This window comes from Neopelma chrysocephalum, unplaced genomic scaffold (assembly GCF_003984885.1).
Source record: "Neopelma chrysocephalum unplaced genomic scaffold, ASM398488v2 Primary Assembly neopelma1_45, whole genome shotgun sequence".
Classification (NCBI taxonomy): domain Eukaryota; kingdom Metazoa; phylum Chordata; class Aves; order Passeriformes; family Pipridae; genus Neopelma; species Neopelma chrysocephalum.
The window spans coordinates 2296580-2440758 of record NW_020897704.1 but is presented as its reverse complement, the minus strand read 5'-3'; the positions used below and the strand labels follow the sequence as shown (position 1 = coordinate 2440758).

The 144179-nt window shown below is 40.0% G+C and overlaps 3 protein-coding genes across 5 annotated transcripts; all 3 read right to left on the bottom strand.

Annotated features, from left to right (window-relative positions):
• Positions 1-27241: 27241 nt before the first annotated feature.
• Positions 27242-54799, bottom strand: LOC113965581 (ADP-ribosylation factor-like protein 8B). The gene is made up of 7 exons (XM_027679187.1): positions 54461-54799; positions 50089-50169; positions 36843-36916; positions 36366-36459; positions 34146-34213; positions 30255-30325; positions 27242-27641 (listed from the first exon to the last, which is right to left on the bottom strand). The coding sequence occupies exons 1-7, from the start codon at positions 54647-54649 to the stop codon at positions 27592-27594; spliced, it is 627 nt and encodes a 208-aa protein (XP_027534988.1). The 5' UTR covers positions 54650-54799; the 3' UTR covers positions 27242-27591.
• A 6319-nt stretch (positions 54800-61118) lies between these two features.
• LOC113965580 (hyaluronidase PH-20-like) lies at positions 61119-100288 on the bottom strand. Of its 3 annotated transcripts, none has more exons than XM_027679186.1 (4): positions 66812-67812; positions 65262-65351; positions 63011-63454; positions 61119-61327 (listed from the first exon to the last, which is right to left on the bottom strand). In XM_027679186.1, the coding sequence occupies exons 1-4, from the start codon at positions 67778-67780 to the stop codon at positions 61295-61297; spliced, it is 1536 nt and encodes a 511-aa protein (XP_027534987.1). In that variant the 5' UTR covers positions 67781-67812; the 3' UTR covers positions 61119-61294. The 3 variants fall into 3 exon arrangements, with proteins under 3 accessions (XP_027534987.1, XP_027534985.1, XP_027534986.1); XM_027679184.1 differs by lacking the exon at positions 61119-61327 and adding an exon at positions 100242-100288 and having other exon boundaries at positions 62373-63454; positions 66812-68002; XM_027679185.1 differs by lacking the exon at positions 61119-61327 and adding an exon at positions 100163-100228 and having other exon boundaries at positions 62373-63454; positions 66812-68002.
• A 27300-nt stretch (positions 100289-127588) lies between these two features.
• Positions 127589-136387, bottom strand: LOC113965554 (hyaluronidase-1-like). Its single transcript, XM_027679107.1, has 3 exons — positions 135470-136387; positions 129165-129254; positions 127589-128017 (listed from the first exon to the last, which is right to left on the bottom strand). Exons 1-3 carry the CDS (start codon positions 136385-136387, stop codon positions 127589-127591), a joined length of 1437 nt encoding a protein of 478 aa, XP_027534908.1.
• Between the last annotated feature and the right edge of the window lie 7792 nt (positions 136388-144179).

The following is a 144179-nucleotide window of genomic DNA, read 5'->3' as shown; positions in this document are numbered from 1 at the left end:
TTCAGTTGAGGTGTTATTTACTGCTGCCTATAATGAAAGAAATGTTAAATAATACCTACATCACTTCTTATGTATCTTGCTAAAATTATCTTTTTTTTTTCTGAGAGGTCTGTGATTCTTTTCCTGTCTTGATTTTGTGCCACTGATTATCCCTAGGCATATCTAATATTTTCCACTTTTCCTTGTTGAACAGCCTCCTACTTTTTAAGAACACTTTTTGAATTTGTTGAGGCAATTTGGAGTTCTAGACCTCTCCTCCAAAGTGCTGTAAGGACTTAAAGAATGCAATTGACTGTCTCAAAACACTGTCAAAGCCACAGAAGGAACTTGCCATAAGATAAGCCATCAAAGCAGGAACTTGAGATAAGCACAGAAGAGAGAGGAATTTGCAATAGGAAGGCACTAATTTCAGGCCTAATGGAGGTGAGGTTTGGCTAGCACACCAGACAAAATTTCCAACAGTGGCACACTGCGGTAAAGAAAGCAACTACTTATACACATACCATCCCAAATTATGGGAACATATCTATGCTCCATGAATACCCGGAATTTGGACTGTATGAAGGTGATGCCCCAGAAGAACGACTCCAGGACCCCCCGGGGGGGGGGGGGGTCCAGGGTCCTGGAAGACCAGGGTGAAGAAGGACCAACCGGGCAATGGGATCCACAAGGTGGTGACTATCTTATGCTTCCTCTCTCTCTCTCTTCCCCCCTCCCCCATCGCCTTATTTCTTTCTATCTCTCTACCTCACATTTACTGTTAAATAAAATCCATACTATTGACTTCAGCATATGGTCTTGTTTGCACCTTGATTCGGGCAGAGGCATCTCTTAAAAATCAGATCATAACAAATGCTTGTGGCCCTTTCCAGGCTCTGTTTATCTGAAGATTTAATAGCAAACTCTCAATTCCTACATCCAGGACTTCAATGAAAATATTGGATGGACTCACAACAGAGCTTCACAGAACTCTACTCTGTGTGAAACTTTCCAGTCTGACAGTTAAATATTGATAGCTGCTCTCTGATGATATACATTATTTTATTTTAGACAAATTATCAGAGTCTGATTAGTACATGAAGAATTATTGAGCAGATTCTGTGAGGAAGATACCTGCCCAAAATTTTAAAGATATGTGAAGAAAGTTTTAACAAGGAACAGGAGTTGTTATTTATAGTCATGGCTAGGCTTCGCGAACGAAGATTTGGGAAGGGCTCTACCCACGTTTCTTGCAAGCGCGTTGGTGGCTAAAAAGGCCAATACGAGAAAGGCAAGTCCGGTTGCAAAAGACACAGCAGAAAGACTCCTTAGATGGTAAATTCTGCATGGCTCGGTTCTTTCTGCGTTGTCTTTTCTCCTCAAGACTGATCCTGCGCGCTTTCTCAAAAGCATCAGCAGCGATATAAATGGTCTGTCTCCAGGCCTCCCGATTAGAGGCCAGAGTAGACCAGTTATGGTGATCAATATGCCCGAGGCTGAGTTGTTGCTTCAGGGAGTCCTTGTATCTTTTCTTCGGAGCTCCTCTCTTGCGGCAGCCGGTGGCAAGTTCACCATAGAGCAGGATCTTAGGGAGGCGGTGGTCCTTCATCCTGGAGACGTGCCCTGCCCATCGCAGTTGTGTTCTCAGTAACATGGCCTCAATACTTGTGATTGCTGCCTGTTCAAGAACAGATGTATTGGTCACATAGTCTGACCAGTGGATGTTCAGGATTGTACGGAGGCAGCGTTATTTATAATGTTTTGTAATTCTCATTTTACCTCTCTGAGGTGTATTATTTGCATTGCAGTTAATAAATAGCACTTTGAAATATAACATCTGAAATGCCATTAAGCCACCTTATTTTTTATGCATATACACGAGGTATATATGATAACCAGACTTTTTTCATTATTAACCTTTTCTTTGGTGGGTGCAAATCTGCTGAGAACAATGGTCAGTGGCTCTCCTGTTACTTTTCCTCTCTATCAGACCTGTACCCTGCACCTCTCACAAGTTATTTAGAAGACCGTAGTAAATTTTTGCAGTAGGAATTTCAGTTTTTGGAAGGTGTAATCTCTACATAGCCTCAATTCTTACCTGGCTCTCTAACTCATAAGGAAATCTCTCTGCCTTGTTACAGTTTGACTAACTGGACGACACAAAAGGAATGGACACAAAAAAATGAAAGGACACAAAAATGATGGATATAAAAAAGCCTACCTGAAAGTCCCTCAGTGTCAGTAGAGAACATTCAGCCAAGAAGGTAGCATTTTCTGTGAGTCCCAAAGTTGAGTGTTGCTAAGTACCCCTTGTCCTCCCCGATATAACAGCCCACTCGGTGTGTGAACTTGAATCTTCAAAGCTTTTATCAAGATGCTCCGAAAAGGCCCACAGGGAAATGCAACTCAGACAACTGATTTTTTTATTATAATAATTATTATTATTATTATTTAATTTTTTGGGGGGAGGGAATGTATTATTCTTCTGTGAGGTTTATATTCCCCCTAGGAGGGGGGGAACAAAACTGATCAGAACTGATCAGAAAGGGTTGAACAAAACTGATCAGAACTGGCTGAACAAAACTGATCAGAATTCAGGCTAATCTACTACGAGTCCTACACAACTCTTCCTTCTTTTCCTTCATATGGTTTTCTTTCCTACAGCATCTGACAACCAGATATCCTTTTTTAACCCTCCGGCACTACTCCTCCAATATATATGAGTACTGTTGTTCCTACTAACAGATGGGAACTGAGATAACTATCTGGAAACGAAATTAGGTGTTGCAATGCTGAAAGCTGCAAGGCTTTTGCAAAATACCTGGATCTTGGACAGGAATTTGCTGCCCAGTAGTGCCTGAGCAGTGTGTGGGGAAGTCAAAGATCTCCAAATAGGGTTGATAAGACCCATTAAATTGAATAGTGTATCTTAGGAGCTGCCTAAGGTAACCATTAGGAAATGCTAAAGAGAAAGGTTCAGATAAACTCCAACTCCAACTTTCTTTATCAAGACTCAGGATAAGGGCACAAAGTCCCTCCAAACTAAAGTACGCATGTCAGAAAAACATTTTGCATCTAGAACTCTCAAGAGACAATTTTCTTCTGCAGATAAGAACAGGGAGGTGGATTTGATGTCCTCCTCAACCAAGGGACCTCAGTGGTTTAGGATGAATGCCCGCCCGCAAGAGCAGGACTGTAGTGGCTTGGGAAACTTAGCAACCTAAATCTGCACTTCTGAGGGCTCACTTAAAAGTTTTGTGGCTCACACTCTTAAACTTATACTGAGTATTAAAGAACCTTGTGTAAGTGTCAGTGGCTCTAATATGACTTGGTGTTTCTGAGTGTCTGTGGCTGGCCCAATGCCACACAGAATGACCTCGAATGGATTGAAGTGAGTGTTCTAAGATCAGCAAGAGTCCACCATCCTAACTGACATCAGTTAACACCAGATAGCCCTTTCTGGGAAGACTGTAAGAACAATGACACACACAGCATCTCCCAAGTCAGCAGTGTAACAGGCAGGGTCCTGGGGTGTACGGCACGAAGCTGGACTCCAGAGATGGAGAAAACTGGAGGAATTTCACAGGCCTCATTTCTTACAATTGCTCTCTGTTAATGGGGTTGATTTGCTTCCAGACGCTTTCCAGTAAAAGACTTATTGTCTGAATAACAAAATGTACATACATGAAACATAAAGTTAAGTAATATCAGCACAGTTCATGCAGCATCAATTAACGTGAACACAGCATCTGCAATGCATGGCTGCAGATAGGCACACCTCTGGAAGCTGTTGTTGGTGATTTATCTCCAGGTAATTCCCCTACTTAATCGTCAATATAAAGCACAATAAGACAGATATGAAAGTACTTCTCATGTCCAAAGAGATTCCTGGTGTCTAGAGGAAGGTTAAAGCTCCTGTTAGCTAATTGCCTCAATTTAATACTGTTAGTAAATGCATTTATAGTTTTAAAACCGTTTTTATGATGTCTAAGTAATTGCATCAATTTGGCAACCATCTACTTAATTTTAAACAGCTTTAAGAGAATGCCTGCAGTTGAAAACAATTCTTGTCAATGCTACATAAATTGGCTCATTTTAACTGCTTTTTTTGTGTAAGGGGGCAATTTGAACAATTACTTTGCAGTGAAAACAGCTTTTGTCACTGCTAAATTGAGCCACTTGAACTGTTATTTACACATGCTATAAAATTTTATTTACTGGCAAAGGACTTTTCTTGCAATTGAATTTTCATGGTGATTCTTACATTTTGTTTATACTGAAATGGTTAATTTATTGCCTTTCATTATGCATAGTTGGAAACAAATCAATGAAAAGCAGATTTTTTTTTTAATAAAATTAATCTCCACCCAGCATTACTCAGGTAAAAATCATTACCATTATTCACTTCCAGTATTCACTTTTCTTGAAAAGTGGGAGTGTCACTGATTGAGTTTTCATCATCTTCCATCCCAAAGCCCAACTTCCCTCTGTATTTTGTAGCTGTTACCATTACACAGCCCTTATATGCTAGAGTAACTGTAGATGAAGCAAATAATCCCAGACAAGATGCAAAATATCCACTGCTCATTAGCAACTAGCTAGTCCATGAGAAAAGACAGACGCAGTGGTACTGACATCAGTTATGTCACTCATATCTCACATTTTCGGAAGTGAATTCAAGTGGTTGTCAAAAGTGCCAGCTTGCCAGCTTTGGAAAGTAGAGTCTTATTTGACCAGATGTGACACAGGCTGTTTTTCCTGCTCTGTCCTTTCAGCCTGCTTTATGCACTGGTGGAGAGCTTACCTAAGATGAATGGTTTGTCCTCTGACTGCTTGCAAGGTCCTCTGGAAGAATGACTCAGCTCGTGTCAGTCACAGTGGAGTTTTACACATGGGCTTGCCCATATTAGGAATGGACGTCTGTCTAATGAGTAGTTATTTTGTTTGACCTCAAGGCTGGAGGTGAATTGGTAATTCACAAAGTGGAAGGTCTTAATGAAGAGAGGGACTGCCATGGCTGTTTGACATTTTAAAATACCAACCAGCCTCCACCACACTAATTCAAAATGATCATACGTGGTTCAGTGAAGGGGATTTCCTGGGCTTTCAGCATCCTTACACTCACTACAATGTGGACTTCTTTGCTTTTTTTGGAGGATGGTGGGAGGAAAGCTTGATTGTGCCTTGGGCTAGTGGGTGAATTTAGTGACTTCTCTAGTTCCCCTTCAATCTGATTTTCTCTGTTGATTCTTCAGATTATTCTACCTCCATGTACTCCATCCTCTGTATCATAACCTCTCTCTTGCAACTTTTCCTCAGTTCTAAAGGTGATTTATCCCATTTGCCCTGAGTCTGCTGTAAGCCCACCAAGTACACACATACTGTACCTCCTCTCCTTCTGGTTGGCAGTTCCTTGGTTTGTTTCTTAGAGAACCACAGGCTGTTTCATTGGTTTTCTGATCACACACATTCTTTTCACTCATAGGTGCAGCTTGTGGAGGGTATTGTCAAGGTCCTTTGTCCTCATCTTCTTGAGGCTGCTGTCTCAGGGTTTCGCTGCAAATTAACTACAGATCTCTGTTTGTTTTCTTCAGTGCTGTGGTATGAATGATTCTCTTGTGCTAATGGCAGAACTGTCACAGGCAGAAGAATCTGCTGTGTTTACTCAACAGCAGCAGTAGCAAATTGCTGTTATTCCAGACAGTTTTACATTTCTTTAATGCCATTATTTCTTTTGCTTCCAGAATCTCAAATGGTTTTCATTTTGCTTTCAAGAACTTTTTTGACTCTCTTTCGACTTTGTGTGTGTTTTCATAACTGTGGCATCAGAAAAGCCAGATGCCATCTCTTCCTTGCAGTTTAAAGGACTTCATCTTTTTCCCATGCCTGCCTATGTATGCTCACTAGTAGGTGTTCAAAGACAGGTGGTTATATATATATAACAAAATAATTACTTTCTCTGCACATTTGGTCAGATGAGTCAGACTGATAGAAGGGGGGTGGTTTTTTCTGTTAAATCTCTGTTTACTACCAGATCAGATCTCAGTCTTTAACATTAAAAATGTTCTCTTTACAGCCACCCACTGAAGCTACCCTGCACCAACAGTGAAGCTACTTGGCATGGTAAACCAGTGCATCAATTCTGAGTCCTTAAAATGTTTTGTAGTTCTAGACTTCTTCTTAATTTGCGGAAATTCTGATGCACATTTGGGAATCCTTCCTATACATCACAAATCTGCTGTCCATCTCTAGATATTGTGCAGATATCCCTTTCCATCCTCCTGGCCTTCCACATCATTAATATCATGAGGATATCTCAGACTGGCATGAGAAAGATTTATGGATCCAAGCATCACAGGCCATTCCCAGTGCAGTATACGTAAAGATTCTCTAAAAATAGGATGTGCTTCTGTAATCAAAGACTGAACTATGATATCCCTGAACAACTTGGGTTGTAGGGGTATTCTTGACATGAGTCCCTTTGGAGTGCTTAGTTCCGTAGCTTAACACTATCAGAGTATTTCTTTGTCCTGTATGATTAGGTCTAATGTGGATGAGACTCTTGAGGGGTTTTTATTATGAGATGCTTCAGATTTAAATATCTTTAAATCTTTTGTGAAGTGGTGGTTTATTTTTTTGCAGCAGGTGCACCATTTTCAATCTTGGCAATTAAGCATGGAGCCCTTGTCAGAGTCATGAGGCTGCATTTCAAAAACTGCAGACAGTTTAGAGATGGGAAATAAAAGACTTTTGATTATTGAATGTTTTTTCTGTAAGCATTTTCATTTGTACCATCTATATTTGAAAGCCACTTTAGTAAAACAGGTAATCTAAGAATATCCGGGAAAATCCAGATAGAGACTGAAAAGCCCGAAGTACAGGGCAAAGAAGTTACAGGAATAGAAGTCCTCTCTATGTCCTTGTCATAGTCTCTTTAGATGGTAAATGTTTTTACATCTGCATGAATGGATTTTAATTAAATGTATTCATAAATAGAATACTGAAATGGCACATCTTGTTGCAAATACAATCTGTCAGCAAACAGCATCTGGAAGAGATGGTGCTCTGTCAGCTAAAGCAGATAAAGGAAGCCTGAGTCCACTCCCCTGTGAGCTGAGTATTACCTCTGTTCTCTGAAGACGATTCATGTGGTCGCTTATTTCTCAGAGTTATTATGAAGGATCAGACCTCTGCTCTTAGATCCACACTGACTGTTTCCAGTAACAAATTTCTGACACCCCATGTTAAAAACTATTCCAAGAGACTGTCCATCTATCAGCATCAATCAGCTAAGGTAGGAAGCCTATCCAACGTTCATCATCCGCTAGAAATATCTTCATGGCAAATAAAAGAAGATGTAGATATATGCTAACAAAAAAACCATTGTGGACATCTGTTGTGGACCTACTTGAATTTTAACATCATGGGCACCTGCTAAAGCATAGGATAATTTTGAATTATAAGTTTGAACAAATGAAGTGGTGGCACATGAGAAGGATAGGCTGTGTGCCAGTACCACAAACTGCCATACTATGCACACATAGCCACCTGCCACCTATGATGGGGTTGTTTTAAGCTGTGCCAAAAGCAACCTGTTTTCAATATTATTTTTTTTTACATTCTTTCATGCAATAATTCTTTTTGATTGACTGCTTTAAATCACCTCCAAAATGTAAAGCCAGTCACTGCAGGTCATTAATTCTGAGGCATAAATACTTCAATGAGATTTTCCGTAAGTTTACATATCTGAGAAAAAGTGAGTTTACATATTTGAGACAAAGTCAGTTTACATATCAGCAGGCTGTAGGTGCTCACCTTGGTGCCTGGGTGTGATCTGCACTGCGCATTATCACAGCACAACTTGCAGACTGAGGTCTCTGAGTCCTACTGTCCCATAATAATAGCACTCACAACTTCTTCATGGGTATGGGAGAAGGGAAGAAAAGCATAAACCTGGACCTATCTGGAATCTGGCAGGTTTTTGTCTCAGATGCTAAGAAACCACTAATGACACAAGGATTTCAAAGTTTACTCTGGTAATAAAAACAACTGCAGCTTTTGGTAGGTGTATTTAACTAGCACAAGGTGACACAAGCAGTGGGTATACATTTTCCAGGAGACATCTATTTGCTAGGCGCACCAAATCTTTCCTGTTATACTAAATCTGAAAGGAAGTTGTCTAGACTCAGTATTGCACTCCTGCATTCATTAAGACAAAGCAAGGCCCTTCTTGAAGTCTGATTACTTTTCAGCAGTTCCTTTCTTCCTAAGACAGTGAATTTACTTATCATCAATGCTTTCTCCTCTTCTGAAAAACAGCCACTCTATCCCAAACCCTTTCAGACTTTACTCAACTGCCCATCATCTTGGACTGCCTTTCCTAACAAAACAAAGCAACAACAAAAATTAATTTTTGTAAATTCAAATACACCATAATCCAGACATTGAAAAGCTTGTCATATGTTTTTGAAAGTATACACAGACTAGTAAAAGCCAAAGCCAAATACACAGAGAAGGGATGGAACACCCCATTCTGTCATCAGTGCCAGGAGAGAGAGAAAACACAATTCCAGAGACTGTGATGTATTTTAATGAAGAGCATTTCTTAACAATTATAATGCTTGACCCTTAGTCCTTTATTAGTCTTTTATTATCCACCTGGAGTGCTAATTACCTGTAACAATACCGTGATTCTTGAATACTTGCAGCTGATATGTCTCTGTTTCAGAACACATTCTTAAACAAAAAGAAGCAGAAAAAAGCAAAACCGGGAACACTGAGCATTATTACATGAGAGGGGTTTTGTGTGGTTATGTTGTGTTCATCCTTGAAGTGTGGCACAGTGCAACCTAGTGCTAGAGTAAAATGCAAGAGTACGTGCTGTAACTTTTATATACATCACTGATTAAGTCCCGCGTTGCAGAGCAACTGACCACATGAAACTGCTGAATTCAGCTACAAATTCAGTATTTATGAAAACTGAGTTGCAGAATGTGTGTTCTTATTCCTAGATATCTAGGCATATCCTTGGGAAACTGGTATCCTTTTATATCCTTTGTTCATCTGGTGAGCTGCCAATTAGGCTTCTGATTCCTATTAACAATTGCTAAATGGCACATGTGATGCTTCTTATGGAAAAGATTGTAGCAAATACAGCCTGAACAGAGTGGTTCCTTTCCACAACTTTTACATTCCACCAGTAGCCATAGATTTTCAATCATATATTGATACTGTATTTCATTAAAGGCACTGAAAAGATGTAGTTTGAGCATTAAGATTAACAGAAAGATACAGCCCAGATGAGCTGGGGAGTGTGAAGAGATACAGTCTCTCAAATGTAGGCATCAGCATAATCAGAGGCTTATCAGTTTCTTAATGTATATAAAACTACACAGCTTCCATGCAGAGTGTTGTCATTTCCATTTCACAGATGGAGAACACAGGCACAGCGAACCTTAGTTGGATTCCACCCCACCCTGAGCTTATGTCCAAACTAAGCTCATCTTAAAATCAGACAACCGTCCTTTTAAATGTAATGCAAGCTGTGCAGGAAACTTGTCCAACTGCTTTAAATGCACAACAGATACGACAGGACAGCTCTGAACACCTCCAGAGAGTTATTTAGAGAGCCTAAATTAGGACTTTGCATGTCTCAACTTCTCAGTGTACACAGAGGCTCAAAGGGCCACTTGTCCCTGCACGGCTGAGCAGACCAGCCAGCTAGAGACGATCAATAGCCAACACTTAGCACAGGCTCTCAGCCCTGCTCTTATCATATGAAACACAGCAGTGCCGCTGTCTGTCTTCCTGCATGGCAGCTTGCTTTCCAGGGACCCCCACTAAGCAGCAGCAAGTCCTGAATCTGGGCTGTCCATAGCCTGGAAGGGTTTTGGCCCAAGTTCCCTGGTCCAGGGAGGGTACCCACGCATCAGAATATGAGGAATTCACGGTGGGAACACTCCTCCACTTCCCTGCTCAGTCCAGACCACTATAAAGCTGGGAACATTAAATCTGGACTGGGAGAATGGTAGCTTGGGAAAATCTGATTTTAACCTAGAGGATCATCATACTTTTATTAGAAGATGGCAAAATCATGCAATGTCTTTGAGTTATTTCTGCTTTTGTCATACAGTTGTCAGAGGCATAAATACTGTTATAGAATCATAAAATATTCTGAGTTGGAAGGGACCCATGGGTGGGTATGACTGACCGGCAAGAATACTTTCACATCCTCTTATTTTTGCCTGATCATTTGGTAACATGATCTTCCTCAACATACAACATGACTTCATTGGGTGTATGTTTGCAGTAGCTGAGAGTGTGTCTAAATAAGTTCTTTGTCTCTGCTGGGGTACAGCAAGACCAGTGAGGGCACACAAAAACCACTGACACTACAGAAACCTTGCCTTTGCAAGCAACGGTGGATGAGGTAAAGGCCTGCTCTTGCAAGACTTTAAATTTTACTGTATCAGCAGCTATTGTCAAACTAGTGGATGGAGACACTGCTTTTTCTATCCAAATATTATGGTTCTAGTGGTGAAGCAATTAACCCAATAAAGGAAACCAACACTTTGTTCCTTTTTTTCAGATGACTGTAGCATTGTTTTCTTCCCTTTATTCAGCTCTTTCAGAGGCTATATTAGTTTTGTTTTCTTTTTTACACACTGTATTGCCACAGAGAAACTCAAGTTTTTAGCAGAGAATCCTCTCTGTTTAACTTGTAGATGTAATGCCTCTCTGGAAATATTTCCCGCATGCAACAGAGCATTTGACTTGGCTTTTTAGAAGCTCCACTGAAGAGGGAATTGAAAAGAAAGCCTCTTCAATTAAGCAAACAGTTACTTTCTTATGATTGCTGCCATTAAACAGAGAAAAAAAAAATCCAGCTGTGATTATCAGAGAGGAGCACAGATGGATAACCAGCCCTTGCTTGAAAAGTAAAGATAAAAGGTAAAAATTCCTGGACAAATCTTGAACATCAGTTGAAAAGGAATCTTTGCTTTTCACAACAAAACCAGTATATTTTAATTTTGGGGTTTATATATATATATATATATGTTTAGAAGTCTACAGAATGGCAAAAACTTACTAGAGAGCCTGACTGACCTATTGATATAAAAATAGATTGATAACTTAATAACTACTTTATTATTGTAATAAGATTAGAAAACCTCATTTATCTTTGTAGTTCTTTAATCATATTAGTTTACATAATTAATGGCAAACCTGTGAACTTTGGTGCATATATTTTTGAAAATAGATTTGTCCCCTCTTGCAACATTACCCTAGTGTTACTGACATCTCAAAGACAGCAGAAAAGTTAATTCCTCACTCATGTGACTCGAAAGTATCATACTAGCCCTGTCAGTACTTTTCTGCCACTGAAGTTGCACATCTCAGCCAAAATTAACAGTGGTATATACTGTATTTTCCAAATTGGAGCTCATGTTATTGGAAACCTAGGAAGACTCAAGTTCTATGTGCTAACCTTAATTATTCTATAAAATATCTTGCTATAATATTAGATTATATGAATTAATTGTAAAGAGCAGCTTAGGTTTCGCTTCAACACAGACTGATGTACAGATTTATGAAAAAGGGGGCACAGTGATACTTCAATACAATTCACAATTCCAGCAGTATTTCTGGTAATGATAGACTAACTGATTTTATCTCATACTTTGATCACTGGATACACCCACCAGAAGAATATTTTTTTCCTAGTTAATTAGCTGTAGAAAACAGGAAACATATTTTTTATATATATGAAAGACAAACCAAAGATGTTTCCCAGATGGAAGCTTCTCAAATTCCCTGATGTCTCTTAGTTATTGGCAACTTGTCCATTTTCCATTTTAGAACAATTTCATGTCTTCCCACCCACAGTAAAGCATTGATCTCATTTTGACACAGATTATTAAAGATGACATGGATGAAATTCTGGCTTTATTGAAGTCAGCAGACATTTTGCCAATGATTTAAGCAGAGTAAGGATATTACCTGGCTGTCTATAATGCCTGGAGCTTTACAGTAAAACTAAAGCAGAGATAAATCTGCTGCCCCGCTCAACAGTCTGGGGCTTTGAAGCATACAGTAGCTTTTGAGATAATTCCACCCACGACAGGAGAGAGATGTACAGGTTTTTGAGGGCCCTCAGACAACACACCAGTATTTTCTGGAACTTAGCCTTATGAGGCTTTGTTGAACTTAAAAAATATACTGAATAATTAAAGAGTTACTTAAAACATAATAATTTTAGTTCGATAAGAAAAGTTTGGAAGGTTCTAAGATTTCAGGCTGTAGATTACAAAGAATATTGGCAAGGGTTATTTGATCACAGTATAATGCCATGATTATGATATGGTTGCCATTATTATTCCTAATAATACATTTTTTTTACTTCTATCCTGATAAAAACATAACTATATGCAAAAGCTCTTGGTCTGTAGGGGAAATCACCAAGTAGAGGCAGTTGGAAAATGGTTGACTAAAACAACACAAGAAATTACTCCTGAGACAGCTGAGTGCCCTCTCTTCTTCAGTCTCTTAATAAAACAATGATCCCCAGGAGAAAACTTGCTGAAAGAGACACTGAGACCAGGCTCCCACAGCCAGGTAACTTTCAAGACTAAATACAAGTTAGTATTTCCCTCTATCTTGTTAACACCTGTGAGCCTGGCTCAGGGTGCCTATTATGCTTGACATCATATATGCAGATAACAGAGTGCTACTGTCATCTTTCAGTATAAGGATGAAAGCCTGCTTGGAGGGTCCACCAGGACACATTAATCAGTACCAGAACGGCTGTTCATCCCAGCTAGCATCTTCCATGTAATTCCATGGCCACTGTCTGTGGTGTGTCTCAGAAGCTGCTGCTGCACACGAACAGATAAATCACCCCACTCGCTCCATCTGTGCAGTTGTTGCTGTGCCATATGTTCAAAGGCACTGACTGGATTTTACTGTGTGTGTCATATAACCATCCTGTGCACATATAGGGTACCTGTCTGGGATGATGGAGACCTCTCCAGAAGTATTATGCCCATGTCCTCCAAAATCTTTAATGTAGTCCTGACAGCTCTTCAGAGAATTTACAGCTCTCTGGGTTAGGAAGCTGAAATTTTAAAAAAGCAATGGAATTTAACAGAAAAATGAGTCTTTGTCCAGTTTCCTACCCAATTTTATCATGATACAATAGGCAGAGGGAAGGTTGTAGCTTGAATACATCAGTGATTGTAGTCTGCAAAACAGCTATAAAGAAGATACCCAACAATTTTTATTTGTTTTTATCCAACATGTACTAAAGGTATGTTAAATTAACAGCTTTGTCTGAAGTGGCATGAGCAGAGACAGTATTGATCCATCCCAAACCTGTGAGCTCTTTCATCCTATTATACCTGAAGTGCCAGCAGGATCTGCCTGGTACTTGCTCTGTGAAGTCTGGCTCACAGTCAATGACATCCTACACCAAACTTGTGTGTCACTGTCACACCACAAACAAATTCAGCTCTACTGAAAGCTATTCCCCTTTTTCAGGTACTGCATGATCCTAGTTCATGTTGCAAGGGACAACTTGCATTTCCTAAAGGTATTAGCTAAAAGCCACCATTCTAAGATTACATATAAAAAAAATCTAATATTTTCAAGGAACTGTGAAGAAGTAAGAAAGTCCCTGCTTTCACTGCTTTTATCCAATTCAGTTAAGATAAGAACAGACTTTCCATAGAGTAATTACAGTGCAACTATTTTTCTGTTTCTCCCAAACTATGGAGTGATGGTTGCTGTTCTTTTCAGTGAAAAGGCAGCATTTCAGCAAACTTACTGGTCTGACCAATAACAGACATAGCATTTACTCTAACAAACTGCAAAGCAGAGCCCAGGAAAGTCTACAGAAAAAAAAAAAAAGAAGAAAAAGAAATAGCACCAAGTCTTACCAGTGATTTATGTTGGTTTAAATAGATTCATCTTGTTGCAATACCTGAATTCAGCTCAGGGTCTTTCACAAGACCAAAGACAATGGCAAATATCACTATTAGTCTCAGGAGAGAATGATGAAGGTACAACTGCTGGTGACAAACAGAACATGTGAATTATTCTGGATAACCAATTTATCTTTCTGCCACTTAACCTTCCTAGATTGCAAATACAGAGCTGTAGTATCCATCCAATGCTTACTCCATTATCAAAAGCAGGATGAGGTTTGCTTTGCGTAACTACTGTATTTTGATGCCAGCATGTCTAAATCTCAAAGCATCTTAGTTTATTTTTCCCCTCCTGAAAGGAGAACAGGACACACATTGCACTGCTTACTGGTTTTGGTATAGCACATTGCAGAAGATATTTTCATCAGATTAAGTTTTGCATTATATTTGTTAAATATTCAGCTTCTAATAGAGAGTAGAAAAGAAAAACAAGCAATAAAACTAGAAGTCCATTGACTTACAAAGCAAATTTCATTTCTCTGTGACTGCAAAAGAATATATGCTGAGTTTTCTTTGATTCATTGTCTCTATGTGTAACCTCAGCTAGAGCAAACAAGAGATAAAAAATATTTTGGTACATACATATCCCCCTATTACCCAAAGCTATCCATTTCAGCAATATCTAGGCCAGCAGTTTAATAAACACAGCAGGACATGAATGTCTCCAGGCAGCAAAGAAAAGAGGTTTCTCCAAGAGACAGAAAGGAGTTCTTGGCTATATGAACTCCATGTTATATGTATGTTAAAAGGATCACCACTTGTTGCAGAAGAGACTGAATCAAGTGGATAATACTCAAGGGACTGTCAGATACAATCCTAAAGGTATAAATAACAGCTTAAGCTGAGTTGCTGAAACTTCCAAAACCAAATGACGGATCAGTTGCATGGTTCAACTGCAATTTATGCACTTTTTTCATTCTTTTGCAGTCTGAAGCTTCTGAAGTCTTTTGCCTTGAGGTAGATCTGACAAGGACTGGTAGTATAGGGGTTTTTCTCACACACTCAGTATTTAACAGAAGTCTTTGCAAAAACAATGGATACAAGTCCGTGGAAGAGTCTGGAGTTCTCTACTGTAGACTATGGCAATATTTGCTTAAAATATTTTCCACATTCACAAATCTTTTGTGAACATGAAAAAATCTCTTCAAGTATATTTAATAGCAGATTTCACAAGCCTCCTCAAACATCTAGTACTGTGACTACTGTAACACCTTCAAAATTCTTGCACTTTACATGCATGACTCATACCCTGCCATGGGTCAGTGAGATTCCCTGCACTCTGCTGGTCACAGGAAGACCCATCGATCTCTTGGACTCCCACACCAGTGGTTTGCAAACCAACATGTGCAGGTAATATAAAAACATATCTATCACTTAAACACTTCCCAACTTGGAGAAATGCTCTGGAGAGTCAAGGAGTTGCTAGTTTTCCCAACCTCCTATTACAAAAGATGACAATGTATGCAGGAAAGGGATGTCTTTACATTTGAATGTGACCTTAAAAATAGTTTTATCTCACAAGGTGAAATCTTTAAAAATCACTTCATCTTATAAGGTGATCTTGTGTCACTTAGGGTGAAAGCAAATAAAGTTCTTATTTGCTAAAGACAAAGCAGAAAACACATTTGCAAAATGCAAAGTCACAGATGTGCAGAAGTAAAAGTAAATGAGGACTTATTTGTAATAGTTCTCCCATAGTTGAGTAAGGAATTTAGCAAGTTATCTAATGCTAATATTTTTTACCACAACAACCCTTCACATTGTGCTGTGAAAAGCTCGAACTTCAAACCTAAGTTAATTAATACATTATGTCATATATTTTAATAAAAAGTGTATCAGCTATCATAATACATAGGCATGTGTACATGCACGTGTGTGTACCTACACATGTAGTTTTTACATATGTTCTGCTCCTTTAGATTGAGAGCAGATACAAGAGTTAACCAACCACTTTGCAACAACCTTTGGGGTGAGCTGTCCCTGTCTTTGAGGGACAAGGGGCCAATGGTAAGGTTTTGCTCAGTTCTCATCCCTTTACCTCCCTTTTGCTTCCTTCTTTTAGCAAATAGACCCTGCTCAATATCAATATCTTCAGAGAAACCCACGATGCATCTCATTTCATCAAGCAGGCTGCCTCCTGCAAATTGCCCCTCATCCTCAGGAAGTAGCTGATAGTACCATTCCCAGAAGGAAGGAGAAAGCCCTACGATTAATTACTCTCCAGTAAAGTGCAGAAAACACATTTTCCATTACACATTTATCATCTCACAACATTCCAAAAAGGCTAACATCTTACACTCTAAATGGAAACGCAGGGACTCTGTTCTAAGAAATCAGAATCTCATTTCAGATGCACCAGAGCAGAGACAATAGGGAGGGACCGTAAGAAGGGAACTGGATGTAGAGAGAGGTAACTGCATTATTTCTCAGCTGAGTTTAGCTGCAATACGGTTGGACAGAAATGAGAGCTTGACTCATGTTTTGCTCAAGTGGATCTCCTTATTCTTTGTAAATGTCACAGCAGAATTGAGTCTTGTGAGTAATCTAAAGCCAGTGTCCTATTGTCATTAAAAGCAGTAGGAATCTTCCTGCTGATCTCCATGGACTTGGGCTGCAGCATCAGCATCCCAGCTCTGCCTCACTGTTTCTATCAGGTTGAAGCCTGGCAGCCAGAGTCCAGCCAAGGAAGCAGTAAAACAGCTCACACCTGCCTCAGCAACTCACAGATTGTTATATTAACTTAAATTGCCACCTTCATCTGTTGAATGCAACACCAAAGCTCTGACCTACTGTGGTGTGGCTGCAGTGTAGGGCTGTTGCCCATCCGAGCACCTGTGCTGCAAGGAGATCAACTCTGGCAGAGAAGTGGCATGAAGAGATGGGCAAAAAAGCTTCCTCAGCTGCAACAGCTCCACTGCCATCAGAAAAACCTCAGTGGGGATCAAGAATGAGACGCCAGGAAGAGGCAGCCCCAAGTGCCCCAGCACTAGTGGAGGAGCCCTGCATACAGGAGTGGCATGAAAGGAAGGGCAGGCAGAGGAAAGTGAAGCAGACAAATGAGCATCATTAGGGAGCAGCACAAAAAAAGGAAGCCAGATGAAAGGGATGAGGGAAACAGTCACATAAATCTTCACCCCCTTTGTGTATCATATTAATTTGCATGGTTGTTATTTTTGTGAGGAGATATTTTTTTCCTGAGGAGTAATCTGTCAGTTTTCATTAGGCCCTGGACCAGCAAACCTCAACCACCTATGATGACCTCCAGTTCTCCTCCCTGAAAGGTGCCATTCTCACACTCCAGGTTTTACACAGCATGTTTCATTGTTTGCAACATTTGATAGTGCAGACTGGCTGCACCTCATGCAAAATAAGGGTCTTGAGCCTCAGTGTATCTGTGACTCCACTGACTTCAGTGGCATTTCACTGATTTATAGCAGCTTGGCATCAGGCATTGAATTTTATTGCATTAAAAACCAATGACAAAGATTTTACTGTGCCCATTAAAATTCTCTGTTTAAGACTTAGAGTATAACAATTAAATGTCATTAAAACTATCCACTAAAATTATTAATACATTTTGTTCTGTACAGTGTGAAAATATCTCTTGCTGTTCCCTCATCTTTCATCTCTTGGTTTAAAGACATTGATTTATTAGTTTACAGCTCCAGTAAATTGAGAAATCCTGATGCTCAGACTTCTTGCATGTGACTTCTGAGTCTCATTTCTCAAATGTGCTGCACAGTTAATTTGACAGTTATGCTAGATTTAATTAGGAGTCAGTTTTCCAACAGTTCAACTACTGCAGCATTATTTTGTTAGTGTTTCCCTCTTTTATGTTTAGCTCAACATAGACTGAACTACAACTTTGAACTTTATTTTGGTATATGTAAGGCAGTGTGACAGCTTGATGTTATTCTCAGTGAAAAACAATAAATACACACTAGTCAGAAAATTATTAGATAAACAAAGTATTTTTGAATGATAGTCACTCCCTTCAATGAAGCTGCCTTGTTCCCCAAGTCCTTTGTCTTTTTTGCCAAGACTTATAAACCCACTTGTAAAATTTTTCCAGATCATCATATAAACACAAAGGCAAAAAGGGCTTCAGTGACCTTACTATAATGTGATTTCAAACAAACACTCTAAAGAAGTTTTTAAGCAATGAAATAGCAAATGTATATAGGATTAATTGCTAATCTCTTCAGCAATATATTTAAAATGTAAGTCATAAATGCATTCCATTATCTTTCTCCACTCTTATATTTTCAAAACACAATGTTTTCAGAAAGAATGGTTGTTTCTAGCACTATAGGTATAAGTAGTCTTTATTAAATATTGCTTTCCTTAGGCATTAAAGAAAGTGGGGCATTCTACCCCCACTTACGGGCCATTCAGGTCTGATTTTTGTGTAATTGATGGAAATGAAGCATGTAATAGTGTTTTCTCAAATGCATGAAAAATGGCTTTAGTGCTTCCCAGTTACAGAAGAAATGAAAATAAAGAAAATTTAAGAAGAAGGTTAAGAACACATTAGATGATTTCATTCTTCCAGTGATCAAAATGCCCTTCGTATCCTTGTCTGCCTCCAAGCCTGAATGGGTCCTGCACCTGGGAAAGAATGACCCCATGTACCAGTACAGGCTGGGGGCTGACCTGTTGGAAAGCAGCTCTGCAGAGAAGGACCTGTGGGTCCTGGTGAAAAACAACCTGTCCATGATCCGGTAGTGTGCCCTTGTGGCCAAAAAGGCCAATGGTATCCTGGGGTACCTTAGGAAAACCATTGCCAGTAGGTTGAAGGAAGTGATCCTGCCCCTCTACTCAGCCCTAGTGAGGCCTCTCCTGGAGTGCTATGTCCAGTTCTGGGCTCCTCAGTACCAGAGAGACACAGAGCTCCTGGAGCTGGTCCTGCAGAGGGCTACAGAGATGAGTAGGGGACTGTAGCATTTCTCTTACAAGGAAAGTAGAGGGAGCTGGGCCTGTTCGACCTCAAGAAGAGACAACTGAGAGAGGACCGCATCAATGTATATAAGTATCTGAAGGAAGAGTGTCAAAAGGATGGAGCCAGGCTCTTCTCAGTAGTTGCAAACAATAGGAAAGAGGCAACAGGCAGAAACTGATGCACAGGAAGTTCCACCTAAATATGAGGAAGAACTTCTTTACTGTGTGGGTGACCAAGCACTGGAACAGATTGCCCAGACTGCTATGTGCTCTAGGGTGACTCTGCTTGAGCAGGATGGTTGGACCAGGTGACCCACTGTGGTCCCTTCCAACCTTACCCCTTCTGTGTGATATGCTAAGTTTAACTTTTGGCAGTTAAAACACCTTTAGTTCCTAGACCACGCAACAAACAGACCAAGGAGACTTGCAGCTATATGAATGATATCTAGAATAGGCCATGTGCATTTGCTGATGGTTGTGGGCAAAACACAAAGCATTTCTAAATGTTAGGCACTTATTAAAGTATCACTATACTAATTAAAAAGTACCCCCAAACACAGAGATTTTATGTTCTATCCATTATTTCGTCATTTAGTGCATTTAGAAAAGAGACAGCTGCTAAACCCAAAGGTTGAAACTCACGATTCATAGGGTTTCAGAACTTCAATACAGGCTGGGTCATAAGCATTGAGAAAATCTCAGAGTGCAGGGAAGACTGTGCAGAGTCAGAGCTATGAGCTAGGATCTGAGGTTACAAAAAGCTTAAAAAGCTCGCTGCCTGGATTATCTGACTTCCTCACAAGCAAAACTAACAAAATAAAGCTCTCAGGTCCTGGAAATAGAAGATAGCCCTCCTGAGCATTTTATAGTAAAACCATATTTTCTTCCATTTCATTTCATGGCAGACTTGCTTTACGGTGACAGTAATTCACCTTTCTCAAAGATGATGGAGTTTTGAAAGGCAAATGAAACATACTTTTTGACCAAGCCACTTCTCCACTCCTAAGGAGGTCCTACAGCAAACCAGTGGTTTTCTGTGTGACACAAGGGAATAAACTGGCTGATAAACAGGTGCATGATAAATCTGGTTTCCTTCACTCACTATGGAAGCTGAAGTTGTAAAAAGATAAAAGATGTCTTAATCTGGCAGCTTTCAGATTGACACTAAGACTCAGGATGCTCAAGGCATCTTTCATCTGCTGCATACCAAGCACCAAGGAAATGGTCAGAGTGACGGTTCAAGAGCTGTTCTCTGGGGTGCTGAGGAACAAGACTTTGTCCCAAGATGGCATATACTTAAGGCTGTCAGATGTGGAGTGGTATTACAGGTTCTTCATTCATCTTATCTGGAAGCTGAATTATGTGGCACAGTGTATAAAAAATATTGAAATTAACATGGACCATCTTGATAGATTCTTTCTAGAGCACTTACAGACCTCTATACAGCATGAGTACAACAGAAATGTTTACATATAATCCACATTAATTTCTACAGAAGAGAGGATATGTTGGGCTCTTTCTTCCTTGTGACTGATGACCTCTCCTTACAAAAATCTGATTAATTTTGACCTTATTCAAGTAGGCAGGTAGCCAACTACCCATCTGCATGTACAACTACACTACTAAAAGTACATGGATGTACATTTTTATATCCAATCAAAGTCCCCACACGGGTATTTGGGGTTGTGAATGGATCAAGACCTAGCGTGATTGAAAATAAAGGTAAAGTCTAACCTTTCAAAACACAATTTACTCCTCTCTAGAGACTGAAAAGGAACTACTGTTTTGCTAAAGGTCTCATTTTAGCCATTTTTTGAAGAATATACTTACATATTGTGCAACAGATGTCAAGAAATTGCCTTTGTCTATGATTTATAAACATTCAGCCACTTTATGCATTTATAGACATATATATTTCTATGCTGTCTTCTGAACTATAGAGGCATCAGATTAATTTCTTAGCCAGAAAATTGCATTTCTGGGTACAGAAGCAGCTGTTTACTCCGTGAGATCTGCTCATCCCTACAATTTCTGTGTCCATACGTGACTAGAAAGGTGAAGAAAAGCTGACACATAGTATCTCACCACTAGAATTCACCACACCTGCCAAAAAAAAACCACCAAAAAATACAGCTATTTGGTTGTTTTAAAACACTCCATTCAAGTCTTAATGCCATAAACCTGGGGAAGAAGACAGATGAAGGAAGGTACAAGACACTGCATAAATGGTCTTGACTGCCTTGAGATCTACTCCAGTCTCTTTTTCAGATTAGAGGACAACCTCTCCATAGCATACATGGGGGAGAACCTTTCATAGGTAATGCTATCATCATTAGAGAGGACAGGCTGTCCAAAGCATGGAAGCTCTTTTATTCTTGAATCTCTGTAACAAGGTTCTTGGTCCAATATGGCTGTACTGTGCAGCCTCCAAATCAAGTGACATGCTGCAAACTTGGATTCCTTGTCCTTTAATTGGTAAATAACTTTAATACCAGCAGTGCATGTGCCTGGTTTTACATTGAAGGATGGATTAGGGAAATATATTGACTTGTTTTCCACTTGAGTGAAAACACTTTCCATGAAATCTATAGATAGCAATGAGAAAAGAGTCAGGCAATGCTGCTTAACAAACCCACTCACTTCAAGTGCACTTATCTGTAAACACCTTACTCCTGACAAAGTATATTGTCTACATAGATGCATCATAGTGCTTCAGTCTTTGAAAGCACTAGAAGGCAGATGAGCTACCCTCCTTGGGGACAATTTTACAAAATTATGTGCACTAGGTGCAATCTGGTCCACTCAGTCAAAAAACAAAAGCATTTTCTAAATGCCTGTGAGTCCCAGGGATAAATTGCCTCTAGTAGCAAGGATTAGATACTAAGAGACGACAGAGAAATCACCTCCCTATTTCTTCATGTCAGTGGAGTTTTAACTCCATCCTAGGGTGTGCTGGACACATGAAAAGCAGACTCATCCAGAGCAGCAGCTCTCAAACTAAATTATTACAAGGTCCCACATCTTGTCCACACTATCATGGCCTTGGAGATGCATTGGCAAAATCTACGCAGAGGTAGCTAACCCTTCTGAATGTCTTTTCAGTGTAAATCCAAATGCTCCTGCTGACACAGTCCCCTCCAGAGGGGCCAAGGCCACCAGTGCATCCCAGTAGCAGCTGGGCAGAGTCTGTACCATGGGATGTCACAGGACTGCCTGTTCACTCTCTCAAAAGCTGTTCTTCTTCAAAATTTCTCAGACACAAGAAGTGATCCCAGCTCTGTCCTTCATCAGATTGAGTGCACTCCCTGGTGCCTACAAGGAGGATTACCAAACCATGTCACTAAGAGCCTGGCACCCAGCTCATCCTGGGGAAACTGTACTGCAGGGTAACAGCCTTCTTCATCCTGCTCCCTCCCTTCCAAGTGGAGATCAGAGACCCAGAGATGGCTGCTGTGAGCTGTACATTTCCTGACCTTTTTCCTTTTCAAGCCACCAGGCCTGCAAGGCTCAGCAAGCTTTGAGCCTTGAAGGTGCTGCTGGCCCCAACCCCCTTTGCTGCCACGTGGCTTTGGTGGCATCAGCTTTCTTCCCTTCCCAGCCAATCAGTGGAGACCTGCTCAGCAGCTGCACCTTGAAAGGCAAGAGAGGCAGCATTGCCAGAGCCAGGAAAACACAACCACACAGGTAGAAGAAAGGTTAAGAAAAGTGAGGGGATTGGACACTGTATGCAGCACACATGCACTGCCATTGCCTGCTGCTTGGCTTTGCCCTGGCTCTTTGCAGAGCTGGAGACTAGTGAAGGAAATCTTCACCATTCTTGTGATACACCACAAGCTCACTTTTTCTCACATGCCCACACCACTTGGACTGCATTTCCTCTTCAGCATTTCTTGTTAGCCCAATTCCAAACTCCCTTTTATTCTTGGGATCCTGTATGTGATGCCACAATGAAGACAGTGTCCTCAAGAAGTGGGATATGATGTTTTCTTTCAAGGTGACTCTTCAGATTATGCCCATTTTGCCAGGAAGCAGTTAAGTGCAGAGAGAATGGAAACAATAGAAGACAGTGTTCATTTTGTGCAGAAGCATACAAAAGTGAGACCAAGACTTTCCCAGACCTACCTTGGAATTGTCTAAGTCTGAATTTGGCTCTCACACAACCCAAGCTCTGTGAAATGCTGCAAACAGCTCCTGAAAAGGATTAAAGCCAGGATGGACAATTGTCAGGTCATTTGCCTGAGTTGCAGGAGAAAATGGCTGTCTTGGCAGGGGGCCAATCGAGAAAGGCAGAGCTCACCATTTTTGAGGGTAATACCATTGCCAGTAGGTCACAAGTAATCTGGAAAGGCTTCTGCTGAAAGCTGAAAACAGAGCAGCATCCAGCCTGCAGTCTGTCATGGAGCCCTTGGGTCTGTGCTGAGAGAATGGACTGTGACTCCTCACAGATGTCCAATTTCTTCTGCAGTGGAGGAAGAAAGTAGTTCCACCCTGTCCCATGCCCCAAGACTTTATATGACCATATCTTCTGAGAACCTGGAATACTGTTTTCTTTTAGTTTACTAGTGATAGTTGGTCTATGCCTGTAGCCTGACTGCATGATGATATGAATCATTTGATTTGGACCATAATGCAACACCATCTCTTGCCAGGAATAAAATTTGATCATATCATATTTGATGCCACATGATGTTGTTCTCATTCATTGCCCCACAGATCTCAAAACCATCCTTCCCCATAAGTAAGGAGGATGAAAGGACATCTCTCCTCATACTAACTTGCTTTCGGTATCTTGTCTTGCATCACTCTGTGCCAATGACCTCTGGCTCTAGACCAGGTTTGCAGGCACTCCCCACAAAAGAGAGTCTCTGAGTCTTAGGTCCCAAGCACAAAAACATAATGGAGAGATACTAAGGCTCCTGCCAGGTTCCTTCCTTTGAAGGAAAAAGTACTAATGTGTCCTGCTCTTTGATGGCATTTCAGTAAGACAGATCCATGGAAACAAGTGCTGCACAAGCATAACTGTATAGATACCTATTGACTGCAAGGTATGAACTGGACTGGAAACCACAGTGCAGAAAACGAATAGTCAGAATCCATCCCACCACCCAAACCCCCATTTCCTTACATGGCTTTCAAGCCATGGGGTTATGGCCTGAGCTAGGTGGAGTTTGCTGATCAGTGTGCATGCTACAGACCAGGCTGGGGCACAGCAAGAGGCAGAAGAGCCTTGGGAGAGATATCAGCCAGTCTCTTCGGTTTCACAAGCTTTAAAATTTTGGGGTCACTATACACAATTCTTGTATATGTTCCATTGGCCTGCTCAAAAGTCTTGTGACTCTTGTATGTACATTCTGCCCTAAAGCACAGAACAGAGGCATTCAATTTAATATGCTGCTCAGGTGACTGAATTACCAGCATTTTACAAAATAGCTTATTCAGGAACAAATTATGTATATGTCACTGCTCTCTGCAATAAATGTGGGAAGTTTTATAGTACATTTGATAAAAAACTTGTCTTTGGGGGTTTTTTAAGATCATTTAACTAAAATTTTATGTTTGTTATTGCTTTCTACAATACACAATGCAAACAGAAAAGAAATATGGGGGAAATTACATTACTAGCAGGAAAAAAATTAATAAATAAAATGTGCTGGAAGTAAAACAGATGGTTGGCACCTGGTGGTCCTTTACAGCTCTGGGAGACAGTTAAGCTCTTCCTACACTTAGAGAAGGAAAAAAGGGAAGTAAAACATGTCTGTATTACTGTTGCATTTGTGCTGTTCTAGGGCTCTCAACACTGTAGGGTCTGGGGTTACTAGATGTGCCTAAACTGAAGGTTAGTCCTAGCCCCTCAGCCGTCCACATCCCCCAACGCTGCTCTTTTCCCCACAGCCTGGAGGATGCTGTGCATGTAGACCAGATTATCAACACCATGTAGACCTAGGAATCAGGAGCTCTGAGCACAGCAGGGCACTTACCACCTCCCAAGCAAAGCCAGAGCACAACAGCAGCTTCTACTGCTCTGTCACAGTCAGCTTCTCAGGAGTGCTGAGAAGCAGAAAGCAGTGTGGTCACTCCATGTCTCTCCATGCCCCCCCTGCTTCTGAAACTCCCAAATGTGGATCTGTGCAAGGCTCTGCATTATGTGTTACTGTCTAAGCAATGGGACATCCCCTGCACAGAGGCTCCTGGGCACAGATGTTTGTGACCTCTCCAAACAACTGTGCTGCAATGCTGTCTGTAGTGGTCTACACCTCTGTAACCCTTTCTGGCCATATAGAGTCTCAGAAATAAGATGTCAGATTTGTCAGTCACCTACAATTCATCTTTCTCAGAAAGCTATTGAGTATGACAGTAAACACTCACCTTCAGCTAAACTCATTCTGAAAAATTACTTGAAGGCAAATTGTTGAAAAACAGACAGGCTGTTTCAACGGGAACAGTGAGATCAGTGCCTGTGCTGATTTGCCTTAGGTTTGGATACAAAGTCACATAATAGGAGAAAAAAGAAAAAAAAATCAGCATATGCTGTATAATGGGATAATTTTAATAACAAAAATTGCTAATTTTCATCTCATTTTCACAGAGATCATTCAGTCAACTTGGCACTAACCTCCTCCCTCCACAGGTTTCCCTCAGCTTGCACTAGTTGGTGCAAGTTGGTGGTGTGTATACCACATATAGGAAGTTAACTTCTCTGGTCATCTCCCAAGGAAATGCTACACTGAGCAAAGCAAGGGAAGGATAGGAGCCAACACCACTTTTCTCACCAGTGCTGGCCTGGAAAACTGCCTGGTTCCAATCAATCTGCAAAGAGGTTGTGTCCACACCCACAAACCTCCTGCAGCAAAGGGGCAAGAGAGGTCCAGATTAAGGAGTGATGCAAAGAGACTTTATGTGGAGCTCATGCCAGAAGCAAGACCTTCCATGCCATGATGGTAATTTGGAATTATGAGGCACTACCATGAAAAAGCACAACCACCGGTACACAAATGGCTCTTCTCATGTGTTATGTGCATAATGAGTGCAATTATAGTATATTTTGCAATGGCTCTACTCCTTCTCAAGTCCATGAACAACAACAATATTCAAAATTCATCACCTTTGACATCTAGTGCTGTTTTTTCAGCATACAAAATGTCACTAGATGGATTACATGTCAGATTTTGGAAGGTCATTTGCAACATCCCATTTCAGGAGCATCCACCATTTACTTATTTACTGAGTACTCAGCACTTAGTCAAATTGTTTTCACGTTACCATATAACAATGAGCCCCACCAGCCACAATTCTGCAAGTTAAGACTGCAAACATTATGAATAAGTGCTATAAGCTGACTTATCTTGTTTGTAGTAGCATTCCTGTGACATTTAAGAAAGATTTTATCAAGTCTGTGCCGTATGTTTTTAGCAGCTTATCAGAGCCACCAGCCTAAAAGCATCCTCAAACAGACATGACAAAAAATGTTGCTATTTTTATAGTTCATGTACTTAAGTGCAAGAACTGCATAAATGACTTATAACCCCTTCAATACTACAGCAATCCATCAATTTACCACATCTTAGAACACCATGCCAGAAATTCTCCCTCCTAGATCTGCAAGTGTCCTTGAAACACTTGGCCACTGAGCATCTATCTACTGTTTCTTGACATGAACTTTCCATATTTAATAGAATTTCCAAACTCACAGAAAAGTTCCCATCAGAGCGCCTTTAAAGTGAAGCACTTGGAAGCAGGTATGTGTAAGATGTTAGCAAAGCATCAAAATTTAAAAAGTTAATTGCTTCTTTAATCTGTTTCAAAAGGACTAATCCTACTTCAGAGCCCAGCTATTTTAGGTTGTATATTTGAAAATTCTACAGGTTCAGGAATGGAAAGAGTACTCCAGAAACACCACAAAAACTATTTCATTTACAGTAAAAGTGTTTAAGAAATCCATTAATTTGGGGTTAATAATGTCAGAGAGGATGCACATGATCTCACCTTCCCTTTATTTCATTCTCGGTTTAAGAAAGAAAAATATCCACTGCAATTCTAGACTCTTTCCTCTCTAAATAAAGAAGGACAGGATTGTCTAGAATTTGATTTATTTTTCAATTCCAAACCGATATTCATATAAATAATTAACATTAGTGACTAGGAAAACTAAATAACTACAGATACATGACTTTGGAAATAACTTCTCTCCAGAGTATTTGAAAGTGTTCTGAGTATCAGCATTTTGTTCAAATAAGAAGCTCTTAATTATAGTTTTAATTGACTATTGATACTTAACTACATGTCTTGTCAGGGAAAACATTCTGTATGAATAATTATATGCTACATTAAAAAAACTTCAGTCATTTCTGTTTCCAATGTGCAGTTTATTCAATTTCAGATTAGAAAAAAATTACTAAGTTTTTGACAATTTGCATGCATAAACTCAAACATTTCAGCTCAAAAAAGTACTGATTTCTTCCAGGCTTGTATTAAGGCGTTCGGGAATTTCACCTAGGCAGACAAATATCTTGATTTAAAAACAAAAAACAAATCAAAATAGAGAGACAAGCTACAATTCAGATTTACTTCTGTTAACAAATACGACCACAGTGAGTCCTGGTAGTACGCAGTTGTATTCTTTCTCTTTTCAGTTGTGTACAGCTGAGAGGAGTCAAAGTGACTGGGGAAGAGTTATCTTCAGCCAAAGTTTTCTTCAACAGTGTCTTGATTTAGAGTGCTGAATAAGCCATTGTAATGTTATGTCTGCCAGGACAGATGAAACAAAATGAAAAACTCAACAGCCTGTTTGCAGAGTGTAGAAGCACTACAGAACACCAGCAGGTTAATAGGAATACAAAAACCCCAACCAAACAAAACGTAGAAACCACAGGCTCTCATTTACACATAATTAAAGCTCAGCACTTAAACCTCTAGATGGGTTTTTTCTTGTTTTTTTAAACGTTTTTAAATTATGTGCTTTTTGTATTCTTGAAATATGACAACTGACATCAAGTTTTCTAAGCCACAGATGAGGAACTGTTGAAAAAGCAAAGATTTAAGATGACCATAAAATGAACTGTAAAATCCAGACTAGAATGAAATGCAATGTGAGAACAAAGGCAGAAATACACAAACAGAAGGAATGAGAAGGGCAAACATGTGACAATATATTAAACACAATATATTAAAAAGCTATTTAGGTAGGTTGTTGGACTCCAAGGTCTCTGAAAGACGTGCAACACTGGACTAAAATTTGATAGCTGAAATTGGCACCCCTCCTGATGCAATCTAATGCATTGGGCTGAAATCTGCAGCAGTTCACAAACTGATTCATGAGTAGATTAGATGTTTTTGCCTCAAGGCAGTAACATCTGTCAGGAAGGCAGGAAGGATGTCAGGGGGCAGCAACAGCTCTAGCCCTCAAATTGAAATTTGTTGCCATATATGTACTTAGTTGAAGACAGCACTCTACGAATATCCTTGCAGACCAGCTTAGACACTGCATCTAAAGCAAAGCTAATAACTATATAATAATCTTCCACAGTCTGTCAGGACACAGAAACTGGCAGCCTTACACCTACACCTCCTGATGAGACCAGTTAGCTAGGCTGCAGTGTGCACTGAAAAACAAGTATCATCTCATTCAACTGCACTGACATTAATCAAAAATGTATAGGAAGAAGACAGCTCCCAGTCTTCTCCTTAACAGACTAGTAGTTTCATCACTTTAATAAGCTAAATACATTTTCATTATAGTCTTTCATTATAAATGATACTTTCCAGCCCTTTGATCTCCCTAGGTTCTTGTTCAACCTCTTTTCAGTTTCTCAAGGGCTTCCTCAAAATACGTCACAGACTGCTCCAGCAATGCCTGCACAGTTCCAAACACAAATGATATACACAGTCTGCTCCCATTTATTACTTCTTTGGGCAAATATTCAGGAACCAGGCTAATGTTTCTAGGCATAATGTTACACTGGAAGGTGCTTGACCGATTCTCAGTTAGGATTTGAGTCTTTTTCATCACTACTCCCAGAACTTCCACAAGTAAATGATCTACACAGTTCTGCATTCGTGGTCGTTCTTTTCATTATTTCCTTGTTTGCAAATTTTAGCACCCTTTTTTTTGCATGCTATTCTCCTCCAGGACATCCATATAATGAACCAGGATCAAAACCTATTTTTCCAGGACTTGTTCAGAAATTAAGCTGGTTTTGCCATTTTCCAGTCACAATACCACTTCTGAGAGAACCTTCACTGCAGTCTTGCCAATTTGATGAGGATCAAGCACAGCATTTCAAAAACCTCAACCACCTTCACTGCCTTTCACCTATTGAGATTATCCTACATTGTCTTCCGCAGTCCTTATATCCTGAAGTCTAATCTTCCCCAATGTAAAAGTATGTATTTCCCCTTGCTCTGAGATAACAGCTGCATCCCAAGCTGCAGCAGACCTGGGGCTGGTCTCCTTCAAACTAACACATCCCAATCACATAGACCACTTCCAGGAGAAGCCCTCACTCCCCAACACATCTCTGCACAGAGCTGAAATCTTCCACAGCTCACTGAACCAAGGTGTAATGGCATAGTCTCCTCACCATCTCCACTACCTGGTCCTCTCTGCATAGGATAGAAATTTCCCCTGCTGCTGAGAGAAACTGGCTTTCCTCCCATTCCTACTCTCACAGTCTCTCATTCAGCTGAGCCCTACAGAGCTGCCCAGCTCTTCTAGCAAGTCTGGCTTCCCCAAGTACCAGCTATAAATGTGAACCCAGGCTGCATCCCTCCCATTCAGCACCACTTGTTTTAGCAGCATGCAGAGAAGGAGGGTGGCACAGAGGCAGCATGCCCCCAGGCAACTACTGCTACTGCTGCTGCTGGCTCCGTCTGTGCTTCATTCCCTTCTCCTGCTCTGTGGAGGGAAGGGAACAGGAAAGTGGAAGATAGGAGAGATGGAAAATGCAAAAACCAAAGGCAGATGGAGGACAAATTCATGGGGCTTTTATAGGTCCTGACTACAGGATACATCCTTTTCATCTCCAGTGGGACAAAAGCACTGTGCCCTCAGTTCAACGAACACCACCACACAGCCACATGCATGTAAAACCTGCTTACCAAGTAAAATCTTGTATGGAGTAAAACACGCAATTTTCCAAGGTCCCTGTCAAATTAACTTCTCACGGAATTAGATAATTCTATAAATTACTTTTAAATTACATATAATTCTAGGTTGAAACAAATACAGTTGCGTACAGTATTTGCAGAATATCTTTCAATGTAAAATAATATTGAAGGTAGATGCTCAGATCTCATTAACATTTTTAAGATTTAATCCAAAGTACAAAGCCTATATTGATGATGTTGGAAAAATCTTACCAATGTTATCCTTCTCTTTACAGGAAATAGAATAGCAACAGATTTCTCTGTCTTGAATAGCTGAAAGGTTTCTACAGAAACAAAAATAATAAGTACTGTTATAATGCCACAAAAACTGACAACAAATTTCCATTAAATGTAAGTTTTCTGCTTTTTACTCAGTGGGTTCAGTTCTGTTCTCAGATGTTAAATTCTTAAAATATGCCACACAGAAAACCACACATTTCTTAAAACTATAAAGACTAAAAGGTTATAAAGTCATTTCACAAAAATTCAAATCTCTCATTAAGTCAGTGTAATAGTGTGCAATAAAAACACAGAAATTCATGAGCTAAAAATAACATTTTGTAGTGGCAATCAAGTATTATCCATGTCATCATTCACCTTTTACTCTTTTCACTTAGAATTCAGAGTTCTTATCTCCAGTAACTCATAATCAAGTAACAGTACTCAAACGATCACACCATTTATCTTCAGGATGTTTACTATATCATACTTAATATATCAGATCTGATTCCTATTGAAAGGATGCCTCTACATTCAAGAAGAAACTGATTTCTTAATTAACTTCTTTCTGGGAATTTCCCCTCTCAGAGTTTCTGAGCACTTTGTTATTTTTTCATTTATTTATCCTCACACAAGAGACACAGACATGCACAAAAAAGACTATGCCCTTGAAGCAGATAGGGAGTGGAGGCACTGAGAAGGAAAGAGTCTTGAGACCACAAGAGACTCTAATCAAGAAGACAACTAAATAGTGACTTCCCTGAACTTCAGTAAAGTAGAATTGGCCTCTTCAGGGATCTGCCTGGAAAAGTCCCATGGAGTAAGGCCCTGTAGCAAAGAAGTGTTTGAGAAAGCTGATTAATATTCAAAGATCATCTCCAAGCTTAAGAGTAATCCATCCTTACAAGTCCAGGAAAAAAGCCAGAAAGCACTAAGTGAATGAATTATAAGCCCATGGCAAGACCCAGTAATAAAAAGGAAGTATACAGAAGGTGGAACCAGAGACAGGTAACCTGGGAGGAACACAGAAACATTGTCCAAGCATGCAGAGACACAGTTAGGACAGCCAAAGCCTAACTGAAGTTGGACCTCATGAGGGATGCCAAAGGAAATTAGAAGGGCTTCTCTAAGTACATAAGTGACAAATGGAAGACAGAAGAAAATGTGGGCCCACTGCTCAATAAGACAAGTACTTATTTACACAAGACATTAAAATGCTGCCCTTGTTAGCAAGATTAGCCTTCAGATCCCAGGCTGCAGAGACTAAGGGTAAATCAGGAGCAAGGAAGTTGTACCCTTGATGGAAGAGGCTCAGGTCCAGGAATAAATAAGCAAACTGGATTTAGAGAAGTCCATCAGCCCTGGTGGGATGGACAAGTGATAAAGAAGCTGGCTAATGTAATTGTGGGCCACTCTTGATAACCTTTGAACAATCATGTCAACTGGGAGAGGTGCCCAAGAGTGGAGGAAAGCAAATGTCACTCTTCAGCAAATGCAGGAAGCAGGACACAGGGAAGTACATGACAGTCAGCCTCACCTTAATTCCTGGGAAGGTGATGATGCAAATAATTCTGGAAACTATTCCCAGGCATGTGACAGACCAGAAGGTCATCAGGAGTAGTCAGCATGGATTCACAAAAGGGAAAGCATGCTTGACCAACACAATAACCTTCTACGATGAAATCTACAGCCTGGTAGGTGACAGGGGAGCAATGGATATTGTGCACCTTGACTTCAGTACAGCTTTTGACAATGTCTTCCATAGTATCCTCATAGACAAGCTGAGGAAGTATGGGCTGGATGAGCAGACGGTGCACCGAAGACTGGCTGAACAGTCAGGTGATCAGTGGCACGAAGGTCAGCTGGAGCCCAGTGATTAGCAGTGTACACCAGGAATCAATATTGTGTCCAATCCTGTTCTACATCTTCATTTGTCACAAATGATGGGGCAGAATGCAAGTTTGCTGATGAGAGAAAACTGGGAGAAGTGGCTGATACACCAGAGGGTCACGCTGCCATCCAGAGGGATTTCCACAGGCTGGAGAAATGGGCTGACAGGGACCTCATGCAGCTCAACAAGGGGAAGTGTAAAATTCTGCCCTCGGGGAGGAACAACCCCAGGCACCAGGACATGTCAGAGGCTGACTGTCTGGGAAAGCAGCTTTGCAGAAAAGGACACCAAGTCGAAAATGATCTAGCAGCGTGGCAAAAAAGGTTAATGGTATTCCGGGGTGCATTAAGAGTGCTGCCAGCAGGCTGAAGGAGATGATCCTTCCCCTCTTACTCAGCACTGATAAGGCTATACCCATGTCCACTTGTGGGACCCCCAGTAAAAGAGGGATGTGAAGCTACTGGAGAGAGTTCAATAAAGGATCACTAAAATCATTAAGGAACTGGAGCAACTCACATATTAGGAAAGGCTGAGAGAGCTGGGACTGTTTAGCCTAAAGAAGAAATGTAGCAATGGATGTTTGGAAAGAATCCTGCCAAAGGTGGACTGATGAAGCAGAAGTTTTTAATGTTGTCTAAACTCATGTTAAGAGGGCTCTTTACAGAGCCACTGCGTTTTTCCCTATACCTCCACTGTAAATCCCTTATCTCTCGGGCCAGAGTGTCCTGGGAAGATGTCCCAAGGTGTTTCCATTGGTCCCTTGTTAACCCCTCCCTTATTGGCTGTAAACCCTTTACCTTGATTGTGACCCCTCACCTGTGATTGGTCCCCAAGGGCTATATAAGCCCCCTCCCACAATTAAACCCTCTCTTTCGTCCTCTCTCCCCTGGTGGTCTGGTGAGTGCTCCGTCTTGGGGTCCCAGGGCCACGTGGCGGGGGGAGGGTGGAAGGGCATACTCCTTCCAGGTTATGGACTAAAACGAGGCCTGAAGGATCTCCCCTTCCCAAATATCCACCGTTAAAGAAAAGCTTAGGGAGCCACATCTTATCAATGTGTACAAAAATCTGAAGGGAGGCTATAAACAAGATGGAGCCCAGTGATGGGACAAGAGGCAATGGCCACAAACTGAAACACAGGAGGCTCTCTCTGAACACACAGAAACACTTTTTATCTTTAAGAGTGACCAAGCACTGGCAAAGGTTGCCCAGAGAGGCTGCAGTCTCCATCCTCAAGAGATATTAAAAAATGCTTGGACATGGTCCAGGGCAATCAGCTCTAAGACGCAAACGGCTCTGCTTGAGCAGGTGGGTAGACAAGATGATCACAAGAGTCCTTCCAACCTCAGCTATTCTGTGAGTCCTACTTTAGCTGTCTAGACTTCAGACCATCCTTACTATACCAAAACTTCACTTCACTCCTACTAATTAAAATTATGTGACTTGTGACATAGAATCTTAATTCTACAAAACTACTGCTGTACTGGCCATTTTTACAAAATTGTGTATTTCCCTTACTATTACCCTTAAAATCCATCAGTTTGTTAGTTTCAGTAATCCTGAAACTAATAATAAGTGAATAAGTGTATGTTTTGGATATATGCCAAAAATATCTGAATTGCTCAAATTTACAGACAGTAGTTTGAAATGGTTCTGTTCTAATGCCATTCGAGCATTAAACTGCCACTACAATGTACTCTGAAAAGTCTAAGTGACCCTATTACCATCCATAGCAGTTGTAGCTACCATGATGGGAAAACAGGATTATCAGAAACAACTTTACACAACTGAAACAACAATCAGGAAAGGTTCAAATCTACTGCAGTTAGTTATCAGTGTAGATCACTACGTCAAGTGCCAGCAGAGCCCGAATTGGAATATCTGAGAATGTAAAATGGAATCTTTTATAGCCAGTTATTGCCACAGACTTCCAATGATTTTCTCTTACATATCAAATTTCACAGTGCCTCAGCTTTTTACACAAGCCACTTACTTACAATTTCTCAATTAGCTGCTTCTCATCCAGTGCACCTGGGAGGTCTCTTTTATTTCCAAGAACTAACACCTGAAAGAAATAATTCATATGGATATTAAATCCACAAGCAATAAAATTTTATTTTTGTCTTTAACCATTTGTTGGTTATTCTACCAATATGAAGAACTATTCTGGTTCTTGCAGCTAAGTATTTAGAACGCAATAGAGGACATATTCAAAATGACCAATGACAGCGGCAGCATCATGGAAATCCCACTCTTAGTCAGGGCCAGATGCTAGATGCACAGCCTCTGAAAACTGGATCCAATTATTTCTGGGTGTATTACTGTCAGAAGTCTCCTTTGGAAGTGAATCCCTCCATTCTGGATTGCATTATAGGATAGCATCAGATTGCATGCAACTAAATGTGGAAGAGAGCATGCACCAGGTGCACTTAAGCCACCAATGGACATTCAATTCACAGGACCAGACTAATGTGAATCAAAAGCAGGTCCTCAGCAGCAGAGGCGAGATCCTAAAGTCCCACACACGATTCTCTTTACAGTTTTGGTTCCCTGCTTTTTAACACTGAAATACTAAACAGCCTGGCATCTGAATCACGTATCACGCAAGCACCAGCCAAACGACCAATCCTTCTCCCTCCACTTTGAGCATCCATGGTAGAAATCTGAAAGGAAGCCATTAGGAAAGAAGTCGGAGAAACGCAGATAATTTACTGAATAGATGCTGGAACTTCAGAGTTCCTATGTAATACTTAAGGCTTCAAGTATAAATGAAGATTAGATAAATCGGTTTAGCACATTCTAAGATAAAGTAAGCAACTGAAGGTTTTTCTAATTATTATTGCATTAATGTTTTCCAGATGTGCTACAATTTTCTAGGTCAAGATTGTCCCATTATTTCCCATGAACCTAGAATATATTAAACTCATTACCTGCAGTCTCATATTAATAAAGTTACTTCAAAATCTATAATGCCAAAGCCTGAGCACAATAAATTGAAGGAAGTTCAATACTAGTTACTACCTATGAAATGAAAGTAAGTAAAAAATACATCACTGCACCTCGGAAATTACCATGCTGGTCAGGCTGGGCATGTGGAATGTGGTATTATAACATATAAAAGGCAAGGAACTTAATTAAATACTTCTGAAGATACGAGAGACCTATCATTTCTGGAAGGAAAAGTGAGAAGTAAAACAGCATGTGAAGAGAGCACAAAGGACAGGCAATGTCACTCACTACGAACAGCATGACTACAGATTTCTGTAGGATTTGTTCAATAGGTAATTACTATATAAAATCACAACAATAATAGCAAACCTTATAAAAAAAGATAGTCACTTGAAAAATTCTCCTTTGAAAATGGATGTGTGAGATCTTGATTCTCAGAATGTTATGTTGGCAGTCTGTCTACTCATCCTCAGATGACTTCAATTACTTCCAGTGGCCAAATGTCCAAATAATTGCTTACAAAACAGGGGCCAAGAAAGAGCCACCAACTTGTGAGCAACTTCTTCCTCATTTGTATGTACTACCATTTTCTTTCTTACAATAACAGGTATGAGCTCTTGCTTGGTGGTGCCAACATAAAGACCAATATTAACCAGATGGATTTCTAAACTGGCAGATTTACATTTAATTAAACATTAGTCTCCACCTCTATAATTCTTCATTAGAATTTCAGCTGAATACGCTATTCTTTGACGCTTCCTACTGAAGAAAAGATGCGTATTTGCATTTTTTTTCCACATAATTTGGTTTGAAAAACTTAGTCAAGAAAAAGTCAGGACACACAAAAAGCCAAGCTCCTACACAATCTCTGAAAACAGAGGACACTACTTGATGTTAGTGTCTGCCAACCTGGAGAAAGACAAATCTCACATGCCTTAAGAAACATGCCTCAGGAACATATCTGGGTCACTGTTTCAAACCCAGCCAACAAGGGGACTGACTCAAAGTAATTACTGTCTGATAATACGACACACGAAAACAGATTTTTTCCAAATCTGTTATGACCTTTCGACAAGAAAACATACAAACACACTGCAGCACTCATAAGATGCTGAGTCCTCTAAAAAATATCACAATAATTTTTCTAATAGTGCTCAATGCATCAAGGCTGCATCATATTTAACTTAATATTTTCAAGAGTCCAGAGGAACTAATTAATGAGAATTTACTGTCTACGTTCCAGTAAGAATAATAATCAAAATACTTACTGGAATTCCATGCAATTGTGGCTTATCTATCAAACTGTGTAGCTCATTCTTTGAAGCTTCTACTTTTTCTAAGTCTGCTGCATCCACCATGTAACTGCAACGAGAATGTAGTTATTCATAGTATTGCCCACTACTTGCAGAAAGTTGTATTAAAACATCTGAAATGTGACAAATGTGTTCATATTGACAACAGCATTAGAAAAGTCCTGAGTTGAATAAACCCTGCATTTATTGATACAGGAAAAACAGAATTAAATGCAGCCTGTGGGGAAAAAATGGTCTGGAATATGCAATTACTTATATGTCTGGGTTGCTGGATGTGTAAAACACACTACTTTTATTGTATTGGGTCTTCTTATGTAAGGGAGGTGGACAGAAAGAAAACCTTATCTATATTATTTTTATATATAATGTATAATACTATAATAATATATATTGCAGAGTACATTTTCTGTAGGCATACAAAAGAAAACTTACACAACTGCATTGACTCCTCTGCAATAACGCTCCCACATGCTTCGAAACCTTGGCTGTCCTCCAATGTCCCATACCTGGCAAAGGTAAGAACACCACAGCCCCAAAACATTTTCAACTACAAAGTAGTAACACAACAGATTAAATGAACTCTTACATGCAGCATGCAGGTTGTATTGCCAATGCCAAAATTTTTTAAGTGACTTTCCTCAAGAAACTGGTCTTCTCGTCCCCTTCCAGTCAATGGAAAGGGACAGGCACATTCACAGAGCAAGTCAGTCCTGTGACATCAAAAGCTCCAAATATCCATTTGAAGAATGTTATCCTTTCCCACTCACTTTTTAATGCGGCTACAGAGACCTGTGTTAAGAATATATCAGACCTTCAGCAGGCTAAAAACAGATATTAAATAAAGAGTTGGTTGGAGAGCAGATTGAGTCCACATAAGGGATGATATACTGTAGGGAGCACCAATACCTCCACAGCTCTGCCATTTGTTCATCAAATATGCTCTAAAAGACACATGGATTAACTGGTCAGAATCAGAAAGGAAACAGTAGTATAGGGTAGGCCTCAAGTGATTAAGCAGTGTGCCCTTAAGGAAAAAAAGCTCAAATTCTGCTTGGGATTTCATAAAGCTCCAATCCTGCAAATACTTATGTATGCTATTAGTGTCCAGCAATCCCACAAAATTCCTTATTGTTAAAAGTCTAACACATTACTTTTCTGTACAGGAGTTACTTATTCTGTTTCGCTTGCAAAAAATTCAGTATTTTTGGTGGATGACAATAATCTTGTTTCAAAACTGTTTTCCAGATCAAAATACTAGGGAAGATATCTAAATCATGCAGGCAAGGGCTGCGTGACAATGCAGCTGTTGCTGCTACATCCAAAGACAGTCGTGTTACAAGTGACACACCTATTAAAATAGTGATGAACACTGAAAAATAAGTCATGGATTTGTTCCCCTGTCAAGGACAACCAGAAGTAATTATTTCTTATTTCAATCAGATTTAGCTATCAAAACAATAGGTACCATATATCAGATCTAGGAGGCATATACATTACAGAAGAAACTGAATTTGGAAATAATATACAGAGAAGCAAAATTTTAGGACTTGTCTTCACGTTTACACTATAAATCCAAATGTAATAAACCTGCTGTGGCAACAAAGACTTGCACAAAGAGTTAGACTTAACAGACCCTTGGGATAAGGCCTTTTGCAATTAATGTTCGCTATTTTTTTAATTTCATGGCTCATAAATGGTATTTATGTATCAATTTCTGTATAATTTTCAATATCTTATGCTCATACTTTAGAAAGAAATATTTCCCAATTCACCATTAAAATCATTCCCTGATTAATATCTTACTGTTCCTTCTGACATAAAATTAGTATTTCACCTACATATAGATTGCCTTTGATCCCCTGCATAAGATCAAGAATTTTACATATGAGAGAGTTGAGGGAACTTCTGACCATGAAGTGGGTATCAATTACTATCTGCACTGACATTTGAAGCACAGTTTCAAAAGTCTTAATAAAATTAACCCTTATATTATAAAAGCTTGAACGTGATGAGTACACAGTTCAGCATTACGGTTAGATGACAAACCTTATACCAACACTAATTATTCCAATAACTCATCAGGACCTTGAAACTATCTGTAGCCATCTGGTGCACATCTGTGTGTCTGGAAAAAGAAACTAAATTATTTTCTTGGTAGATCAGAGAAAAAATAAAGGGAAAGAGGATAGGGCAGGCCAGTAGTCAGATCAGATTTTTGCAACACTGGTAGCCATGAAAATCTACAAGATTATGTAGCCTGGACTATCCAGAAAATAAATAATACAAGATAAAAAAATAGTTTTGTCCTTGTTTGATGATATACTGTATCTTACTGTATTAAACTGCATTGCGGAACAAGATTACTCTCATTAGGAGAAAAAGTCACCTTCAAGCAATGGAAAGATAAGTAATTTCCGGTCAGTTTCTCTAATCAGGCTTATAGCTATTCATTAAAGTACAACATGAAGGACACAAGATAGACTAAGTGTTTTAAATAGTGCTTGGGAACTCAGTTTATGTCAATATATTAATTTATAATTATCTGAAATAGGGTAAGAAAATAAATGCATGAAATGAAAAACAAAATCTTCACCTTTCTGCCTATGAAACCAAAACAGTTCTAAGTAGTAACTTTCAAATACTCTTTATTATACTGAATAGCCAATGAGAGAGTTAACTACTTTATTAGAAACACAAATTGCTGCTCCAAAGCATTTTCACAGTACATGACTGAACAGACAGCACTGTGAGAATACAAGGAAAGAGGAGAGGTTGTAGCATTAAAGAAGTTTTCTTGCATGAGCCTTGTGTGTTTTCCATATCAACTATTTTTGTAGCCCAATATTTAATACACAGGTAAAAAGTATATTCTGGGTGTGAACAGGAAGAGGCAGGAGACTACAGCTTAACAGCTGAACATACAGCTAATTTTAAAAATAAATTTGTTTTGTCTGGGTGTTTTTAAAAAGAGACTGAACTCCAAATTTCTCCCATGGTTTTCACTGGTCTCTCAGGAATAAAAGTTTCATAATATTTGAGAGGTAATTTTATTCTTAGAACACCAGCTGATTTTAAGAATCATTAAAGGTCTATAGAATGACCAAACCAAATCAAGAAAACGTATCTTTGATAGCCGGTACCATTTCCTCACAGGATCAAAATCTCAAGGAGTTGTTCAGGTTCAATCTCAAAGGCACATATCTCATTGGTACTGCATTTTATAAATCACTATTTTATTTGTTCCTGTCTACTCCTATAGCATAGTAATTCTTATTGTGCTTGCAGGTCTACACTCTCGTTAAAAAGTGCAATGTTTTAATCTGTAAACTAGATCATCATCGCGGAATCATTGTTGACCACAGTATTTATTAACTAGCTATGTTTAAGGAGCAGATCCTTTTCTTTTGCACATGACAGTTTTATCATGACAGTTGAGCAAAAATGCAGCTGAGGAACAGTTTTGAAGATTTTTGAAAGTTCTCAGATACAGGAAGGCTCATTAACACTCTAGCTGTGTTTCTTTTAACTAGCTTATATTGTAGGAAGGCTTGATGGTTCATGAGAAAGTTGCAGGAAAAGTATTTTCTAGATGTCAGTTTACATGGCTTTTTTCAGACATGCTGGGTAGGATATTTCTTGTGGACATGGACGTGGGCAGTGACACATTTGTATTTTGATGTCAATGCGTGGGTTCAGTACCTACAATCTCACAGTACTCAGCAAAGTCTAGACAGCCATTCAGCTGATCAGATGTAACATCTTCAGGATGACAGAATTATGCTCTAGGCTTGACAGTACTCACTACAGCTCCTCTGACTATCATTAAAGGAGCTTAAACCTCATTGCAGACATTTAACTGTTCACATTCAGACATCTTAACTTGCAAGATGAGTCCAACACTACAAATACTTGAACTCAGAAATGTATCTTTCTCCTTGGAAGTATTCAGAAAGTATCAGCCACAAAACCAAACCTGAACAAACAGGTAAGGAAATTGTAAACACAGAAGAGTATTTAGGAAGAATAAGGTGGCACCAGTAACATCCCACACCACCATGTTGTACACACACAAGGCTACAGGTGCTAAGATGTGACCAATGAGCTAAAGCACACGCAGCAGTCATTGCACTGATAGCCAACTCAATGTGTAATAACAGGGACTTAAAACACCTAAAATGTAGGCATCTAATCCAAGTGATCAAAATTTCTCTGTGTCTACTGAAGAGCTCAGAGGGCACCAAGAGCAGGAAATTATCTGTCTCACCCACCCTGCCTACCAGGTGAACCATTCCTGCAAAGCACAGGCTGCTCTCCACTGAGTTCAGACAACTGGCTCACGCTGGCTTACTTATCACCTGGCTAAGCTCAGTGGAGACAAATCCTAAATAGTCACCTACTCTAGATGGAATCTTCAACTAACAATGTTCATCTTCCTCATCTAATAAACAGAAAAATAAAAAACCTAAAAATTTTTTTAATAAATTGCCCGGTGTATACAAAACTACAGAACCTTACTTGTAGTACCAGCCACGTAATTTATTAGGGAAGTTAGAATACCTTACTACTTTAGAATACTTACTACCTATTATCCTATATTTTGGAAATGCCTTTACATTTACAGCTCTTAAAGCTGACAAAAGTATGCTACATGGTTACATTTTCTGCAGGAAATGCTTCCCAGAACACTATGGTCTTTGAAATCAGTCTTGGCCCTTTAAAGAACCCTATTGTCACTCCTCACTGGCAATAAAGTCCAACTTTTAAACATACCAATAGGTATTTTATTTTAGTCACATCAGACGAAAAAAAGATCTATATGCACACTTCAATGTTTATCATTATTTAATTTAATCATCATACTTTCACTGAAGAACTGGAAATAGACTTGCAACACAAAATGGCTGAGTATCTTCAACTCCTGACAACAAGCACAGAGGCATTTTAACAGGAGACAGTATTTCTCAACGATCAGCCATTTTATCACAGACACAAGGTAAAACATTGGAAGGATCAACACGTGGATTTTAAACAGGACACAAAAGCAAAGTCTGTTCTTAAAAAGTGTTTTCTGAACCTCGTGGTGCTTACCTCCACTCTGGGTTCTCAGGTAGGAGAGTACCAGGGAACTCAGCTTTAAAGATAAGACTGCAAACCTCTTGATCAAGACATAACACACACAAGGAGCCAAATCATCCCACCCTCAATATTGTGTCCTCCACAAAGCAGAAAGCCTTGATTCTGCATGACCACATGTCACCCTCTGTACCCTCTTTTCACATGATCTTGAATCAGTCTCTAGACATCATAGTCCAAAAGGTTCTGGTGAAAGCAGGCATACAGAAGTTCTAAGTTGTAGGCAGAACTTGCACTTAGAAGACTGAGAGCAAGGAGACCAGAGGCAAGGACATAGATAGTTCAAAACAGCTAATCAATAACTACTGCGGTGATTATTATTTTTGCTTGTCCTTGAAGAACATATATAATCATGAAAGCAAAAATTAGTATTTGCTCAACATCAGAGAAAATCCAAGAGGATGTGCTGGAAGAAGGTAATCTAATATTGGTAGATAGGACAAGGAAAGGACATTCTCCCATGACAGATTTAACCCCACAGCTCTCTGGCACTCTCCTCGTGTATTCTCCTTATCCTCCACCTCTCAAATCTGAGCAATCCTGACAGATTCACAGTATTTAGCAATGAGGCAAAGATGCTGAAGACAGAACTAAGCAGGGACAGCATTTATGGTTCCCAGGTGTCACAATGGGATGCTGGAACACACCATGTGTTTATATAAGCTGCAGATAACTGCAATCTGAGAGTGGATAAACAGAAGGGATCAGAATCCTAAAGTATCTGGACCAGATAGAGGAATGGTCTGAAATAAGGCAGCTGAAATTTCACACAAAGCACCAATGGAACCAAATGCACCCGCACAAAACGGAAAATTACCAGGTAGAGGTGCAGGACAAAAAGTTTAAGTAGTTCACAAACTAAATATAGATTGCAACAGTGCTGGAGATGTTAAATCAGCATGGACTATCAGATGCATCCTATGTGCGATTTTGGAAGTATGTACTGCCCTGTCCTCAGTGTCAGGGACGCTTCTACACTGGTTTTGAGAATCAATCTATAGAACAAACACAGACAAATTTCAGATTCTCCTGATGAGATAAGAGAGGGTGAGATTTTGACAATATGGCGTATAAAGAGGGGAGGAGAGAGGAGCACAACCATAATGTTTCCCAGGAAATGGCTGCTAGGTATATAAGAGAAGAAAAAAGCAGCTCGGTTTGTGATGACAGCAACTCATGTCAGATACTAGGACAAGAGCTTTCTAACACGAATGAAAGAACATTGTGCAAAACAAGGGATGTTACAGAACCTTCTTCATGGAAGAACAAATTTTAAGAGGCAATTACCTAAGATGTTTGGTAAATATCTGATTCACCCTTGAGATCAACTCTCAGTCCTCATTTTTAGGAGTCCTAACAGTTATTCTGAATGACTGGTGAAACATTCAACATTGCCTGTTCTGACTGATGACACTGCCTTCTGACCACAAGCATCTGGACCACCCTAGAGGTTCCTATACAATGTGTCATCCCGTCTTACACTCTGCAGCACACAACTCCCAGCACAGATACAATCTCCAAGGCTTTTCTCAAACTATCCTTGAGTAATTCCAAGTATGCTCCACATTTATTCTTTTGAGCCGCTCTCTAACCCTCATTTAACTCCTCCTCACAGAACCACTGAGGCATAAACCATAAGATTGCAAAATCCAACTTTTCCTGGTCAAAGCAAGGTCACCTAGAGCAGACTCCTCCAAGGATGGAGTCTCCAGAACCTGCCTGGTTTCAATGTTCAATCCTCTTCACACTGAGAATGCTTTTTCTTGTGGTTTAAATGGAACTTCTCATATTTCAGTCTGTGCCCACTAGACACCATGGAGAAAAGTTTGGCTACATCTTCTGGCTACACTGATGAGATTTTCCTGAGCCTTCTCTTCTCTAGGCTAAACAGTCTCAGATATCTCAGCATCTCCTCATATGAGAGATGCTCCAGTTCCTTAATCATCTTCATGGTTCTTCACTGGACTCTCTCCAGTAGCTCCACATCTCTTTTGTACTGGGAAGCCCAAAACTGGATAGTACGTCAGGTATGGCCTTACCAGTGCTGAATAAAAGGGAGAAACCACCTCGCTTGACCTGCTGTCAGAGTTCTTCCTAATGCACCCCAGGATGTTGTTGGTCTCATCTCTCTGCTGCAAAGATACACTGCTTGCCAATGACAAACTTGGTGTCCATGAGCACCCCCAAGTCCCTTTCTGCAAAGCTGCTTCCCAGCCAGTCAGACTGTAGTGGTGCCTGGGGTTGATCCTTTTCAGCCACAGGACCTTGTACTTTCCATTTTTTTACCTTCATAAGGGCCCCATCAGTCCATTTCTCTAGCCTGTTGAGGTCCCTCTGGATGGTAGCACAACGGTCTGCTGTACCAGGTACTCCTCCCAGTTTTGTATTACCAGCAAACTTGTTAAGGGTGCACCCTGTCCCATCATCCAGGTCACTAATGAACTAAACAATCCCTGGGATTTATCACTAGTAACTGGACTTCCTGCTGTGAATCACAGTTCTTTTTGAAGCCACCAATACAGTTCTTCTTACACACAACTATGATAATCACTGGGACATTCCACAAAAACTCCTCTTTGTAGAAATAGCCACTTTGACTTGAAATCAGCCCAGATATGGCATGGCCTTTTCAGAGTGACCCAAGCCATATGGAGCCAGTACGTGCTGTAGCACTGCTGAGCTATACAGGGAGTACACACTGAGGCTTGTATTACTGCATGACATGCAAGATGATGGCATGACAGGTAAGATAGCCTGAATAGTGGGATGAAGCATTACAAAGCAGGAAGATTCTGTTTGTATGAGGATGTGTGGAGACCTGAAAACGCTACTGTCCAGAGGAGGAGTGCTGCAATGAAGGAAGCTAGAGGAGGAACGCACAGAGCCAGTATCCTTCCCCTCCCCTCGGCCACACCAGAGCAAACAGCAAGTAGCAAGAAGCCCGGCATCGCCCTCCTGCAGCCGGCCCTGCACTGGATGCAGTGGAGGGACGCTGGCATCTAGTGGTGACAGCCGGGGTGATCATCCAGCCCCGGCAGCTCGGTCCCCTAAGCATCTGCTCTCCACTTCCTCCTCGGTACCGCAAAAGCCGGGCTGTGCAGAATCTGCCCGGCAGTGCAATTCTAAGAAAAACAAGTGCAAGAACAAGGAAAATGAAGCTGTGGCATTATCTGTGCATATGCATACCTTGTGATGCTCTATTTCCTTTTTAAACCTAGTCTAAGACCATCACTAAAGTTGGTTAGTTGGAGCTTCACAATCACTTAAAACATGATGCACATCTTCTGAGGCCCTGGAAGCCTGGTTTGTTAAAATAAGTAATTGCTGTCTACCTTGTTGAACAGTAAATCTCACCAAAGTAAAAGGACTCCTAATACTGAGAAAATCCAAAAATACAGAAAATCCATCAAAATCAAATTACTCAGCAAACAAAACTTGTTTGGAATTAAAATCTCAAAGTAATTCAGTTAGATTTTTTTGTTGGGAAAAAAAAAAGATAGCCATCAGTTTTGTAATGGACTTCATCAAAATAGTTCTAATAGATTCCTAAGTCATAGTACATCAGATATTTTGATGCTAGAAATCATCCTGTATTCTAATACCTCTACCACAACCTCAAAACCCATAAAGCTTCCTGCTTAGATTTCAAATACCGTGTGGTAAAATCTTTCCTTTTTGCCTCTTTGTTTCGGAAATAACAGGTGATAGGTTACTAAATATATTGACAAGCCAAAAATTTGACAATTCATGGTTAAAGCCAACAGCTTTACATTTCTGATCATGCTCAACTTCAACTAAGAGCACATGACACTGACATCTTCCTATGAAATGTTTCAGCTTTCATACATCAGTGTTTTTCTTTTAGCGTGCTTCAGATAAATTCTCATACACAGAGGCATGCCAGTGACCATACTTTTATACACTAAGACTACAGACTAAAAATGAGAATAAATCTACTGGCTTCTGGAAATGACTGCCAAAATCAGACTACATTCTGGAATTGTAAGGAATCTGCAGATGGAACTGTAGTATAAAAACCAGGCAGTGACACTGCACTAGCACAGTACTTCCCAAAACACGAAAAAATACTAAAGGATTAGTATCACCTACTTGCTGGTGTTGCAACTTACTTTGCCTAAGGTGATCAATCTTTCACTTCTGGAATGCCAGTTTTTCATTTGATGACTTTTTGACCCAGATGGTTCCTCAGCCTCACTTTTATAGTAAATTTAATTGATTATGTTTTGCAGTGTCCCCTGAAACCTTTGAAAAAGGTCAGACACAATGTCGAATCTCTGCTTAGCATCGAGATCATTCCCTTCATGTTTAAAGAACTTCATAGGTTTAGTAAAATAACACTTATCCAGGAATTTTAATATCTGACATTTGGATATTGTAATATTTCTATGAGAAAGGTAACCTGTTTTGTTGAGATGAAAAGGTTAAAGAAAATTTCACTTTGAATCCTTGTTACTGGGCTCCAAATAGCTCATAAGAGGATTCTTGCAAGGAGCACCCTCTCACCATTCCTCAGACATCAACTTACCAGCAAATGATATCATTCTTCTCACAGTAAAATAATTTTGGAAATTTTATCTAGCAATTAGGCTGCAATATTTTAACCCAGATACAGGAATAGTAACATACAAGTACTTCATCTTGACAGGCTTTTAAGGAAATATGCATCTATATATGAGCCATATTCCCCTCCACCTATTATTTTCACTGTATAGTGTTGTAGAAAAGAGATCAAGAGAACTTGTTAAGACATTTTCGTGTGCAGACTGGCTTCCAAACCAAGTATCGTTCTTGAAACCAACAAACACATTAATAATGTTAGCATTATCTCCTTATTTTTAAAATTGTATTATAACAACTATATATAAAATTACTTTTGAGATCAAAGTATAAAACAAGGCACAGTTCCACAGAAACTCATACCCCCCCTCCCTGCACAAACTTAATCTTCTAATATCCTTTGTGCAGACAACTCCAGTACAAACCATTAGTCATTTCGTTCTTGAGCTAGTCGTGGCTCAAAAAATAATTTATTTTGAAGACTCTGCCTACTTATAAAGGACTTTTGTCTAGTTTAGTAATGACCAACAACTTCTTAATTTTCTTACATATCTGACAATTCTGCAGCAGCATCGGTACAGCACTCAAACTATCCTTATGATTTCTGTATATAAATCATGGCCTCACTGTTTGTAGGCAAAAGACACAAAACAAAAGAACTGAAAGGAAATTCCTATTCCTGTGGATTATTTATGAACTATGGTTGAATTCACTAATTTTTTTAGTGACTGTGGCATCCATGGATGACTTTGATCAGTGGTAAACCAAGGCAGCTGAGATAAAAAGGGTATGAAACTGACATTTAGGAATATTCAAAACAGAATTCTCTCCTGGATGAATTAAGAAGCATTGCTAAAGCTCAGGCGGAAGGCAGTGCTTTGGTACAAACGTACCCTTCTGAAAGAAAGGGGAAGGCTCAGGCAGATGGACAATAACACCTGCATGCCTGAAAAAACAGTAAGAAAAAAATACCTCTGAGTAAGTGAAAACTTAAGACAGTTTGACTATTTAAACTCAAACAAACAGCTTTTGCTTGTGAGTCTGCATTTGCTGCTTTGTATCACAATGCTAATCACAATTTCGTTACTGGTCCTGGTCTCCTGCACATCTGCCACTGAGCATGGGATGGCCACAGGATACATTTGCACTTGTAAGGCGGTATTTCTGATGTTTCCATTGTAAATACATTATATGATTTGCTGTCATAGCTAGTGTACATGATAATTTGTGTATAATAAACAGAATATTGGGGGAGAAAATCTATACAATTAAACTGTTCTTCTGGTATCAGAGACCACGACACTCCTCCATAAATTCTCCTTTATAAGTAATATGAATCATGAACTCATCATGAGGACTAGAAAACTTAACACCATCCAAAGTTTATAAATCCTGACCACATAGCATTAAACTTTTTTTTAAAATATTGTCCCTGATCTATCTGAATTCATGAGCAGTCTGTGTGTGGGTACCAAACACGTAACTCTGGCGGTCCTCTGGCAACAGGTGTGGTAGCTGTACTCAAGTTTGCAGCTACCAGTGTGGAAGGATGAAGGAAAACTTTGTTTCTCTCACCAAATAGAGACTGCTTTCTCCCGGATCAGATTTTGCGCTCTAAATATGGTGTTTTACAGCTAAGTCAATCTGTCCAGGTTGCCCCCAAAATGCACCATTTTGCCTGTGTCTGTATCCTATTTTCCCACGCTGTGGTGGCAGCAGCAATCACGTAGCTGTTTAAGGAGGACATTTCTTAGGCAATTTGACTGAGGAGAAGCCAGCATGGATGTGTGTTTGGTTTGGTTGGTTGGCAGTTTTATAGAGGCTGCTTTCACCTAGACCAGTTATCTGATCTGACTACTGCTTTGCCATGTGATCACTGATGCTGCCAAAAAAGGGGTGCAAGGGTGCAGGGCCAGGCCTAAAGCAGAAGGTAAAACCACACATTATGATTTACTTAAGATGCTTGTAAAAGATGACCTTTAATCTCTGCCACCTTACTAGGCTGGTCTGATTCTCTCTTAGGTTTCCCAGAAGATAAGTCTAGTTTGTCTCTAGCATGAAAAATATCATACTGAGGTTCAGAAGTCCTACCATGGGCATGTGTATTAAAAGCCTATTTTGTGACTTTTTTTTTTTTAAGAGGTGTTGGTTTTATTTTCCTTTCAAGAAAGGCTTTGTTTGGAAAGCAGAATTTGGTCCCTAAATGAAAAAAAGTTCAAGTTCTGATTTTGATTAAAAAGGCACTCTTTGTGGAGAAGACAAACAGAAATGCACCACAATACTGTTAGGCTGAAGTATGTTCTTTCTATAGCAGAGGTCAGCTCTTCCCTCAACAACAAATGGATGGTTGTTGAGACACATTCAACAAGAAGGACCCAGAGTTGGAATTTCTTTTTTGTCCTCCTTCTCTGACAAACTTACTCCTGAATCAAGCAATGACAATTGTTGCTTCCTCTTTAAGGGACAGGTGCAGGTAGTTTGGCATTCATGTCCATATGGAAGCAGATGAGACACAAGGAAACCAGGCAGTGGAAGAGGGAAACATGTTTGATGACAAGAACCTAATGGGCATGAGGAGTGTTGGATGGAAACTCCACAGCAAGGAAAGAAGAGGAAACAGCTCACTGCTGATCATTACAACTTCCTATTGTACAGCATGAATACTGCTCTACTGCAGACCAAATCATGGGTAATGTTAAGAGTTCTTATTTCAGCCAAACATGACATGAATTTCAAGAGGGTCTATGGGTGTAGAGGGTGTATGGGTGTCTGAGGGTGTATGGGAAGGAGGGCTAGGGTGATGAGAGGGAAGTAGTTGGGTGACATCAGACTTTCCATTTCAATAGATTTTGGAAGACTACCTTATTAGGCACTATAACATACAGGCAGCTGTAGAGAGGAACCTGTTGATTATTCTGCAAGTTTGTAACACAGAAGGAGATACACAAGTGAAATGTACAGCTGAAAAGCCTACAATCATGTGAAATCTTGAAAAAGTATAGCAAGATACTAAGACCAGAAACACAGGTAGTCACAGTACTTATACTACTATGGTCATTTTTGGTTTAGGGTTTTTTAGTTCAGCTTTAACATCCCCCAACCAACAGAAGTCAGTTATCACCTTTTGCCACCCTTTATCTGCTCTCTGCTTAGAGAGAATGGGCAGGCAGTGAACTACTGCTCATATTCACATTACAGGTAATTTCAGAAAATCCTCACAGGTTTAGGAGTCACACCAAACAAGAGGAAGAGTATCTATAGAACTGAGGGAGAAAAGAAAAAACATGTTGGAAAAGAAAGGAAAAGTCAAGGTAAAGACAAAATCCTATATTCCTTTGGCCTAATTTTAGCTGGAAGTTGTGAATTTGATTGAGACTAATGAATCAGGTTCCCTTCATAATGAAACAACACAGTGCCTAATGCTACTGGAGTGACTTATCTCTACTTTGAAGCCTACGGCACATATCTCAACCAAAGTGGCATCATCTCTATTTGTCTACAGCCCTACGAGATGGTTCCCTGACAACTGACTTACATCAGATGTTCTATTTTAGCATAGCTAACTTGTAAGCTAAACCTCACTCTCCGCTTAGATACGCACGTTAGGAGTCAAGCTGCTTCAGATTTCACTTATAGTTGTGAGAGGGGGGAGAGAGAGGGAGAGAGAGAGAGCGGAGATTCCCCCTTAGAAGTCAACTCAGCTACCTCAGTATCTCAAAATTGTATGACCTTTCTAGCCCAAAAGAGTGCAACAAAGCTTCTGCCCGGCATGGAATATAATGAAATAAAACAGATTAATGTAACAAAAAAATACATGACCATTTGCTTTAAAAGAAGTTACTCTGGAGCTACAAAAACAGAGAAATGATCCCATAATCTTAAACAAAATGTCCTATGATTTCATATTTCCAGTTGAAATTACTCCATTATTTATTCACTCTGTATTAATTTGAACATGCACACCTACCTTTATGGTAACATTTCCTTTTGTTATTTTTCTCATATTGAAGCCTACCGTAGGAATCATATCTTCTGTGAACTGCCCCGACTAGAATATAAAACCAAAATTATATTTATTATAAAACAGTTGAAACAAACAAGAAAAGTTCTCATTTGCAATCTAAAAATTTTTATTTTACAACACTGTAAAATATCAATTTTCAGCAAGACCACTGGCCAGCACTTCAATTACTGCATTGTCATGCCAAGGAAGACTGCTCATTTCAGCCCCTTTAAATGATCTTTTATTCTCTTCAGCAACAAAGATCAGCCCAGAAACCACGAGACTTCAGATAATTCTTCATCTGATCTTTCAGCAAACCAGAAAAAGCATGGCCAAAATATAGAATCATAGGATTCCTTGAGTTGAAAGAAACTGTCAAAGGTCAATTAGTCCAACCCACAATACGATAAAACATTATAAGAATTACTATACCAAGATATTTTCCTGCAGTTTCTCACTACTGTTACCAATGGTTTAACTTCAAATATAAAAAATAGCAAAGGACTACTTATACAGAGTACTATGTAATCCTTTCTTTCTGAGTAGGTGAGAGCAGAGGAGTCCCCCCATAAAAGCTGAGAACGACATTAAGACAGAAGAATACAACATACTAACTCAGCACATCATAAACCCCCAACCATAAAATCAAAGTGCTGCCTCCTTCCCCAGTACAAATATCTTCACAACAGAGACACTTGCCATCATGCCAACAGGAATCTTACAGACTTCCACCCACTACAGAAGACAGCTTTTGAGGAGAAAGACAAACTCAAATCTAAGTAGATAACTCATTATTCATTCTTCCTCTTGAAAATGTATCATTAACAGGTTATTGTGTCTCCTAAGCATAGTACAATAAGATATGCAGTTAGTTACTTAAGTTACATCTACATAGAGGCCCAGGCACTCTCTGCAACCTAGGCAGCTGTCCTGGTTTCCCAATCATCCAGCAAGGAAAGCAGGACCTTCTTGACTTGCCACTGCCCTTCTGTATCTATCTGCCCATATTCACCTCTTCATTCCACGTGCCCTAGGGTTTTTTTCTGGAAGAAAATATGGGTATATGGGCAAGGAGGGATGCAGCCTATGTAGTACATTTATTTGTGGAGGACTGACATATAAACACGTGTGAACCCATACACCCTACCTAATGTAGAATCATTACTCAAGGACAGGAAAATCAGACAGCTGACTCAGAAGGCTATTGTTTAAACAAACTCACAGAAAGTCAGGATTCCGCTTTTGTCAGCAAATTATACATCATATGTAATACGCTAAAGTCGAAGGTAAAAATAAATAAATAAAAAACCCAAACCATCATAACTGCTCTGGTGTTGAGGACAGAATGTAAAGAATTAGCATCCCATTCATTGGACTTTAGACTTTTCCTGTAAAAATTTCCCATTCTGGTTGAATGGAACCAGCTACAAAGAAAGTATTATATTTCAGTTCTTTATATTCCCACACAATGCTCACATTAGTCTAACAGCTGTCATGACAGTGTTTTGAGTGCTGTAAGCACCATAAAGTAAAAAAATCTGTTCCATTTTGCTTGCTAAGGAGGTTTTACATGACAAATTACCTATTTTTGTGAATATATAAAATGTGCAAAAAAGTTTATTGTCATATCTCAGTAAAAAACAGATTACATACTGATGCAGATGAAAAACAAGTGATGCTAAGAAGTTTGTGATGTCCTCTAAAAGTTGCTGAATATTGAACTGATAATGAGTACAGTCATTACTCCCTACTGATGCCTTAAACCCCTAATGTCTTTTTACTTTTCTAATTTTGTAAACCTTATAAGTTTTATAGGTAATAGAAGTAGATTTTAGAAATAAACCCCTTTCTCCCTCCTCCCGGTAGTATCCCTTAGTTTATACATTCCTTAATCCTTTCACCCCATTTCATACCCCCACATCTAGTAGAAAATGTTTAGTCTTTTAGTCAAGGCAAACCTGTCTTGTTTGGAGAACGCTTGTATCTTGGCCTAAACCGCAGGACAGAGTCAAAGAACTGGGTCACCCTGCTCTCTGTACGCTGAAGATGATGAAGATGATGAAGAGGGGGTCCCAAAAAGCACCCCAGACCCAATTCCGAGAGGTGGGCCAGGGGGTGGACCAGGCCAAAAGTTAGAGGATGGACACACTTGGGATTGGCCAGATATTGCTATAAATGTAACATCTTGGGCACAGCCCGGGGCGCGCGTCGTAACATCTCTTTGCCTTGGCATAATTAAACCCTTTCTTATCTCACCCCAGCTTACGGCTCCTGAATTTTTTTCGTAGCACCAGCTCAGCACTACCATATCAACAACCATGGGCCAGATTCTACTCCATCACATCAGTGCACGTCCACAGTAAAAGGCAATGACGTTATCCAAGGTTTTCACTTGTAACAGAGGACTAAATATGGCTCAAACTCTTGAGGGAAGAGACTGTCTCAAAGGGTGTTTATTCAGTGTTAGCATGATAGGATCTTTGAATGCTACTGCGAAGTGGAAAAAAGTAGTCATTTCCTATAAATTTTTTTCTTGATCCACTGCAGCTTGCATTTTAAGTAGCCACTATTTCACAACAGTTATTTTCATCTTGTCATATTCTAGTCACATATACACAAACACACATAGAGTTCCCAATCTATTTATCATTCCTGTATCAACAGTACTCAAGAGTAAGCTATCATCCACTGCCTTATCCTGAATAATTTTTTCCAAATTCTCCAACCACTTTTCCTTGGCGATTATCATGGCATGTCATCTCCAGACTGAAAGATTCAAAAGCTGCAAAACCTGCAATCTGTGGCCCTCCCCAAGTCAGAAAACATGAATGCCTTGTAGAATATTCTTAAGCAAATATATCTGCTGGAAAATCAGACCCGCAGCAACAGGAGCGCTCTGGTGTTCAAGGTATTACCATGAGAGAGACAAACACCTATGACACCATTCCACAGATGGTATAATACAAGGGAGTGGACGAACCTGCATAAAGTCTGACAGCATACACTTCTGAAGTCTCTGAACTGCTCTATTCTTCTTTGCTCTGTTGAAGAAAACAATCCAAGAAGCAATGTAATCTCTCATGCCTTTTTCCCTTTCCTCAGCAAGGCCCAACCTTGGGAGATGAACACTTCCAGTGGGCATGAGAAGTACTGAGGCCTGTGGTACTAGGACCACCCGAGTGCCTAACAAACCAACTAATATACCAGCTACGGGTATATTCTGTTCACTGATTGCTGATGTCACCCCAAACATATTTTCATTCAGTGCATTCCTTTTTCTCCTGCTCTCTCCGCTTCTTCCCTCATGCTAATGCATAATCTCCTATTTTTCCCTTAATCTATAATCATATACAAAAGCAAGTAACAAATACCACATACTCGTGTTTTCATTGTCTCAATCTCTTTGACTTTAGGCCATACACCTCCTGGTCTGCTTTTGATTCATGATCTAGTAGCTTTTCAAGATAAGGACTGAAGAACATCTGGAAACTTTTATCTCATGGCAGGTGCAGATGCGATCCACCTCACAAGAGAGATCACCTTGCAGAAAAGGGTATGCACTAAGCTTCATGATTAGCAGTAAGCACATGTAACATATACATATTTGCTTTCATCTTCCGATGGAAATCTTTGGGATGGACCCAAATGCAGGCTGGAGGGCACAGCAAACAAAGATGAAGAACATATTTCAGCATGGTGACAAAACGGAAAATATCATGGTAGGTGTTGGCATTAGAGGCTGCAAGGCCATCACCACAGGGAATGCTGGAATCAGGCTTGAATGCTGGGAAAGAGCTATGGAGGAATTGTGGGAGTCATTAATATTGATGTAACTGATAGGAGGAGAAAATTCAGTGACAGGCAAGTTGTGGCCTTGGGGGATGCAAAATGTTTTATTTAGGGATACACTGGCCACGAAAAGCCAACTCTGGATCACAGCAAGAGCCCATGGCCGTGAGTCTGCTCCAAGATAGGCATGCTTTGCAGTCATACATAGGAGATACCTTCTTTCTCTCTCTGAAACACTTCCACACCCACCTGAGCCTGCTGTGAAATTCTCGAGGTTGCAAACGACGCAAGAGCTGCCCCATGCCGCCGCCCGCCCCCCTCCCACCGCATCCCACCGCATCGCCGCTGTAGCCCATGACAGGCGGCGGCACAACCCGCACTTGTTGCCGGGGAATGGGCGCGGAGCGGCGGCTCCGGGCGGGAGGCCCCTCCAGCTCTGCCGGGCGGCCGCGCCGGCATCACTCCCGCGCCGGCCGCCCCTCTGGCGGACCCCGCACCGCCCTGCCCTGCCCTGCCCCTGCCCTGCCCCGGGCCGGGGGCCGCGTACCGCCAGCACGGTGAGCAGCGTGGTCTTGCCCGAGTACTGCAGCCCCACCAGGGTGAGCTCCATCTCCTCCTTCCAGAACAGCGAGCGCAGCCACTCCAGCAGCCGCGCCACCAGCGACAGCATGCCGCCCAGCGCCCCCGACCTGCGGCAGGCGCCCAGACCCAGCGGCACCGCCTCGCTGCTGGGCATGGGAGAGCCAGGCGAGGCGAGGCGAGGCGACGGGGCTCGGGACGGGCCCGGCGGAGGCAGCGGCGGCAGCGGAGGCAGCGGGGCTCCGCCGAGAGCGGAGCGCCAGGCAGGGCCCTCACGTGATGGCGCCGCCGCCCTTCTTCGCTGCCACTCGCCGCAGACAGGGGAGGGGTCTGGGCCGCTCCGGCCCGGCCGGGGCGGGCGGGGAGCGGCGGCAGCGCCCTGCGAGGGGCCGGCGCTGGCCGGGGGCGGTGATGGAGCTGCGGGGGCGCGGTTCCCTCACGGAATGGCGGGGGGGAGTCTGAGCGGCCCTGAGGGCCAGAGGCGGCGCACGGAGACACCGCGAGCCCCAGGGAGCAGCGGGGCGGCCCCGGGCACTGGGGGTGAGCAGCCGATCCGTGAGGAGTGCGGCAGGATGGGACAGACCTGCGCCGTGGGTGGACTGTACAGCATCCCACATCCAGCAAGGGTGGCCGAGGGCCGCGCTTGCAGCACTGGCTTACGAGAGTTGTCGGGCTTGGGCTGCTTGACAGGATCGATTTTCTAGGTCCGTCACCTCCAGCGATGGCAGTTCTCACACCCCTGGGTTAGGACCTCCACTCTTCCCATGAAACTCTTTTTGAATTGTTCGTCGTGTAGTGAGAGGCTTTCAGGTCCAGGGCTTACCATGGTTTTATTTCTTTTCTCCTGTGACAATTTTTGGAGAGTCATGCTTAATATGATTCCTTGCCTCAAGAGATGCTTGTGACAGTGGTTTTATATTGTGGCCAATAACAGGACATTCCACTTTACCAGAAATCTTCTGTCCGCACTGGATAAGCAACATTTAGCATACAGTATTGCCACACAGGGTTAGGGAAAGGCTTGTTTTATCCATAAACGCAGAGCTAACACTTCACCTGGATCCATTTGCCAGTCTCTGCAGTTGTAGCTGAAATTATATGTGATGCTCTGTAAAGGTTACAGTGCTGGTGGTATTGGTTGATGAAGGACATTCATGCAAGTATAAACAAGGCACACATTGAGTGTGGATACCTCTACTATTGAAACATAGCAAATTCATCAAAACATTTTGAAATTGGTTTTTGTGGTCATTTTAGAGACGTAAGTCAGCAATTTAGAGAATGAGGTTTGTGACAAAACCTCACTGGTTACATCAGTCGGGCCACAAAGTCTGGAAGCTCTTGAGACTGCTCTCAAGAGCAGTTGATTCTGGGCTAGCTGTAGAGGTGAAAAACTTCATGCTTTTTCATGCCTCGGTATTAGATATAGTCAAAATTAGTCATAGTGTAATTCAAATTTTTTTTTTTACAGTTACTCATTTATTTGCTCCTGTAAATTTAATTGTGCATTTCCAAAAGGAAATTGGAGCTGGCCCTGCTACCCAACGGGATTATTTTTCATTCCTTCTCTTAAATATGTCAGCTTTCCTCCTGATTTTGTGTTCAGTGGCAAGTCTCAAACAAAAGAAGGCTTTTTTTTCTTGTTCATTTTTCTGCTATGTATCTTTTTATTTTTAAAAATTTGCTTTGGCCAAAGCAAGTACCAAATTTTGGGTGAATAGGTGAAATGTTTCTGGCTGCCTTGAAGCTGATAAATGTAAGAATTTCCACCATCTCCATATATCACTCATCTGATGATGTGTGGAATAAAGACCATCCATTTGTGAGAGTGGTTTCTGGGAATGAAGTGGTTCTGATTACTGCATGGGTGAAAACTCACATAAAATTGAGCAGTCTCTAGAATTTTTGCAAGAAATATTCGATTTTTCAATAGTACTTAAGGCTCATAGTGATGGAAGTTTAATAAACAGTATATTGCAGATACAGTAACATAGTCTCAAAAAGTACATTTTGGGCATATCCTCATAAAAGGCTGGCAGAGGATGTACAGAAAAATTCTAAAATATTAATTTAATTGTACAATGACTGAAGTCTTTTACAATATCCAGAGGTCAAAAAAATACATGAAAAATCTTGGAGGGTTTGTCCCAGTTCAAAGGTCTGTTACATTGTTCTAAAATCTGTTACATCTTTTGCAAAACTATATGATTATGAAAGGCAATCCTTTATTTTACAGACAGTTTGGTAGTAGAATATCATGTGTAAAAATATTGCTGCCTTGCTAAAATTACCAGCTCAAAGAACATTTGTTCTTGTCGCCTAAAAGCCTGAGCTGGGACCACAATTCGTTATCCTGTGTGACTGTAGAAAAGTCACTTAATCTTTCTGGAAAACATTTTACTACTGATAACGAATTTCACTTTTCTGTCTTGTCTATTGAGATTTGCACAATGCAGGACCAGTTTAGCAGTGTTACGGGACCAGGCAGCACCTAACTTATTGAGTCTTCCAGTGCTCTGTCTCTGAAGGGGTACCAAAGCAGCTTACTCCATTGCAAAGACTTATTTGTGCTATATAACAATGTATCTTATGTTTCTGGTGAAATTGTGGTGATGCTGTAAACACATGGTCAGCAGAACTTGACCTGAATTCACACTGCATATCCAGATGTTTCACATGTGGGGAGGAACGAAATATTTGAGACTCAAATCTGTAATTCAGAGCACTACCAGAGATCAGATCGCATTCTGTGTAGTTTAAGCATGCATTTTAATGACAGTTGAAGATCATAGAATCATTACAGTTGGAAAATACTTCCACGATCATCAAGTCCAACCTTTGACCTTTTCAACTAAATGCCATGTCCAGTCATTTCTTGAACACTTCCAGGGATGGTAACTCCACAACCTCCCTGGGCAGATCTTAAGGAAAAGAAGACTTCAGCTGAATGAAATTTCCAGAGAGGAGAGCATGAGAAGAGGTAATATCTCACTCATATTTTCACATTTGTCCTGATATACCAAATGTTTGTGAAAAAAACCTGTAGAATAAGTTGTGCATCTTTTCTTTTATTGAGGCACTATGTTAGGGTGTGACTAGTCCTCTTTTCTGTTTGTAGGCCAGAGTCAAGCAGCTGTGTTGCTGAAGGGAACAGAAAGATTGTGTTGAACTTTTCAGTGAGAGCCTTGTGATGTACCCACCAGCGTCTGCGTGCATCATCCATGTCCTCTGCTGGCTGGAGCCTCAGAGGCTCTTTAGTATGTACCTTAAATTCTAGTCACACTCCAGTGAGGGAAGAGGTGAAAAAGGATTCCTGTAAGGATTGTTACACTGGCAGAGCGGGGCAGATTAAGGTTTTTAACTCAAAAATGCTGTGGTTTGAATGCCTAAACTTGGTCTATCCAGTTCATGCTGAAACAATGCATAGGATTTACAGACAGCCTAAGTCTGTTATTAGTCCAGCGCCCTTAATTACTGGCTGCCCCAGCAGTAAGGTACTTTGTGCTTTGTTGTACCATTACCCATATTATCGTTATGGGACTGCAGGATGCCCTTAGCCTCCCTTTAAATGGGTGGTTGTTAGGTCCCTGCCTCAGGAAATCACCACTTGACACAGGCAAGCTGTCATCTTGTCTTAACCTGCTATAAACCTGAGGGAGCAGTGTCCTCCGTGAGACTGCCAAAATATAGTATATTTCTTCTGCCAGATTTTGAAGTTCTGTTGAATAAATATATGTCCTTATATGATAACAAAGGCAGAAACAGGTGACTGCATGTTGTCTAGTGTCCATGTGTATATACCGCTGAACATGACCATCTGGAATTGTATGCACAGAGCCAGAATATTGGCTGAATATATAAAGTAGTGATTCACATTAATTTTCATACTGTCTGTTTGTGTCTGATTGCTAATCAATAAATACCTTATCAGTTATAAACTAAGGGTTATACAAGCATACACTGAAAAATGTCATCTAATTACTACTGACCAAGGAGAACTATAATCAATATACCATGATGGTGGTAACACATTAGTAAGCATAATGAAATCCAAAGTTATTCCCTTAAGGATGCTAATATTGATAGGCGCCCTTTACCTCCTTGCCCTTTACTTTCTTGTATATAACAAGGGGACAATAAATGGAAGCCTTTGCAGTCCTGAGTAGTACTGAGAGTGAAAGGTAGCTGCAAAAGGTTCAGAACAGCTACACAAAAGAACTGTTTTATAAAAACCCAGATCCTTGTCTGGTATACATGGTAGCTTAGGATTGGTCTTGAATATGGCTTGTTTACACGACCATCATCATAATGAAAAATATCATGAGGCAGGGTTAATTTTCAATGGATTCTTTCCAGAAAAACACGTAGAAGGATCTGGGATCAGTTATTGGGAATAACTTAGAAGTGGTAAGGGAAGCTTTTTGAGTCTCTTTCCAGCCACCTATACAATGGTTTTCAGTAGCACAGGAGGAAAAAATGCCCAGAAAGAACAACAACAGAACTTTAAGGAAGAAGAAGTTGTTCTTAAATAAAGCAGTAATTATTATTTTCTTTTTTTTTAAGGCATGCAATAAACATTTTTTCCTATCAATGTTATTTTTTGGAAAGAAACTCATTACTCCAACTTGAAATCTCAGACCCTAGTTTTGCAGGCTGTTCTGCTTTAGCAGAATGGGCATCTGCCAGTGCAAAGGAGCTGACAAAAGCACACTGTGAAAAATCTTCCAAGTTTTAGGTATGCATGTTTGAAGGATGGAATTTAGTTGTCATCTTAAAAAGGTCATCAGTGCTCCATAACTGAATATATTTTAAAATTATATATCTGTCTTTGCTGTCTTGTTGGTGTTGAAAAGTGATGGATAGGTACATGTACAAATCTAATCTGTCTGGGAGTTGTCTAGTACCTATTGCACAGGTCTGAAATCTTCCATACAATTCTTTGCTGATATATATACAACAGTGTGATGCAGGGATTAAAGCAAATTTTGCTGAATTCCTTGAGATGCTAGTCACATCCTATGCTGTCTACAAAGTGGTCTTACTGGCCTCTCAAAATATCTCTCCACATTGCTATTTTTAATACAGAAAAGCAAAAAAAAGGTAAGGCAGGGACTGTGTTTCACTTCTGTTCAGTTTCTCTAAGTGGCAACTGCCGTCTCTCTTTGAAGTGCCAATATCTTTGCGTGTCCCAGAATAAGCAACACAATAAACCAGATTCAGATTCTTCAGACAGAAAAGCAGAATTTGAGTTAAAATTTGAGCAAAATGTCTAGACATTGAAGGAGGGCATTCCAGGTAGTTAAACTGCTTTCATTTAAACTCTTTCATCAAACCCACTTTAGCATTTCCCTGTCCTTAAGTATTACCAGTCTGAGTTCAGCCTAGAACAGAAGTACAAAATAATGAATGGCAATCAAAGTGAACTGTTCCTCTAGTATTTAATCTTTTGAAAAATACAAGAACATAAGAAATTAAAATTATAAGGCTAACTAATGATTACAGGAAATACAGTGAATGGAAGGAAATATTTTTGGAAGGGGGTCCACTTTAGGAGAATACAAGTTTGGCTTTGAACATAAGATGGTTACCAGCAATGCAAGGCATAGCACCCCTTTCCTTCTTTTCTGCTTTTACTCCATGGAGACTCATTGACTCCATGGTGACTCTTAATCATAGAATATAGGTAAGACAAATGTAATACAGAGCAAAATAATATATTTGGAAAATGTTGTAATTTAATACATATCAGACCTAAATCCTGAAGTTTGTAAGATTTCAAGCATGAATTGCAAATACATGTAGGTAACAAAAACAATCCTGAATGAACATTTAAAAGGGAGTTGGTAAAGTATGCATCAGAGCACAAGATAGATAGCTACTTATAAATGCATCTTAGGAAGACACAGTTTATTGCAATAATCTGCTTTCCTCTCACCTTCCTTTTACTTTTCTGGTCCTGGCTGCTCTCAAAAGAAAAAAAAAAAAAAGAGCTGGGATCAGATGAATAGGTCTAACATATCAGTTATTGTGTTCTGTTATCTTTACAGTGAGCCTTGGGGAAAGGTTGTCAATATTAAGTGCCTGGTAGATAAAAACTGTTGAATGGGAAGAGACTGGTCTGTCTCCACAGCTTCACTCTTTCACTTTTGCAGTTCACTTCCTCTGCATCCACTAGGTGGTCCTGGGTGCTCTGTTTCAACTCTTCTGTGATTTTAACTTCTCATTCCTTCTTTTCTGGTGATTTCCTGCTTTCTCCATCACAAGTGTTCTGCTTGCTATTACTTGGCTGATAGTGAAAATATTTATGACAAGACTTCTAGATTTTGCGAACCTGCAAGCGGTCTTAGCACAAAATGCTATAGATCCAGTGTCTTTCAGAGCTCTGGATAGAAACAAACCTGACCTCAGGAAGCTTTGCCAGACATTTAACAAAATTGCACAGCCTTTAAACTGCAACTCTGTGTGCCAGCATAAAATTTTAGCCATGTTAAGGCATTCTGAAAAAAGTCAAACTTCATATAAGTCATGAAAGTTTTGCTAAGATATTACCAGTCATATTTCCAGTGAAAAAGCATGTTTTGACAAAGGTGATCAAAACCAGCTGGATTCTTTTCTGCTGAGCAGTCTGCTACATATATATATTTATATTCATGATTCCACTTGAAACATTAATGGCAGAAATAGCTTTGACTCGTGGACTTATCACTGTAACTGGGATGAGAAAATTGTCACATCCTCTTGATAACTTGCTGTTCAAAAGCCATAAAATACTATTTCTCCATGTTAAGTCTAAAGGCTTCATCTATTTTTCTGCACCTCTGTTATGACCAACAACCTGAAAATTCAAAGAGAATTAATATAATTTGTGTTTTCTGCTGGAGTAAGGAATGAACTTTTTATAAACAAATGGCTACCACGAAATCCTTGCTATTTTCACTAGTGAGGCAGGCTCTATCTGTGGAAGGGGGTGAATTATTTATGCAGATCATGCCTAGCTCAAGGGAGATTTTTTAATGTATCCATGCCAGCAGCCACTCTTCACCCATCAGAAGTCCAACTGTCTATTAAGCATCTGACATAATAATTTGAAAAGGTTATTTTATCAAATAAACTGCAGTTAATTGCTTCTAAATGCTTAAACTGACTATATGTAAATCATAACCACATTCCTGATATAATATTGGGAGTACTTTTCTTCTGAGGTATCTCTGCTACTATCACACTGCTTTTGGCAATGGAATAGTATTAAGCAAATACTCTCAGTTCTGTCAGCAGACTGGATCAAAAAGGTGGTTCTGAGATTGGGGACCATGGGAAGTGAATAAAGGGAGTCCCAGGTCCCCAGAGTCACTCATCTTGCTGCCTCCACTGCTGGGTTTTCCTGAGGAGCAAGCTGGTTTCCACCAAAGAAACCACACAGAAAATAATGAAGCATAAAGTCCCATGTTCACAGACAGCCCTATCCAAATGGCTCATACAGCCCTATCCAATTGCTAGGGATGGCTGGATGGGGAAACTGGGACTGGTGACCAGTGCTGGCAGGGAGTGCAGAGGCAGAGCAGATGAGTTGTCAGCATTGGCCAGATAAAACAACTGAAAGCCAAGGAAGGGACATCTGAAATGTTTGCGAGAGTTTGCAAGAAGAAAGGATAAACCACTACAGCTCAAATTTTAACTAATGAAGCTATAATATTTGAAGTCAACAATTACATTAAAGTTAGAACCTTTTGAAGAATTAGAAATATACTTAATTACAAGAAAAACCACTGTGTCCCTATAGATATTGTGAAAAGTGGAGAAATATTACATAAGATAAATTTTATGCTACAAAGTCCCACGGATCTAAAGGTAAGCCACGTATTTTTAAGAGCTAATTCCATTCATATGGAATGAAATTAATTCTTGCATAGAGCATCAAACCTGATGAACTATTTTATGTATTATATATTTAACTATCTTGACTTAGAGTACACAAAACAGCATTGTCACAAATTTTTGTTTTAAATATAACAGTAAAAAATGTAAACTGTAAAAAATGTTTTGTATTCTGGATTATCCTGTCATATAGTATAGTCAGCATATACAGACCAGTATGTCTTTGGCACAAATAGTAGTTTATAGAACTAAACTGAAGAAATACATTCAAGCTGAAGTGTCATCTATGAATTATGAAAAGTTACCTGATACAGATAAGACCATAAGCCTTTAGGGAATTGTTTGTTTGATTGATTGTTTTGTAAATAAAACCTTTAGAATTTCAAACATAGCCAGGGAAAAGAATATTCTCACTTTCGTGGGTCATTTGTATTAAGGTTCTCAAAAGTACAATTAAGCAAAACAGATTAAACATCTTTATCTTATAGGATGAAGAGCTACTGAAAGTACGAGTATCATTTGCTTCTAAATCATATCTACTGGCAGCTGTGATAGTGTTATATTCTGCAGTTGTTATATTAAGTGTATTATTTCTAAAGGTAGATTGGAAATCTTCTATTTCAGGATGTGTAGATAATGTCACCTTACTCTCAGAGGGAAATGAAAATGCAGTTCTGTTAGACAGGATCTTTTCTTCAGAGGCTTCTATGTTAGAAAAGGAATTTGGGGATATCTGAATGCAAGTATCTTCTGAAATGCAAGCATGGAGGTAATGGATGTCGTTTATATCAGCTCTAGGTTCACAGCTGTGCCCTGCATAACAGTGGCAATCAAATTTTTCTATCAATGTTTGCAGATCCTGAAGTGATGGTTGCCCTTGTAGAGTGTATTTCCCATCCTTTGTCATTTGAATTACAATATTCTCAGGGTTCAAATGAAGATAGTCACTGGAATTCCATTTTTTCCGTGCACAAGCACCAGAGTCTTGGCATAACACTTGGCTACAGATTCTGGCTGCCATTGTGACGTTGATGAGGTATGGGGTCAAAGTCCTTCTGAGGTAGTTGTCCAGAATTCTACAGGTATTCTGTGAAAAGAGCATCATACCTCCATAGTTTAGTATGGAAACCATTAAAATGCTATCATTCCAATGACAGTACCATAGTGTATATCTATAATTGTTTCTCCTGAGGTTTTGATAATAGCTATAACTGGTTATTGGAAGCAAGTTTATCTGAGAAGCTGTTATAAAATTCAAGGATCACAGCAAATTTATGTTGCGTAGTTGCTAGAGATGTTACAAAAAGCACGTATGTCAGAAAGCAGACAACTTTAAGCTTTCATTTTATCTCTATATTTCATGTAGTTTTTTGAATCAGATGCATTTAAAGAAGTTTCATGAAGGGTTGAAGTTCCTTTTAATGTCTTGAATAGTTCAAAGGGATCCAGTGAAAAAACCTCACTTCTTCAGCCTGAACAAATATTTTTTCTCTCAAGTCATCTCTGTGAGACTCTTCAGCTTTCCTCTGGCCTGAATAGCTAGGCTGCAGGGTAGGGAGCTTTCATGGCATTTTGGAATTGAAAGAATTTTGGTTGGATGATCAAACTGAACGTATACTGAGAGAATACTAAGAGATCATTCTAACTGATTATGAAATTGGCATATATTCTGTGTATGCTTAGCACAGTTTAATAACGAGAGGTTTTGGGAACTCTTTCTTTGTTTCTGCCACTGTGCCTCCTTAGGGTGTTTGCCCAATAGATTCAGATAATGTCTATATGCATGGAGATAACTTTGGTGAATCTGAGGTATATGTAGGTTTTTTTGTTTTTCTTTTAGGTATATATAAAAGCACAAGAAATTTTGGTTGATGCAGAAGTACAATAATATTTCATTTCTGAAGGGCTAGTTAATGTGAAAGCTGTAAAAAAACAGATGCAATTAGTGCACAAATGCATAGTCTGACTGGGCTGTGGAAAGTTCATTTTACAGGAATCTCAAAATTCAGGTAATAAAACTTGCTGTTTATCTATGTTCTGATATTGGGATAATGGGCAAAAAAGTTCTAGGTGCAACCTGATATCCTTTCTCAGGGGCAGGCACATACAAAAAAGTCAAAGTGGAATGCTTTGGTGAATAAGATTCTTACAGAGCTGTGGAGGTTTATTTGGCCATGCTTTCTGTAACAGGAGGTGTGGCAGGGCTGAAGAGTTTCAGGTCTTTGCACGCAAAGGACTTAATACTAGAGTCTTCCCAGTTCATTATATCTAACTTGCCTGGTTATGAATGAACTAGCTAGAAAGATTTTTGAAATATCCTTGTAACAGTGTTTCTCAAACTATGTATTTCCCCTTCCTAAAATAACCTAGAGGTTTTTTCCTCTTCTGACTCAGATCTTTCATACAATTAAATGAAGTAGTACTTACAACACAGAACAGGCTAGGGCTGAAATTTTACGGACTGACTCCTCCTAGCGCTCTAAATATTATTACCAAGTGCACCTCTTCAAAAAGCAGAAGGGTCTTCTAAAAATTGTTCTGGGCAAACACAAGTAATTTTTTCTTTATCTCATGACTGGAATGTAAAGAAGATATAGCAATTCTTTACTTACATTAATGAAACAAGTGCTAACTTGCCTACAGTTATGATAGTTTGTCCAGTTACTCAGGGCCAACAGCACTGATACTTTGAAAGATTGAACTCTTGTTCTGTGTAGTGAATGATGATCTTCATAAGCCTCAGATGTACTTGGGTTTTGACTATAGAAAGCTGCTGGCAATATGGAATCATAATTTTAAAAGTAGAAGATATGATGTAAGTAATCATAATGCTTTATTATCCTCTTCACTTTATTGCTCCTTAAAATTTTCATGTAATAATTGATCTGGCATACCTTATTTTGTGTTAAATTCATATCACCCCAGATCACAATTCCAGAAGCACCCAGTGCAGCAGATTCTCCAATGGTATTCACCAGGTCATCCTGAGGGAAAATGTGCAAAGAATCATCCTAATGTAAGTAATCTATAACACAAGGGCAAAAGGTATAATGCATATAGAAATTGCATATCCAAAATGACTGTTTTGAAGACAGCAAGCAATTATACATGGTGCAAATGTTTTACTCTCAACTGCACAATTTTATTCTGGGATTGAATTGCACAGGTGATGCCAGAAAATGTTGCCAACTATATCCAATTTATATATGTCATCTGTTAGAAAAACAAGGCTGTAAAACTGAGCCAGTGATTAGGCATATGACATACACTCCTCCAACCATTCTAAGGTTTATTTTGCTGCATTGCCTCCTGACTGCTCAAAGTTGGTAGCAACGGGTTTCAGTAATGTTGTGGGAAGAAGATGTGGAAAACACAGCTTTTTTTTTTCTTTAAACTTAATTCCAGTTACCAGGAAGTGCTAAAACAGAAAAGTAGCAAGAGAAAGAGCTTTCACCAGCAAGAATCTCTCTTCTCCAGAGAATGGCTCTGGCCTTTTGCAGATATTGATCAGGGAAATTTGATTCTGTTCAGTTCTCCTTTTAGGGTCAGCTATTAACACGGTCCTAGCAAAATGTTGAAGCCTATCTGAATGGGATATGGTAATGAAAAGAACAATATAAAAACAACTTATTATGGGGGGACAACACTAGAAAAGGATTAATGTAAAGATTATAGGAATTAAATTATTAAGTAGGATCCCAGCAGGGCCTCTGACATTACCCCTTGCTCCCTGAAGGTGTACACAGAGCTGGGGGGAATGCCTGATGATGATCTATCGAGAATATGAAACGACCCCAGCTACAATGCCATCAGCAGAACCACAGCCTCTAACTTCCCCTTCCTCATGTCCTGGAACACCAGGAAGAGGTTCCCCAGATCGATGGTATCTCTGATGGGGTGGGTGTCTATAAAAAGGGAAAAGTATAGCCAGAACTGCAATAAGATGATTGGATCTTAATCAGAGCCTAACCTTAACTAACCCATGAGATGCTGAAATTCCATTTAGAAAGCTATCGAAGACAGAATTTTCTAACTAGCTTTTAAACACTTTTTAGGGAAAGAAAGACTCCATTTTATTGTATTTTTTTCTTATAACCTAAAATGCAGGCATTAGATCAGCCCAGTTTTAGTAATTCTCTTTGGAAGAGGTTACCCATATTTCTTTCCTCTGACTTAATGTACTAAATATGCTTTCTAGCTTTGTAATATTTTGTTAGATGTAAGGACAACTCAGAGAATAAAACACTGTTTGATAAATATGAGACAGGTTTGAAAATAGACCTCAGTGTTCTGATTGATCAAATTTCTTTGAAGGATGAATTTAATTTTTTATATAAAATTGCACACCTTTTTCTGATACAATTTAGCATATTTGCTAAATAGCTGTCACCTGGTAATTTCTTTCCACATAAATTTGAAATATTTAGGGTCTAGCTTCACTCACCTCAGAGAGATATTCCTCATAGACATCTGTGAATACTGGACGTGTATATACAAAAACTGGAAGGGGATGAGTAGAATTAGAGACATAGGAAGTTCTAATGGCTTCTTGAACTCTGTTGCGAACAAAGAGCTGGGCATTTCTGGAGGATCTTAAAGCTGTCTCTAGATAGACAGATGGATAAAGTGCTGTGCTTTTCTTCCATAACCAATTAAGCTCATTATTTCTTTCTATTTCAATATCTAAACAGGCTCCTGTATAATTATATGGGTTTTGTTTGTAATCATAGTTATAACAGTCTGGATAAAGGTAATATCCCCACAGACGATTTGGCTTCATTTCTATGCCCAGCTTCAAAGTTTCCAACATGAATGATTTTGCTGCAGCTTCAAATTCCATTTTAGCTATAGTTCTGGCTTCAGCTTCAGATAGACTGAGGTCTCTCTGCTGAACCAGTTCAATCGATTCCTGTCTATAAATGTCTTTTGATCCCCAGTTCCTTATCCACACGGGTCTCCAGTTTTCCCAGTCAATGACAGCCAATCCAAGCTGTTCATCTGAAGGAATGTAGAACTGGATGTCCTCTTTGACTTTTCTTAAATGATTCTCCAGCAGTGAGAGTTGAGGAAGTCCTCCATTGAATGCCTCTCCTGTGACTTCATTTTTGTAAGGGTAGTAGCCAAGCCTGTCTGGATAGAAAAGTGTGATGTTTTGCCCGATGGATGTCTTCAGTGTGCTTCCAATGAGAGGAAAAAAATTCATGTCCAGCTGCACTCCAGTCTTTTCAGTACAAAGTTCTGTAGGAGCATTCCAGATAGAAAGAAAAGGTGAATTAGGAACAAGTGGACGAGCTCTTATGGTCACAGATGAGCAGCAAGAAGCTAGAAGAGCGGTGAACACCACACCCGATACTACGGGATACATATGGGTAACACAGATGCCAAAGCTTTGTATTTGTCTTAGAGTTTCCATTGTAGCATGTGCAGTGACATTAGGTTCTTGTGATTAGACAAAAATTAAATGCTCTCTGGGTGTTCAGAAGGTTGGTAGTCTGTCAAAAGCCTTACCGTACAATATATTTCTTCAGATTAATACCAATTAAGCAATATTCTTTAGGTATAAAATAGGGGTGTCCTTTTTACAGTGCTCTCTGTCATTTCAGGCTGCAGGAAACTTCTCAACAATTTCTGAGACCTAATGCAGAAAAGGGGGCAAATGTAAATAAAGTAAGAAATTATACATATTTCATTTCTAACCATGAAACAAATACCATTTGTGATTTTGAATATATTGTAATGTTTGAATATAATTCCCTTTTGAAGGAGAAGAACAATGTACAATCATAGGGGAATAAACTGTATGTATATAAAACTGTAGATATAAAACTGACAGTGGAATAGTATTCAGTGACTCATGGATCAGAGTGAGTGTGCTTGGAAGTAGTCCTGATTGTGCCAATTACTGATATCTGTAAACATGAGCAGTTTCACAATGGCTTCTCTTAATCAGCAATAATGTATATGTAGTATTTCTCACCTACCTCAAAATAAAATTCTAGCTTTTAAATTTGTTAATTTTACAGAGCACTTAAGGGAAGATATAACACAAAATTGAAACCTGGACTGTTTTACACTTACTAAAAACAAATCCGTATATACTCATTTAAATCAATGAGGTAACTGAAATATTGTAGGCACTTTATCTTCTGTCCAGAGCTCTTTTAAACAGGCTCAAAAACCTATGGTAAGTCTTGGTATATAGTCATCTGTGTGTTCAGGCCATTTGAGATGTAAGATTAAGTGACCTCAAGTCAAAGTCTTCCCGGTTCATTAGGAAAGCTGAGACTGTCAGTACACCCACAGTGAGCAGTCACATTTAATTTCATTCAAAAACATGTTAGTGGTGGTAGCCATAGTACAGTCATCAACTTTTACATAGTAGCCCAGAAGCTAAAGCATTCCTTTGTGCAGGAACTCCTGAATCCACTTACCTTTTGATTTTGAAATTGTTCAAACCTGAATGTCACTTTCTGTAGAGGCCTCATGATGAAGCTGTAGAGTATGTAAGGATTATGTGAGTGTGCGTGGAAATATAGGAGTCACCATGAAGAGGCCCCAGGGTGGCTGACAGTGCAAAATCTCTGAGGACAAATTAAAAACAAAGCAAAGAAGATTTTGCTCTGTATTTATTGAATTCAGCTAGGAGCAGAAACTGCAAACCTTGGTATAGAAGCAGTGAGTGGACTGAAATCTAAAAATTCATACAGATATTTTATCATTCCACAGCTGCCAATGTGATAACTAAAGAAATCCTGCCAAGAATCAGTTTCATAAGCTAGACTTAGATCATAGATCCGATCACCAGGAAAGAAGGTATGGCTCTGTTCATTTAAATTGCTCCAAGAACAATACCTCATTTGCATGGGATCAGCTTGACGAGACTTGTAGAAAACAGTGCTGGATGTACTACTCAGAGGTGACAGCAGAAGAAATACATCTTTCCTTTGAGCTAATCAATTTTGTCTCTCTCAGCCTCTCCTCCTATGACAAATACTATAATCCCTTATTCATCTATGTAGCAATTTGCTGGACTTGTTCCAGTATGCCCATTGCTTTATTGTACTGAGAAGCCCAGGAGTGCACATAACACTGCAGGTGTGGCATTACCAGTTCTAAATAGATGGGAATAAACACTACACTACATTACTTGACCTGTTGGTGGCAGATACTCTTATTAAATGTCATCTAGGAGGCTCTTGGTCTTCATTGCTGCAAAGATGCATTGCTCACCCTCTAAATGGCAGCATGATTCTCTGGTATATCAGCCATTCCTCTCAAGTTTGGATTGTTTGCAAAATTGCCAAGGGAGCACTCTGCCCCATTGTTCAGCTAATTAATCAAGACGTTAAATAGTATTGGAGCCAGTATGAACCCTTGGTGTACATTACAGGGAACAGGCTTCCAGCTGGACTTGGATGGGCCTCCAGCTGGACCTCCTAGTACTGATCACAACCCTTTGAGCCTGACAGTTCAGCCAGTTTTCAGTTTCACTGTCCATTTATGTAGCTTGTATTTAATCAGTAAGAATGTTACAGGAGACAGTGTTGAAAGACTTGCCAAAACCAAGATCAATAAGTTCTCTCTTGTGCTCTCTGCCAGTGCTCTCCTCTTATCCACCAAGCCCGTCATCTCTTTGTAGAGGGCTGTCAGGTTTGGCAGGCATAATCTGCTCTTTATTAATACATGCTGACTACTTCCAATCACATTCTTGTCCCTAACATCTGTAGATGTTTTCCAGAATTATTTGCTCTCTCAACCTCCCAGGGATTGAGGTGAGGCTGGTCTGACCAGCCTATAGTTCCTTGGACCTCCTTTTTTAACCTTTTTTAAGACATTTACTTTCTTTCAGTTCTTGGAACCTCCCCCAATCACTGTGACCTTTCCAAGATTATCAAGAGTGACCTTACAATGACATCAGCAGCTTCTTCAGCACATACAACTCCTTGTGGGCACAAGGAGTACTGTTGTGTTCCATCGACTTGTATGTCCAGTTTGTTTAAATGTTCCCTAACCTGAGCCTCCTAAATGGAAGGTACATCTTCCTTCCTCCCATGTAAGTCTTTCCCATTGGGTCTAGATTCCTAAAGGCCAGTCTTTCCACTAAAGATTGAGATGGAAAAGCCATTGAGTACCTCTACCTCTTCCTTGTCCTTTGCACTGGATCTCCTGCCTGCCTCATTCAGCACTAGGCCCCTGCTTTCCCTTGTCTTCTGTTGTTCATAGACCTGTAGAAGCCCTTTATGTTGCCCTTCACATGTCTTGCCAGAATCAACTCCAAATTGGCTTTGGCTTTCTTAACCCCAACCCAACACCTCAGACAGTGTCTCTTGTTCACTTGTCCCTGCTTCCACCTCATGTGTGCTTCCTTTTTGTGGCAAAGTTTTGTCAGGAGCTCCTCCTGACATTGCTTGATTTCCTCTATGTGGAGATTTTTGAGCTTGGAAAAGCTGACTCATGAAAATCATTTAGATCCTGGACACTTCTCTCCAGGGCTGTCTCCCATGGAATTCTTCCAAGCTGATGCCTCAAGATGCCAAAGTGCACTTTCCTGAAGGAGTGGTTATGATCTTGCCATTTGCCTTGTTCCCTCTTTTCAGGATCCTGAACTCTATCTCATAGTCACTACAGCCATGACTGTCCCCAGCCTTCACCTTCCCTGTTTGTAAATGTGAGGTCCAACAGAGTATCTCCCCTTGCTGGCTCCTGCATTATCCCACGTGAAATTTCCTGAAATGGTACAGACTGAGACTTTGAGGACTTAAAGAATTCCGTACAGTAATTCTGAAGAAATATATTTTATATTTATGCAAATACAGCTTATTCAAATGAAATAAAATTATCATACATAAACAGCTTATACAAACTGACGTTTGCCAGGACAACGATCCTTTATGTAATTGGTTTTGTCATTACAAAGTGAGATCACCTCAGAGAGGAGCTGTAGTAGTTCAGCTCTTACTGTGCCTCTGGCTTTGATTATAAAAGACTTTTTCCCCCATTGAAGTCAGAAACCTACAGGACCGGGACACAAACTGTATTATTAGTTCCTGTAAGTTTTTTTTTTTTTAATAAGTGGATTTCAGTAAAAGACTGAGTTGATGTAAAGGAAAAGAGGAAAGCATTGTTTTAAATACTATATTTACTAGTTTAAATTCATTTATTATTGGCTAATCTTGCAAAGTTTGATTTAACTGATTGTTGGGAAATGGTTTTCCTCCAAATCTTGCTCTAATGTGCTCTACTGGGTATGAGTTAATAGGTTATTTTATGTGATAGTTTCTGGTTAAGAGGATTGCCTTTGACCCAGCCTAATAATGACAGCTCTGATAAATGTTTCTCTCTTCAGCCTCCTTGAATGTCTGTTTAAGTGAGCTGAGTCATAAAGCTGCCCTTGTCTTTGTCAAAAAGTCAATATCTTTACAAAATATTAACACTAATTGCTCAGGGGCTACCTGACTAGAAGTAGATGCTGATGGATCTAAGTGCCCTTAGTCTATGGAAATAGCTTCTGCTTTAGATTTTCCCAGATCTGGCATTTGTAAAGGTTGAGTATTAGAGGAAATCATATTAATTTTCTTGGTTTAATTATTCCATCATTTTTTCACAGCATAAACGGAACCACAGAAACATACAACTGAAATTCAAGTGTGCTCCTGTGTTTTTGGTAACCACAGAATCATAGATCTGGGCCATACCATGTATTCCTGGAAAAAAAAAAAAGCTTCACTTGACCAAAGACAGCTAGAAAATAAAAGGGAGAGGAGTACTATACATCCCCTTGAATGTCACACAAATGGATGTTGTGTGTTGCACCACAACTGGATGGTGTATCTCATCAAAAGTCATTTTTTATGCTGTTGGGCTGTTCAAAAAGTTCCAGTTCAAAAAGTGTCAGTAAACATTAGAGGAATCCAGCTTTGTGTTTTTTATTAAAATTAGGCGTGAAAGTCCACATTTAGCCTTGAAATAATTAGACATTGCTTAGTCAAGTCAGATCTGCTAACCTAAACTTAAACCAATAAGCACAACCAGTATCTGACATTCTTGTGTTAATAGTATTAATTACACCTACCAAATTTCAAGCAAAAGTACATAAAATCTTGCACTTTGCCTGTTTTAACTTGAACATATGAAAGCAAAGGTTCATATGAACATATGAACAACAGCATGTAAGAACACTTCTAAGGCTGAGATCATCAATGTAATTATCATTTTAGGTGGTAGTTCTCAAGTGTTTATTAACTGTTTCTTGCATTTCAAACAATGTGTGTGCTGTTATCTGTTAATTAGTGACATAATAACAAAAAAATTGTGATGTGAAAATTGGCTGGTCTTTTCCCTGTGCCAAAGAAACTATAGATACAGAAGTCTGCAGGTAGAACTGCAGTTTTTGATGGGGCAGAAGAATCTAGGTCTTTCATGTAAGTTTTTAAATCCCTGTGAAGCTGTGATGTAAGATGTGTAGTCAAATATGCAGGTGGGACCAGAATATTGAGGATTTAGTCCCTATTCTTTTGTTTTCATATAAACACTAGCTATCTTAGTGTAGAAATATCTCCTGACATTACAGACAAAATACAGTACTAGACAGTGTACCTTTATAAGTTCTTGGGACAAATTGCTTTCTGTCTTCATTTATCTGAAGGTTAGAAAAATATAAACATGTAAAAAGATGTCTAAAGACTCAACTCCTGCTTCTGTGAAGATATTAACACTGATTAAGTCTCAAGGAGAAATAGAACAGACTCCTAAGGAGCAGAGGAACAGACTAAGGATACATCAAATTAAATGTTAACATGTTTAAACTTGGAACCCAAAGCAGAATCCAAAGTTTTTCTTTTTAAAGAAAAAGGTACCAGCAATATTGATACAGCCATACACTTAGTTTCTCTGTATGGCATCAAAGCAGCACACACTGCTAGGGAAGACCTGCCTAAGGTCAACATTTGTGTTTTTCGTAAATCAGTGCAAAATATTTAAGGTGACTGATAAATCTCTCCTGCTCTGTATTTGGGTGCCCCAGGTGGTGCTATTGTGAGAAATTACCCCATTCACTTCCATTCTGTTCTGGAGGGGTCTTTTTTCTGGTTGAAGGGAACAGTATCACTGTTGGAACTTCAAATTAAAACCTCCTGCTATTTTAGAGGTACATGTTCTGGGCTAGAGACTGTTTGTGACAAGCAGGTGTTGGAGTCATGAAGGAGCCACAGAAGAAAGGGAAGAGTAACATTGCAGTTATATTGCAATCCCCACTTGTATCATTTTGGCATTTCTTAAAGAGAAGGCAATGATTCTCAATTAACCAAAACACACGTGGGTGTTGTGATCATAACATTAACATTTGTGAGAAATAGGAAGCTCCACAGAAAGCATATCCACCCCTGTCTGTGCTGCACAGCTGATGGCAGTTTTGACCTGTGAAGAGTGGTCTTTGCATAGTAGGATGTAGCCTCATTGTTACAAATGCATTAAGCTGCACTTGTCTGTAAAGTCAGAATTTGGTGAGCACCAATCTTGACAGTGGTTTTAAAAGTCCACCCTCATTTCAGCCTAATCTTCTCAGTTGGCCGAAGGCAACTGTTAATGAGGCCATGTAATGAATTGGTTAGGTTGAAAACGTCTCAGTCAAAATATAAGAGAGGAAGGAGTTTTTTATGACTAAGTACATGAACCAGCAAAACTGGCTAGTTTAGCCAGCATGTCTGATTTAAGACTGCTTGTCAAACTACAACCCAGTCCTGTGGGCTGTTCTTATCATCAAGAACTGCCAAACCATCCCTTTCATCATTGCTTACTCCCATTCATTATTTCTGAGCACAGGGCAATGAGTGCATGAGGACCTGAAGCCTAAAAAAAACTCCAAACAAATTTCATTGCCAACATTTCTGACTGTTGTCTGTGGAAGAACTCAAAATGTGCCAATGATGTAGAGGTCAAGAATTGAGGATCCAGGTTGTAGACAAGCCCCCATAAAAATGTGTATGCAAAAGATTTAGTCACACTACTTTTTAATTATTTAAATAAGTTAAATATATGTTTTTAACTCATTTTATTTAAATGAGTTAGACTATATGTTTTTGCTAATATGCCCCAATTACTTTCATAGTCTTATGATGATTACTGCAGTGTTCCATGACTAGTTTCTTGAATTAGGAAAATCTCTATCCTTCTCATTCTCTTTTCTTTTCTCTTGCAAGTTCTAATTCTCAATTTTATAAAAATTCTCAATTTTATAAAAGTTCTTAATATCCTAACAGCCTGTTTATTGATGTTGTAATTTGTTTTTTAGCAAGTTAGCCAAATAAACTGTCTAGATACATTTCCAAGAGTATTTGGAAAAATTTCGTTTCCTGTGTTATGTGTAACTAAGTTTGGCAGAACTCAGATTCTGTAATGACAGTTTCCAAAGCAGAGGAATCGGGGACAAGATAAAGAATCTGTCACATGTGACTTTGCAAAGTATTCTATCTTACTAAGGTTATTCTGCAAAATGTTCACCATCTGCTGAATCTCTAGTATTTTGTGACAAAACAAGTCCAAACATATTCTCCATAGCAAGAAATCATTACATTAATCATTACATTAATCTAGATAATTAATAAATTATCTACACTGTAGCAAAAGTAACTGTGCCTTTGGAAAAAGGGAGATTGCTCTGGAGAATGCCTGGGGAAGAGATCAGAATAGACTTTTGCTTAATCCTTGAATTTACTGCAGTATTAAAATTAACACAGCAGTCAGTTCTATATGTGAAACTGTTTCAGTCACAAAATTATGCCCTGCTTTTTAGAAAAAACAGAATCTTCAAGAAGGACGGTAGTGACGTTCCCTTTCAAAAGTAAGGGAGCAGATACACTTCTGGGGTAAATGAAACCTGAATGGATGAAATTGTTCCTGGATTTTCAGTAGCCACACTCCATGGAGTGTGTTGCTAGAGCAACAGGAGGTGAAGGTGGGGGGGAGTCCTCAAAGCAAATTATCCTTGGAAATAAATATGTATTATTAACCTCAGTACCAGCTTGTACATTAACATTTGTCTTCACAGTTGCAGTTTCAAGTTCTCTTTTGCAATACCTGAATGTTCTCTCTTTTTAATCTTCCTCTCCTGGGACTTTAATTCATTCCATATTCCTTTCTCGCACAGAATTATATATAAATAAATACAATCTGAGGAAAATATGATACTACAGTAAAGAAATAAACCTTGCCTCAAGAGTAATTTCTCTTTCCTACAGTGTCTCTTTTCACCTGCTGTTTCTTCACAGTCCTCACACAGCCTTTTGTTATTTTGATAAACCTACTAATACCGAGGAGCTGGTCTAATTGCCACCTATCCCTGGAGGTAAGTGGGAGAGATGGGAAAGCAGATGTAGAAGTCTCAAAACAAAAGCGAGTACAAAGCTATGCAGAACACTGGTGATTTATGAAGGAGACATTAGCATTATCGAGCATTGTTTTGGGAAGCTAGTGTGCAGAGAATTAACAGTTTCAACTGAAAAGAAGAAAGGAGCACAGCTGGGCCTGCCTGAGCAAGCACATTAGCATAACCCTTGGAGAAACCCTGAGGAAAAGGATTTAGAGGCGGGAGTTAAAAGCAGGGTCTCGTGGCTCTGAGCTGAGCAAACAGCGAGTTCTGTTTATTTGGACCTTAGAGCAGCGCTGCTTATGGTGGCAAAGCTAGTGTTGTCCCTGTGGACATACAGCTGGGACATCTGACCCCATCACCATGTCTGCTTCTAACTGAAACAACCTGCAAACCCTCACAAACTTTGGCTAAACAGCAAAGCTGAGAAACACAATGATGTCTACTGTTTTTAAGGTTAAAAGACCTTAACATCTGTCATGTTGAGAGAGTGAATTTGCACCACTTGCATGGGAGCTAGGACTTGGACAGCATGTGCCATTCAGGCCTGGCTCTCGCTGGCCATATCCTCACTCCCCTCCTGGGAGGCTTCAGTGGATGGCCATTGCCAGCTCACACCTGTATGGGACTGCCCAGCACGTGCTCCAATGCTTACAAGCAACTCTGACTCAAACCTCTTGCCTCAGATATTTTGTGGATTGTCTTGCTGGCCTGCGACTTCATGTAAAAAGTAACTATTACACTGCAACGTATCATTTACCGGAATTGAAAAGCTGAAAACATGCAGGTGTCTTTTGTTTCACCCCTGATTAGAAGTATTCGCTAGGGACAAGTAACTTCTTATTAAGCTTTCACAGGCATAAGTTTATTCCAGTAGACTCCTAAAGAAACAAAAATCCCTATTAGCCTACTCTTACCTGTAAAGGAAACGCTAAGAAAAATAGCCTAGACTAACAACCTAAATAGTTTGAAACAAGACTTACTTAAAACAAGATTGTTTTAACAATTTTGTTTATCTGGAGAGATAGGTCTTACTCAGTACTTCCGCCAGCTACATATGTGCAGTTAATAAGTAATTTTGTGTGTGTGTAATAGTTCAATGAATCATTTGCATTGAAAAAAAGACTGCTGAGAGAGAAACAGGTGATAGTGTCAAACACAGCTCAGTGTGTATAATGCACAGGTAAAGTGGTTGTTACACCTCATGATGCCTGACAATCTTTCTGGAAAGTCCTACCAAAATTTAACTTCCCTGTCTGAGATTTGAATTTAAAAATAATAAAAATTTAAACAGCATAAAAATAATGTGCAGGTTAGTAACAAAGTGGTTGTTACACTTTATGATTCCTGACAATCTTTCTGGAAAATCCTACCAAACTTTACCTTCTCTCTCTGAGATTTGAATTTAAAAATAATAAAAATATAAACAGCATAAAAATAATCAGTAAATACTCACCTCCAGACAGGTCAGGTCTTGCTGGAATGAATGAACAGGTGAGTGGACAAAACAATTATCTTTGACTAGAAAGGCAGGGCTCTGGCCCAGCCAATTGGAATTTGTCATTTGTGAAAGCCTTAGCATAATTATAGGGTAGTTGATTAAAGGTGTCTCCTGACACAGCTGATTGCAGTAAGTAGTATAACAACACATTACCTGTTAGAGGTCTTGCACCATGTTCTATAGTTTACTGAACAAATTCTTTGAAAGAGTTCTTTTTTTCTACAATAAGAAGTACAGTTTGACTTAATTTTGTTTTTTGATATAGCAGTGACTTGTTCAATGGAGGTAATTTTTTTTTTCCTGGCTATACAGAGGTGGGGTGAGGGGAGCAAAACTGTGTTCTGCTTTGCCAGAGTGTAGAGTACCCCCAGGCAGTGGATCCATGCCGAGCGGAAAACAAGGTCGAAGGAAGAGATCCTGTGCTGGAGAGCAGATACCGAAGTTGCCAAGCTTGGAGATCACTGAGCTGAGTGCCACATTGACTCTCTGACTGCTCTCACAGAGATTTGGCCAGGACCACTGGAGCATCCTTAGTGGATGCTGATGCAGCATTTGTTAACACCCACATATAGATAATTAAAAAACCTTCCACTATTTGTTGTTAAACTGCTAGCTCTGATTATGCTCATACAGCACTTTGGGTTGAGGGCTTCGGACAGCAATGGAATGGCAGCAGTGCCATGGGTTAGAGCAGTTTTGAGCTGTGGACTCTCTGTTATACTTGCAATATGGCAATTTAAAAACTATTTTTCTTCTTCCCCAGCATAAAAACATTTTGTCTTTGGAATCAATTTCAGTGTCAAGATATTAATTTCTATATTGAAAGGGTTTTGTCATTTTAGAAGTCATATATCATGTTTGTGAAATATTTTTACTAAGTTTTTGGTACTTCTTGACATATCCTGCTTAAATGTATATAATGATAAACCCCCAAAATTAGAAAATAGTAAAAACATTCAGTTATCTAATTTTTTAAGGTCAGCTATAGAAAAATTATTTTAGATAATGATTTAGAAAAAAATTTTAAAATATCAGTTTATTCTAAAATTTTAAGAAAAATACTCTAAAGCCATTTGCTACACTGAAGAAGATGGAATAGAACTTTTCAAAACACATATTTTCGTTCCTCAGTAACATCCTACTATATGTTACACTTTTTTTACATAATAATTTTAAAACAATATTGTTTGTAAAGGTCTAGAAAAAATGAAAATAAAGTTTTGAAATTTTCAATGTCAATGCTAAAATATGTTTTTGTCTAGGTTGGATTCTTCTGCCTGCTTTTTTTTCATAGAAAATAGGCAGCCAGCTTCATGTGTCAGAAGAACAAGGAAAATAAGATAAACAGTAATTAGACTATGTAGGTCAAATTACTGCAGAGGGACTCAGGGTTGCCGTTGCTGTTTCAGTCCAAGTTGTGGACTACAAGACTTTTCCACTTCATGTGTAGCAGCAGCTTTCTTTACTGTAACATTGCATCTTTAAAATGCAGGATCCACTCCACAGAATTCTTACAGCCAGAATCCCATCTGGCATCTTTAGGACATTTTCGGTCTAGCATTCACTTCCTTACTCAAATAGGGATTTCCTCCCAGAATACACCAGCTCTTGCTGGCTGCAGTATTAAATAAAGAAGTGAAAAAATTCTCAACATTTGAATGAAGCATTACTGTACTTGGTGGAAGTGATGGGGAATAGAATAAAGCCAAGGAAGGATGAGGAGATACAGAAATGGATCTGCAGAAGTAGGAGAAACAAAAAGAAAAGAGGTGCAGAGAACAATGATCAAACCATTCTTCACACCTCATTAACCTACCAATTTGTCTCCTACTTCCAGCAATATACCCTCTGGCTTCTATCATCAAACTATGTCTTTCAAAACAAGATCTACAGTTACTGGTGTAGATGGTTCTCATCCCCACAACAAGCCCCACAGAGGGGTGGTCTGCAAATTATTCATTCCAGTACTCTTGGGCTTCTCTGTGGGCACTGCTCAGTGTAAGAACAGCCTCACTGCCTACTGAGGCTGCCAGCAACAGCATTAATTTTTGTTTGGGGTTTTATGATGTGGACATCTGTCCATTAGCAACTGGAGTAGAGCCACCAGTATCACGCCCCACAGCTGCCAGCCCATCAGCAGGCACTAACCATTTCCAGTTGCTACTGAATGAGCTGGATTCAGCCCAACAACCTGGTCCTAAACATTTCTGTGCTCCTCCAAATCATAAGTATGACTGTTGGGTGGCTCCTGATTTCACTTTGATATAACACAAATTGGAATGTGTTCCTGCTGGCAGTGGGGTAGCAGGAGAAGATGAAATAATAGAAGAGCCACAGCTGGCAGCTACTAATAGAGGAGATGTCTTCCCAGATGGGAAGAGAAGCTAGATATCTACAAATACCACACAGTCTATATCACTGAACACCACAAATAAAAAAATAGGATGCCTGATGTGCAAAGGCAGAGGTGGCCCAAAACTTCTAGGCAGTGTAAACAAAAATTGAACTTGGCTGACCCACGATTGAAGCATGGAGGAATTGATCCCATTATTAATGAGTGGCAAAAAATCAGCATTGTGATTTTGCCAAAATGGGTTGCAAGGCTAAGGGCACATGGTGGAGTGAAGAGAGGCAGGGGACTGAGCTGAAGATGTGTTCTCTCCCTTTCCTTCTCTCCACACATCATCTGCTCTCCTGCCAGTCTGATCCACTGAGATGAATCCTACATCCCTGGTACCACTTCAGCTCTCAGGAGAACAAGTCATTAAGGCACCTGTAACATGTTTCTCAGCAGCTGTCCTCTGAGCCTCTGTCACACGTCAGATCCTATCCTGCACACACCACATCCCCTTCTCCCACCCTTCACTGAGGTTCTCTTCTCATTCTCTATTCCAGCACAGCTTGGGACACCCCTAAATCCAACCTTCATTTCTCCAAAGTGCCCATCCTAAATTCCACAAACCATAGGCAGAATGACCCACTCAGTATCATGCTTACCCATCGTGGCCATGAGACAGAGCCCATCCTCGAATTTACATCCCTCAGGACACTCTTTTCCTTCAGCCCATCACAACATGGGGCTGGCTCCCATAACTTGCTCCCAGGGTTCTTGGCATTGGTGAGCATTGCCCTCCCATGCAGTCAGACCTAGGCAGGGTTGGATCCCTTGCAGGTAAGCTATGGGAGCTCAGATTGCTCCAAAAGTTCTAGTTAGCACCATGTGCATTTGGCATGTCCTGTGCACAACTAAGATTTGCTTTCCCCATGTAGGAATAACTTTGTCACTTGCCTTTATCTTGATTTACCTGTTCTTTCTCTTTAGTCAAAATTTCCTAGATATCTTCCAGAGTTCATTGTCAGCTCCAGCCTAAAGAATTCAAACTGGTTTTTTGAGAACTATGGCGTGACTCCACTGAGCCCCACCATCTGGTACAGGGTTCAACCAGGGCACTGGGGAAGAGACACGGAAATCAGTGCACTCGCCCCAGGATATACATCAAGCATATAATGAAACCAGGAAGCTTGGGAGCATACTGTTGTTCAACCTTCAGAGAATATTCTCTTTCCTATGTGCACATAAACTTTCCAGGTGGAACTATGTCCTGCATGCACCAGAGCCCTCTTCTGTATTATAGCAGTTCAAGACACTCTGACAGCTCCCACTGTCCACTGCACACTTGGAGCTCTGGGGATGTGTCTGTATTGTGCAATGGAGACCAAAGAAGAGTTTCCCCTTATTTCCTAATAAAATAGTTTGCCTGCAGGGTACAACAAAATACAGAGACACCAGCCTGGATTTTGAAAACGGTAAAGCATGGAAAATTGCAGTGTATTTATTCAGCATAGGACATTTTTAGTTTGTCTGGACTATTTTTAGTGCCTGAGATGGTCTCCATGTGGGATAGTTCTGCACTGCACCTTCTATGTCTAAAAGCCACCATGGACTGAACTGGCAGGTTTCAGTCCCATGTTGCTGTTTCTGCAGAGCTTTTAGTTTGGACAAAGCACCACATTCCTGCAGTTGCAATTTTTTCCTGTTCTGGCACATTTGCATATGCATATGCAAGGTTATCTCTGACTTGTGCCTCTCTGTGCAGCACAGGAGAGGAGCAGCACAGCTCTCCCCTGGGAGGCCTCCTACAAGTGGCTTGCACTCAGTGCCTTCCAGGGTTCAGATCCAAGCTTTTAAAGGCAACACAGAAGGCTTTTTTGCCTTTGTTTTTCCTACAATTTTTGAATAACTAACTCATTTTCATTTTGAGAATGACAGATCTAATTTATATTTAAATCTTTCTAATCCCTTGCCAAGCTGCCATGACAATAGGCATTATAAAATTAGTAAATAAGAATTTTCCTATTTACCTGATTGCCATTCATGTCTCATTGTCTTTTATGTCATTCTGTGCCAACGCACTTTCAAATTATATCTTCCAATGTGAAAGCTAAAAGCAATCTGAGTGAAATTGTTTTATGTCAAGAAAGATAGATTCCTGTGTGTCATGTGTACATATTGAAAGCAGTAGCTTTAATAGAATAAAGAAAGAGACACTCTTCCTCACACAGCCCAAGTGGAAAAATAGTTTGGAAACCTAAACTCCATCTTAAACCAACGGCACAGTATGCTTCTGAAGTTTATCTCATCCCAAAGTCTCACCAAGGAAAACCCAGACAACACAGGTAGCTCTGGTGCATCTCTGCAAATTTATACAATGAGCCCACATTCGTTAGTGGATATTTCAGATCATGCCTTTAGCAAGAGTAAGCCCACTGGACTATTCATGCGCACTGATGTGGTCATCTAGGAAAGGATCCTTTCCACATGGACAGATTCAGAGCACACTTCGGGAGACAGGGAGAAGCACATGTCCTCGCCACAACAGCATAGAATGGGAACTTAACCAACCTTGCCATTGTAAATAGTGGAGAGTACAAGAGGCACTTAGCAGTGTTCCCTATACTCCTAAATTCTTGTTGTGTAGGATACCAGGACTACTGGATTTCAGTAAATCCAGCTTCTTGTTCTCAGCTGGCAAACTTTACTTTTTCGTACCAGAATGTGTCTTAGGGATGGAACATTTCTATTATGGAAATATAATCCACCTGGGTGCTATTCATGTGGTAGACATGCAAAATCCATGTTAATGCTCTCCACTCACTTTTTTCTAAAATACTAATGTTTTTATTAACCATAGTTACTGAGAATAATACAGGGTAGAAAACATGACAGATGATACTGACCAGCAATAAACTATCTTTGGTAAATAATATTGGCTTTCACTCCAAATAGAGAGACAGATCACTGCCCCAAGCAAAGATACATGCAAGGCTTACGAGGCAGGAAGCTTTGTTTCTTGGTTATTCCTTCGCAACAGGTTGTGTAAAAGGAGGCAGGAGAGGAGGAAGGAGAGTACCTGGAAATAAGCTCTCCCATCTCTGTCTGGGCTGACTGAAGAAGTTACAGTCCCTTCCCGTCTCTCATTTGTGCAGCAGAGACACACAGATGTAGGCAGCATTCCTCAGCCAAAATCACCCTCAGATGTATCTTACTGGAGCAGGCACATCAGTGCATCTTCTGCTGTTACACCCATTTCCAACTCCAAGAAAGAATATTTTGTTAGTCAATGTGGACTTAGATTAATTTCTATGACTGTTATATTCCCTACTAGCTTTTGTCAGGTGTTTTTTGTCTTTTTATGATTTTTTTTAAGCAGATTGACATTTTCTGTCAAATATAGTTTGATCAAACAGTTCCCATGCAGTAGTACTTCACAGTGTATTTGATTGATAGGTTTTTCGTTCTTCTCACCTTTGCATGTATTAACTTGATTCAGACTTTGATCTCAAGGATTTTATTCCAAGACCTTCTTGGAGCTAAATCTGCTCTATCTCCTGAACATTCAGAACTTGTCTGCTGAGTCTGCTTTTTTTCACCCCTACCCTGTTTGTGAATTCAAGGACAGTTAAAACTCATTACAGCTTTGCTATAACTATTTGTGTGCTGGAAGGAAGTTTTGAGATGTAGTTACAAAAAGTTATGATCCATGTTTGCCTTGTATTACAAGAAATTCAAGAGCTCCAGAAGCCTTTTGTTTATTTTCTTTACCTGTTGCTGGCTTACATATCCCTTCTGCAGAAATCAAAAATAGATTACTACCTATTTCTAACTAGATCTGTCTAGAAATAGTTTGTCCATCTTGCACAAATTGCTAGAAGATACTCCTTATTTGTTTTTACCAGTGAGACATCAGACTCAGATTTGCTTGTGATTTCCATATTAAGAACAACAATAAAAGTAATTGTAAGTCCAGTCTGACAAAGTCTTTATGCACTTCTAAAATAACTTCGAAAAAATGGATTATTTAAATAAATAGGAATCTCAGTTTATAGGAATGCTTGAGGCAACAGATCCTATGGTCTTTTACTTTCAAAATCTAAGAGTCCAATTTACTAAGCCTGCTGAGAAAAGTGCCAATTAAAGTAGACTATAAATGTTCTGTGTGAAAATGATTACCTGAATTTGAATTAAAAATAAAAAGTCAAGACTTTTCACAGGGACTGAGGTAGGAGGTTGCTTACCTGCTAGCTCCCATACCAGTGAGTTTCCACACCTAACACAGCTGGAATGCAGCCTTAAAGAAAATCTGCATAATAAACTTCCTTGGAACTGCTTCACCTGCTTGGGAAACTAATTTAAATGACTTCTGAAAGCTACAGAGGTAGCAGTTCATTTGGATTGCAAAGCAGTGTAGAAAAGGTAAGTGTTTTCCCAGACTAGCAATCTACATGTTAAAGACATGAAAAGAACTACTTGGAGTCATAAAGGCTAGTGCCAAAATACATTCAGGAAGACCCATGGTAAGTGAAATGGTGAATCTAGGCAGCAGTGCCAGCATTCATGGGCTATTTATCTTGCATAGTCTTAAAATGTTGTTGTATGCTATAAAAATTGCACTACACTTCAAGATAGCAATATCCAATATTTTTAGGCCCTAGAGGAATAGCTTTAGGAAATAGCAATTTCCATGAGAATTTCGTGTCTAGACTACATTTGATTTCCAATAGTTTAATTCTTTGCAATATAGAAATAGAATTTCTGGAGGGTATTTTTTATACTCTTCAACTAGTCATTTGAGAACTATTACAGTTTCTTCTACGCTTGACTCTACTTGGAAACTGTCTATATAAAGATGATATATGAACTTCCGGAATGCCTGTATAAAACAGAATGAACTACTTATTTCCAATTCCACTTTTCAGACCATACAGATATTTGAACTTGCTAATAAAACCACCTGTAATCAGATTGTTATGAAACAAACATAATATAAGAGTAATGTAGATATTAAAAAGTTCAAAAGCTTTATGTAGGATTGTTTTAGATGGTGGTTTTTTTGCTATTTTCTTGCTTCTGTGTTGAGCAAACAGAGTAAATCATCTAGGACAGACACTTCTCCGAATATAAAGGAAATTATCACTTTACTGAGGAAAGGGGAAAGACCTTGCAACTGGTGAAATCATGCACATGTAGGAATCCCACTCTGAATATTATATCAGCAATGAAAAATGTTTAGAAGCATCTCTTTCTCTGCTGTTATATTACTTCCAAAATCACATACCCCCAAATAAAAGAAGAACTTAATAATGGATTAGACAATAGTTGGAGTCTTCTATTTCGTAAAGTGGGATTTTATCATACTAATTTTTTAAGGAAAGCTTAGGGAAATAATAATTAATTTTCAAAGAAGTAAATAACTTCCAATTACCACAGGATACACAACCATTTTGCAACCATATTTGATGGATCATCTTTTATTTGCTACTTCAAACAGTTTTATAACCCATAATTATCTATAAACTACTGTGGGGTATCTCAGGAATAGATTTACAGTCAATGAAGATACATCTTGCTCTGATCCTGCCCTAAAAACCTGCTGAAGCTCTACACAGAAGGAAGTGTTCACATGATTAATGCTAAAGCGTTAAGCACCCATATAGAGCAGAGAGAAAAAGCAGTCTTTCATTGTGATCATTTTATAAGAACATGGCCAGGGTTACTGATTCACTTTTTGTAGACTCAATCTATGTCACCTTCTGTGGGCCAGAGTAGAATCATAGAATCACAGAATCAACTGAGTTGGAAAAGACCTCTGAGATCATCAAGTCCAACCCTTGATCCAACACTGCCATGGTTACTAGACCATGGCACTAAGTGCCACATCCAGTCTCATCTTAAAAACCTCCAGGGACGGTGAATCTACCACCTCCTTGGGCAGCCCATTCCAACGTCTGATTACTCTCTCTGTAAAAAATTTCTTCCTAATATCCAACCTAAATCTCCCCTGACACAGCTTAAGATTGTGCCCTCTTGTCCTACTGATAGTTACCTGGGAGAAGAGACCGACGCCCACCTGGCTACAACCTCCTTTCAGGGAGTTGTAGAGAGTGATCAGGTTTCCCCTGAGCCTCCTCTTCTCCAGGCTGAACAACCCCAGCTCCCTCAGCCTCTCCTCATAGGACTTGTGCTCCAACACCTTCACCAGCCTCACTGCTTTTCTCTGGACCTGCTCCAGCACCTCAATATCCTTCCTGAACTGAGGCACCCAGAATTGGACACAGTACTCCAGGTGTGGCCTCACCAGTGCTGAGTACAGGGGAAGAATCACTTCCCTGGACCTGTTGGACACACCATTCCTGATACAGACCAGGATGCCATTGGTCTTCTTGGCCACCTGTACACACTACTGGCTCATGTTCAGCTTCCTGTCAATCCAAACTCCCAGATCCCTTTCTACCTGGCTGCTCTCCAGCCACTCTGTCCCCAGCCTGTAGCGCTGCATGGGGTTGTTGTGGCCAAAATGCAGGACCCAGCACTTTGTTGAACCTCAGGATGTTAAACCTCATCCTGTTGTAATCAAACCATCTCTCCAGCTTGTCCAGGTCCCTCTGCAGAGCCCTCCTGCCTTCCAGCTGATTGACACTCCCCCCCAGCTCGGTGTCATCAGCAAATTTGCTAATGGTACACTCAATCCCCTCATCCAGATCATCAGTAAAGATATTAAACAGAACTGGGCCCAACACTGATCCCTGGGGGACACCACTAGTCACCTGCTACCAACTGGATGCAGCACCGTTCACCACCACTCTCTAGGTTTGACCCTCCAGCCAGTTCCTAACCCAGCAGAGAGTGCCCCTGTCCAAGCCGTGGGCTGCCAGCTTTTCCAGGAGAATGCTGTGGGAGATGGTGTCAAAGGCTATGCTGAAGTCCAAATAGACCACATCCACAGCCTTCCGCTCATCCGCCAGGCAGGTCACCAGATCATGAAAGGGAAATCAGGTTGGTCAGACAGGACCTGCCCTTCCTAAACCCATACTGGCTGGGTCTGATCCCTTGTCCATCCTGTAGGTGTTGTGTGATGGCACGTAGGATGATCTGCTCCATAACCTTGCCAGGCACTGAGGTCAGGCTGACAGGCCTGTAGTTTCCCAGGTCCTCCTTGCAGCCCTTTTTGTGGATCGGTGTGACATTTGCCAACTTTCAATCACCTGGGACCTCCCCAGTGAGCCAGGACTGTTGGTAAATGATAGAAAGTGGCTTGGCGAGCTCTTCCACCAGTTTCCTCATCCCCCTAGGATGGATCCCATCTGGTCCCATAGACTTGTAAGGATCCAAGCGGCTCAGCAGGTCACTGTTTCCTCCTGGATTACAGGGGGGCTATTTGGCTTCCTGTCTCTGTCTACCAGTTCCGGAGGCCAATTGTCCTGAGGACAACCTGTCTTACTGTTGAAAACTGAGACAAAGAAGGTGTTAAGCACCTCAGCCTTTTACTTATCTTTGGTGACTATGTTCCCCCCATGTCCAACAAAGAGTGGAGGTTTTCCTTGCCCCTCCTTTTGCTATTGATGTGATTCTAGAAGCACTTCTTGTTATCCCTAACAGAAATGGCTAGATTGAGTTCAAATTGTGCCTTTGTCTCTCTAATTTTAATTGCCATTAATCCAAAATGTGCCACTCATTTGAATTGCATTAATAATTTACAATTTTCCTTTGGCATAAAAACAGCTTCTTCTTGGTTGTAAATATTTCCATACTGGTTATAGATGAGGAGAAAGATTATGCTGAAGTAATTTGCTTCCAAGGAAATATAGAAAAATAATCAGGAAAATAAATGGATATAAAAAAAATGCAAAAAACCCCACCAAATGAGACTGCCCGGTTGCCCAGTGGGTAACTTGTTTGCTAGAGGCATGTAGCAATAAGTCTGTTCATTAGTGTGACATGTACATATATGCAGTCAGAGGTAAAACTGCAGAAGGGTAAATACATTCCTCTGTGTGTGTTGATAAGCACTAAATTTACATGTCAGCTCAGCGTGCACAGCCTCTTCAAGATCCTGCTAGAGGCTTACCTGTATCTTCAGACCAGTGTTATTTTTTGCACAGTGTGGCTCACAACACAGATGGCCAACAGGTGTGCCAGAGCTCTGGCCTAGGATGCAAAAAACCCTAATTCTGACATGGAAGGAATGACCAGGAAAAAGTTAGATTCAACTGAGCAGAGAGATATGCAAAAATTTATACCAAGGTAGAAGTTATAACCGAGTAGAACAACAAAGATGCAGCAGAACATGGAAGTCAGTAGAAGTCTAGAAAATACAGCATTGTATTGATGCCTTAGAATTTTTAAGATTTTTAGCTTAGATGGAAGAAAGGAAGGACATTTCTTTAAAGATTATTAGGAAAACATGGTAATAGTATTTACTGGCATGAAATAGAAAAAGGATTAAAAGGGATGAAGGAACATTTCTGCTCTCCATGTCCACTAGGGGTTAAACAAGGACTAATGAATCTCAATCACATTAAAAAAATCTGAAATTGAATATTAGAAAGCCTTGTAGCAGTAAGAGTACAGTAGAATACTTTGTCTAGGAGAACTGGGAAATCTTTCAAGCAAATTGTAGGTATAACTAATCCCTAACTTTAGAAATCAGATGATCTCCAGAGGACCCTTTCAGGATTGTATTCTTTGAATTCTACATTACTCAAACATCTCTTTGACTTAGAATTATTTTCTTTAATTTGGTTGATGTGAAATACATAATACTTTTTGGCTGCAAATCTGTCAGGCAACATATTGATTCAAGAGATGAGGCATAGAATCATAGACTCTCCTGAGCTGGAAGGGACCCGCAAGGATCATCAAAGTCCAGCTCCTAGGCCTGCACAGGACAGCCCCGAGAATTACACCATGTGCCTGAGAGTGTTGTCTACACATTCTTCAGGCTATTCCCCCGGGTCCTGTCACTAGTCACCACAGAGAAGAGGTCAGTGCCTGTCCCTCCTCTTCACCTCACAAGGAAGTTGTAGGCTGCAATGAGGTCCCCCCTCAGTCTCCTCTTCTCCAGGCTGAACAGACCAAGTGACCTCAGCTGCTCCTCATACAGCTTCCCCTCAAGACCTTTCACCATCTTTGCTGCCCTCCTCTGGACATTCTTAAAGAGTTTAATATCTTTCCTAAATTGTGATGTCCAAAACTGCACGCAATATTCAAGGTGAGGCCGCCCCAGCACAGAGCAGAGCAGGACAATCCCCTCCCTCGACCGGCTGGTGATGCTTTACCTGATGCCCCCCAGGAAACGGTTGGCCCTCCTGGCTGCCAGGGCACTGCTGACTCATATTTAACTTGCCATAGACCAGGACCCCCAAGTCCCTTTCTGGGACCTGCATGTTGTAGGATTGTTTGCTAGATAAAGCCTTTAAAGACTGCTCATGTTTTCATTGCAAACCAGTGTAGAAATATGAGAAACAAAGTAATTTTGAGAACTCCTTCCAGTCTCTGGTGCCATATATTTGATATGCAGAAGCATTAAAAACTCCTTACACTGCCTCAGCCATTGTAAGGCTAATTCAGAAATTTTAACTATTAATCTCAAAATAGGTACTTAGACACTGCACCAGTGAGAATTAATAGCTATGTTTAAAAATATAGACTTTGTTTTCCAACTTCTGAGGTGAAAACTTTTGATTTAGGCTCATTTATTGCCTCCTTAAACAAAACCAAACTTTGAATTTCTGCACACTGTCCCCAGCAACACTAGTATGACTTGAACTTTAAACTCGCACTTGATCTTGCTTCTGCACTCAGAACTCACCCAAGACCACACAAGTCAATACTAAGAAAATTGTCCAAGGCCGGTCTGTGTAGCCTTGCAAGGAATTTTTCAGTGAAAAAGACAGTTGCTCCCTCTTGCGTGCAATCTGATTACAGAATTATTAGGACATTTAAAGGATTTTAAATCTATAAACCCAAGATATATATAAAACCCTCAAACACTAAAAATTAATTGCAGGTATTTTTATCAAAAATATGATCAAGACTTGAAAACATTAAAATCTTCCTTAATCTATAGCCTTTATCCCATACTTGAACAATACTGGTCCTTTCTCCATCTCTACTCTTAATGGATTCAAAGAATCTACAGTTGAATTTATTTTTTTCTTTTATCATGGTATCACAATTGAGTTGAAAGCTCAATTCCAATCTATCTAGTTAGTATCTAATCTACCTGTTTCATCGCATAAAATTGGTGTAGCGACCATTCAGTGCTATGTCATAAAATCTGTGGTACAGCTGAAAGTAATTGAGTTAATGGCAATGAAGACTGAGCTATTTTCCCACTCTTCAGGCAAATTGGAACCTAATAACCTCAAATGATACTCATATAACACTACAGTGAAGTTTGCATCCTGCTGTCTACTTTATCCTACTGGATAAGCTGAAAGATGACTATTAAACTGCCAAATTGATACTTTCCTTTATCACTTAGGATGGGATTTCTCTCATCCATCTAAAAGTTATGTCCTTGCTCTGAGGTAGTTATTACAGACACACTTTATCATTGACAGAAAAAGACAGAAACCCCTAGAGCATGACTCATTCCATCTATGTACAACACCTATCTAGTAGATTTATCCTTGCCAGGAGATAACTTCTCCCTCTAATAATGACTCAGTAAATCATGGACACATGGCTGGGTGCACAGACCTAACACATAAATGGTTAAGATTGTACTAATTGGGTGCCACAGAGTACTTTACTCAGGGAACTTTGGGCACTTAGCTGAGGTGCCTGCTTTAGGAATGCAGTTGTCATAGACTCTCTCTGAAGGAACCTCTCGAGTTCATGTCCAATTCTCAGCAGTGGGTGAGGGGGGATGAATCACCCTGCAGAAGTGCCTGTCTCTCTCAGTTGCCTGCAGATGATACCTAACAAGAGCAGGCCTTTAATTAGTGCAGAAAAGGTAAGGTATGTAGATGAATTCAAGACCTAAATAGTCAGTTATTTACACAGAAAATGATATAAAGAACAATGTGAATGTCATCACACAAAATTGCTCAATTTGAGAGTCAGTGCACAGTCTGAAGATGTGCTAGTGACCCACTGGGGCAGTAACTGTCTACCTTAGTGGCTCATCTATTTTTTTCTCCAAGATACTGTATAACCAAATGTTTGATGTTTAGCCTAATTTTCAATAAAATTATATAAGGATAAATTGTAAGAATTACCTACTTAAAAGGAAAAAAAAGACAAAAAGTAAAATGAAAACATGTATGTTGATAACTTTTCCAAAGAGCACACTGCATTAAACAGTTAAGTCAAAGCATTGCTTGTACCAAGTTAGCTCCAAAAGATACCCACCATACAAACAATTATTATCAAATTGCTGCAGTAATAAATTGGTAAAATTATTTTTATAAAGAACAAATATAGGACATCATCATGTTACAGTCTGAGCACCAGCTGGGGCAGGTTCAATAATGGTGACAAAAAAACCCCACGAATGCAGGCTCCCGGTAGCTTAAGGAGTTCATATGTACAAGCGCACGCACATTCAAACCCTTTGGCTTTATGAGTTGCAGTAGTGAGGCTAGAAACCTAGTTTTAGAAAATCAGAAATGGTAACATCCTGAGTACTTTGTGAGTGCCATTGCCAAACACTCCTTCATCTTTCCCTAACATAAACAAATAAACCAGCTCAAATTAGTTTGTGTTACAGATTGATCACTCAAAGATTGGCTGAAAACACTTTGCAAGCAAAGGAATCACTTTCTTAGATTCATTTACTTTCCAGAACAGCTGCTAAAGCAAATCAAAATAAAGGAACTGCTCTGTAGAAACCCAGTAGCAGACACCATTCTGTTTTACACAGGGTGGCTGCCCTTCCACGTGACATGAGAAAGTACAACTCATGTTGTATCAGCCAGTCCCCAGCATCCCCAGCAGGATGAGGAAGAAAAGACCTGGCATTGTTTTAGTCTCTTAGTCTCTTCTCTGCACCACCATAGGGAAAAGTGTGCTTGGGAAAAGTCACTGTACTGTAGTGCCTATGCCTTTCAAGCAGCACTCAAAATCGCAATATATTTTGCTGTGATATACCAGGCTTGGTTTCATGTATCCCGGTAAGGCGCAATCTGTCTGGGAAATGTGGGAACAAATTCTTCCTTTGGATATTAACTCACTACCCTGGATTAACAGCTGGCACTTAGCAAATAGTGCCTATGCTCTACTGATTTTACCTCCTTTATAGCTTTCTCTGTGACTGCCCTTGAGTTAATGGTAATATCATGCATTCACAGGATAGCGCTCATCATTTATTTCCCAACACAGCAAGTGTTGTCCTGTGCTGGATCCTGAGCAGGTCCGAGCCAGCCCAAATCCTGTGTAATTAACTTTGACCCTGCACTACAAAGTGTGTTTGACAGTGAGCATCATTCTCCCCATCAGTTCTGCAAAAGGAGGATGAAAGAATTCAGATGGGTGGTATGGAACAACCTGGCATATTTTTGCAGATTGCATTGCTACGGTTGCAAGTCAATGTCTCTGCATCACAGTGCAGGGAATAGAGTGCTGCAGAATGAGTTGCGTTGGCCTCAAATGCTTCAGTTCTTTTAGTTCTCATCCAAAATAATTTGGGCGATGATAATGTATTTATTAAATAAAATATTTTATAATTTTTTTATACAGGAACAAGGTGCCAGATTAACTTCTTTTATTGAAAGCCTCAATGATATTGAAGTTAATGACATTTCATTCCCCGAATATATTTGTCAAAATCTTCCAAGTGAGATAAAGTTTAATAGGTCACTTGGTCTGTTCTTTGAAAATGTATGTATATTCCCAAATTCACATATTCTTTTCAAATACTTTCCACAGAATAAAATAATCTTACAACTTTGATTTTACCCTAGTATTCACCAGACTGTCCCTCCTTTCCTAGGTTGGATCCATTGTTTTTATTTATAATCTTTGACATCACACAAGATAGATTTTCCTTTTTCTGGTATCCATAGCAATTTTTGTTATAGCCTATGAATTTTGTCCTTTTACTAGGAATCATTGTACACTCTGTCAATTATTTGTGTGTGTGTGTGTGTAGTGGTACCTTCAGTTCTCATTCATATTTTTTTCCCTAAATTGCTTATAATGCTTAACGTATTTTTGAGGTCAGGTTCTGCTCAGATCAGTGTGCAATATTGCAAGTGCAGGGATACTGCTTCGTGATGTCCCACTGCTACATCAAATTCAAATTTTTTTTTTTTTTTTTTGCAGTTAGATGAAGCCACTAGTTTGTTAGCTACTCATATTTCTTTTTCTTCAACTATCTCTCTTTCCTTGAGGGAGAAAAATCTTTCCTGCTCGGTTTGTTACCGCTAAGTTTACCCTATGCCCACTAGCTTGTGAAACTTGAGCAATTTCCCACAACAAATTCTCTGAGAACCGCTACTAACTCAGAATATATATTTTGGTACCCAGTGAATAGACTTTACTTATTCACTGGCTCTTCTTGTCCCTGAGGGAAAATCAAGCAGACACAGATCTTTTCTTGCTTTTACTTGTGAACAACTCTGAGTTTGTTTATGCAAGGTAAAACTAAAACACTGCAGAATGGAAATATAGGTTGAAAAGAATTAACATCCTCTTGTAAAACAATTTTTTTAATAAAGGGGAGAAAGGAAGAGAACTTAGTCTTGCATAGGAGAGCTAAGGGGCAATTAAAAAATAAGATGGGAGAGTAAAAAAGGTAACCAAAGGCTAAAAAATTACAGGTTTCTAATAGAAAGGAATAAAAAAAGAGAATAAATGTATATTGACTGAGGGGGGGGCAAGTAAATATATTTATTTACTGCATTCATTCCCATTTTTTTAAAAATTGCAGATAAAATGCCTTGCCCAAGGATCTGATCCTGTACCATCAAAATTAAAGTACTTCTGTTTTTATTGACTGTGCTAGGAGTAAGACCAACATCTAGAGTTACCTAAAGATTTAGAATGTGAAGAATTTAGTGGAATAGGGCTGTTATATTGCCATGAGCTGAGGGGGAAGATTACTTTGTGAATGGAACACAGGAACTACTGCTCTGCCATGGTGCATTTTTATGGTGAAACTTGGAGTGAAAATATTTCCAGAAGCCACAGGAAGGCAGTATCTAACAACTTCATTGTAGTTTTGAAAGCTTCATGTCCAATATCTGAAAAAAGGACATGTGATATCTGTCAATCGTTCTACCTGAACTCGGCTTAGAGTTGGTCAAATATTTTTCAATGGCACCTTATTTTCAGGCAGAAAATGCTGACTTTTGACCTTTTGCTTAATTCTGACCTTATCTTTTTGATTGTTATAATGTAAATGACTGATACAATGTAAATTTGCATGTAAATAATCACAGAGTTGTTTGGCACTTATAACATTTCCATTTCTTCAAAGTGGAGTTAGCCTTCTGTGAATGCCCTGAAGCGACTGCAAAAAAATGTGATTTTTTTTCACAAAAAGATGAGATGTGTCAAGTAGTAAAATGCCTAAAGCCACAAACATTCAAGCATCTTTCACAGACCCTGGGTGGGTAGACAGGATGCTCTCTGAAGTTTCTTCACCATAAGGAGGAGACTACTCAGGGCCCATGAGTACTGATTTCAGAGATAACTCATGTAGGTAGTAGGCAAAGACCCCCTCACTCTCCTTTTTGGCTGCCATATTTTAGTGGCCCAATTGCTCAGGTCAGGGGAGCCAGGGTATATAGTGTGACCTAGCCTGTAATTGCACTCCTTCATGTCCCTTCAGAGGAACTGGCAGGCAGAGGGGGTGAACCCACACCTTTTCTCTTGTTCACATACAAAAGAGCTGAAAAAAAGATCTCTGTTTTCCTGCTCTTCCAGGGTCCAAGGTGTAAGACACTTGAAGGGAAATCACTCCAAACCTGCTTGAACTCCTCCTTTCTGGTTCAACTCCTCTAATTTTGTCATTATTACGTCATTGTCCTTGTGGACAATTGCAATAGTAATAGCAAGTATTAATCCATGGGTGTAGATTAATAATCTAGTGTGTGATTTACATTTATGGAGGGAAGTAATAGGACATTGGTGTATGAAATCCCTCAAATACAGGCACTGAGAGGCTGGCATGTGTCCTGGTGCAAGGGATTAACCTAGTTGTCCTGTCCTTGGTGCTCACTCTGCGCTATCTCCATCTTGGGGAATCTGGCTGTACCAGGTAAACTGAGTTCCCTGCACAGTTGATAACAAAGTCGGTGTCTGTTTGGAAAATAACAGTTTAAAGATTTCTGCACAAAAAATTCACAATACTACCGGGTCCTGTGTAAAATTTTCTCATTTGACCTACATTTTTTTTCAGATCACCATATTTTACAAGAAAATAATATTAATTGTCGCCCCACCCTTAGCCTGATGCTCAGCCTTTTTGGCAATAAAGTGATCATATGAACTTTCCACGTATTTTGCTCTTTTCCAAAGGGAAGAATGTATTTTCTTTCAAAAGTCATTTTTCCAAGTTAATTACTTGACATTAATACAGATTTTTCATTATGCAAATCAGCTTACAAGCCCATTAGCTATTGCAGCTGTTGTTGGTATTCTTAACTAGCTTAGTTCTGCAGGACAGTGTGGAACAGCTTCACACAAAGCTTTTGCTACAAGAAAGAAAACCTTATTATCTCACTCACCTCAGAGGGATATATTTCAGCTAAGCAGAATTTCAGAGCAGCTGTGTTTGCCAGTGGGTGAATATCTGTCATTGAAGTTGGCTGGATATAATCTTTTGATAGGGAATATAGAGAATTCTTGCAGAAAGAAAGCAGAAAATTGAGGGGAAAGAGTAGTTTCGCTGTAGCAGTAGAAAATGCAATAGTAGCAGGGAAAAGTATTATTTGAGTTTTGCATTTTATATGGGGCAGAAAGGAACAGCTGGCTTGTGACCCTTAGAGGAGTTTTTTGAGGTATTTGCTCTTTGCAGTGTGGAAAACTGACAACATTCAAGCCCCAAAGGGAAGAACCTTCAATTCTGCCCAAAGCCAGTAAATTCAGTGTCTGGTTTTGTGACCTTTTTGCATGCTATACTTTCTGTTTTTCCTAAATTGCTGGTTAAAGTATAAAATCTGTTTTTATATACAGAAGTATGAATATTAAAACCAATGTTTTCATCAGTAAGAGGAATTTCAGAGACCTGAATACTCAGAAACTTTGTTCAGCTTGCAAAAAGCTGTTCAGCTGTAACTGAAACTCATCTAAGTTTCCTGAACGAGGCAGCTTTCCTAGGTGAGGTTTTCCAATGCAATTTCCAGTAATTTCTCTGTTCTTGATTTTGGTAAGGTCATCGGAGTATGTTATATTGTGGCATTTTTTTGCCATTTCTATTTCCAGTTTCAAAAAAGGAAATTATTGCAAGGAGCATAGACTGTGACAGGCTGAAAGAAAATTCCCTTTTTTTTGCCTAAGATTTCAAACTTAGCTTTCTTTAGGCTTTAGGCAAAGATTGCTAAAGGTGCAGGTGACTGTTACTGAACTTTGTTCTCTAGCCTCAGTTCTTACTCGAATTTGGGTGGTATTTCTTGTTTCTATTTTCAGTGCCGTAATCCCCGAATTACCATTATCACAATACATTAGACCAGAGAGAGTAAGGTTTAGGCCCACAGAGCCACTTAAGTATTTAAAGCATTTCAAAGCCTGAATTCTATTTAAATCACTTAGAGCAGGTTGGTAAAATACAGTCTTGAACATAGAATATACAGTGTAAAGTTAGAAGAATATGGAGTGTAAAGTTAGAAAAATATCCCCATCACCTGTTTATTTACATTCTAAATATCTCAGGTTTTAAAATGTTAAACTCCCTCTGCAGGGGTAGAAAAAAGCAAATGTTTTAAAGAGTATTTTGACTTTAGTATTTAAAATGCAGGAAATAAACTGCTAGAATAGCTGTTTTGCATTAAAAAGGGGCACGACTTTTAATTTAACATATTTCTGATATAAATTAAATTGTTTATTTTTTCTCCAATACAAAATCTCAGCGAAAAGGAAAGAGAAAGTTGTAAGAATATCAAAATGTTCAGAGAAAAGAAGTTTGTTTGTTAGTTGCAATGACTTTTCATTTTCATTTTGTATTTAGTTAGAAATTAAAAAGTTGAAGGCAAAATCATTTGTTGAAATGAAACAGCTACAAAAGGATTTTTTCATTTCCTGACTGAAAAAGAAATTTGAGTCTTTAAAGTGATAGATAGAGAAGCATCTGTGTTGCATTATCTGTATCCCTTGGATTTAAGAAGACATAAGTGGTGGAAAATGCAGTTGAAAATAAAGATCTCTGACACTTTTTCCAAACATTTTCTTTTTATTCCCCCTCCCCCCAAGCCTTGTCTGTTGCCTCCAGGTTTCTTTCAGAAGCCCTGGTGCTGCTCTGGCTCTGAAGGTCAAACCTGGCCCAGGGTACTGACACCTCACCCTCAGCAGGAGTGGGATCAGCTCCTCCTCTGGGTTGCTCCTATGCAGCTGGTAGGTGCTCTAAGCTGGGGTCATACCATGGCTGGAACCTTCCTTGCAGGGCATTAATCTGGGGGAAAGGCAACAGAATTCCTAACCCATTGCCTGCATTTCTACCCTACCTGTTGCACTTTTGGCTCTTTGATACTCATTAAGAGGAGGAAAAGGAGAAGGTATATTTTGACAGGTGAAACTTCAATATAAAGAAGCCCTTTGCATTCTCATTTCTAAAATCTCCCTTTACTGATTTGTCTTATGGGCTGCTTTATGTGCTTATTAGTTTAACTAATAGTAAAAACAAATTTATCATAATGTGTGGCCCCTTAATGTGCAGATAAACAGGGATACAGCAGGCCCTGCTCAGACTGTAAGGTGTTCTCTTAAATGAAAAATGGGTAGTTGAATAACAGTCCAAAAATTATTTTACTTAGTATATTGCTCAACTGCCTAAAAGCTAATTATAGTACCTTGATAGAAAGAGTTCCAAGTGACAACACTTCCTTTATTGCCATTAGCATGTGCAAACACAGGGAGCTGGCAAAGATTAATAAGCTCTACAATTTTGTGCTGATGGAGTTTGTCTACCTGCCTGCATCACATTTCTTCCCTAACTGGGTCTCTCTAAGAGAGGAAGGTGACTTTTTGGAATCTCTCTGCTATTACTGTTGTCATTAACTTGGTAGGAAGATATCTTGATTATGTGCCAATTGTGAGAGTTATTTTTGATATTGCAGCCCTGTTTTATGCCTGTTAAGTAGATATTTTACTGTATACAGTGCCAGACTGGTGGGAATTAATGTACACACTAAAACTCAAACACACAGTCTTGCTATCAACACTAACAGTGTTAGAGCAGTAACCAACACTGTAATGTTTATAGCAGGTCTGTCTGTGTACATGTAAATAAATTTGACAGATTGTGCAATATATTAATGAAATTATGTTCAGTATCCTCGAAGGAGAGTTTTTAGTAGATACTACTCACAGATTTCAGCAATTTTTTTTTCCAAAGGAAGTAATGTGTATTTTAAGTTACTTGCTATTTTTGTGCATAAAACTCTTGATTTTTTTTTCCTGGTTCATTAGGATATTAGAAGCTATGTGCTAAAAAACTGGGCAGACTGTGCACTTTAGATGCTAAGTGATTTGAAGGGGTTTCCAAGATTGTCAGCAGAGAATCTGTGTGGTAGAGCTACTCTTTTGTTACTCTTAGCTTATTACTAATGGAGGTTCCCTCATATCTGTCATAATTTTCCTTGTATTTCTAGTTCTCTGCATTCCTGACCTGTCTCTATTCAATTCTAAGGTTAAATGAGATAGACAATAAATGCTTTAATAAATATGTAAATTTCAGTCAAAAAAAGAAAATGTGTTAGAAGTAATTAGTGCTGATATTTCCACAACAGATCTCATGAAGATGAATTAAGAAACTTTTTGATGGTGAAAAACAATTACAGACTTTCATATGGCCGCAAAATATGTTGAGGACAGAAGACAGGGCAGTTCTGAGATATCTTGACTCAACATTTTGCCCACAGCCTGCAGAGTCCTCATCTTATAGGGAGTGGTTTTGTTTTAACTGTGTTACTTATAAGCTTCAGAAAACTCACCATGCCTTTCTCAGACTAAAGAACTAGAGCACACTGCTGAGGGTTTAGGGAACTTGAGCCTTCTTCCTGCTTCACCAAGGTGTTAGGAGAGGTACCTATGTCACAGCTTCCAAAGATTCTCACAGATATAGCTCATCCCATGCCTGGAGGCCTTACCTTTGATGTGTTCTTGGTGACTATTTGACAAAAGAGGATCAAACACTTCTCTGCTACAGCCCTGAGAGCCCTGAGAGCCTGATAGCCCAGTCTCTCCTGTGGCCTCCCTCCACCCCAGCCCATATCCCAGGAGCCCCACTTTGGTTTGGCTTGGGGCTATTGGTGCCTGTCTCCACCCCTGTCTCTGTGTAGACATCAGCTTGTCTCCAGCCCCATGTCCTGCTGCTCCTTACTGGGCTCTCTGGACCCCACTTGGACCTGGCTCACCACTTTCCTCTTCCGGGGCTGTCAATGGTCCCCATTACCAGCAGCTGGCCCTGTCCACCACGTCCAGCCTCCATCAGACAGGGGGCATGGCCCATGCTGGGGTCACCCTGGGCTGCCCATCGCTCCTGGAGCAACTGACTCTCACAGTCCTAACACCCTTGTCTTTGGCTTACTATTCTGAGAAAATAAACATATTATGTATACAAATAACAACAGCTCCCTGCTTTTTCCACTGTAATGTTTCAGCAAAATTCTCAGGCTGAGTTAGAAGTGTAGGAGACCTGGGTTTCAGTCTCTGCTCCCAAACAAGATCAGCAAACAGGTCTTTCAAATGCATTTTGTAAGTACTAGGCTATCAAATAAAATGAGATAGAGTTTGGGTTTATCGGCATCAATTGGCTCTCCCTCAGATATGCAGAAGATGTGTTCTAAGGACACTTAGCAAATCCCTCTCTGCTGGTCGCACAGATGAGAATTCCAGAGAATTGCACCAAACAGTAAATGTGAAATAGGTCTCCAAGTAGCCAGGTGGTAAGAGGGGTCAAGTGGTGATGAGACATTACTAGGAAAACCTGGTGTGTTGAAGGAATGTAGCAGTCTACAGCGCTAGGAAATACCTGAGCAGGAGATTTTAGGGGTTTGGTAACATCTGCATACTAGGTGTAAACATCCTGTCTCATTGTGGTTGCTACCATTCTGCATCTATTAGTAAGCATAGAAAAACAAACCATCTCTGTAAGTGTCCCCATATACTAGGACACAGACATTTCTTTTCTAAACACAAATTTATCCAGACTAAAACCCCAAAGCCCCAGTGCAAGCAGTTTTAAAAACACTTAGTGATGATTTACTCGTCTACATACATTATATTATAACTACTGTGTTCTATCCCAGGTATCTCCATAGGGTTGGCAGGTATGACATAGGGTGCATATGAGTCTCACATCCATCTGGGACAGCAGCTGAAGGCCAGGTGAGATATACCTGAAACCCACCCTTTGCTTAGGAATGACCCAGCTCAAACAGTAGCAGGCTTAAACCAAAATAAGGAAATTCATACAGAGTTTTTTTACCTGGTTCTGATGAGATCTGTTGCTTACAAGGCTCTGCAGGAGAGAGCTACCAGAACTGTCTGTTCCCAGGCTACCTTACCTTTATACTGGCTGGCAGACATTCAGTTCTTCCAGTCCTTCCCTAAGTGGCACAGAGTGAAGTTTGTGGCACACCACTTATGCCCACATTCACTTGTTACAGCATGTACTCTTTGGCACAGCAAACAAAGCGATCCCAACCTCCTCCCAGAAGTTGAGATCAGGAGGGGTGAGGGCCCTTGGTATGCAGACGGAAGCATTTGCTGCTGTGTAAAAACTGAAGTCTCTGATCAAAGATATCAAGAGAATGAAAACCAGTCATTGGAAAATCTGCAAGCTTCTGAAATGGCACAAGTCAGAAACGTGATAGACAGATGGAGGCTTGAAGTGACCGTGCTTGTACTTTTTACTGACTCCTCTTGAGCTAGTACACCAGGCCTCCTTAGTCAAGCTAGACAAAACCCACTGTCCAGCAATGCTACGTAACAGCAGGCCATGGGGATGCTCAGGCAGCCCCACCACATTTATGGAAGCTCTTCCCATATGCCAGTGCACTGCTTCAGAGCCAGAAGGTCTAAAAGGCAGCACTTCAAAGGAGCTGTACAAATCCTGCTCCTCATGAGCAGGAGCAAACCTAACAGGTGCCCACCTCTGCCAGTGTAAACAGGCTGTATTTCTGATTCTCTCTCCCTGTGTGGCCGGGCTAATCGCCTGGAGGAGTTTGGTTTGTTGACCCTGTTGCTGTGCTGCTTTACCAGCTGCCCTGGCTCCTGCTCGCAGCACCACGGCACAGGAAGGGACGCGGAACCACTCAGAAAGCAGAGCCCTGGAAGCCAGCATGGGACACAGGGTTGCCAAGGCAAACTGAGCCACAAAACATCCAGGTTTTTTCCTATCTCAAGTAATCCTGGAAAAAGATTTGGACTGTGTAAAAACATATACCTGATAAAGAAGTCTGGACAGGCAATGTCACTCTTCAATCAGAAGACAGGTTTACCTTATTTTGGAAGTGGTCCATTTCCAGGAAATATGAAATAGTATGAATAAGTCATATTTGTTCATTTCTACACCATCAAATCTTCCACGGAGCAACAAGAAGATTAGAGAGGCTATCTTGTCATGTTTCTCAGTGCAGTGAGTTGATCAGTGCTACAAAATCCGTTTGAGAAACTAGGTAATCACACTCCTCTGGGCAGATTTCAATAGATATGAGACACTCTTCAAAACGCTTTTCTCTCCATTTCCAATTAATATTTTAATGAGCAAATTTTCTTTGAAGAACCTCTCGAGGAAACAGCAAATTTTATTTGAAAGGAGAAAAAATTTCTAAAAAAGTAGTTTTTCCATTTTTCTCCATTAACACTTGCCTTGAAGCCTGATTGAAAGAGTTTGATTGATCTGCTCGGAGAGATTGAGTCATTCAGATAACACAATAAAATTGTGGTTAAGTAACCTATTCCTAAAAATGACAGAACATAAAAATTGTAAAGATTTTAATGCAAAACTCAGGTGCAGCATTCTATTCAATAAGTAGACAAACCATGTAAATAAAGCTAATCTGCTACAACTAAAGCAAATTTCTATTTCATAGGATTGGTCACAACATAAAGAAATAGCTTTTTGTAGATGTAGTTCCTTTATGTTGAATTATGTGTATGCAATAACATTTTCAACAGGTAGACTAGACAGTTCTCACAGTGCTTATATATCTATAGCTCAGGTATTAATACTGTGAACTAAATAGCCATTAACCAGGCACACCACAAGGCCCAAGGGCTCTTACCCTGTTCTTGGCTCAGCCATCTGTAAGTCTGTCTCTTTGTACTACAGTTTGACTATCTGTAAATGGTTGTTTATGGCCTTCGTAAAGCATTTCAAGCTTCATGGGCTGGATATGTTGTAAAAGAGCAGGTATTCATTGGAGTCATTATGCCAGCGACTTAAAAGCCACCAACTATTGAAAACAATAGACATTAAGCTCTTTCTGACATGTGGCTTTAGGAGTTTTCAGTCGTTTCTCCACACCCCGTAGGTTGAACCTAGTGCGCCTTTGAGCAGTGGTCCAGCACCTTTGGAAGTGTTGGCTTTCTGGGGTAGATGTTTTATAGCTGATCTACAGAGAATATTTATTGTGTCTGAGACAGATTGGATCTTAAGCATGCACAGAATAGACATGGCATTTCTTGAAAGAGTCAGATTCTGTGCTCAGATGTCACTTACCTGGCCTCATCTGCAGCCACAAACATGAATAGAAAGGCCAGACTAAATTTTCAGTCAGAAAAAATGGTCATGCTAGAAGAAATCCATCTACAAGCTAACCCCAGCCAAATGCATTCTTTCATAAATGAAAATTATTATTTCTTCTGTACTCTATATTTTGCCAGCCAGAGCTGGAGGAAATCCTCCAGCTATTGAAAAGCAATAGTTAATGTGTAGGAGGCCTGGCTCCACAGCAATACTTGCCACTGCCCTGGCTGCTCTACCTTCACATCTCGCCACAGACTACAGTCCTGGCACTACAAAGCTGCCAAGTGAATGTGTTCCTCTCAAACTCTGTCTGCCAAGACTGCACGGGGACAGTAATACTGATTGTTCATTATAAAGCCCTAATAGGTGTTTAATGACACTAATTTTTTTGCAATGCCAGTTGGTATTTTAATAGCCTTAATAATAGCACATATTAGTAGCATTATTACTTGCTTGTGTAACACTATGCTGTGCCAGTAGTAACCAATGAACGCACAGTCTAGGAAATTCATCCACCTGGAGCTGATTTCTCTGAGTAAAGCTTTAAATTCAGGGAAATTGGATGTGAGCTTGGTGTGGGAGTGGGTGAGAGAGAGTTTTAACGCCCTTTTGGAGTTATAGATCAGCTTCCAATTCCTGCTGATTCAGAAATCAGTTTAAAAGTAGATAATTCCACCTGGGCCGTTTGTGTGCCTGCTGCTCCAGACTCAGTCGAGAGCGACAGACCTGCTGCGCAAGCCAAGCCACCGAGAGGTAGGAATCCAAGATGGGGAGATGCCAATGTGCCATCTTTTGAACAGCCTTTTGCATCCATCCTCCATATGACTAAAAAATTAATAGTAAGAACAGATGAAACAAATAATATTACTGGGTTACGATATCAGTTTTGGAGTGTCTGATGAAAGCAGCTCAACCAGCAGCCTCAGATATGTCCCAGCCAACGGGCAAATGTTGTAACCATTGATAGCAACTGCTGTAAATTATTTTAAAGCTATTACTCAAAAGATAGTTGTCAGCACCTCCAACAGGAGCCTGCACTTGGGTGATTCTGTGGTCCCCTCAGTGTGAGCAGATGTTGGCCAGACTTGAGCTGAGCACTGGTCCAGGTTGGGTATTTTGCTTTTGCTATTTGTTATATGCTTGGTCTGCACACTGAGCATCAATACTTTCACATCCTACACAGATCATCTTTTACTGGCACTGCCCTTCTTTCTGTGCCTATTGAGGATTGTGGTTAGCATCAGAGAGCTGGTACTAATTTCAGGCACACTGTTATGCTAAGTCAGTCCTGTTATGACTCACAGCAGCTCCCGGGATGATATGTGTGGAATATCAGTTTGACACAGTCACCTGGGCTCCTTCCTTTGGCTCCATGGTCAATCCTTTTCTTTTTCTTACTCATCTGCCAAGCTAAATGATTCCAGTACACAAGTCCCATATGGCTGTATTCCCATTTCTCCCCCTTTCATGTACTTCTGGGCTTCTTCCCCTGCTGCCCCAAAAGCATGAGAGGCCATAGCAGCTGCTTTGAGCAGAACCTGTAACTGCTACCTGGACAGCCACTAAAAAAAGATTGAGACAATTTTCTTTCCAAAAATTCCACCAGAAAAGCCAAGGACTGAACTGGCAGTTCAATGCTATTTTTCACATACCAACTGAAAGTTTTTCTAATTGATTGGCAATTAGCTTGTTCTAAAAGACTCAGGGTCAAACTCCCAGCTGGTTTAAATTAGAGAAATTCCAGTGAAATCTCTGATTCATTTTCCAAATGATTAAAAATTCAGGAGCAGCTTTAAACTGCCAATGTTATCCATCAAACAGCTGGCTAAAATTCAGAAAGATAGTACATTTTCTGTAATGATGTTTGACATTAAGTATTCTTCATGGACCAGATATAATCAATAGAGGTGCTAAAGCAAACATCCTGAAGGTTTAAAAAAACCCAAAAAACAAAACCCCAAAAAAAACATGGAACCGATAAACATAAATTTTAAGAATGCAGAATCAAATTTTTGGTCTCTACAGATGTGTGTTAGTTACCTTAATGAATCAAATTTAAGTTTTAAGAGTTCTGCTGTTCTCTTGGATGGAAGATTGACACTCTTGTCAAAGTGACTGGAAGGATTTTGCTAGCTCTCAGTGGGAGTGGACTACATCCCTTGTGGAGCACAATTCCCTAGCAGGTGTGAATACCAACTGTGTGCATAGCACAGTTGTTGCATTTTTGTTTCCTTTCTCTTTTCAGTTCTGCTTCTCAAAACATTCAACATATTGCTATTCCAGATAAATATTCTAATGAAATTGAAGGCCCTGGAGCTGAACAGCCTTGAGAGAATTAGTGTGACAAAGGAAGATGAGGGAAACTCCAGAATCTGCCTTTTCTCCTGTAACAGACAAAGACTTTGTCTCAGGAGATAAACAAACATCTTGAACTTGTTTCATAACTTCTGGGAAGCCTAATATCAGGTCTGCCTCTAACACTTGTATGTATCAGGAAACTTTCGTAAACCTGGTAATTCTGACTGCAATTCTTCCTATTTTCTTCAGTTACCAGACAAAACAGAGCTGGTTTGGGGTTCTTCCTCTTCAGTGTACGCATCTTACTTCCTGATATAATTACAGCCACACTGTTTTCTCTCTCAGCTCCACACTGTTGGGCAAGAAAGTCACTACTACTGAAGTCTATATTGTATCAAGGTAAGACAATGATATATGTGATATAGAATGAGATATTTCATTTTACAGGCCAGGAACTCTAAAAATAATTTAGATAAAGGCAAGCCCAAACTGTAAATTACACATTTTCTTTAATCCTGTCTTCATTTAAAATATTACCAAAACTGTTTCTGACTTTAGCATACAATAAGTCACAATGCAGAATAAAAAGAAATGCAAGAAAATATGTGTTATTGAAATAAAAGCTATATATACTCAGGAAGTGGAGAAAAGGATTTTACCACCCATAGAAACACCCACTTCTTCCCTCCCAGGAGTTACTTGTAAATCTTTTGTACTCATGTTGCCTTAACTGACTGCTAGTTAAGTCTGTGCTGTGTTCTATATAAAGAGTGATTTTCTTGGTAGCAGAAGCATGCATTAGCCTTTATTTCAGAAATCCAATCTTTTAGACTAAGGACTTTTCCCTAAATGCTCAGCTGCCATCCCTCCTCCCACTCTCTGGGAGAAACTAGCCAGTGTACTATTTGTTTAACATAGATGGCTCTGACAGATACAGTGAAAAGCTAGGAAAGCCTTCATCTTCGGCACTGAGCCCATTTCCATGACCTGTGCCTGAAGACTTGGAAAAAGGCTAGGCTTTTCTTTGCTGAAGAGCGTATTCAACATGCAGCAGGAAACTGCAGAGCTGCCCCAGCCCTAAACAAATCTTCAGAGAATCAATGCTCAAGCCTTTACCAACCACATCCAATGAGGGTTAAAAGAAGAGCCACTTCTAAATACCAAGGAAGTCACATTTAGGGAGTTCTGTAGGGAGTTCATAGGGTATACCAGACCATGAAAAGTGATCTGAGTGAGCAATCCCATTGGCTAAGTCAGAAAATCCTGCTTTAAACTGGGAGCCCAATAGAAAATTCAGGTACTAATTCAGCAGGTTAGGGTTCAAGATATATTAAGACTTAAATATAATTCTGTAATTTTCAGAAAGTGGCCTTCCTCAGACTTTCACCAGTGGAGCCCAAGGTAGAAATATGCATAGAAAAGATACAAGAGATCTGTAATTTGTTCCACTATTCTCAATACAATGACACGGTGATTAAATTATTCAGTATAAGCATAAAATAATCTGTCATAACTGAGAGTACGAGAGATCAGATAGGTAGTTACTCTTTAACCCCCTCTACATAAAAACGAGAATAACAGAAACAAACTCCCAACTATTAATCTGACTCATTATGTGTACTTAGGAGCCCTATTCCCATCAACTTCAATGTAGAACACAATTAAAAATGAATGTGCAGTGCAATCTGTACAGTGTTTAAAATGCTGTATTTAATAGTGTTATTGCTGAGTTTAAGCATCATTTCAGGGAGTTAAGCACCTGAATTATGCCAAGGCAAATCTATTTTGCACTTGACTGTCAAACTGATTTGCAACAAAGCCCCAGCCTGGGATTAAGATCCTCATCCAGGCATCTGGAATGGGTTGAGTGATAAAGATAAATCCTGACTGTAAGATCAAGCAGTAGAAATGGGCAAGAAGGTGCAGCATTACCCTTCAGCTGCCTCGAGGCTAAGGAGAAAAAATAATTTAATACTGAATAAGTTAAGATCATTGGGAAAAGGGCTGCCTACACTGGATCAGAATTTCTGAATTAATTCAAAACACTAACTGAACCTTGTTGTCACTTCCTAACTGGCTGCACATGCAGATGGGGTTTGCCTGATTGGATCTAGATGAAGAAACAAGGCCATGAATTTTATAGCCACTTCACAGTATGACGGCAACCAGGTGCCAGCTTCAAACATCTGTCCTTTGCCAGGATGACAGGAAATAGAAGCGAAACAAGAAGATACCTTTGTCGACATAAAGCCAGTGGGAAATGTGATACACGATGTCAATGCCAGAGAATTACTGAAAATGGATGTTCCAAATAACCTGAAATTCAGAATTAGTATCATTCCCATTGCAAAATGAATTCATAGAAGAGCCTAGGTGGCTGATCAGCAGGTAATGATGTCAGAGCAGTTTTCCTTCTGTCCTGTTCTCATTCACAACTACAAAACCATCTCAATAACCTTGGTTGCCTCTGCTAAAAGACTAGATGTACTGAAAATTGTACATGGTTTCAATTATTAGCGAGATACATACAGATTTTTATCTGTTTGTAAATGTTTTGGTTAGGTGAAAGAACATTTAAGCTTATTCTCATACCTTACACCAATAAATACTGTTTAAAAGAATCAAATAGGGTATTTATTGGTTATCTAATTGCTTAGTAGCTTATCAAAACCTTTAACAACTTGGATAAAAAGCCCTTTCAGACATTTCTGTGTTTAGGTGTCTACACAAGCTTCTTGAAAACTTGTGTTTGCTTGTAACACATGCCTTCTGATCTATTTTAGGAATGTTCTAGCATAGAAGAGGCACCTATCAAGGTCTCAAGACCCTTGTGTGTAACTCCCTGGGAGGCACCCCAGCTTGATGCTAGGCCTATTGAAACAAAGGGAGCTTGCCATTGACTTCATATGACTTTGGGTCAGACAATCGAAAACACTACGAGTCCTGTGCTTATCATCTGTCCTCTGATTTTTAGTTTTGTATATTATTATTTCCACATGATATTTCTAAGAAATGTTTAGCCTCATAAAACATGAAAGTAAGAATCCCAATTTGTACTATAGTAAGAGAAAGCATGTTTATTATGCTTAAAAACATCCATTCTCATGGATGTACAGAGATTTTTTAATTCTATCACTACCATTCATTAGGTATAATAACATAAACTGAACTTTAATCCTCTTCAGGGAAAAAGCCTACTGCTAGATTAATTTTTTCCACCATTGACTTTATTATGACGTTATGTTCCATATACCACGTACAAGAGTTTTAACCATGTGGCTGCTGACAGTCCAGGTGCAGATATTCAGGTCTGTTTAGGTTTTTAACTCCTATAGAAATCTGCAAAACAATTTAACCACTGTAATGGTAATTTTTGGCACGTCTAATATAGACACAAGAGGAATCCATGATCTGAAGTTTAAGCTGTCTTTGCAGGATGCTCTATGATGGTTAGATCCCAGGAATGAAATGTACAACTGCCAGGACATCAGCTGAGGACAGCAAAACACAGCAAACAGGAAACACAAAGAGAAGAAAATGGAAGTAAAAAAAGTTATAAAATTAGAAATCAGAAGTGCTCCTCACAGGAGAACAGAAGAGAGGTCGTTTGATCTTAGAGGTGCAGCTGACATGGATTTATACCACAGCTCACATAGGCTGAGTGTCCAGCCTCAAAAGGAGAGAGAGGAGTCAGAGGGACCACCTGGGTCAACTTTCCCCATGAGAACAGACTCTGTATGTGGTGTACCCTGCTGTGGGGGCACCCTGTTGTAATTTGGGAAGCAACTCCTCACTGTGCCATCCTGTACGTCTTCTCCCACTGCAAATCTCTGCTACTTGGCCCTCACAAAATCATCTGGCCTGCCAAGACTGTTGAGAGGTACAAACCAGCTAAATTCCATTGCACCTGAAGTGCTTCTCAGGAGGTGCCCTCCCCCTGATGGGTACACTTCTAATTTAGTTGTCCCACTTCAATGGATGTATTGGGTGGGAGAAATCTGGGCCTGCATTCCTGGATACCAAGGAATATCATAAGATTTATACAGGATGCATTCATGTCTTACAGACAGTTGAATATTTAACACATTCACAGAAGAGTTTGAAATTCGATTTTATAAAATACTGGTTCACTACCCCACTGTTTAGTTACTCTGAGCATGACTATCTCATTATAAGATGTGACCGTAACAAAGACAGCAAAAAGAGTCGAAACTAACATCTAATCCAATGTCGCTCAGAAAACTTTAAGAGACATTTTGTTTCTTGTTAGCGTGTACTTCAGTCCTACAGCACAAACAGAATGTAAAATGAATCATTTTTACACCCTTCCCTTGAAAAATCTGCCACAATCAGCACTCTGATTTTAACACACTGCATTTTTCTGAGAAAGACATTCCATAAAAAAAACCCAAAAGAGAACAAACAAGCAAAATATCTATATAGCTTTCTTCACTATAAAAAATATGCTTCAGAAAAATTTTAGTAGCTCTCCTGAATTTATTTTTGAAAGAAATAGCCTATATTTAGTTTATATTTTTTCTTTTAAAGAAGAATCATTCTAAATTCAATTTATTTCTTATTGATTGGTTGTGGTTTAGTCACAGTCTCCCCTAACTTAAATGGAATTTAAAATATGTCTTTCTGCAGTGGAATTCTGTCAAAAAATAATGAAATTTTTTCTCACTAGCCTTCAAGAGCTCTATTAACATAATGTTTGTTCACTGCAGAATTGCTTTTCTAACACAGTTATTATGGCAATAACTCACTTAGGTTAGATATGAGGGTAATAACACATATTTGAAAAATTAAAAACTTCTAAGAGGTGCAAAATCACAGAGGTGATCTGTGGGATCTTTAAGGTTCTGACACAAAAAGGAATAATAGGGGCAAGTGAGAGCTGGATGGTATGTTTCAAATGTTTGCCTGCATCAAATAGAAAAAAAAAAGCAGAGAACTCAGCATAGATCTGATTCTTGTGTAGTTGCTCTGCAAATGGTAGAAAAGAAATTTTAGCTAATGTGACACTATTCACTTTATTTTTTCCTTGTACATTCTAAGAAATATGCAATATGTAGGCAGCCTGTGTTAATAAATTAACTCAGGATAACTTAAATTTGGCTAGTTTAAATGATTGACAAATTTTATACAGAAAATATGACCCAATTGAGGTGCAAAGGGCTTCAGCAACTTGCGCTCCCAAGGAAACATCACATTGTGTAGATCTGCAGAGAAGCCATGTTATATGCTAGAAATGCAGGTGATGTCAGCAGGGCTGTATGGCAAGACTGTAGGGGTCTGGAGCTGATGAAGATGCTTCAGAGGATTGCCTTTATCATTTGACTCTGGTGGAAAGAAGTTCACCCTCCTGTTCATGTTGATTCTGACAGAAATCACATCCAAATGTTTAAAAAATTGGCTGAAGTAATTGAATTTGCTGAGGACAACTGAACATTTATTTTCAGCCATTTATTCACATGCTGGCTGGATTTTCTATACTATCTGTTGGGAGAAAAACAACCCAGAACACCCATTTCACACAGCTTTAAGGAAGAAGTCTTTTCTCATTACAAAGTTTGATGTACGGCTTTCTGAAAACTCCAGGACATGACAGAGCCTTAGAAATCAACCTTTGATTTTAATGTGGCTAGGTCTTATATGTAATACAAAACCTTTCCATCTGATCTTATCAGCCTCCTTCATTTTACTCACCTGCACACAAGCACAAGGAGAGTTCTCATAACCTGACAAATTGCTGAGAACCACTAGTACACCTCATCTGGTCTGATTGATGTGCTAATCAGGCTCTAGAGAACTTCCTAGTGTTTTACCCAGCTGGAAAGGAATTTGGCCAGAATGATATAACTATTGTGAAACTGTCTTCCAAAATGCCTGGTATTAGCCATTGGCTTCACTCCCTACCACTTGTTGGCTATGAACCTCACAAGATCTTGTTAAGCCAGGAAAAACTGACCATATTTCACAGTTGTCCTGAATGGAGGATAGCAAAGACTGGTTAAGCAACCAGCTCTGCTGGTACTGAATGCTCAGGACTGGTGCAGTCAGACAGTGTCTATTAATAGGATAAAATTAGGATCTTACACATTGCATCTAAATCAGGCTCAAGCTTACCTCTAAAGAAGTTAAATTCGCATCTCACCAAAGAACAATGCCTGCAGCTCCTAGGGTACTCTCTCCAACAGTGTTAATGAGATCTCACTACAGTGAAAAGAGTAAAGACGGTCAGGTTAATTCAGCATTTCGTAGCCTTTCTAAAGTAATGCAATGGTATGTTATGTGGCTGTCTCTTGGTCTGTGTTTTCTTTTCATTCTGGTCCCCATGAACTGTATTTTATTCTGGCTAAAGATTTGCTGTCTGGACTACAATGATTATGAAACAAAAGTTGCAAACTTAGGTACTGCCTGAGATGTTGGTAATAAGCAAGTGAATAAACATGGGGGGATAAAAGCATTTTAATTCACTTTGATGCAAAAATTTAATCATAGTTATTTGATTATCAATTACTAGAAGCAACTGAAGTCCTTTCATTGAAGTGGTATTCTTAACACAAGAATTCCCCAAAGCATTCCATCAGTTCTGTTTTTGCTAATAAGGGGAAGGAGAGACCTATTTTGCTATGTCAATTGGCTGTTTTTCAGTTCCTCTCCAATTTGAAAGCTGTGATTCCAAAAGCATCCATTGTTCTTGATGCTTTCCCATAAAAGAATCTCATTCAGATTCTTAGAAAAACCTAGAAGAAGTGCTTGGAAATAGGCACACACTATAGGAGGAAAATATAGGCATTGTGCAACCTTAAATGAAAGAGAAAATGCAACACTTGATGAATCTTAAGAATTTCAGTTTCAATTTTTATACTCTTTCTAGTTTTGTCTTTCACTGTACCTTTTCCTCATATAGCAAGCTGTAAGGAGAGGGTATCTGGTGCTTGAATGTTTATCCTTAATTTGAATGGTGATTGAGAAATCAACAAAAGCTGAATTACTATGCCACAAGCACAGAATTTGAAAGGCCATTGATATGCAAGTGACTTCCTGGATGTTGTCACCAACTTAGAGGAGTTTGAGAGCCACAGCACATCAAGAAATCAAAATAGAAAAGCTTCACATGAATTAGTTGCCTGAAGGGAAAAAGAGGCAGGAACTGGACATAAAATGACAAAGGGGATGCACAGCAGCCCACAGCAGTTACTGATGTCTGTCTATTCTCTCCTTGCAAAGCTAAGGAAGGGCAAACTGGATAAAACCACCAAAGCAGGTGCCTGCACTTCCTTTAATGTCTTCAAGACCAAGAGAAGTGAAGCCCCTTGCTGGGAAGTGTAGTGTGCGATGGATGGCACTAATAGGGGAGTAGTGACACCTGATAGAAGAGGGAGCTAATACTCTTTCCCAGGCAGGGTGCCAGCTTTAGACTCTCTACCTGGACAGAAAATTTGAACATAGCCTTTAAAAAGTGAATACAACTCACTCACTGTACTCTGAAACAGAGAAATTGTGGCCTGCTGATAGTGTAGTCACTGTCTACAGGTGAGAACAGAGCCAGGGCAGTGGCAGACAGGATATACTGCTTTTTCACTGGAAGCCTACTGTCCTCATCCAGGTCCTGGGAGGATGTCCAGGATGAAGTAAAAAATGACTAGGGTAATGCACTTATCTTGAAAATACTTTTATGTGTATGTTTGTATGTGTTCAGTACCCCTTGGTTCTGGTGCACCTTGGCCTGTCCTGAGGTAGGTATTATGGGACTAAATTAAATGGTTTTGAGGTGGAAGTATGCAGAAAAGACTGCATTTCCCTTTCTTATGTACACTGAACAAGTTGGTAACATGTCTGTCTCAGTCCCTTCTATAAAAAAGGCAGATATCTGGAAATTAATTAGTGATTGCATACCTGAGCATATCAGGGAGGATTAATGTACTAACAGCATCCTATGTACTATATCATATTTCTGAAATACTCTTAATCCATTCAAATGCATAGCAATGAATTAAAGAAAAAAAAAAACAAGGTATTCTGGGCTGCATCTTTTATTCAGAACATTGAACTCCTTAAAGCATATGAGTAATTACCGTGAACCAGCAGATCTGTCCCAAGCAGGAGCTGTTTCATCCCAATGCACCATCTGCAAGAATGGTTAAAGGATAAATGCAGGCTATGTTGTTCCAGCAAAAATTCCCATAGAGAGAACTAATAAAGGTTCATCTCTATAACATAGTCAGGTATGCACAAATACAGGCAAAGCATAATCTTGGGATGTCATGGAAGAAATCCTTATGGATTTATTCAACCTAAACTGAGAAAAGTGCAAAATGTTTATGACTGTTTCCAAGGGGTTTCTTAATGTCAGTGGAAGGACACAGGTCTGTATTGCTATCACAGAGCCAGGAAAATGCACTGTTCCTCTTCACTCTTTGGGCAGAAACCAGGGTAGTTCTAATCGTGGAGAAAGTAGTTATGACAATCAGGGTATAAGTAGTATTCGCACAGGCCCTTTGGTTTTTTTTCATTCCTAATGCAATTATATCCTTCATGAAACTTTTGCACTTTCTTCAAAGGAAATGGCTAATGTTCAACATTTTTTTGCTGAAATATTCTCTTCCACTTCAGTTGTGAGTTTCCTGGACTTACTTCTGTAGATACCTTTTGCACCACAGTTGGCCCGCTGAGGTCTCCAGTGCACCCAGTCTGTGAAGCTAACCCAGTGGAGTCCTTAGCTGTGATGTAATAGCTAATGCCATGCCTTTTCTTTCTGTATGAGTTTGAAAACTGAAATTCTAGTGTATGCCACCATTAACAGGGATTTCCTGTGATGTGTCTCCCCTCTTGCTTTAGCTAGTGGGCTTCAAATCATATAGAATATTTTCAGGTTCAGTACATCATACCTCAGGGATCACAGTTCTGTCAGTCACTGCAGGCAGTCTTAAAAGGTTTGCTCTCCCAAAATGGTGGTTGGGATGGTTTCATAGCAAGGGAATTCCAGATGAGTGCTATGTGCAGCCGTGCCAGGGGCTGAAAGGTGAACAATGCACAACAGTGTTTCATTTTCAGGCAGTACTTTCATGACTTAAAAGACAGCATTAGGCAGATCTCCCAGTCTGACTGTGGAACATAATAGAGGTATAGGTATTTATTTCATATATAGATATATGGATGGGTATCAGTCACTCCTAAGACATCTACCATGCTAACACTGAAGAAACAAAGTGAACAACACAATGTAACCCAAAGAAAGGAGGAAAATTATCACCAAAGTAAATCAGTGTAATTCTGTGGAAGTCAGCATACCTCAGTTGCTTGTCTCATAGATTCGGGCCTTACTGAAATCACCGAGGATGTTACCATCACTTTGGTGGGCCTCAGGATGTCTAAGTGGCTGTGGCTGTTGCCATTGGAAAGGTTGATGAATAAATGGTTTTCTTATTCTTCAAGCTTTCTCAATAACAACAAAGGTGACTGTAATATCAAACCTTGGCTTTTACCACCATCTTCACAGCTTCATGAGCATCCTTGACCTGTCTAGTGCAGTGCTTGCCAGAGATACTCCAAATAACTCTAAACAAACACACATATTTCATTGTCATTGTGCAGTACCATAAAGGGATCCGAGTTCAAACCCTTGATAGCAATAAAGCAGATCCATGAAAGCTTGCTCTGAGATATTGATTAGCCTGGCTGCACTATCACATGGAGCTAACACCTTCCAGATCAGCTCTGATAGCTCTGCATAACACTGCATTGTGCAATGTAGACTTTGAAGCTAAGACCTGTGGCCACTGCTACAAGCAGCATCATTAGACATAAAGTCCCTGCCAATTGTGTGTGTATTAAGCAGAGAAGAAAACAGATATACATCAAAACCTACATACTTACATGCAAGAGTGAGAAAGTCATATCCATTCTTCAACTCCAAGATTTCCTTTGCATTCAAAACCCTGAGAAAATCACACATAACTGTACAATTAATCATCATGGATTTTTATTTGCGTTCTACTGTTGTTCTTCTTCCTTAGTCCTTGCCTACCTATTTGTCTCTCCTGGGATTGTGACCTGCTGGAGGCAAGGATCACGGGTGTTATACAGGCAGCCGGACTGGAAATAGCATAAGTATGCTATCCCTCATTTCTCTCGAAACAAAATAACAGTAATGAATACCTATGCACCTGAGGTACTTTTATGGGCCTCCCCACTCCCCCATTTCTCTGCTGGTTTAGGGTAGGATTAGCATAATCTAATATCAGGTACCCACATTAAAAATGTCATCATCCAAGGTAACCAACCTAGGTACTTTCAATGAGCCATTGATTCTTTTAGGATATAGGTTTTTGACAGTTAGAGGCATCAGAGTGCTTTGAAGCATCCAAGATGTGCCTGTTCCTCCTGCTGACCAGGCAGGCCATCCACAGGACCAGTGCAGTACAGAGTAGACATCGCAGAACTCAATGTTTTGTCAGAGAAATCTCACCCCATGAGACTCACAATACCTTGCATTTAGTGAAGACCAAGTCCAGATTTTCAAAATCAGTATCCACATATTCACAAGTGCCACGCTGGCATTAATGAGCCATTTAGAATTTTATGTTAAAGAAAATTAGCCTGATTTGCTGAGTTTCTCTCCGAAAGCTTATACCATACTAAGAAATCAAACTTGGCGAAGCCACTTAAGGCTTGTCGGGATGAAAAGGAGGTCAAACTGAATTTTCTCACCAAAAGGATGCACAGCTAAAGCTGGAAGATGGTGGGCTTGCTCTTTTGAGGAGGCAATCAACAAAAGGACCACCTTTAGAGAGTCAGGCTTTCTGCCCCATTACCCCACAGGGATGGAGAAAAGGGACAGGGAGCTCCTGCCAGCCCAGCATCTCTGCCCTTTACACCAGGCCATGCCTGGGGTCAGCATGTGTTTCTGGCTTTCCAGGAGGGTTCCAGGGAGGCTGCAGCACCGCTACGCAGCAGCTTTGCCGACAACCAGCTGAAAAATGCGGACCTTGCCGTGCTGCAGCGCTATTGCTGAGCACTGTTCTCACAGTTCACAGAGAATCAGACCTGTAACAAAATCCTGCCAGAGGGCAGCAAATCCCTACAATTACTTGTTTTTCATATTGCTGAATGTGATTCTAAACTGCAGCATGTTGAGTTTCCCCTGTGTCAGCTGTACTACCATCCTGCCCCTCTGCTCCCATGCTTGTCACAGCCTGGTTTAGGGAGGTGTCACTAGCTGGGCTGGGCACATCCTGGGGTGATTCACCCCCAATTTCAGGGAGCACTTCCAATGCAGGACCTATGTCACAAGCACGCTAGTGGCATGCATTGGCAGCCATCTATGCCCTGGGCTACCCCATGGCATCACACCAAAACCCATGGGGCTCACGAGAGACTGCTCTTGCTGGGGTATACCTTCCAATGGGAAGTGGGAGGCACAGCACTACTGCACCATGGTCCACACGTCTCTCCTCAGGCAGGGCTGGGGTGTAATTAACCCTACGCTTTACTGTATGCTGGATGTACTGATTTGCTGCCTCAAAGCCCTCTGAGCTGACACATAGCGAAGGCAGTATCTGCAAGCTAAAGAAAATAGTAGCAATAAAAATCATCAGCAACAGCATAACAACAACTATAATATTACTATAGTTTATTGAAGACTGCAAGGAAGTGGCAGACCACTCTGCCCCCTGAGACAAACTTGTAATGGAGGACTTAATATTTAAAAGTTAGACTCAATGATCCTTGTGGGACTCTTTCAACCCAGAATATTCTGCAATTCTGACTCAGCATAGAAAGATATTTGTAGTTGCTCTATTGTTAAAGGGGAAAAAGTTACTGTTTTATACTAGTGTGATAGCAAATTACTGACTTCTGACTTCTGATTTTATGCCACTTGATGCATTTAGCCTCCACAAAAACACATACATGCTCCATCTGAAGTCACATGTTTGCAGCATGCAGAAAGGATGTCCCGTGCCCAAGCTCTGCTCAATATTTTTCCCTTTCCCAAGACTTTTCAAATGTGCTTCCTGTTGTGCAGGATTGCTAAGAAGTTGTACCTCTCTTTTGGCTAGATATTTCTTTCACTTATATCTGTCATAGTTGACAAAATCCAGATTGAATATATCCAGTTATAACCCTCCTGCTAACTATATTTTTCTCTGTAAACCAAGGCAACACAGAGGCAGCCCATCTTGATGTCCAGCTGACAGTGAAAATGCAGAGTGGACAGCAATCCCCAACAGAGAGAAAGCAGAAATGTCTTTACTGGGCAGCAAACAGCTCTAGCTAAGACTAAGCAAAATCAGCCTAAGACAGGCAGTTCTGAATTGAAGAGACAGAGAGACATACTTGAAGCAGATCACAGGATACTGCTGAAAAAAAATAGCTGGCTAATTGATAAATGTTCATCAGGTGATATAAACCCTGTATTCCTCTCTCCCAGTTAATCTAGAACTTAGGAATGCACTTTCAAGCTTCGGCATTTGTCTTGTAACAAATAGCCTCCTCCAGTGAGGTTACACTATTCATATCAAGGGATTAGAAAAATTACAAATTATTAATAAAGACAGTGATATTTTCTCCTCTCTACAACAATATGACATTGATGCAGCACAACCCTGACGGGCTTAAACAGGCAAGCCAGTTGCAAAATACTCTTCGATAAAAGATGTGCATGGTTTTTGAAACAAGAATTTTCACATCCACAAAGACCCAATAAAATCCCTGGATTTTTACAGAGTAATCTTTTTATTGACTTTTTATCAGCAAAGCTACAGCTGATACACTCAGAAGTCTGATGGTGGAACAAGTTTTTTTCCAGTTGAAGTCATGCTGTCAGCTGTGAATTGTGCACTCTGTGCTGGACCTGAACTTGGTGGCAATATGCTCAGGGGCTTGTGACACAGGAGATGACCCCAAGAGCTGCAGAGTTGCAGCAGCCTCAGGAAGGATGGTATGTGTGGATGCATTGCTGCCATCTCTGCCTTTCTTCATGTGGATGGGGGCTTATTAGACCAAGGCATCCTTTAGTGATTTGCCTCATTTAGATTCTGTAGAGTATCTCTGTTATGTTAGTGAACGCAGGGGACTGAATATGCAGCATAATGGACAATAAAAACGGAGCAGGACCTCACCTTATAATAATCTGCCTGACCCAGTGACATTGATGGCTGATTATAGACAAGATTCAAAGCCCTTCAGCACAGTCCTTCACTGATCCCCATGAAGGTGCTAGGAAACCTGAGCAGCATTAACTACTGAGGAATGTTTCAAGGTCAGGGCTGGGCACTCTCAAAATCCTACAAATTAAAGTATAAATCTAATGCAGCAGAGCTATTTTCCCTAGCACCTGTAAGGAATGAGTTGCATAAAGAATCAGAAGTTAAAATCCTGAATTACTGGAAGGCAATTTTTTAGTAAAATTTAACTTACTCTGACTTCTGTGGGACTTCTGGACAGAGGAGATCAGATTTCAGAAGACGAGCTACAAGTGTGTGTTAGATTCATCAGGACAGTCATCTGGCCTTTATCATCTCAACTCCTTTTGTTGCCATACTGGACTTTTCTTATTTACGTGGGAACACATGTATTCTGGTTATCTACCAGGTAGCTGGATTTTTGAATCTAATAAAATGAAGAAAATTGATCAAGTGACCTTATGCTATTTACTTGTTCTCCGCTTCATGCTGCAAGGATGTCTCTTATATGTATATAATTACACGTAACAGTGGTCCAACCTGGGAGATTTGATTCATGCGTAGCCCTAGCAAAAGGCAGATAGTTTGATGAATGGATTTAAGGGCCCACTGGCATCCATGGCAGTCTTTATGCTTAGATTGTACTTTCCCGATGCTCTTGATGCCAGTGACTGTGTCATTTTCTGGCATACACTGAAATAATCGTGAAGCTCCTTTGTCCTGTGTCCAGCCTGGCAAGGTTCTCCGTGCTCCACAATTTTCCCTGTTTTAAGCTCAAAGGTTTTTCAGTACCTGCCTTTTCCAAAGATAGTAGCCTTTACACTAGGAGCTATATTTTGTATGCTTGTAATAAAGAATCAGCACAATGGCCTGAGTCCTAGAACAGTCTGAGGAGGCTGCATTGTTATGACATTGTCTTCATGGGGTATAGAATATTAAGAAATTATATGGATTACACCATGCGCAAAGCAAGAAGTTTCATATTCTTTGAGGGTATGTCAACCTCAAGACATGAAGACTGTGTTCAGGAGTGGCTTCAACTGGCTCCCAGTATGACCAGGTTTTCTGTCACACAGTTCATTTACCTGCAGCTCAAAATACCATGCTTGGGACACGTGCTTAGGAGACCACAGTCCAGCGTAGCCAGCTGCCTGACTTCAGGCTGAGTCAGAAAAAAAGTTGGAGCCCATTTTAAAGCTCAGGACTGCTTGGGCTGTCCACATCCATGGAGTTCCTGAGCTCACAGTGCATTTATTCTAGATGGATGTAGGCCATTTCTGGACTAGAAATGGGCTTCATGGCATGTCCTCACCACCCTTTTCTCACCACCTGAATTTCTGAGGCTGAGATGAAAGAGCAAACACCAACAGACTACTGCTGCCTTACTCTTACTCCCCACAGCATTTTAAATTGGGAACCAGCTTTCCTCTCGGTCCGCTTTTCTGATTCAATTGTATGGCAAATGCTAACTGAAAACGAAGCAAGTGGTCCTTAATGATCTGAGCATGTTCTTCTCATAGAAATTAAACGGGAAGCTAGCCCTGCACAATAGAAAGGAGCTGACTTTCCTCCCAGCAGCTTTCCTAGGAGTCCAGCAGAGTTACTGTGTATTTGCACTAGGGTAAGATCATGCCCCCAAACTGAGTAGAACAAGCACCCACACGCTCACTGGAGTGATTAGAGCTCACACCCAGCACCAGCAGATACGGGTGACATTCCTTTATTCCTACTCCTACAGAACGAGTAAGGCAACAAAAACATAAAAAAGGAATTTGATTTTTTTCACCCCCACCAGCTGAGCTTCACATTAGAGCTAAATGTTAGTGTTGGAGAAAATACAGCAGTTCGCATTGTCAGTCTAAGGGATTACTGCAATTATTTTAAGCCTTAGGTCGTGTAAACCTCAGTAAGCCTCAAGTATGGACAGAGACTTTGAACAAACCTAATGAGCCTTTCTCAGTGGCCATGCTCTTGTGCAGCCTCTCCCTCTAGCTCTCCTCAGCTGTCACAGGACCTGCTGCTTCACTGGAAGGAGCACAGAGGGGATATTTTGAGGAGCTGCTACTGACTGTCCTTGCAAGAGCTGGTGGGTGCTGGGAACTAATGGACTAATGCCAGTATGAAAGGGAAATTCCATGGGTGAACAAAGAGAATATGAATACTTCATGTCTGCTTTTCAGCTACTGCAAATCAATGAAGATATACTATCTTACAGAAGATGAGTGTGTGCCTCTCTAAGAGTGGAGAAATCAGAACAAAATTAAAATAGGAGATTGCATTCTGGTGAGGTTAATGTGAAAAGTGGGGTAAATCTATCCTTCAAATTAGCATCTTCAATGCAATCAGGTTGGTTTATTATTGGATTTTAATCCAAGTATGCTCAGAGCTGAGTACTGTTGCTGAGATACTAATACAACAATGGTGCTTACACATCACTACTCCTTCTAAAACAAGGTGTAACAGTACCTGAATTCCTGTGGAGGTCCAGGGAGAGCTTGTCTTGTTCCTCCCTATTTCTAGGTTTAGAAAAAATGTCCAAATTCCACACCATAAAGTTCAATGCTGAGACTTAAGAAAATAATACTTGTCCATGGAGCAGTCCAAAGATTCTGAAGGGCTTCAGTGCATGCTTATATAAATTAATCTCATGCAGTCAGCATCACTTTCTATTATAAGTACTCGAGGGCTTTGTGGGCTCTTTAAGCATGATTCAGTTTCACCAGGCTTGAAGAAGCACCTTTGATAGAGCAGTGAGTGGCACACACTGGCCCTGCCTCTGTCTTGTCCCTACCAAAGCCAGATTGCATCTTGCCTGGGGCAGTGCTCCCCCATCCCTGCATCCCCCTGGTGGAAAATCAGCACGGCCTGTGGTCTCCCATGTGGGGAAATCCTGTGTCAAACTGCCCTGCCAGTGCTTTGGATATTTTCTGTACCCATGAAGCCAAGGCAGCCCAGCATAGGGGAGGCAATACCTGGCATAAACTTGTATTAACATTCTCATCAGCAGCTATGTGCAGAAATGGAGAGGCAGATTCCCTGGGCATTAAAATGCTCCCCTTCCTTCACAATGGGGACAGGCATGAGCAGCCATACACAGAGGGTAAGGGTAACAACACAAGGTGAATGCAAGTGCCAGCTGAAGAAAACCCAGCTGTCCTCTGTGTACATGACTCGCTGCCTGTACCACAGTTGAGGGGGGAGGTGTCATCCCTGTAGGGTTTCCATAGCACATAGATCAGGTGGAAAAAACCCAGGGTAAGGAGCACTGTCAGTAAAGGGAAAAACTAAATGCTTTTAGTTCTACCCTGGAAACTCAGCATTAGAAGGAGCAATACAAAAAATGCCCTTAAATAATCTGCTGCCCAATTGACTGAGAAGGCTATTACTACCATGGAAACAAACATAACTTTTCAAAAAACTGGCCTCAGATATCAGACTTCTTGACTGTCTGAGGAGAAAAAGCAGACTGATGATCTGGTCTGCTTTGCTTCTCACAGATACTGGAAAGCACCTTAAATAAAAGATGGGAGAGTTCTTGCTATAATGGAAAAATGAGAAAGGAGCTCTGACTTTCTCTGAGAAAACAGGCTGCCACTGTGTTAAAATATCACCCTAGTAAAAAAAGATATAAAATTTTTGAGGAGGCTACCATTTATTGTTGAAATAAGAGCAGCCACATAAGTGAAGTTTAAAATACTGTTCTTTGAAATTATAGGAGTCTGTTTATTTTTAGCTTGTTAGATGCTGTTAGCTTCCTGTATAAACAGGGTTACATAATAGACATAATCCGCACAGCAGCACAGGCCATACGTGCCAAGCTACAAGGTTACGCAATTGCCTCCGAGTTCTCTCCTGCCAGGCAGAAAACAAAGCCTCACGTCCCTCAGAACTGTTCTGCTGCTTCTGAGTCAAACTCAGACACATGCATTACAATATGAACATGCATACTCTCATTTATATACACATGTGCACGTAAATATGTAGGGATATCAACACACATACACATATCCCCTTGTTTTCTTATTACATCTTATACAAGGTACTTGTTGAATCAGGAAAATACTACCATGGAATTACTCTGTTGACATTCAGTGAGGGATAAACTGGTATGTTGTAACTATTAAAAGCATCAAAGTTAACCCTCAAGCGCACACTTACTTGGGGAAGCCACCAGAAGACTTTTCCCCTCTTTCCTACTGAGACCTCTAACTGCTCCTTGCTGTTTTATGCTGTGGTCTGTGGAAGGCTCATGGTGCCATTGCTGAATAAGAACAGCTCAGGGGCTTTAAATTCATTAAGCAGTATGCAACAGCATTGTTTTTCCTTAGGTTCTTAGAAGGATCAGACTTTTATATCTGCGAAACTGTACTGTTCCCAGCCAGTATAGTTCTTCGAAGTGTACAGAACTGCCATATTCAATTTTTAGAGTAACCTGTGTTTTCAGCCACTCCCACCCTCAGAGTCTAGCCCAGATTGACAGGAAATTACTTTTCCTGAAAGGTAAACAAAAGTGAAGTTGTGGCTGCCACAGCATCTTAAGCATATCACAGTTTCTTGGGCAAAATCTTTCCTATGTGTTCTTATTATGCATGGTGTGCAAGTTTAATTCACTATCTACAACAAATTCTTTCAGTGTAAAACTGGTGTAATTTTTAATTTAAGCAACATTGTTTTATTTAAGCAGGAAGTTTTAAAGGAAGAAATGTACACACATATTTATTTATGTGCAGCATTACAAATCCAAACTGGTCTGAGATTTCATTCTGTTGGTTTTGTCTGTGAGAGTTGTTAGCTCCTTTTTAAACAACAATATCATTCCCATTTTTACAAAGCCACTGACCCTAGCAGAGAACACTGCAATTGGAAAAAGCTGACGAAACACAAAAATGCCCTGTGATTATGTTCAGCCAGCAAGCCTTTCTCATCCTTTTTCAACTTAAAGACTCAGTGGCAAAAGGGAACTTCAGAAAACATTAAATACCCACGTTCCTGAGTTGGGCCGCACCAGGAGAGTTTTATCTAGCCCAACTTTGGCATCTGGTGAGTCACTGAGGTCTGGGCTGATCACTGCAAGGAGCTCTCAGTTTTGGGCGAGTCCAGCAGATGCCCTGACATGGCAATACCCCTTGGAATGATAAACTGCTCACTGTCCCCCATGGAGGATGGGAGGAGGGCAGAGGCTGCCAGGCTCTACCCTTCCTCTGCCACACAGACCCCAGGGTGTAGGTTGGGTGAGCCATGACTGATGCTGCCAACTACATACCAAGGCTACTTACTCACTTTATTGTCTTGAGTGACAATACTCCGCTTATGGCTTTGCTACCACTTCCTTGTAGGTTTTGTCCACTTCCTTAGCCATGGCTCAACTGTGTAAGCATCACAATGTGAGTCAGATAGAGGAATTATTCTGGCTTTCAGAAAAAAAGCATTGTGGGGAAGCACCTTTTATTTAACAAGGGAACTTTTGACTTGGGTGGTTTCCCAATCCAGGTCAGGGCAAGAGCCTGTGAACAACTGTGCCAGCACAAACAGGGGACAGCACACCATGACACAGGGATGGGAGTGAGAGGAAAGGCTGGGAGCAGGAAGAAGATGCCAGGGACACCTAAAACTGGTCAAGTTGGAACCACAGCCCCACACATCTACCAGTAAGACTGAAGTGGAACACGAGTCCCAGCCTTTTCATACATTTATGAGTTGCTCAGAACATACAACATTTTATTAAGGGCAACATGCATCTGCGGTGAGAGAGAAAAAGGAAATGAGCATAACATTTCTCCAGATTTCAAAGGTTTTGAATAATAAATCAGCAAACTTGAGAAAAGCTGAAAGCCTGCCAGTCTCTTGGTATTGTTTATCCTCAACTAATTAGAAGACTCTTCAGCTCAGCATTTGGGAAGAGCCGGGGTCTGACTCCATGATCATCTTGAAGCAGAAGTGGTCCAAAATAAATAAATAAATAAATAATATAAACCCTTACTCCTGTTGTCTCTGGAAACCAATGTTTACTTCCCAAGATCAACTATGGTTTAAGAGCTGGTTCTAGCTGATAGACATCATCATGAAGGTTCTCTGCTGCTTCAAACTCTCCCATCTCCAAAGCGTTCTACCGCAGATACAAGCTGAATCATGTGCCTCCAAAGATTGGACCATATAACCTGTTTGGAATGAACAATGAACCAGAAAAAAAAAAAAAGAAAAAGAAAATAAAATGATTTTCCCTACCTTCGAGGTTGCTGGCCTTTACAAGAAAGTCTATTCACTTGAATTTTATTTCAATATTCAGACGTGATTAAGTGAATTGATTAGTTCATAGTTTATTTTGAAGACTTGTATTAATTTAGTGGCAACAGAAAGTAAAAATTTATTACCAAGGTTTGGACTGTATTTCACATTTCTCTACAACAGTGGTACATGCAAGGTGGTGCATGCTCTATGTTCCTGCTGAGTGTTAGGTTCCAGTCAACCTTGCATGATCCTATCCTGCACTCTCCCTGGTACAGGGCACTGATGCAGCACCACAGTGTGACCCTCTCCTGGTAGGTGACCCAGTGTATAGTCACCTGTGGAGCTAAGGAATCAAAAACATCCTGACTTTGGCACTGGCTGGTGTAGTTAGTGGTCCCACACAGGAGCACTTAAGTTGTGGGAGCACTTACATGCATCTGTGCAACCTCTGCCTGTCCTCAGTATGTAGCAGGGCTACCTCCAACTACGCTTCTTCCAGGGACATTGTCTTATGGTAAATCTTACTTTTTTTACAAAATAAAGGGCTCTAACCAGGTGAAATAGAAAAAAAAATAACCATGAAATTACATTATCTTAGGTACTCCTTTAAGAAGTTTAAGTTCCTTCATTAAGAAGCCCAGACCAAATTCAGATTTTTGTCTTCTACCTAAGACAACCTAGTGATGAGGATACAGAACTGGGCTTGCAGTTCTTCGCAGAAATATATGAGCCAAATTAAAACACCTTTGTGTCCAGTAAATGTCTTACCACAGACACTCATACACTCTTCTGTGTGAAGCAGTAACCTAATGTCTAAAGAAGGTCCATTTGGCAAATTTACACCTGACATAAACTGACGGAGCCTTATAGACTTGCACAGGGCTCTACTGCTATTCTCTAATGGAGAATATACACAACAGATTGAATCAGGAACACTGATACTTTACCCACAGCACTTGTATAGTTTGCATAAACTTCGCACAAAGTAGCAGAACTTTAGCTGATGAAGACCTTATGTCAGTTTAATTGAATTTATGCTACCCAAATAAATTGTGTAAATGTCACTATGCTGTTTATTTTTATAAGCCTACAGAAATAGTGAAAACACATTACAAAGTGACACAGAACATTTTATGAACACATTTCACTGACACAGTGCATGAGCATTACACTGTTTTCACATCAGTTCTGATTTCAGAATACAGGACAGCATTACACAAAACTGAAGCATCCAGTTTAAATACAGACCTACATTGGTGACAGGTATTTAGCAAAACTGGGCTAATTGTTTCTATGCTCTCAAGATACTGAAGTATGTGTAAGTTCCCTCGAATTTTAACAAACTCTGAACTGAATGAAGGAGCTAAAGCAGAACATACATAAAATCAATAAAAAATATTTTAAAATGTAAACGCCATAACTTCAGTCTAAAGGCGTAGGCCCCTTAATAGCTATCCATTTTTCTAAACTTTAATTTTAATCCTTTCTCTCCCACACCAAAGTCATGAAGTTTTTACCTTCAAGTGTGCTGTCATCTGTTGTCATTACACATTGCAAAGCAAAAGGTCAGTGGCAAGGTTCTCCTATAGCTTCTCAGCACATAGCATTACAGAGTGACTCACTATAGCTAGCACTATGTCTCTGTTTAACTGAAGTCAGTCCCATTTCAGTGTCTAGGTTTGCAGCATTAACATATCCACTGCAGATATTTTGTGAGCTGGGTATTTGGTTGAGTTAACCAAAGCTTTACATTTCACATCGATTTGAAACTGGTCCTGGCAAAGAAAAGATAGGTTTTTTTGTGGAGTTATCATGAAGAAATATTCAGAGATAACAGGAGATTACATAGAACACAGAACACCGCAGCAGATTATAATGTAGAAAGACACGTTAATGTTTAAAGTAATTTAGGGCAGTATCAAGAAAGGAGCCTGGCTGAGGGCCAGATGCAGACTTCTTTACTCAGTTGAGTATTCTCTCCATATAGCCTTGCTGATCTTAATCAAACTGCTACAGCAATAGGGTGCTATGTACTGTAAGCAACGTAGTCAGGCCACAGATGATCAATACAGCCACTGGTAAGAGCCAAAAAAAGTTTTAGACCCATATGTGGGTTTCTTATTAATGTCTGCGTCTGTGATCTGGAACAATATTCAGTTCAATGCATCATACAAAAGCCTCAAAAGAAAATCATTTTAGTATCTTCCATAAGTCAGAGAGATGTAGGGAATGTTTTGGCTTTGTCTTCAATTCAATGAAAGCATTCATTGTTATATCAAAAGGCTGTGTGGAAGACAGAGAGGTCTTTGATGAAAACACATTTGTTCACACATGAACATGAACCAAGGAATAACTGCAAATGGACATGCCACAGTCTGACAGTATGGCGTGTTATGGATGCTAAATTAACCAGTAATCAGTACTTCATTAAGCTATACCACCTTCAAAGAGGTTCCCATCTGCAGCTGAAGGCTGCAAGCCAAAATATTCCAATGAATAGAGTTCTTCATTTTCTCCTGCCCTGCATCAGGGAGACGCATAGTGAGAGTGGGATCTGCTAGCCTGTTCCTGTTTCCCAGTCACTGATCAGACAGTGGAAAGCATAGACCTGTAGCAGCTCCAAAGGCAGTAGGAGTGCCAAGCAGCAAGGCTGCCTCCTTCCCAAGGGCTCGGAATGAGCAGAGAAGCACTCCTCCATTCCCTGCCCAGGCAGAGGCACCGTGGGGTGCCAGCTGCCAGCGCTGCTCTCAGAGCTCAGGAGCCCCTCACCTAAAAGGAATTGCAGAGATGTTCAGTCAAAAGTACCTTTGAAACTTATGGCATTGTAAATACCTCCAGAAGTAACGAGTCAAATTAGGCCTCAAAATACTGAAATATACAATTTTAAAAGTGTGTGCTGACGTATAACTCCATACTCTTCACACTGCCCATGCAGAAGCAGTAGGGTCAGTGAGCTGTGGTGGATGTGGCTCTGGGCACAGTGCTGCTGCTCACACAAAGTGCCACCTGACTTCAGCAAGAGCTGCAGTGAACAGTTTGTGATCCCTGATCCACATGAAGACTTTCCTCATCACCATGTTAAATCACCCAGCCCTGAAATAAAGAGGTTCTATGTTCTTCTTTTTTAAAGTTTCTACATGGTTGAATCTTTGTACAATTTCATCCAACTTTTTTACTCTGGTAAAAAAGTTTCACTGCTGCTGCAGAAGCATCTGTTGAACGTATGAGTAAAACATGAGTTAGGAGTAAAGGAGCTGTTAAAAAAAAAGGGATCTGCTTTCAAAATGTTTAGCGTCTGAAGCAATTCCAGGAGTGAGAGATGAATAAAACAGGACAAAATCATTTAATCCACAATGCCTTTTCCCTGTACAATAAAAACTTGCCAAGGAACAGAACTCCTAGAGGCACCATTTCTTACTTCCTTGCACTGCCTCAGAAGACTTTAGTGTGTGGAACAAAGCAGAAGAAGCTGTATGGTTCCTAAGAGGAAGATAAAAAGCTTTTGTTTTCTTGATCTACTGAACACTACATGAATCCAGTGCTCCAATAGCCTTTGGTCAGGCAATTCACAAAATATTCCTGTCCAGCCCTGGTAACACTGACAAACGAATCTCTGCCTCATGGCTTCAATACTCTCCAGGCTGGGTTCACCAGTCACCTGGAACCTGTGGCCCTTCTCTGAGTGATGGCTTCGGATCTTAAAATCAGTGGGTGACAAATGGAGGTAAGCAGAAGAGTTGCTGATTTTGCGGATACACCTTCCGTTCTTCTGGCACAGGACTTTGCTACAGAGTTTGGCTGCTGAGGTCACATTAATGATGTAATGTCCTAAAGGTCCATCAACATACTGTTTCACAGTTAAACAGCTCTCCTGTAAATAATAAAAAACCATGACATATTTCTCAGTAGCTACCACTGTGCCCAAGTTTATTATATCTAAGATGAGAGTACTAAACTTTTCTTGGCTAAAGTAACCGGTTAAGATAAATCTTGTTGGACTTACATACTGGAATGATCTATTTGGTTTAATGATCTTACTTCCATGTGTAAGATTAGAAAAAAATTGACTTTTCCTATACTGTTTATTTGAGTGCCTGATAGAAACATACAGTACTAGGGTAGGGATGAGTCCCACGAAGCAGAGTTTATGTATTAATCTGAGACTAACTAGTTCCTTAAGTAGGTATTCCTAGTAACTACTGACTAGTATCAGTGCATGGGACTAACAGGTTTTAAAGCACATATTGGGTTACTACTCTGGCCCTGATCTCTCCAACCCCTTCAGTTTACCAGGAGCAACATAATTTTCATCAGCCAGCAGAAAAGTTGTTGCAACTGCGGCTAGAAAGTTCCAGTTCAGATTTCCTGCCTCATCTGCCCAAGTTAGCAGTGCTTTGCCAGAGACTTAGGAGGAGAAGAGCAGACTGCATGAAAAGCAGAGTGGGCACTAAAGCCTAGCCCAGGTTTAGGAGTGAGTGGGGGCTAGACTGCCATGCCTCCTAGGAAACTAGTGCAGCCTCCCATCTCCTCCATAACTTCAAGAGGGATTATTTGCGAAAGCCTGAAGAACCTGACAGCAGAAACTAGGACTTTTCTTGTGGCAGTATTATTTCCTATGTGTGATTTCAACACTAGCAATCAGAGAAAATACTCTGCCTCCAGACTCCATTCCTTCTCAGTGGATCTGTACAACTGCCATAGCTACAAAGCAGAATAGAGTAAAACAAGCAGCACTTATATTTGTATGGCATTGTTTCAAAACACGTCTTTCTTCTCATCTGGACTCATTATTCCACAGAGCTACAAATGACCTGCCCAAAGCAATGAGCTCTGAAGCAATGGGACTTCTCAACCTAACAAAAGTATAGAACTAACAAGACCTGAAAGTAATACTGAACCAGCCTCCTCAGTTACTGGCTGATGACATTGATAACGATAGATAGGTGTCATGGAGGGTGTGGTGGTAGAGAAGAGGTATTGAGCTGACTCCTAAATGTTGATAAACCGATAAGACCTACCTTTGAGCTGGCATATTTCATACTGCCCCAGAGAACAACTCCTGCTGCTCCCAAAGCCGCACTTTCCCCAATGGTATTGACCAGATCTGTCTGAAAAAGAAGGCCAAAACCACACATCAGAAAAACAAAGACACAAAAGTGGAAGTAACAAAGCATTGGGATATGGGCATCACTTTTTTTTTTCCCCAGAGGCAATATTGGTCCTGTAGTATATTCTTCACAATAAAATCCATGTTTAGTTTAGAAAGCTCTTCTGCGTCTCTCCAAAGGTTTGCAGAGGTGGCATTCAAGAGTCTGACTAATAAATAATAGTAATTGAAATCCTTATAGTTTATTCACAAGGGTTCATCCAACCAAACTGGCGGAGTAAGAATTAAGTGATCGGTTTTGTCTACCAGTCTTTGAATGATTACCAAACCTACGTAGGCACAATTTTTGGCAAGCGATAATAAGTATGATCACACATCATTAAATCACCCTTACAGTGTCTAATTACTGTTGATAGGCTTTAGGCAGGAGTCTAACTCATGCTTCTTCAGCCATACCACACAGTTACAGGACTGCTGTTTCTATCAGCATGAATGCCATTAGTCTAGGAAACATAGCTTTGAAAAATAAGCCTCTCTCTCTGAAATGGAGGGAAGAAAAGCACACATATTTGCACACTGATTTGACCACGTTCACTTTTAGTATTGAATCAATAAGCAGCCAAGCCGTAGCAATAGCAGTAGCAAATCTACCAGAGCAGCCTGAGTGTAGAAGAGGAGGCACTGGTGCCTTGCCAACAGCATAGCAACGTGTCTTGCAAGTGTCTTAAAGCCATTCCCTGAGTCTGTGAATATTTTGTCCAGAGAAATGCAATTCAATCTTAGAAAATACAAAGGGCGGAGCTTCTTCTTTCCCCAAGGCATGATCAAACCATCTAAAACCATTTCTGTCTGCAGTAATCGATTAAAAAGTAATTTCTGATCAGACAGACATTACAATATTTCTTGGGTTGATGAAGAAAGAGCAAATTCTTTGCATCTCTTTTATGAAAAAACAATCCAAAAGACCAGCCAAATTATCTTGGTACGGCGGTGGCATCTTAGAAAGGCAAAATTATATAGTGGAAGAACGATGTTATTATTCTTAATTACTACTAAATAATTTATTTCTCTGTGTAAGTGGGCCAGTTTATTTATCAATGCACAGCAATAGAGACCCTGTTCCTGAAATATTTATGGTCAGAGGTATAAAAGAAGGCACAAATAAATGCCCCGGGAAAGGGAGAATCCACTGAAGAGTTGAAGACTATTACAGAGATGTCAGAGTGAGCAGAGGCTTTGACCCTTAAGTAAAGGTTGGACAAAACAGTGCAGAAAACCTGCAGAAGTGTGGAAGAGCAGAGCCTGCCTACTGGCTTTTAGTGCAGGGTTCAGAGTGATAGAGAGTATAATTGGTCTTGCCTGAAGTTCATGTTGCCACTGATCATCCAAGCAGTATTTTAGAGTCTTCTACTCTTAACAGTGGACAGTCCAGTGCTATTTTTTAAAAGGATAGTTGTGTGAGCTGCAGGGGTTATTTTAAAGTGGGAAATGGGGGTGTTGTTTCCTATGCAAATTAATTAATCAATAACAAATGTATGTTAATTAAAGAGCAAAATATCAGATGTTAAAAGCATCTGAAATACAGTCTGACATCTTGGTATTTAGGGTTCCCAGGCTTTCCTCAACTGTAAGGTATTTTATGAAGTTTACCAAGATACAAAGGCTTAACTGTAATTCTACATTAGTCGCATGATGGTTGAGTGATTTGGCACTAACACATTTCAGATCTCATTAACAAATTGATGAAAACTTTTCAGACAGCTAGAATAAATAATCAATAATCAACTGAGCAATTCAGCACTTTTCTCAGGCTAAGGCCAAAATGTGGCATTTTATTGGTAGGTGTGTTTCCCTAGGGATGCTTAAAGGACTTTTATAGCACCTGTACAGGTGCTGGATGCTGGTGAAAACAGCAGCTCACTGCAAAAAATTTGTATGGGACTTCATTTAAACACTCTCCTTACATCTTACATTTCCTTTTTTTGTATTCTTTAAAACAAAGTTCAAGTGCTAAGAGTCCTTCCCAGGAAGAAAAAGAATTAGAAAGACATGTTCTGAATTTTTCTCTTTCCCCACACTTAAAAGACACATTATTTCCAGCTAACTCTCCAGAAAGTGTTAGCTTCACTGTGCAGTTACAGATGACATTTCTTTCTGATGCCATTTTACTTTGCACCAACTTAATGAAGATTCAAAAGAAGAGCAAGAAACAAGTGGGAACCTGATTACAGCTTATGATAAATTCATTTTAATAATTAGGTAACCTGCCCACAAGGAAAGAATTAAGGTTTCTGACTCTCATAGTTATGTCTTTTATTGAATGACTGCGTCATGTTCAGTACCTCAAAAGCCATCAGCACAGAAAGGCACTTCACCAAATAACCTCTGGACAGGGGGTTGTGCCCTTATTTTTATTTTTCCTCTCTCATCGCTTGTTCTTTTTGGTCTGATGATTCCTTGACTCTTTTCTGGTGCCTAACACAGGGTACTGGATTCATCCTGAGTGGGGTGAGAAGAGAACAGAGCAAAGAGCTTCTGCACCAGAGGTAGGTGCTGTGATCAGTGGATAGTCACACAAAGAGGGAGTCACCACCACCACCCCTCCCCTGCCACAGGCAGGGTTATAAAATAAAGGTTTCAGTGCCCATTTGGGCATTTTGAGAAAAGGAAAGATATGTGCCTCTCCAAATGGCTGAAAGTAGCAAACTGGGACTAGAGATAGGTCGGTGCCTCCATGAAGACCTGAGTGAGGCATACAAGCTCCACCAGCAGCCTCTGGTGGACACAACAGTCTTGCTTTTGGGACTGAACCAAGTGACCCTCCTCACGCAGCACAGCTTGGCACTGGTGGGGGCTCACTGGCATGGTTCTTCTGTGTAAGCATAAGAAGAAAACATGCAATTTTTTAAAAAATTAGTTATTTTAAATATGAGCATCTTTGCATTTGTCTAGGTGGAGAATCCTAATTCCTTCCTTGTATCAGACACAGGCAACTGGTATTTCTCCAAATGATTAACAGGTCGACAAAACCTCTTCCCTTCTGATGCTCATTCTTGTTTGAGCTTTCGGGGACAGTGTTCATCAACCAAAGGTCCTCAAGACTATGCAGGGCTGCCTCCAAACAGACAGCTGATTTGGCAGGGAGGAGGAGGCTTTAGTTTCTGTCAATGTTTTTCCATATTTAGATGAGCCAAGTTACTGCATTGGACACTAAAAAAATTAGGAGGTGAGACAAACTGTTTCTCTTTTGGAGCTCAAGAGGAAACAGGAGAGTCAGTTCTAGTTACAAGTTGAAGAAAGAAAAACAAGCACATCTGTAATCTTTCCTTCAAATTTTGAACAGTCTTAGTTACAGACACGTATTTTCTGTATTCAGGAATGGTACTGCAAGCCTGGCATGGTTGCAGGGAAAGGTCTCTGTACACATGCATACCTGGTCATCAGAGAAGACTATCTGTAGGTGAACAAGAGAATTGTTATCCATTATTCATCATCTGTCAGTTGTCATCCTGCTTTATTAATGACTTCAGCCATCTAGTCAGGAAGCACAGATGCTACTGCGTGACTTCCCTCTCCCACACACTTAGTAGTGAATTGCCAACACAGAAAGTTTCTAAATACCCTACAGATGGCAAACTGCATTTCTAGAAAATACAGAAATCTTTCATAATGATTTGGATCCCAATTCAGAATTTATAAATTGTTTCCAAGATAAAAAGCGGGATTAATTTCTCAGACACCTTATGCACAACTCACCTGATTTCAAGATGCCGTTGGGGTGAAAAGTACAGCACACACAACTACAGCATCTGTTTGGGACCTGAGCCTTTCATCTTTCTGAAGGTCTGCTAGACCTGTGTCTCTCCCTCAGTAACTTCAGTTCATAACAATTCTTTCAATTTAATTCCATTTTGCTATTTACTGTATATTTCATACTGTGTACAGAAAAGCTTACACATAAGTCTTGAATGTGCCAGCAGTGTTTCTATTGGAATAGAACACACAGCTCTTGCACAGCTTGATGGAGCAGGGCAGTAGTTTTCTTGACCCAGTCCCTGACAGAACTCAGGTAACTATATAGCCTGCTATCCCAGTTTTTCTATGGCCATTCAGCCTGGATGTCATTGTGCCACACAGGCATCTTTCCTTGTCATCTTCATGCACACTGTTGCTGGAAGGTTTCATACGTTGTTTGTAACTTCGTGAGCATCACTTAGGGGCATGACATGGATCAAATGAGAAGCTCCAATTTAGTCTAAAATCTGAACACACAAACCCACATTTAAAATGTCCTGGTGGCTCCAGGGCTAGGAAAGAAAAGAAGAACATTATTTTCTGGATCATTCCTATTTAAAATGTTATTAGATGCAACCCTGCAAGTTCCTGTCAGACTCCAAGCTGTTCTCACAGATGGTTTGTAAAGTCTGGAGACATGTCAAGCCCTGTCCCATGGCTGCCTGTGGTGCTGGGTACTGTCTGTATTAGAAAATATGTAGTGAGCAAAATCCAAATATGTTTCTCTGACTATGCAAAGATCTTCCCTGGCTGCAGAGTTGTAAAGTGAACTTTAAAGCATCCAAAAGTAAATGGCTACATGCAACTGGAAAACAGGATGGTAAGTTAAAGAGTGTAACTTGAGAAGAGCTTCACTCCAAATTACCACTGTACTGTTCAGAAAATGACTTAAGGTAAAACAGTAACTTTATACCACCATAGATTTTGAATTCACACATAGCTGGTAACAGCATGTTAGTTTTCATAGCTTTCAGTAACATTCATGGTATTTTTTTATCAATCAAGAGACTAATTTATTTTATAAAAAAGTATTATTATGGACTGCATTTGAAGAATGTTCATGTATTTCCTAGTCTCAGTTCTTCAGTGAAGGTGTTCTGGGTGAAATCCTGCCTGTACTGACCCCAGTGACTCCTTGCCTTTAGTGGGACCCAGCCTTGCCTATCTGTCCATGGTTTCTGAGCCAGCTAGGACCTGTGATTTCCACACAGAAAACATCTCCAGAGAGTCCCTGATTGCTGAAAATGAACAGAGCAAATTCGTGATTACTTCTATGTACAATTTGCTTCCCAGAGGCAGCCTGAAAGTACCATTTTCTTCCTGGGGTCAGCCTGAAACACTTCTCAGGCTCTCAGGGCTCTGCTGCACCTCTTCAGTTCCAGCTCCATGCAGCCACATGCAGCTTGTTGTTCACTGGACCAACCTTTGCCTTTTCTCTTGACACTTCTCTGCTGTCTTCTGTTCTGGTTTGAGTAAGAACTTGTCTCTGGTAGCAGCAGAAGCGACCTCTCCTGCAGCTGTCCATAAAACAAAGGGAGGGAACACCCCCAGATGCTCTTAGTCATCAAGGGGTTGTTTCCATGAGTTCTCTGCCCCAGGTTTTCTCCCCTCTCATGGAATTGATAGTAAATGAAGAAAAACTTTTGGCACTCAGGACAACTACTAGAGAAATGAATAAGCATCTGTGCCTCTCTATTACGTACATAACCAAAGTCACAGCAACAATCATCGTGACATATCCACAAAGTCTGGGATTTGAATATATATAATTTACCATCAATGTTGTGGACACTATATATTTATTGCACTTGATCTTTGGTTGAAGAAATATTGCATGACTCAAAAACTTGGTTTCTTTAATAAAAGGACTGCACAATTTATCACTAAATGTGGAGCATGAAAAGTGAGATGGATGGTCAATGGTCATCATGCAGGAGTTAGGAACTGCAGGCCAGACTATTTTAATTGACTGGTTTATTTCTATGCTGAATGAATTTACGTTTGCATAAAGACACAAAAAACCCTGAGGGTCCTTTCTCATGAAAGTTTGTCTTTCCATTACACTAATTAGTTTTAAACTTCACAAAATTTGTCAAGTTCATTTCACAAGCTGTCCTGAAGAATTAAAATATCAGAATGAATTACTTCCTTCAGGAAATTATTTCCTTATACTTTCTCTCTAAATTACCCTCATTAAAAATATACAATGGTATCCTACGGAAGCAGACCAAACCACTGCAATATTAATGCTTTAAAGGTATTGAGTTTTGTACTGTGACTACAGTACTTCCTTTCAGAGGGGCTGCCTTAATATGAAAAACAAATGCATAAGTGCTTTTACACAGGAAAAACTTTTAGAAAGTATTTTTTCTAAAAGGCAGTTTTGAATCTCTCAATTTCTAAAGAAGTCTGTCTGCTTACCTCTGTTAAAACATGAAAAGTATAGGCATAAAATGGTCTGGAATAAACAAACACAGGCAAAACGTAGTCTTTTCGAGCAATTGAGGCAACACGTATTGCCTCTTTAACCCGATAGTGAACAAATTTTAGTGCATTTGGACTTGATTTCAGTATATAATCCAGGTATATAGAAGGGTAGAGAGCAGTGCTTTGCTTCCACAGCCAAAGCAGGAGGTCATTGCGGAAAGACTCAATGGGTGGGCACTTCCCCGTGTATGTTTGGGGGTGTTCTTTGTAATCATAATTGTAGCAGTCCGGATAAAGATAGTAACCCCACAAACCATTTGGTCTCATATGCTCAGCCAGAAGGATGGTGTTGTTCATAAAACTCCTACCAGCATTTTCAAATTCCTCTTTAGCCACTTTTCTAATTTTCTCTTCTGACCACCGAGGATGCCGTCTCCAAACAATCTCAAGAGATTTATTTCTATAAATGCTTTTATTGCCCCAGTTCCTATCCCACTGGGGCCTCCAGTTTTCCCAGTCAATGACTGCAAGTCCCTGAAATTTCTTCATGGGTATGCAATAGTCAATGTCAGACTTTGCTTTACTAAGGTGTTTGATAAGACTTTGATTCTGGGGCACCCCTCCATTAACAGGATCTCCGCTATCTGAGTAGTAAGGATAGTATCCCAAATGAGTGTGGTAGAAGATTGTCACATTGGATCCACTCAAAGTCTCATTGATGTTGGATGCAATGTCAAAAACACTGAGATCCAGGTCCACCTTGTACCGCAGCCTGCACTGCTCTGTTGGTGCGTTCCAAACAACCATGAAGGGCCTGTGCAGAACCAGAGGGGCCCGTGCCGGCTTCAGCAGATGAGCATCAACCATAGCAAGCAGAGACATCACTGTTAACTGTCTGACCCGGACATCCATGGTATGGTTTTTTCTGGGAAATTGCTATGATGTGCCCTTGAAAACAAAACCAAGAGAAGAAATGTTAGAAGGGCAGCATGGAGGCAGATATGATGACAAGGGGACGTCTTTTGGTTTGATTTGCTTTTGGCAACATTATAGTCAGCACAAACAGAGAAAAATACAAAACTGATCTTGTAGAAGTTAAGCCTAATTTCAAATGCTTTGAAAAACTCTTTGATAGACTTTGTTGTCCAGAAATGTGTTCTGATGCTCAGATTTTTTTTGCTTTCCCTTTCATTCAGACACCTCCCACAGCTGATTCAGACCTTCTCTAACATTTATTTGTTCCTTGATGTCTATAAAAAAATTAGTTAATCAAGAAATAACCTAAAACAACAGTATAAAAAAGGAATGTGCTGCTTATTTGAAATTTCAGCTTCCAAGCAAGCTCTGCTGTGGTCAGTCTTGACTTGCCTAGAAAATCATCACAGTGGGACTATGGCCTTCTTTACTATCTGTATATTCTAATGGTCACAATAGAAAATAGAAATTAGAAAAAAGGCAGACACTTATACCTCACACAGATTAATGAAGAGAATTCAGAAATGCTGCAATTTTCAGTATATGAACTACTCCTGAATTTTGTTTTCATTTTCTAAATGAATAGATCCAAGAGTGATAATCAATCTACAGGCTAGAAGGGTGATAGTGTTAATGTCTTAGTGGTTTAAGCTACTTATTATACTGAAAGTAAATTAAATAACAATATGTTAAAGAAGATGAATTATGTTAAGCAGATCTGAACTAGCTGGAAGAACATGCTGTATCTTAAAAAAAGGGACCTAGTCTGTAAAAGTGGGGGGTATTAATATTAATTTTTTTCCTTCAGGGTCTGCTATTTTCCCTGACAATCACACTGGCTTGGGGACTGCTAGTACTCTGGGAGCTGCCAGAGCTGGCAGGCTGCTGGCACCCCAGACATCCACATCCCTACTTTGCACCCCATGGGGCAGCTGTTCAGCCACTGCCTGCAGGTAGCTGCTCCAAAATCTCTGATCTTTTCACCAAGAAGCACAACTCAACTCTGTCCTTGGTTTGTCATTCAGGTCTCTTTGCTGACCTTTTTACAATTCAGAGATCATAAAAATGGTTTCTCTATGAATATATATAGTATGACATGGTTTATCAGCTCAGTTTTTATCTTCTATCATTCACCTGTCTAGATTCTCCATTTTAGTCACATGTTAAATCACTGTAATCACTGGCTATTCATGCATCAGACATGTGAATTTGAAATGTCCTGAAACTGTATGTTTCTCTATTTTTACATCCATTTTAATGATTTCTTTCCTTGCCTGTAAAGTCAAACGCAAGTTGTCCCATCATAATTAGTCTAGCTTTACTTGTCCCTGGTATTTTCTCAGTTAACATCAGTTAATCACTTAACTCCTTCCTGAACAAGGAGGGCTACTCACACCTTCTCATGCAGCTCACAACCTGGATCTTTACATTTCTTGCTGTCCAAACCAGCATAACCAACTCGCCACTCCAAATACTAGATTTTGTAGTACTCCCTGGATATTATCTTTTAATCTATAATGGGATGCCAAATCTACAGGAAGACTGCAGGTACCCCTATCCAAATATGTCAGAAGATTTATTAAAGAAAAAAATTTCCAGTCTTTGAAAATGTGTTGGCTCTAATAAGTAATATAATCCAGGATCTCTCCCCTCTGTCATTTGTCCTTTCTTGCCATTCTTCCATCTTCTGAGTTTGATGTATCTTTTCCTGTCTGCCACTGCTTTCCTTCTTATCTTCTGCCTTTCCCTTAAGTCTCTACTTTGTCCTAATGTCTCCTGCAGAACAGCCTTTCTCTCCTCTATCCTCGATCTTGCGTTTTTCCATCCTCAGTCTCAGAAAAGCATTGAGTTCCCCCAACCTGTGGTTTGGTATGAGAGCCCCTTCCCAAGGTAGGAAGAAGGCAGTGACTGGGGGCAGAAAGTGGAGAGCAGGACTTAAAGAAGCCACAATGCTGGACTCCACAGGAGCAAGCACTCATTAGCAAGCTAGAGATGTATGCTCATGCTGTTTCCTCAGGCACTCTCTGAATGCTTGTTTCGCATGCCTAAATACAGATTTAGCACCCAAGTTTTATAACTTTGTTCACAATCCTTTAGATCCTATTAAGGTAATATCCTTGAATGAAATGGGCCATTGCTACAGGCCATCAAGCTGGTACCATGTACAAGCCTTCCTGTTGGAAAACGATGCCAGGTTATTTTCACTCTACTGATCTGCCGGAAGAAAGTCTTATACCTGCAACTGGTATATTTTTCTCCATTTTCCTGCCGTCTTGCATAATCCTCTAAGTAATGCCATAGGCTGAGAAAAACAAACAAACAAACAAACAAGTCACAAAAAGTGACTTTCCTGTTTTATACAAACTGAGCAGTGCACCACAGTAATCTGCATTCTTTTGGTGTAGCAAACTATCTTAGTAGATTGGTAAGTGATTTTTCATTATTTGGACTGGATTGCTTTGCAGTACATGAGAAAAAAATCCATAATGTAAACAGAGTTTTTCTCAGAAAGTGATAGCTCAAATGAAATGGGAGGACCACCAAGAGAAAATTAAAGACCATTAGTGAATTTCTATGTAAGTAAATCTGGGAAAAGATCCTAGCTTCCTATTCCCACAATCCATATGCTGGATTGTTTAGCCTTGTGTTATTATGCACATATAATTAGATCATTTTGTCAGATATTAATGACTAATACAGTACAGTTCTTGTCTAGGTCTGACAGCTTTAGGCATTAGAACATTGCAGATAGTAAATCAGAACAGTTAGGTCAGGAAATAATATTGCAGGATAATTTTAAGTTATATTTTTAATTTTGGGGCAATTCCTGTTCCTATCCCTGACAAGACTTTAAATGACAGAGTGGTTGAGGTTGGAAGAGACCTCTGTAGGTTACCTGGCCCATGCCAAAACTGATCACTTAGGACCATGTAAAAAAACCACCAAAAGTGACAAAAGGAAAATGTTTATCTCAGGACATGTCAAATAATTCTTGAGGGTCTTTCAACTGGATTGACCAAATCTTTGAAATTGTGAAGGCTGTTCACCTTGCTGAACTGTAGACATGCAAATTTCTGCATCTGCAAGATGAATCCCACAAAAAAAAGGCAGGAATATGTCAAATGCTGTTCAAGTTGTTTAGAATTTAGGGGTCTGGTCAAGGACAGTCATTCAGGATCCTGCTGTGAATACTTGACACCTCCAAAAGTTTTTGTAAGTTCCTTATTTAAAGCTATATGGAATTAGTCACCCAACTATCTCTATTAACCTGAGAATAAGGTGGTAAGTGCCATTATAACGTGCCTACCTTTTTCATGGCTAAAGCGAATCACTGCAATAAAGGACTGCATTTCATTGCAAAGCATCTCACTTTTCCTGCTACTGTCTATTCCACACAAGAAACATTACCATATACACAATTCCTTAAAGGGGATATAATTAAAAAAATGTCCTTTGAAAAAATTCCAATCTAATTGCACTAACCTGCAATTAATTCTGATATTATTTGCAGATGGGAATTTAATTACAGATACTTATTTTTTTCTTTAAAAAGTCATCTGAAGCCAAGTAAAACAAGTTTTCAAAAAAACAGGTAAGCCTATAGTTCAGAAAGAGCAGAAAATTAATTATGTGTTGTTTCACAAATGCATGAAGGAACCTCTAAACAAGAACAAAAAATCTTTTATTACATTTTCCTCTGCTGTATCTTTGGATTTTCTCCTTTTTACTCTTATGCATGGGCACTAATTGGACTACTTTAATCCCATTTTTTAATGAGCAAGGAAAGTAATGATTCCTCCATGAAGCTCATTATCAAGTTTGATTCAAATTGTATTCAGTGACATATTATCATGGTCAATTTAACTTCCCAAAGAGGCAGATAGCTTTCTGAGGCACTGCAGTGTTTTCAGACAGAATATGCTCTCAGTATTTCTGCTCTATATTCTAAAAACAAAAATGAGTTCTTCGTAAGTGAAAGAAGTGGGGCCTGATCACAAATCCATTGAAGTTGATGAGAATGAAGTTTTTTTATTGTATTCAGAAAATTTTGGATCATGTTTTCACTGCACAAAATGACATGTAGTTTTCTATTTGCTTCAGTTTCTGCTATGCAGTTTAGGATGAAGCAGGTTATGGCTGGATTTCAATATACCCTTTCTTGAATAGAAAAAATTAGTTCATTTCTGCATATTCTTTTCATAATTATTGTAAAAAGTAACAAGAAAATGTCTGCCTTTCCCAAGAAACTGCTGTTAGCTTAGTCCAACCTGTATTCAACTGTGTTTATTAGTCAGAATTCCACTATATTTTCTTTTCCACATAGTTGAAAACAGCTGAACCAGACATCTTAATTGCACACTTTGATTCGAAAATATACCACTTAAAATTCATAAAAATATATACTCTCACACTAAAGAAGCCTATTTGCACACCAGGTGTTCCAATACAGACCAATAGTGTTCTCTAGATGGCCAGTTCTTCTTCTCTGGTGTTTTTTAGGTATTATCCTGGCATTCTTTGCACTGTAACATGACGTTACAGCTGCTGCTTTTGGTTATGATTTTTATGCTGGTCTTATAACCAGGCAACACAGCTTCATAATAGCCAACAAATTAATGCTTTCATTCTATACTCATCTGTATGCTGACTTGAAGTATAGTCCATACAATTAGCTATAATACAATTGGTTTTATCTCTGAGGTATGAGTTAGACTGCACATCTGTCATTGAATTCCATAATTAATTCAGAATTCAGAAACACACTGACAAAAATAAATAAATTTGGAGTTCTTATGGTAACAGCCACTTCAGATTCCCTCGTTAACCTGTATCTGACAAACGTAATTTAAAATCCAGAATAGAAAAGAGGTACAGTTAAATCACAGAGTTGCAACAGACAAGAGTCATGCCTTGGGATCTAAACTGGATTTAAAGCATTTTTCCAATTTTGCTTTCAGCCTCTCATATGTGATATCGACTCCTGCTTTGCTGAGTATGTCTCTGCACTTGCTTTCATTGTAAACATATCAATTTTAACTACTATTTCTCATATTTGTAGGAAGGCATTTTGCTTGAAAAAGAAATAAAGCATGAAGACATTTACAAAGCAAAATAATGGAACAGGATTGTTTTCATTCCACCAAGGAATGTACAAAATTGGCAGCTAGAAGAAATGTCTTTTTTTGAACATAGGTTGACCACATTTAGTATAGAAATTGTTATGATGGCTAAGAAATACGGACATTTCAACTGTATTTAAGCATTTTTTTGCCACACAATCACATTTAAAAGTACCTTGCAAATAATTTGAAAAATCTGTCCAGTCTGCCTCTGTCTTGCTCCCTCTCTGCTGTTATTTTTCTGTTTCAAAATTGTGTCAAAAGTCATGCTTTTCTCGGTTTTGTTGAATAATGGCTTGCATTATTAAGCAGGTAAGTATTTTACAGGAGTATTTCTATTCTGAAACCTTTTGTGGTCCAAAAATGTAAAACTGCATCAGAGAGAAATTAAGCATTCATTGTATCCTCACAACTACCAGTTTTCAGTCTCTTGACTCACGTCTTCATAATTCTCCAGAAGTATTTCTCAGATTTGATATCAAGTTAAACAGTGAACAGAGGGAAAATAACAACCTGAGAAGAAGGACCTGGGGGTGTTGGTTGTTGAGACCATCACCCAGCAATGTGTGCTCACAGTCCAGAAAGCCAACCCTGTTCTGGGCTGCATCGAGAGAAGAGTGACCAGCAATCTGGGAGAGGTGTTTCTGCCTCTCTACTCTGCCCTTGTGAGACCCCACCTGGAGTACTGCAACCAACTCCAGGGCCCCCAGTATAAGAATGACGTGGACCTGTTGGAGTGAGTCCAGAAGAGGGTCATGAATATGCTCAGAGGGTTGGAGCACCTCTCCTATGAAGATAGGCTCATAGAGTTGGGGTTGTTCAGCCTGGAGAAGAGAAGAAGACCTTAGAGTAGCCTTCCAGTACCTAATAAGGGCCTACAAGAGAGCTGGAGAGGGACTTTGTACAAGGGCATGTAGTGACAGGACAAGGGGGAATGGCCTTAAGGTGGTGAAGGGTAGGTGTAGATTAGATACAAGGAAGAAATTCTTGCCTGTGACGGTGGTGAGACATTTGAACAGGTTGCCCAGAGAATTTGTGGCTGCCCCATCCCTGGAACCATTCAAGGCCAGGCTGGATGGGATTTTAAGCAACATGATCTGGTGGGTGGGTAGCATCCCTGCCCATGACAGGGGGGTTGAAACTGGGTGATCTTTAAGGTTCCTTTCAACTCAAAACATTCTGTGATTCTATGATTGTATGATTCTATAATTTTAGGCTTGTAATCTTCCTTAAAGGTCAATCAAAGTACAGAAGTGAACATATGATTGACTGTTTCCTTCACAATTCATATTACAGTTCATTTCCAATAGGTGAACATAAATACCGGGTTGCAAAGCATGAAGTAACATCCCTTTATTTTTGTGCAAGATACATGAAAAGAAATTCAAAAAACAAGGAGATGGGGATTCAGGCCTATGCTATCACTGTTGATGTTTTTGTAAACTGTGGATTATTCATTTAAAAGCAAATGGAAAATATCAGAGTACACTCTTTGGTGCATATCACAGATTTACAGTAAGTCATATTTGGGGCAGAGATCTGTTAAGGCATTTCCTGTTTAACTTTATTGTTTCTGTTATGTGCAGCTCGTGTCATGCCTTAAATTCAGAGAAAAGACTGCATGGAAGCATGGGAATGAAAGGCAAAAGAATTGGTATTGAAAAGATACTCTTCCTATGGAGCTCGTAATTCTTCTATTAAAAATACCTATTTCAGTACTTCATGTGTCCTGGTCTATCCTTGTCTACCTGTAATATATTTGTCAGATAGTCATTAGAGGCCAGACTCTCACGTGTTTGCGCACATTGTTTCTATGCCATAGGACTGGTTTCATAGAAGTACAAATGTCTCCTTAAACTAATTTTATTCCAGTATTACCTCAGTAAAAGCAGAAGACTCGTAACTATTTGTTTCCCGTTTGCCTTTTCATTTCCAGAATGACAGCGGTTTTAGTTGTGTTTACAAGTGGGAAAGGATGGCACAGGTTAGTGCAGAGCAGAGAGGTTGGGCCCAGCTCCCCGGTGCTGGTGCAAATCCCCAGCGTAGCCCACAGCCACTGCACGTAACCTTTGCCATCAACAGTGGACAATGCTCTTTTGTCCATGCCAAAGCTTGGGCTCTGGTCACTTCCAGATCTCACAGACACATATAAAGACACCTGTGTCTGTATGTTGTTACCAAAGCACCACTGGTGAAGTATTTGACGTTTTCCTTTCCACGTGTACCCTAAACACCTACTCGTCCAATGCTCCTGTAGTGCAACAACACTGTAAATTATCACAAATGCCTTCACATCCCATTTTCAGAGCCTGTTTTTTGGTGGTTTTTGATCTGGCAGTTTGGGGCTGGGTACAGCCTACCCAAGCACAAACAGGAGTGCTGGCATCGCTTGTCCTTGCTCTGTGCTCTCAGACAAGCAGTAAGACTGCCAGCGGGGGTTCTCCTTCCCTCCTGGCTCTCCCCCCTCACTGCCCCCTGCCTTTAACACAGGGTCCTCAAACTATTTTTCAGATGTTAATTCTTAACTTACCACTGGAGAGATAAAGGTTCTCTATTGGGATACTGGAAACTTTTCAAGGATTTACTACCAAATCAAGATACAGGTCATG

Coding starts and splice junctions, on each gene's coding strand:
- LOC113965580 (XM_027679184.1), bottom strand. CDS start 67,780: ATGGAAACTCTAAGACAAATACAAAGCTTTGGCATCTGTGTTACCCAT. Junction 65,352..66,811: donor ATGAGGAATATCTCTCTGAG/GTGAGTGAAGCT, acceptor ATTTTCCCTCAG/GATGACCTGGTGAATACCAT. Junction 63,455..65,261: donor TGAATTTAACACAAAATAAG/GTATGCCAGATC, acceptor CTCTTTTCACAG/AATACCTGTAGAATTCTGGA.
- LOC113965554 (XM_027679107.1), bottom strand. CDS start 136,387: ATGGATGTCCGGGTCAGACAGTTAACAGTGATGTCTCTGCTTGCTATG. Junction 129,255..135,469: donor CTTTTCATGTTTTAACAGAG/GTAAGCAGACAG, acceptor CTTCTTTTTCAG/ACAGATCTGGTCAATACCAT. Junction 128,018..129,164: donor TGAAATATGCCAGCTCAAAG/GTAGGTCTTATC, acceptor TATTATTTACAG/GAGAGCTGTTTAACTGTGAA.
- LOC113965581 (XM_027679187.1), bottom strand. CDS start 54,649: ATGCCCAGCAGCGAGGCGGTGCCGCTGGGTCTGGGCGCCTGCCGCAGG. Junction 36,917..50,088: donor AAGGAAATGTTACCATAAAG/GTAGGTGTGCAT, acceptor TACCTTTGCCAG/GTATGGGACATTGGAGGACA. Junction 30,326..34,145: donor AAGCAGCTAATTGAGAAATT/GTAAGTAAGTGG, acceptor TTGTTTCTGTAG/AAACCTTTCAGCTATTCAAG.